This window comes from Serinus canaria, chromosome 11 (assembly GCF_022539315.1).
Source record: "Serinus canaria isolate serCan28SL12 chromosome 11, serCan2020, whole genome shotgun sequence".
In the NCBI taxonomy this organism is placed as follows: domain Eukaryota; kingdom Metazoa; phylum Chordata; class Aves; order Passeriformes; family Fringillidae; genus Serinus; species Serinus canaria.
This window is the reverse complement of record NC_066325.1, coordinates 19,909,485-20,051,158: the sequence shown is the minus strand read 5'-3', so window position 1 is coordinate 20,051,158 and position 141,674 is coordinate 19,909,485. Positions and strand designations below refer to the sequence as shown.

The 141,674-nt window shown below is 49.8% G+C and overlaps 4 protein-coding genes and 1 long non-coding RNA gene across 10 annotated transcripts; 2 read left to right on the top strand and 3 right to left on the bottom strand.

The window, feature by feature from the left end:
• Positions 1-33,708: 33,708 nt before the first annotated feature.
• Positions 33,709-45,504, bottom strand: LOC127060053 (uncharacterized). The gene is made up of 3 exons (XR_007778593.1): positions 45,366-45,504; positions 44,518-44,600; positions 33,709-33,929 (listed from the first exon to the last, which is right to left on the bottom strand). It is a non-coding gene; the product is annotated as an uncharacterized LOC127060053 (long non-coding RNA).
• Positions 45,436-48,845, top strand: PSMD7 (proteasome 26S subunit, non-ATPase 7). Its single transcript, XM_030227779.2, has 7 exons — positions 45,436-45,660; positions 46,167-46,258; positions 46,520-46,612; positions 47,092-47,189; positions 47,466-47,546; positions 48,083-48,174; positions 48,361-48,845. Exons 1-7 carry the CDS (start codon positions 45,587-45,589, stop codon positions 48,797-48,799), a joined length of 969 nt encoding a protein of 322 aa, XP_030083639.1. The 5' UTR covers positions 45,436-45,586; the 3' UTR covers positions 48,800-48,845.
• A 622-nt stretch (positions 48,846-49,467) lies between these two features.
• Positions 49,468-79,773, bottom strand: WWP2 (WW domain containing E3 ubiquitin protein ligase 2). The gene is made up of 24 exons (XM_030227654.2): positions 79,672-79,773; positions 77,716-77,799; positions 77,048-77,195; positions 76,668-76,786; positions 71,342-71,479; positions 70,513-70,609; positions 65,856-66,079; positions 65,125-65,341; positions 60,891-60,980; positions 60,430-60,604; positions 57,697-57,751; positions 56,124-56,205; positions 55,722-55,850; positions 55,500-55,578; positions 55,315-55,386; positions 55,146-55,234; positions 53,978-54,137; positions 52,891-53,024; positions 52,652-52,792; positions 52,002-52,122; positions 51,604-51,708; positions 51,409-51,505; positions 50,564-50,636; positions 49,468-50,447 (listed from the first exon to the last, which is right to left on the bottom strand). The coding sequence occupies exons 2-24, from the start codon at positions 77,783-77,785 to the stop codon at positions 50,348-50,350; spliced, it is 2,715 nt and encodes a 904-aa protein (XP_030083514.2). The 5' UTR covers positions 77,786-77,799; positions 79,672-79,773; the 3' UTR covers positions 49,468-50,347.
• A 30-nt stretch (positions 79,774-79,803) lies between these two features.
• On the top strand, positions 79,804-82,556 carry NOB1 (NIN1 (RPN12) binding protein 1 homolog). The gene is made up of 9 exons (XM_030227785.2): positions 79,804-79,952; positions 80,034-80,166; positions 80,286-80,419; positions 80,513-80,584; positions 80,738-80,869; positions 80,975-81,187; positions 81,315-81,412; positions 81,494-81,638; positions 82,034-82,556. Exons 1-9 carry the CDS (start codon positions 79,806-79,808, stop codon positions 82,301-82,303), a joined length of 1,344 nt encoding a protein of 447 aa, XP_030083645.2. The 5' UTR covers positions 79,804-79,805; the 3' UTR covers positions 82,304-82,556.
• A 669-nt stretch (positions 82,557-83,225) lies between these two features.
• Positions 83,226-138,231, bottom strand: NFAT5 (nuclear factor of activated T cells 5). 6 transcript variants are annotated; one of them, XM_030227427.2, is made up of 14 exons: positions 138,107-138,231; positions 120,368-120,493; positions 108,994-109,552; positions 104,485-104,677; positions 101,073-101,263; positions 100,092-100,264; positions 96,982-97,116; positions 96,759-96,811; positions 95,974-96,106; positions 95,403-95,480; positions 94,440-94,552; positions 91,478-93,902; positions 90,581-90,830; positions 83,226-89,754 (listed from the first exon to the last, which is right to left on the bottom strand). In XM_030227427.2, the coding sequence occupies exons 1-13, from the start codon at positions 138,177-138,179 to the stop codon at positions 90,592-90,594; spliced, it is 4,491 nt and encodes a 1,496-aa protein (XP_030083287.1). In that variant the 5' UTR covers positions 138,180-138,231; the 3' UTR covers positions 83,226-89,754; positions 90,581-90,591. The 6 variants fall into 6 exon arrangements, with proteins under 6 accessions (XP_030083287.1, XP_030083288.1, XP_030083289.1 ...); XM_030227428.2 differs by having other exon boundaries at positions 90,588-90,830; positions 138,107-138,228; XM_030227429.2 differs by having other exon boundaries at positions 94,440-94,549; positions 138,107-138,228.
• Between the last annotated feature and the right edge of the window lie 3,443 nt (positions 138,232-141,674).

Below are 141,674 nucleotides of genomic sequence, written 5' to 3'. Positions count from 1 at the left end.
TGTTAACGCTGAGCCTCTGCGCGGATTCTTCTCCAAACACGATCCCAGAGATGAAAGCAGAGCTGCTACTCAATATGTCATTTTTCAGGCACAAAATTTAATTCTTTCAGGCTCCTCATCCAGATGTTTATAGTGAGGAGCAAGAGGCTGCCCATTACTGAACAACTGCTGAAACCAGAGGCTGACCAGAATGGGCAGGCTTTCAGTCAACCCAGTTTTCATTAATCCTTCTGTTACAATAATATCTTTTTTAGAAAGAGAGATACATGACCAAAGTCATCTGATATGATGTATTAGGATGAGCTGCAGTATTAAAAGCTAAGGGACTTAATAATGTTCCCTGTCTCACCCCCTTGGTGCAGCAGACATGGAGCATCACTGTCAGAAGGGGTGAGAGCCTCGGCATGGCCAGGCAGGGATGGGATGGATGGAGGGATGGATGGATGGATGGATGGATGGATGGATGGATGGATGGATGGATGGATGGATGGATGGATGGATGGATGGATGGATGGATGGATGGATGGATGGATGGATGGATGGATGGATGGATGGATGGATGGATGGATGGATGGATGGATGGATGGATGGATGGATGGTGGATGGAGGACTCCAGAACCACAGCATGGCCAGCAGGCACAGGATAGATGGATGGGTAAATGGATGGATCTGGAAATGGAAATTAATACATTCAAAATTCCTCTTCTGGTCTTCTTTACTGTATTTCCCATGAAAAAAAAACAGTTCCATGATGACATATGCATCAATACATAGCAGCAAGATAATTTCTAGGAAATTCAGGGGGAAACTTGGAAACTGGACTTGAAGCATGAAAGTAGCTAGCAGCTTAACTATGAAAAAATCTATTTTCTCTACGTGATGCAAGTTCCACTTAATTCAGTCACTGGTTAATTTGTTTCTTTGTTTAATATGATAGAAACCCCAGGGATCGAATAATTCATAATAAAATTATATTAGTACTTTATTTTTGTCATTTCTGATTGCTCTGAGCAAGCATTATTGAATAGTTTGATCGTGGGATACAGAAAGTTACCATTTAATTAATATGAAAGATGCCTAAATTTTGAATAATATTGAAGAAAAAAGCCTTAGGACGTGGCAGGAGACTCAGTGTTATTAACTCTCTTACTCTCTGTGCCATGTTGGCTGTCAGCTTTGGGTGCACTTGGAGTTAGGGATTGCCTAACTCCAAGTCAAATGCCTGGAGTTGTTCAGGACGCTGTGGTCAGTAGTTGGAATGACATGATGGAGAAGATGATGGCTGTGAGTGTGGGTGGGTGCCAGGGGCTGGCTCCTGCCCCTTGGGGTTCTTGGGCTCAGGGTCACTCTTCAGTGATAACCAACTACCAACTGGGTGAGCTCAGGATCCATCAACTTGTTACTGAGACTTTGGCAATAACCACCAATGCTGGGGCCACATGTTCACACAGAAAGTCACACAAAAAATGGGGATGTTTTTTAATTGAAATCAGCAAAGTCCACCTGCCTGATGCTACCATAAGGCAAAAAGAAATTTCAGGAATTAAAGGGGCTCTGGAAGCTCCCTATACAAAAAACAACAAAAAAGCCCCCAAACTTGTATGAAAGAAAGAACAATTAAAGCTGGTCCATAGAACCTTTAGCTGGGAGGTTTCACATCATTCCTAAATCTGTGCCCACCTTTTAACACTCATATAGCAGGAGGCTTTGTGGGACACCCTGGCCAAGTCGCCCTTGGCACAAAGTAAGTTTATGCTCTTTAATATGGTTGGTCGAAAAGGCAACAGTTAATTAGCACAGGAGAGGATAGTGAGGAAAAAGGGGAATTGGCAACACAGCTGGCAATGAAAATCAATGTTAATAAGCAGAAGGAAATGTATACTAGAGGCAAAAACTAATGTATTTATAGACTCAACAATATCCCAGATCAACAGGGTCAAAACAAAACATGTTTCTGTAACACATCCTGTTGGAGTATCCCAAAGGAAGTCACTGCCGACACCAACACAGCCAGGTTAAATCAACAAGATTTCTTAATTAACTCTAAAAAGTTTAGAAGGATATTATATAGCACCCCAGGGTTTCTGTCAGCCTTTTACTACTGGAACAAAGTAAGAGACACATGTTGGGGCAAGACTGTGGAGCACCAGTGTCCTCTAAGATTCTTGGGTTTTCCCCTAGAAGATGCAAGAACCATTACAGCAAGGGATGAGGATGAACCAACAGAACAAAACAGACTCTGCTTTCCCTCAGCACAAAGTCACATTAGTTTGAAATCCCAGAGTCTCTGATTCAATTTGGGAGCTGCACTGGCGTCCCCTACAACACAGCTCATCCATCTTACACTGTTTATGCTGCTGAGCCTCTTTGTGGCTTGTGAACCACCCAGCTCAGCTCTGCAGCTTTCCTCTCGCTGAGCACACTGCCCAGGATTACACCACACAGGAATTTTTAAGGACACTTTCTACTCATGTCTTTAAAAATGAGGCTTTCTACACACACATCCAGATATTGTGATTTGACATTCCCACAGAAAACTCAATTCTCTCCCCATAGGAACAGGCCACTGAAGGTATTTATAAAGGCATTAGAGCTCATTCTGCTGCCTTCTGTAAAGACAGCACATATTCCTTAATAATGCTTAGTATAATAATTTCAAATGCAAATTATTTGGTCTTTGTTGATATGACCAGAGAGTGGGAGCTGGGATGGAGCCTGAGAAGTTTGCACAAGTGTCTTTCTGTCATCACTATTTTCAACATGCAAATGCTTTTTTATTGCTGAGAGTAATTGAATAAATGCTCAGGTTATATCTAATCAACCCAATCCCCATTTTCAGGTCTTAAGCAGCTCGCCACTACATTGGCCAACAAACACAGGATGTAGCCATTTTCCACCCTTCCTACCAGACACAGCAATGCTGTTTGTTATCAATCAGTTCCCTAAAGAGAGGGTTACGACTTTAATAGTTTTCATTTCCAAATCCAGCTGAAGCATTTTAGAAAGTCCCTGGTGCTCATTATCCATCGCTGCCCAAAGGCCATGGATGTCTGCTCTTCCCAGACCCTCTTTAACCCTGACCTGCACACAAAAGGTACTGGAATGGCACCATGAGAAAACCCAGGACAAGCTGGTTAGTTTAATATTTCTCTTGGGACAGTTTATCCAGTAGTCCCAGGTGATTAAACAGGAACGCCACCAAGGGGAGTTCCCGTTTGGCTGCAGGAGGCTGAGCTCCTTGGCTGATCCCAACATTCCCACAGCCTTCCTGCAGCACCCTCGCACTGTCAGCGTCAGGCCCTCCACGGAGCACCTGGGGAGAGCCCACACCCGTGCTGGGTAACTTACCAAGGCACATCTTCTGCCAGCTCCTTGCACCTGAGAGCTCGGACACTGCCTGAAGAATGAGATTTGGATGCCTTGAGATGTTTATTTAATGTATTTGGGAGCATTTAAGTTATTCTTCCCAACATCTCGACTTTCTTGCTTTGCTGAAATGTTTGGCTCCAAAGCCCCTCAGGACACACTGTCCCTCGGCAGAGAGAAGGTGAGAAAAGAGCCGGGGCCGGTTCCCTTCCCCCCTCCTCCCAGCCTTGCTATTCCTCCGAGACCTCCAACATCATCCAGCAGAGTGTGGAGTCAGCCATGTGATAATTCTGCACTTACTGCTGGCTAATTTAATCGCTCCATTTCCAGCCCTGTAACCAGCAGAAAGTGTTTCTCTCCGCTAGAATAACCTCCCTGCTCGGCCTGGGTGCAGCGCCAGCTCCGGCCACACTTGCTGGGGTGTCCCGGCAGAAGTGCAGCCACCGGGGGGGCCCCACCGAGCAGCGGGGACCGGGAGGGAGCCCGGGCAGCCGGGTGATGCCGGGGTGCCCAGGATGCCCGCAGGGACCGGGAGGGAGCCCGGGCAGCCGGGTGATGCCGGGGTGCCCAGGGTGCCCGCAGGGACCGGGAGGGAGCCCGGGCAGCCGGGTGCTGCCGGGGTGCCCAGGATGCCCGCAGGGACCGGGAGGGAGCCCGGGCAGCCGGGTGCTGCCGGGGTGCCCAGGATGCCCGCAGGGACCGGGAGGGAGCCCGGGCAGCCGGGTGCTGCCGGGGTGCCCAGGGTGCCCGCAGGCACCGGAGCAGCGGCTGGCCCGCCGGGAGCTGACACGGCTCACGGCCCGTCCCGGCGTGTTCAGCATCCCAGCTCTGGATCCTGTGGCTCTGCTTGGGCCTGGGGCGGGCAGAGCAGCTCGACCTTCCAGCTCCAGCTGTAGCAGGAACCTTGGCTTCGGGCTGTGCTCTTAGGGTGATCAGCTAATACAGGACCATGGGAAGAACCCACTTCACTGCAGGACAGGCACCGAGGATAAACCTGCCAAGTGATCCCTTTCCGCTTTGTCCTTCTCCAGCCTTACCTACCACCCTCCCCTGGGAGCAAATGCCTTGATCTTTCCTAAACATTTCTTTTGCCTCTTTCATCACCTTCTGTAGCCGTGCATTACTTGTTTGGCAACTCACCATTGCAGCTTGAACAAGTGAAAAACCAAAACCAACCAAGCACCTGCTGGGAAAATAAACAGAAACTGACTATGTTTGTAAAACTCTTCCTCTTTGTTTTGCCAGATATTCACAACAGGGGATATAACTATCCTCCTTGCAGGTCCAGCGTAAACAGTTCTTTTTGTTAAAATTAAAATAATCAGTGGTTTTAATGCCTGTCAAGGCTTTGCAAGTGCAAAATGCTGGAGGCTACAGAGGACAAAAAATAAGTCTACAGCTGAAAACATATATTATAACTGGTCCCTTAAACCCTGGTGTGGGATCCTTTTATCATTCCTTCATTCCAAGGTTAGTAGGTTATTAACCTGTATCCTGAGGGAGAAAAGATGCACATCAATTATATCAATTGAATAGACAAATGAAAATCAAATTAAAAATTTAACATGTGCCACCATAATTACAATACAGACCTACTATGAGGAATTTCAGCCGAGGAATGAAACGGAGAAATGCTTCCCAAGTGCAATTTACAGGAGCAGGAAAAGTAGCCAGAGACGGGAATTCTACTGAAACTAAAGCCCAAACAGGAGAAAAATTATTTTCTAAATCTGCCACCCACTGAGAACTTTTGATTGCAATTTTAGACTAGGATGCAAAAATATTTAGTTCATTTAAGCAATTAACTGTGCTTATATTGTGTAATTATATGTATTGCCATTGGCATATTGAAACAATTAAATAAACAATCTCAACACTTCAGCCTTTCCTGGTGTTTACACAACCCAACAAGTTGCAGCCCCATGAAGCTTCCAGCTGGCAAAGTCCTTCTGGGAACACAGGATGCTCGAGGGGTCCCTGGCCACAGCCAGGCTGTCACCTTCTATGGTTGCAGGGGGCAGCTGGTGTGGAAGAGGCAAAGGCACAGTCAGCTCAACCTAGGATCCCCAAGGGATGGCAGAGGGCAGAGAGGAGGCTGGGCAAAGTAAAGCACCTGGAGGAGGACAGGCAGGCGTGGGAGGTACCTGTGGTGGGGCAGAACCTGCGTGTCTGTAGCACACTCCCAGGCAGCCTTTAGCCAGCCCAGGGATAACTACTGGATACAGCTTCAACAGCTGCTTGAAAATGCTACAAGAGCCATTCAGAGGTTGTAAAAAAATCTGCCCAAGTTGCAGCAGTGGAGCTCTCCAGGCCTCCCTCGGGGGCAGCCAGACCCTTCCTTTGGGGAACAGGCCTGGCCCAGCCCCTGTGTGCCCCAGCCCTCGCCTCCTCCTTGCTGTGCCATCCAGAAACACCCTCCTACCAACAGCTCCCAGGCACCTCAACACCAGAGCTGGGGGGAGGCTGGAGGCTGCACTTGGCTCTGCAGAACTGCCTGTAACTTCAGCACTCCATCACTTGTGGCTGAGGCCAATTCCTCGGGAACAGGCAGGGAACAAAGGCGGTGCCGCAGCAGAGCGCTGCCATTTTAATGCTATTTCTGTCTGTATAAAATCCTCTGTAATTTGTTTACGATACCAGATTCAACAATAGTGTGCAAATGCAAACCCACTTATGTTAATGTCCTCTCTCGCTCTCTTTCTCAGATCAGATTCTGAATAAAAATTAGGTAAATACTCTGTTTGAAAATATATAAGATGAGAACTGGTTGGGGAGGGAGCAAGAGAACCTCCAAATGCACCATCCTATCAGCCACATTATTTTTTTTACTTAATAACTTAAGTGTACTGTTAGTGAAATTACAACCTGCTTGTGACACAATAAATTTACAACAAAACTCATTCCATAAATTATTCAATTCGCTGACTCCAAGATGCTGGGAAATATCACCATGAGCAGATGATTAGCATGTGAAAGGAAAGCCATCTCCAGCCTGAAACAATCACTGTCACACCTCCATTTGATGATGCCTGGTGGAGTTTTGTAAAATTACCATTAGGAATACACATTTAAGGCTTTGTAGTTTCTATAAAAGCATTAAGTATTTGATTTACATTAGATTCATTTGTTCTTTCTTCAACTGTCTCTTTTTCCTACAAACCATAGCCATTTGGATAAATGCTGGCTCAATCAAGTGTGCATTAAAACAAAAGAATTTAGGTTCAATAAAAGTGATGAATCAGAACTAGAAGCCAACCTTTCACTTCCCTTCCCAGGCCACAGGATTGCTCCAGCAGGAGAAACTGGCAGCTTTGGGAGCCTGGAGAGCAAAATATTCTTGTCCCACATGAACATATGTTCCTGGAGAGATAACCCAGGTCCTGGACTTTTGGTGTGGAGTTGTTGGATCAAATGCCAAGTCCTCCTCAGTGGTGGGTAGGAGAGAAGGTTGGGGATGAAGAAACATTTCTATGCAGGTAAACAGTGGAACTCTCAGTGGACGAAACTTGGCATTTCCCAGCCTAACCTCAACCACAGCTTTTTGGGGAGCCACCAAATGAAAATTTTAGCCAAAATTCAGCAGTGGGGTGAGCACATTCCCAGCTACAGGCAATGAGACTACTCAGTGTAACTGGTGTCCAAGCGTCAGCAGCAGCTACCACAAGCATGAGCAAAACCACTGGAAATGTTCTTCTGCAGCCATCCCTTAAAACTGGTCTGAAAGAGCAAGGAAAAGATTAAACCCTCCCACTGTGCTCTGCTTTTAGCCTAATTGTCTGAACAATTCTCTTTATTCATTCTGTGGCTCTGCAGACATGTGTGACTCACACCCAGCTCCACCCAGGGAGAGCAGGCTGATGGAGGAACTTTCAGCACAGTTTTCTCAGGTGACAAAGATGAGTTATCAAAATGTCTCTACACGAAAGACCCTTCTGATCCAGGCCCATGTAACGTAAACATCTTACCCATTAGAGGTGTTGAAAAGGCTTCCAGCATTTTCTGCCTGCTGGATTTCCCAGGTAGAGAAATCCAAGGGGCATAGGTAAAGAACTTCTTTCCCAGAAAAGGAGGAGGAAGGATTCTTCTTCTTCTGGGAATCAAAATGTTAATTTTTAAATAAAATACTTTAAAAAAGAAGTCAAACAACAGCAACTAAGTGATTCAAGAGTCAGCGCCATGAGAAAATCCTTCTTCCACAGACAAGAGTATTTTGAAATAGGAACTACTGGTTTTAAGCTGCATAATGACACCACTGTGTCAACTTCCTCACCAACCCTGCCCCTTGTATTACACAAATCAAAGATTGTTCTAGAAGCAGAAACTGCAAGAAAAGGAATTTTTGCTCCTCCACCAAGAAACTTTATTGGCTGTATGTGTGGCTGCACTGCCCCATGCAGTGACAAAGTGCTGGTTCCAGAGTTCATTACCAGCACTCAGACTCATTCCCTAACTCCTTCCTGAAGCCTCTCCCCTCTGAAAGCAGGAGCTTACATTATTCATAAGGATAATCAGAAATATGCAGGGAGCTGTAGCCATGTAATGGAGAGGCTGGCTTGTATCCCATCCAAATTCCACGCGCTTCATGGAGCTTATGACTTTCCCATAAATTTTTGCAGCATGGGACTTACCTCCATTCTCAGCCATTCCAGCAGTCCCAAAGCAAGGACAGCTTTGGGAAAAGTTCTCATGCTCCCCCATGGAGTTTTATTACTTCTGAAGGATGGAAATCAAGTGGAAATCTTGTGCCACCTTCCTGTGGATTCTCCAGGGGATGTGTTTGCCTACACACACTGACTGCACAGACAGAAGGCACAAACAGTGTTCGTGTTCTGAAAAAGTATTTTGGAAATTCTGTGGAAATAAATATTTTCAAGACCACAAATCCAGCAAAATCGAGTTGCTGCTGTTTCCACTGCCTCCATGAAAAAGGCAGGGAAGGCCAGTGCCCTGCTTAGCATGGGCAGCTGGCAACCAGCATGAGGGCAGGTCTTCAGGCAGCTTCTGTAGGGATGGTGACGTGCAGACATTTCTGTCTCATCTGCCTGCAAGAAGCACCTGAGGCAGCCACAGTCCTGTGACAATGGCTGTGTGAGGAAGAAGGGAGGAGTCAAAGTCTAGTCAGCCTAGAAGAAGAAAAGAACTAGATATGTCTAACTCTGGGAGTTGGAATGATGTTTGCAGGAAAGATTATGAAATGAGGACAGATAGGAAAGCTGTGGGACCCTCATAGCACGTGCTACTGGAAATATCCCAACTCCTTTTAGACAAGATTATTAAATATCAGTAATAAAGTAATAGATTAAGAAAATGGAGGTACTTCTAAATCCCTCAAATCTAAGACCAAAACAAAGATTCTTTCCCTTAAGCTTCAGACCTATCCTGAGCAGATCCATGTCATCAGATGCAGTCCAGTAAGGAAGCAAGAGACAAGGCATTCACAGCCACATTAGCAGGAATAACTGTAACTTCAGCAGAAGACAGAATTATGGAGACATTAATAAGTGATGAGATCACAAAACATCTGGAGAAACGTGAGCTGATACAAAAAGTTGCCAGCAGAGTCTTATAAAGGGCAAATCTTGTTTGACAAATCTGCTGGAATTTTTTTAAGAGGTAACACAGACTCCAGACAGGAAGACAACATGGGACATAATCTGTTTGGATTTTAAAAGGTTATTTGACACATCACAGCCCGCAGACAAGTGTATTAAAGTACATCAATCAAAAAATGCACCAACTTGGAATGGCCAAATGAAATGAAGGAGTTCACGGCCTGCTGGTATCATCAGCACAAACCAGAGGGAGCAAAGTGGAGCCACTTTTGTTCTGGCCATGGAAGGTGGAGAAGAAAACAACATTATACAAGCATCCCTCCAGATGGATCACATCTACCACGAACATGGAGGACATCAATTAACACACTGTAATGGCCATGGTATTCATTTTAACTGGAAAATGAGGACTTTTAATCTTAGAAGCCTCATATAATGGTGCCTTTGGAAAACACAGAACAGAAGAAACTGGGAGAACCTCTAGGAGGAGCTGCAGAAGGTTTCATGAAGGGCAGGAGGCTGACAAGACTGATGGAGCCACACACAACAGGGAAAACTGAGCCCTCCATGGACAATGCTGTGGAGAAAGAACAGCCACCACTCCTGCATGGATGGCCAAGCCAAGGACTGACCCCAGAAACAGCCCAGACAGAGGCCCTTCCCAAGTAGCTCCCTGGCAGGAAGGGAGATCTTCTGCAGCCTCTCTGGAAGCTGCAAATCACCAGCAAGCTAAGCACTGGACAGCCAGCAGCAAGGAGATGTCCTCTTCAGCAACAGGTTCCATTCATCTCTGGCAGAGGGAAGCCATTCCCCCTTGTCCTGGCACTCCAGGCCCTTGTCCAAAGTCCCTCTCCTGCTCTTTTGGAGCCTCCTTGGGATGTGACCAAACTGGTCCAGAAGTACCATAAGACACAGCACAAAGTAGGAAGGAAGCATGACAATAAGAATGTGCACCCTGAAAGGGGAGGCAGGAGCTTATTATCAAGTATTAAATGTTTCCTAACTGCAATATGGTGACTTAAAATAATTTCTACATAGGCTTTCTGGGTAAAAAGCACAGTCAGGGAAAAGTTACACTAATTTAAACAAAATTAATAAAGAAATGTTCTGCTTCTTTTTATCATCTTTCTACCTCTCATCATTTATCATGCAAATTAAATTGCAGTAATAGAAAATGTAAAGAAAACAAACTCTGCAGTATATTGAAACCTCTATCCAGCAAGAGATAAGGTTGAGTATTAGAAGGAAAGGTGCAGAAAATTAGCTGTCCAGACAATATCTGGGAGGGAAACTGGTTTATTTAGCCTGGAGGGAATTTTGTTGCAAACTGACTAAATTAAAATCCAGACTATTATACCCAGTATCACACCAGAAAACGCCTTTTCCTTGCACTTTTAGATAAATTTTCATTGATCTCATTTTATGCATGATTACATTTTTAATGAGATGTACAGTATTTCGAAGCTAATTTTAAATGCCTTCTCCCTCTCCTTCCTCTGCTCCCCTCCCTCCTCCCACCACATACACACTTATGCTTGTTGGATTAACATTTCTGATAAATTGCTCGGCCAGAAAGGAACATTACCGAGAGGAAATAAATTACTTCCATCTTTCGCAGCTCCAGCATAGTAAAGTAACCTTTAAAATGGCCACTGTCTAATTCTGCCACCTTGCACTTCCTTCCAAAAGCGACCGTTCTGTCTCACGGAATGATTGTATTTGTTGTTGGTCACACTGAACAACAGCATCTGGAGCAAGGGAAGAAGTCACTTCCCTCCACTGGCAGTTCTGGCCAGAAGAACCAGCAATGCCTTGAAACTCAAAACTCTCCTGAAATAAAGAATTTTATGGTCAGGATCTTTGACTCTTGTGAATAAAGTACAAAGCAGGTGAAGGTGGGTGAACTGGCCTAATGCCAGAGCATGGGGGTCTCGCCTTGAAAATATTGGGCAATAATTGATTTTCAGCATGGAAAACTTGGCTTGCTCCAAGAAGTTTTCAATTTTATTTTCTTCCTTTGACTATTTTTGGTAAAGTCACACCCTGTAAAACAAAGGGGGAAATTGCAGGGACAAAGTATGAAATAAAATGCTGCCTCCAGCCCATCATTAAGGACCCAGCAGTTTATTTCCCTCTTTGATTTCAGGCTGCTTTTTGTGAAGAGGGGCTGCTTTGTCCTGCCAGTTTCTCTCCAGTCCATGCTCAGGAAGGGGAAATAAAGGAATGAATAAATATGGAGGCTTGGGTGTCTCCTAAATGAATTTCAGCTCTGTAATTTGCAGACGTTTTGCAAACTCTCCAAGGCTGTTTTGAATTGCTGCCTTGCCCCCCGGAGGGAGAAGAGCCGCTCTCCTCCTTCCCTCTGCCAGCCCCGCCGCCGCTGCATCGCTCGCACGTGGGGAGGCAGGGGATGCCCCGGGAGCTGGGCTCACTGCCCCATCCGCAGTGACCAGTGTGCCCTTTTGTGTCTGTCCTTGTGCCTGACCCTCCCCAGGGGCCAGGAGCACCTCTGGCACTGCACCTGCAGCGGGAGCGGTCGGGTGAGCGGCTCGGGAGGAATCGGGGGCTGCGAGGCGGGACAGCCCGAGAAAGCAGCAGTGAGAGCAGGAGGAAACTGGTGAGGATTGCAGGGGAAGGGAAGAGGGCAGAGACGGAGCCTGGGCTCTGAAAACCACGGAAATGAAGGAGTATCGGAGGAGTATCGGCTCCAGCTGAAGCATCAGGAGAGGGGATTAGGAGTTTAGACTTGGGACAGTGGAAATGAAGCTGAGTAAAACGTCCCACAGACAATGGGAGCAGGAAAGAATCTTAAATGCAAATCCACGTTTCACAAAGGATTTATCATTATCCAGCAGTGCTTTGAGAATTAAGTGTTTCCATCAGAATTCTTGTCCCAGTGCACTAACACCACAGACGGCGTGAGCCTTTCCAGATGTGGCAGTGCAGATGGGCTTACAGCCCACAAAGCAAAATCTTCCCCCTCTCCCCAAATGGGTGGACGGGACTGCTACACAACCTGTGAGGAATTATCACTGCTGAGAAAACAGCACTACAGGAACAGACAATGGGATCCCCAGAGCAGAATCCATGTGTGAAAACACACAAAACAGATCCAGAGAGGTAAACAGCTGAGGAGAGGAAATACAGATCACTGAGCAAAATATGGCCCTCAGGCTGCACCCCCAGTTTTTATCATCAGAGAGCCAGAGAATCCCAGGCACTTTGGGCTGGAAAGGACCTTAAAGACTGTTCTGTCCCACCCCCTGCCATGGGCAGGGACACCTTCCACTATCCCAGGTTTCTCCAAGCCCCATCCAGCCTGGCCTTGAATACTTCCAGGGATCCACAGCTGCTCTGGGCACCCTGTGCCAGGGCCTCCCCACCCCCTGAAGTGGTTAAATTGTGTAATTATTAATTTGTAGGTGTGAAGGTTAAACAGCATCAGAGTTTTCCATGAATAAATGACAGGTCTCTGTGATGAAATCAAAAATGCAACATTTCCACAGCTAAATGACAGCAAAGAACTGTTACTCCAGGTCAGTGGGTACCTCAGGGGAGCACAAACCTCCCCCACGATGCACAAAAAGCATTTTAGTGTTTCTCCCACCAAAAAGGCTTTTCTGGCCCCAGCTGCCTCCAGAGCCAGCATTTTACCCCACTGCAGGGGTGGATCTCAGACTGGGGCTGCTCTCAACAGAGCATGTTTTCCAAATAATCCCAGACTTTTGACAGGGAAATTGCCAAAGCTGCTTGGAGGCTGGATGTAACTTTTAACACTTTTAACACACAAAGCAATTCTTGCCTTGGTTTCCCTGGCTGTCCAGAAGGATCCCCTCGGTGTGCTGGCAGTGGGAGAGCCTGCACCACTCCAGCATTCAGGAATGTGAACTCCTGGACAGTGCTGGATGGAAGGCTCATCCCTGGGCTCCCCTGCATGGAGGGCAGCCCCTGGCTGGGGAGAGGGGGCAATATCACACACAGAAACTCCTTCTTGGGACTAGGCACAACCAACTCCCCCCTGGTATTGCTGCTACTGCTTTATTAAAATGCATAAAGCAGCCAGAAGCAAAGACACCAATAAATTCTTCTGTAAAAGCAGAAATGTTTTTTTCAAATGGCTCCCCTAACACTAATAATCACAGCTCTCTTATGTGTACTTGACTCTGGTTAACCTTTTTCTGGCACTTTTTAACTTCTCCAAGTCAGGTACTAATATGGAACTAATGTGGGGTTTATGTTCCCTGCAGGAATAGCAGAAAGAGCACTGCACATTAGCGTAATCACACCGGCTCCTTCCAGAAACTGCAGGACTTTACATCAAAGCAGCCGCATTATGGCACAGGAAAAGAATTTAATAACAATTGGGGGACTAAGCATTTTTTTAATGTTAAGGGGGTTTTATTGAATATTAATCCTATAAAATGCTCCTGAAAGTTGGCAGAAGGAAAACTGATGTCCCAAATAGTTATCGTGGCCTTCCACAGTGCTGGCCTGCAACTGCAGCGTAATCAGAATTCATCATGCCATTAGCAGAAGGACAACAGGAAAGGAGACACTTCCTCCTGCATCCTGGGGCTTGAACAACCAGAGCTGTGAGAACAGGCTCAGCATTGACAGCCTCAGCCAAGCTCTCAAAGTTTACATGGTTTTGGGTTCAGAGCTTGCCGTTTCTTTCAATAAAACTTGATATTTGCACTCTCGATTTTTTTCTTCTGCTAAAGATTTCCATTATATTTTCCTCTCTGAGGAGGTCAGAGGTGCTGGAAACAGGTCTGTAGTGAAAAGGAACAAGAAGTACCCAGAGGTTTTTTTTTCCCCCTATTTGTAAGTGCTGGATACTTTCCTTTCTCTTTTCCTTTTTTTTTTTTCCAGGAGGAGGTCACTCCACTGCCTGGCATGGCTGCAGCCATGCTCCAGCCACATTAATCCCTGCCCTGCTGAGCTGCTGGAGAAACAGGAATTCATCTGGCACCAGCAGGGGAAAGACAGAAGGAAAAATGAAGGGGGAAAAAAATGAATAAATAAATAATTCAGGCAGAGGATGAATACTTGAACAAAGCAGGGCCTGTGTGCAAGGGAATGTCTGGCTGCTCTGGAGCAGAGAAGAGCACCAGCCCACAAAGGTGCACGTTTATCCAGGCAGAATCAGTGCTCCTGAGCAGAGCTGTCCCCAGGCACACCTGGACACAGACAGCTGGGACCTGCCCCCACCTTGGAGCTGAGTGCCTGGCATGGACCCTCCTGTGGGCACATGCCCAGGTTTGTGCCAGCCAAGTCAGCTGCTCCTGGATAGACGCTCAGCACAACTCCTTTCCCAAGTGCCTCGTGGCCCCCATTCCAGGCCTTGGGATTTTCAGGGCAACTTCTGAGGGCCACCCCTGAGGGCTGGGCAAAGGACCCACATGTGGAATAGGCCCTGTGCTTTAACCTCCATCTCAAATACCCGTTTCCTCTCTTCTTCTTGAGCTAAGTTCTGAAGGGGTGGTATTTTCCCACTGCACATGCCAAAACAAGGTCAGGAAGGCAGAAACCACTTGTGCAGAGCCTGATGCTGGAGGGCAGGGCAGCACAGAGCCCACAGGGGCCCCCCACACTCGCAGAGGGTCTTAAGACACACTTGGGGTTATTTCTTGCTCTGGATGCCTCCAGCTTCCTCTTCACTGGAAAAGGAAACTCGTTCATTATGTATCACACCAGTGTGTCAACAGCTCACGGTCTGAAATGAAGCAAGTGCAGAAAAACACTTTCATCACCATTTCCATCTCCTCAGCTGGGAGTTTGCTGGCACTCGCTGGAGGCGTTTTCCCACCGTTTACCATACAGATACCCCACAACAATGAGTGGAAGAGTGACTGACCAGGTGCAGTGCAGAAGATCAGTGTTGCCCCGGTCCCAGAGCCATGGTCTGTGCCATGAGCCCTGCTGTCACCATGAGCTGCTGCCGTGGTGCCTTTGAGCAGTCCTGGCCCCGCGGCGCTGACGCCTGATTGACCTGTCGGGAGCATCGAGGCCGGGGCACAGTGAAGAACACATTAATAAATCTTGATATCAGTGTTTTATCTATGTGGTCTTGTAAGTTTACGAGCATTTGGCTTTGTTTTACACCAGACAGCTCCACGCTGCTCTGGAGCAGGCTGCCAGATGTGCAGCATTTCCCTCTGCAGCCTCATTGCTTGTGAGGGGTCAAGTCCAACAGGAGCCTCCTGGGGAGCCCAACTGCTCCCCTGCTGCTCTGCCAGCTCCTCTGGGCACTGCTCTCCCAACAGGCTGACCACACTTGTGACCCTCTGGGAGTTGCTGTGCAGACAAGGGGCTGCTGCCACCCAGCATCTGGGCCTGGGATGCAAAATTGTGGTCGAAGCATCTGAAAGCCCAAGAAGGAGGGTGCTGCAGTAGGGAGTGAAGGTGTGAATTCCATGGGGATGCTGGGACCTGCAGAGGCAGTTTTCATTCATATCCATGTAAGGTTTCTCAAGATAAAAAAGTTAAGCTTGCACCCGTGCAATTTCAAAAAAAATCTATGTGCTGTCAGGTGCCCAGAGGAATCTGTGCACATTTGGCATTTGGGACTGGTGGGAACATCAAATGGGTATGGACATCTCAGCAGCATCCAGCAACCCAAAGGCAGTGGGTTATTGTGGTGGGAAGAAAATCATCCAAAGGGTGATTGCCATGTTGGCAATCTGTTACGAAAACCAGCCCAAGGGAGAGGTCTCGCCCAAGTCCCTGTTTCATGTGCCACACAGCTCAGCTGAGTTACAGAAACAACAGGCCCTCAAAAGCTGCCGACAGCTGAGTAGTTTAAAGTTGCTGTAAGGCAATTTTTTGGCAAGCGGTCATATAATTGTTTGTTCTGGACATCTGCATTGACTGCAGGAGCAGTGAACACAAGCCTGAAGGAGTTTTGCTCACATGTGGAACAGAAGGCAGTGAATGGCCTCTGTTTCCTAGCAGTCTGTCCCAGCTTGGGCTCAACTACAAGAAATCTCTATTTTCAGAAATAAACTTTAGTCTTACAACAGGTGGCTTAAGGCAAAAGCAGGTGTTGACTATCGCCCTTTTCATGAGGCCTTTAGAGATGCCCAATCCCAGGCTACTGAGTGCCTCGAGGAGAGGAGGGGGCTCGTGGATTGGCACATCCTGTGAGCAGACCCTGGATATGGGCAGGGAAAAGCCTCCACGGATATGTGCATCCATGGAATGCCAGCATCTCCACACTGCCCTTTCTAATGACTGCTCTAGAGTTACTTTTGTTACAAGGTACACCTTTTGTTATACCTCCTTATGTTACAAGGAAAGAAAAGAAAGAGGACTTTAATAGAGTTGTGGATGTTTGAGGTGTCAGTCACTGACAGAAGAAGGCAGATATCAAAGTCTCAGCTGCCCAGACTTTGGACAGCAAGGAGTGTATTCGATGTATTAGGATCAAAAGAAATTCCAAGAACTGGTTTATTGTTGGGTGGATATGATTATATTATTAATAAGGAAGCAGAGACAGGACAGAAGTGGTCAATAAACATTTTGTTAGGAAACTCAGCCAGTGCACTCAAATCAGATGAAGACTGTGAACCCATCAGAGAATTTCTAGGCGCAGGGAGCATTAAACAGTCTAAAATCGAACAGCCTCTGGGTGCCTTGTGCTCCTACACTGTAAGAGAATTGCCAGGAGAGATCCCTAATTTGTCAATAGGAATGGAGAAAAGTTACCAGAGCAGGAAAATCGTGGAATTCTGGAAATGCTGTTGATTATATCCATACTCAACCAGAGCAAGCAGGACTTGTAACTACAGGTTACTTAACCTGACATCAATCTCAGCAGAAAGTCAGGGAAGTTAATATAGAATTTGATCAATAAAATATTAGAGGATGGGAATAAAATTAACTCAAGTCACAAATGTTTTGTACAGAGTCTTGTTGAGCAAACATTGATTTTTCTTTTTAGGTTTCATAGTGTTGTTTCAATTGACTGACTCAGAGTCAGAGCCTTTGGGCTAACAGGGCTGCTCCACGCAGCAAAATCTTCCCAGGATGTTCCCTGCCCTGGCCTCAGGTGACCAGTGACAGCAGGTGACTGTCCCCAGTGCAGGGGCTGAGATATGGCCACCAGACAGCACAGGGGTTATCACAGCCCAACCAGACCCTCACTAGCACTTGTCGTTGGCCTGAGGGCAACAAATGCTGTCCTTGACTTGGGCTATCCTCTCACTGAATCACAGGATGGGGCAGGGACCACACCGGGTCATCTGGTCCAACCTCGCTGCTCTAGCAGGGTCATCCTAGGGGCACAGGATTGCACCCAGATGGTTCTGGGATATCTCCAGGGAGGGACACTCCACAGCCTCCCTGGGCAATCTGTTCCAGTCTCAAGCAGACCTCGGAGTACTGGGTTGCACCACGAGCAGAAATGCATGGTGAAACCTAAGAAAATTGGAGCTTTTTCACCTAACAGCAGCAGGGAAACCTCCCCACAGACACTCCTCACAGGCACCGCTCCCGCCTGCGCCGCCCCCGGACCGCAAACGCGACACCGCAGCCAACCCCGCGGGGACAACAAGAATCAAACGGGAGTTTGGCCTCCATCCACTGAAAGCAGGGGCTCATCTGTAAGTGTTACAATGTGTTCCCATCCCACATTATGGCCAGACTCCAATTCGTGCAGAAACTGAAAAAATGGCTTTTACTAAAGGAGGCTGAGGCCGGTCCTTGGCTCGCTCCTGCCTGAGCTTCCAGAGGAGCAGAGGAGTGATGCAGGACACTGGAGCTGATGGAGCCAGAGAGCTGAGCTTCCACTTGCTCAGGTAAACCCAACTTGAGCCAAAACTTTATTGAAGTTAAATGCTCCTTGCACAGATTTACAAGAAGTGACAGCCCAAAGTTTTAATTGCGAGTGGAGAATGATTAAGCTGCTTACTTGAAAGGCACGGCAGAGCGAGCCTGCTGCCCTCGGGCAGCACTCTGTAATGGGACAGAGAGCCTGGCTGGCACTGGGCTCTGCAGCAGCCTCACCTATGGGCAGCAGAGGCAGGATAATCACCTGCTGGAAAGCTGCAATACTCATCTGGGCCTCCAAAACCATTCACTACTGCCTGGAAAACAGGGAAGGCTGGGGGGCAGCCAGGGAAGCCCTGCAAACACCAAGTGTGGGGTACCATGGTGAGCCATGCCCTTGCTGGACAGGAGAGGAGGCAAAACTCAGCAAGGGCTGAGTTGTGGCTGGGTTTTCTTATTTAAGAGCATTTTCTGATGCTGCAAGGTTATACAGTCATTTAAACCACAGCACTTTCACTGCATTCCCTATTGCCAGCCTGTCTGTATATTATTTAATAATAAAAAATAAAAACTCCTCTGGAATCTCCATCTCTTCATTCATCCCCTTCACCACCAGCCTGACACAAGACACCCACTCCCAAACAGGCACAAACCCCCACAGAACGAGATCCAGCAATTCTAAAATTCAACTTCAAAGGCATTAAGAGACATAACATTTTATTTGCCTTCTGCTTTTTAACTTTTGGGGTCCACTCAGGTAATGCTTTTGAATTTTTAATTAAAAATAAAAGCAAGGCTGCTTCTGCTGTCATTTCACTTTGAAGTTGGACATTTAAATATAAAATCTGTTACCTGAAGACTCTGCTAAAGCTATGAGTTTAGGAAAACTGCCCAAAACATATGTCTCAGCAGATCTGGACACTTATTATGGTTTGAGCTGGTTTTATTTTGCCTAAAACTCTTCCTGTTCATTCTTTCAGCAATTTTAAAGTGATTTTGATTTCCATGCAGTTTTTCTTTTTGCATTTTAAATTTAAATCAGAATCATAGGATCACAGAAGGTTTTAGTTGGGAAGGGACCTTAAAGCCCATTCCATGCCACCCCCTGCCATGGGCAGGGACACCTTCCACTAACCCAGGTTGCTCCAAGCCCCACCAACCTGGCCTTGGATGCTTCCAGGGATGGGGCAGCCACAGCTGCTCTGGGCACCTGTGCCACAGGGAGGGATTTCATTAAATTTAAAGCACGCATTTGGCATCATGGGGATGATTTGCCTCCATTTCCATCCAGTGCCAACCCCCTCCTCGCTCAGCCCCTGCCCACTGTGACAGTTCACACGTCCAGATGGACCATTTAGGAGATGGTTCCATTGACACCTGGGAGAAGAGCAGGGCCAGGGGCTGTGCTTTCCTAGCACCTTTGCAGCCAGGTGGGGATCGGTGCCCACCTTGACAAAGCCCTGCAGGTCCCATGGGCCCCTCCCCAGGCAAGCAGAGCTGGCAGCTGTGGGTGTGAGAGCGAGCACAACCCCCAGTGTTCCTGCTGCCTCCTGAGCACAGCAGCACAGCAGCACCCGGCAGCAGCTGTAATGGGATCCAGCAGCAAAACACTCTTCCTGCTGGAGGACTGGTGTATTTCATTGCTGAAAGAAATCAAAACTTTTGAAGCCTCTCCTTAATTTTCAATGAAAAGCATTTGGTTCCAGGGTGACAGACGAGGCTCTTAAGAGCTGTTACCACCTGAGGTAATTATAAAATGACGGAAGGGAAAGGGAAAAAAGCAGGCGAGTGCCAGATTAACACTCAGTGTGTTTGTGCAGGGCTACAAAGGCACTTGCACGGCTGCCTGCACGAGAGCTCGGCTACAGCAGCTTCCAGTTGGAAAGAAAACTGAAGGAGGGTGGAAGTGAGGAAAGAAGAAATTGCAATTAAAAACTGAAATGAATTCCAAAATAACATATGAACTGGAACGCTACAAAATACTTTAAAAAAAAGGAAAAAAGAGACTTTTATAGCAAACTGAAACCAGCCCAGATTGGAAAGAAGAGTCAAAAAAACTCTTGTGCAAGCTTGGGGCTGGCTCAGGCCCCAGGAGCTGGAGGAGGGCTGTCCTCTCCCTGGGAAGCAGGTAAATCTCAGCAAATTGGAATTTCACTTTGACACTTCACTTAATATATTCTGTGTATAACTAGGGGAAAAAAAAAATTAAAGCAAGACAAAACCAGGCAAACAGGCTGAGCAAAGCCCTATGAAATGAAATTAAATGGTTCCAGCAGGAATAATTAGTTCTTTAACTACAGAATCCCAGAATGGTTTAGGTTGGAAGGGACCTTAAAACCCATCCTGTCCCACCCCCTGCCATGGGCAGGGACACCTTCCACTATCCCAGGCTGCTCCATGACCCGTCCAACCTGGCCTTGGGCACTTCAGAGATGGAGCAATATGGTGAAACCCAGTGAAGTAAGAACACACAAACCTTACAAGAAACATCTGGACTAGAGGCACAATCCTTTGGTGAGAGATAGAACACAGCAGCTCTCAGTGAGGAGAGGTGAGCCCGAGGACTGAACAGCGCAGAAGCAGCAGACAAGGGGCATCACCAAGTTCAGTAGCCTTCAACTTTGGATACCCTGCCCCTAAATTTAAATTAAACCAGAATAAAATGCAAGATTACTAGCCTATAGGTCCACATAATAAATTCCACCTGAGTTCTGCCTCCTGCCAGCAGAGCGTTTGAAGCAGTGCACGCGGAAAGTTTGGAGATTCTGTACTTTGAGTGGCCGCGCCCCGTGCCAGCCGCCAGCGCCCACGGACACCAGCTGTGCCCACCCATCCCAGCCCAGAGCGGCGTGCACGGGGGCTGATGGCAAAGAAAGGGCCTTTAATAAACCAGCAGCATAATCTAGGACTCTGTCCTCTTTATTTTTTAATAGAAGCCTTTCACTATATGGAACTAATTATCGCCATCTGCCGTCCCCGGTCTTATATTTCCTCTCTCACAGCTCATTCTTCAAAAACTCAGTAGCTTCCTCCCCTTACATTTGTAAATGCTGTTGACTATGGATAAAATCCATGTTTACTTTGTATTCAGGGCCCATAGGAAAGCTTGTTTTAATCATCAACAGATGTTACATTCTGCTCTGCTGTGCTTGGCACACAACTTCAGAGGGAAATAAAAGAAAAATCTTTATTTTAAATTTAAATTGTAGATTGTTACAGACTAAATAAAATGCCAAATTGTTATTGGAAACAACATGGCCACTGTAATAACTGTAACTGACATTTACTTTTTACAATTAGGGTTTTTTTTCTGGTGCTGTATAACACAAGATGGTTTCCACATTTTGCAAAGGACTTTCCCTTTGCTCTGAAATGATTTGCAATCAAGCCACAGACATTTGTAATTTATTTTTATTTAATACTTTCCTACGAGCTTATGAAATACTGGGATTATTATGCTATATACAGTAGATAGTTTTTGAATACGTACTCTCCCTCCGGACTCATATTTCAATACACATTATCCCCTTGAACTCATTTATAAACACCCATTATTCCCCCAGACCCCGCTATAAACATGGACTATCTCCACGGACTGTTCCAGCCTTATGGTCCTTTTTATCTCTGGCTTCTTTCCTATTCCCGTTCACCTTTGATGTCTGCTCCGCGCTCCGCGGGGGGACGCGGTGCCCTCCCGAGCCGCGGGCAGCGGGGCCGCGGGTTCGGCCGCTGCTCCCCTCTCGCTCCGGTCCAGCTCTGCAAGGGCCGAGCTGGCGGCAGCGGCTGGCTCGGGCACCTGCTGCACGCCCGGGGATTGCGGCACGCCGACATTCCTGCCGGTGGCATCCTCGGCCGCTTTCTCCTGCCTGTGTCAGCAGGGGCAATGTGATCCTCGAGCCTCCGGTGCCTGAGCGTTCGCTCCTCACCCAGTTACCAAACTGCTGCTTTCTTGGACTGTTAACTTCTCATTTCAGTTTTATGTCCACACCACTGCAGAAACTAATGATGAAGTTATTTAGGGGTTTGGTATTGCTCAGAAGCAAAATGGAGTATAATGTTTGAACAGGAAAAACTGAAATCCTAGGCAGGATAGTTCTTCATTGTACCTTACTATGAGAGCCATTGCAAGGGGACACCTTCCACTAGACCAGGTTACTCCAAGTCCTGTCCAAATTGGCCCTGGACACTTCCAGGGACAGAGAAGATGGATTTCATGCCAAAAGATGTTTTAAATGCAAGCTTTGTGCATCCATGAGCTTATGCATCAGAGTGTCCAGGAGTTTTTGGAGCAAGTCTGTGAGGGAGCAGAAGGAGCTGTGCTAGACCTGGATGACATGGTGACACTAACGGGGCTCTGAAGGATCAGAGCTGGGGGCTTAGATGTAAGAGAATTAATTTACAAAAACACAATGATGCACATCAGGGGCAGATGTTGCACATATTTGGGCAAATCTTAAGCACAAACAAGTTTTTTAAATTTTCCTCATGAAACTTTGTGATCTAAAAAAATAAATCTCAGGAGGAAATAAATCCTTTTCTTTTAGAAATTGCAAACTCCAGCACAATGCAAACCAGCTTGGAAAGCACCAGACGGCTATTTTACATCGCTGGCGAATACTGTTATGAATTAACAGCTCATTAGGAAAAAAACCTTTGCAAACCATGAATCTCAAAAGAAAGTCTGAGAAACTGTCATCTGCAATCTCCAGTGTGTGAATAAATCTAAAATCCATCAAGGGACGGAGTTCTTCCGAAAGCCAAACAAACAGGTGTCCCCTGGCCTCCCGACCCCAACATCAACAGCGCAATAAAACTCTTCCCAGTCCAGGACCAAAGCATTTGGTACTGGGACATAGGATAATACCTGCTCCTTAAAACACGGAAACACGGATAACAAATGCCTCTAAAGTCCCAGAAGAAACAGAGACGTGCACTGTGAAGTATCCCCCCAGGAATCCTGTAAATCATACCCAAATTTCACTTGTCCTGGAACAGGTTTGAAAATCTGTTTGTGGTTTCTCCTACATATTTTGAACTGTATCTGGTCAGTTCAGAAATGAAAGAGTCCTTCAAACTCCAGCGGAAAGATCTCTGTACGTGTTATTTTAAAATAGCCTTAAACTGCAGACAAATTTGCTCTGCAAACTCAATTATTTTTATGGTTTTAAAAAATTTACTCTTTTTTTATCACATTTGATTGATCTGTACAGTCAAGTGCCATTACTTCCTCCATTCATTCCTCTGTGCCAGATTTGTTTGTGCTGGCACCCAAAGGGCAATGCTCCGATCGTCCTGGGTTATCCTCTGCTCCCTGAGCTCCAGCATTCCCAGCGCAGCTCAAATCATCTTCAGACAGCTGAAAGCACCACCAGCTTCTCCTGCTGGCTTCCATGAGCCTGGTCTCATCTCAGCACCAGAGGGATGAAAACCTCTGCTTTTGTAGATGATGACCCATATTTAATTTCTGTGACTATCTTTCCATCCATCCATTGATTTCTCTGCACTTGAAACGTAACACCAGCTTGGAAAGCTCTCCCAAGATAACTTTAGTGCCACTTCCAAAAGGCCCCCTCTGACTGAGGGTGAGAGCTCACCCCTCTCTGGGGTCTCATCTTTGTAGCTCACCGGGTTCACTTGGCATTGCAGCACAGCTCAGCCAGAGGAGGATTTTCACCAGCACAAGTTTACCTGCAGTTTATTACCACTAAACCCTTTCTCTCCTTTCTCTCCATTGTCACTTCTCCCAGCTCCTCATGGTTTATCCCATGGCTACCCTAACACAATGCTCTCATACAGATGTGGCAAACACCAATTAATAAAACACACAGGCCAATGTTATGACATGCCCAGAAGGCTGCAGAATTAGAGCTGGGAGTGTCACTCCTGGCCTGTATCACACCACATGTGGCACGGGGTGCCACCAACACATAAAGCATGGGAGATTTAAGAGAAGAACAGATAGGCATACGCAAAAAGGCAGAAACATTAAGAATTGTTTTTATTCCTGACTGCTCCTCACATTTATTTTCTTTGTTTCACCACAGAAGAAATCCCTGTTCAGGGATGATGGACTAAAACATCATGAAAAACTCAAGCTGGTAGGACTGAGATGTTCAAGAAAAAGGAAATTATTAGAGGTCGTGTGTATTCAGAAACAAAAGTGCCTTGTTGATTCACTGGACTCGAGGTAATGTGATTATTTGATCCAATACTTTGTATAATACAGGCCAGTGGAATTTTCTGTATTACTTCCAGTTTAAAGCTCAATAGTTGCACTTGAACTACAGATTTAGAAATCCGCTCTTGATGCTAAAATATCCACCATAACAGCCATTAAGTTGTTCCAGTGATTAATCACCTTCCCTGATTAACATGTACATTATTTCTACTCAAATTTTTGTCTACCTTTAATTCAATTCACTAAATCTCTGTATTTTTTTCCTTCTACTCTTAAGAGCTCTCTATTTGATAATTCTTTTTGCTCATGTAGGCTCTTACTGACCAATTTCAACCACCTCTTTAGTGCCTTTCTGATAACAGAAGAATTATTTGAGTTGATTTTTTTTATCTGTCACCATAAGATTAATTTTTCACTTTTTTAATTCCCTTTGTGGATTTTCAGTGCATCTGTTTCAGTGCCTTTTCCCAAGAGTCAGGAAAGGAATGGACAACAGCACATGAAGGCACCAGAGGAGCTGCAGGGACTCCCAAGATTAACTAAAGGGAAATTATCAGCATACAGAAACTTTTCAGCAATTATTTTTAATTTTTCAAAAGAGCCATGTACTTTTAAAGTGCGTTTCAAGAAAAGGCAGTATCGTTTGTTTTATATAAACAGACAACTTTGAAATGCATTCTCTTTAAAAATTATACCACTTCTTCACATCCTAATTAATGCCAAAACTTGATTTTCTTTCTTAGCAGTGTATTAGAAAACTGCTATTAATGTAATTTAATTTTTGTAAGGAGCAGCATTTGTTTTCTATTTAAAAAAAATAGGTGGTTCTGAAATGCTGGTCTGTCAACATCACTTAGAACATTCCCATTCCATGCCTCTATGTAATAAATTAAATCAGAGTTTTAATTGTGCCCATGCTTTGTGGTTCCTGGCAGTACAAAAAGATCTTCTGTGAATTCACGTCCCAAAAAGTCCTACTGAGTGATTAATTACTGGTCTGGAAGATATAAATATGCTTTTCAGGGAAGTCAGTATGGACTGCTGGAAGCTTTGGTCTTATATATGGCTGTAGGTGTCTCTCACCCAGCAGACATCAGCCTAATTCAAACAAGATTCCAGTTCCAATATTTACTGGCAGTACAAACCCCTTTCCTGTCCGCTTGCCCTGTTCAATTAACACAAGATCTACAGATCTGAAAGTGAGGAACACGAGATGTGTTTATTCCTGTTTTAGATTTCCCTGAGTTTTCCTCAGCCTGGAAGAAGCCACCAGCACCGTGTCTTCAGTCCTGCATGTTGTGGACAGTGAAGCTCCCCCAGAACATTGTTCTGATCAGCCTGGCAGTAAAGCCCAACCCAGCTGTTGGCCCCCACCCCATGGATCACTTTCCTTCCCCCGACTCAGGGCTGTCACAGCCGGTGGCTTTTCTCTCTCCTCAGACTCTCTGTGTGCTCCAAGTCAATTCTCAGGGCAGCTCATGGTGCTTGCAGTCTGCTCCCAGAGTGTCATACGACAAACACACATGGAGAGGAGCTTCATTTTCCTTCCCACCAGAGCACCATCAATATTAAAACCAAAACCATCCCACCTGCACATCTGGAGCAAGTCAGTGCCACCTCAGCCAACAACGGGGTCCAGCTGGAGCTTCCATCAGCCCAGGGGAACATCTCTCAGCAGGGTGAGGAGCAGCAGGCAGGAGATCAGTCAGCAAAGGGAAAAAACTGATCAAAACCAGCAGTGATTTGAAAGGACCTGGAACCACTAATGCGATACTGAACTTCTCACAGTCGGGCCACCAACACAAGCCAAAGCAACCTAAGTGGAGATTACTGCCTAATGGCCTGGCAGAGGCAACTGAGGGATCACAGTCCAGCTCCTTGCTGTAAGGAACACCATTTATGTCACTACAAGCAAGAAGATGACAAACAAAGACAAACAAAGACTAACTCCATCCTTCCTCTTTGAAAAGGTCTGTCCATAGTCAAGGAACAGAGTGAAATGTGAGAGAGAAATGTGTTCCTGTTTAGGTGATAGAAGACAAGAGCTTTGCAATCCTCTGAGCACCAAAATTCACTGAAATCACCAGGGCCATTGTGATTGCTCATTAACAATACACATTTTCCAGCTGACATTTTCCATTTGGACCTTGTGAAAACCACAAATCAAACATACATAAGAAGGTAGCTAACTTCAACCGAGGAAAGGTCTTTAAAAAACAAGAAAGAAAATAAACCTTTGATAAAATAATTGCTTCTACTGTTATTTTTTTGCTATTGCTTCAAAAACAATTTCTCTTTCTTTCTTGTTCATCTGTCTGGTGTCCTGCTGGTGTGCAGATGAAAGGTCCAGTCTCTTTAAAATTTCATGCAGGGCTCTTCAGAACATCTCAGTTTTAAATGCCCATGGCAAAGACAACAAAATGTACCAGTAAATGGGAAGCAGATGAAACCCCTGTTTATACACTCCGTAAAGGTAGCGTGTGCGACAGGGTCTGCTTTCACACCCACGCACACTGGCAAGAACCAGCCATAAAATCACTGAACCACATCACTTCCACTCACCAGTACTGACCACAACTCAGCATCCCAAAAACCAAAAACTACCTGGGACTTGGCAAACCCAGGTGGGTACAATTCTATCACCTGGTAAGGAAAGTTTTTTTTCCCTTTCTGCCCTTCCAGTAGCTGATAGAGACTATTTACAAAGAATGACAGGACAGGGGAGAATGACTTCACTCTGCCAGAGGGCAGGGTTAGATGGGATATTGGGAAGGAATTCCTGGCTATGAGGGAGTGAGGCCCTGGCACAGGGTGCCCAGGGAAGCTGTGGCTGCTCCTGGATCCCTGGAAGTGTCCAAAGCCAGGCTGGACACTGGGGCTTGGAGCAACCTGGGATAATGGAAGGTCCCTGCTGGTGGGACTGGATGAGCTTTTAGGTCCCTTCCCATCCCAAACCATTGTGGGATTCTGTGGTATAACTGACATTTCCTTCAAGTGATTCTGCCACTCACCAAGAACATGTTCTGACCGAATTCAAGACAACAGATTCTCACAATGTACTTCAAGTTCCTATGGCTCGTGAGCCAGCATGGAAACCACCACAATTTAAGGCTGCAGCGTTCAGGTCTGACAGGTTTGTGTGGGTTTGTAGCGCCTTTTTCCATCTAATAAGTCTAAAGTATTTTGCCAGAGCAGTCACTGAATTTCCAACCGGAAGCCACAGCATCTGTTTCCTATATCTCTGCTGTTGCTGCTCTCATTTGCATTGTTCACAACTCTGAGCACTCATGAGGAGATATTTCTCAGCTCACTGTGGAGTTGAAGCAGACGATTCACATCTGTGGGGCTGAAGCAGCTTGGGAGAGACCAGTGGCCTCCCTGCCCAAAAGTGGGAATATGTATAATCAAAAAAAACAGAAAAAAAAAAAAAATCAGAGGCACCAGCTGCCAGATACTGAGACACATGAGGAAGAGCAGAAATTCATTGACTATTTTTCAGAGAACTGTTCCAACATCTAATGGCAATCTAGATTCCCCTTAGGAATAGGGTAGTTTTAGGTGCATAAACCCATTATGGATGGAGTTATGTTTTGTACACTAACAATGAAAAAAAAACAAAAACTGTATCAAAGTAGGTGAGATGGAAGGTTTGGACTCTCAGCATGCTGACAAAGAAAATGTTACCCTGCAGGACTCACTTGGTTAATCAAAGCACTCTGGGCGTGAACTGCACATTGAGAACAAAAGCCAACCACTCTGTGGGCCCAGGTGTGTGATGGGGACAGCTCAAATGAGGATGATTCAAGCACAACACATCTCTGCTGCAGTCTGGAGGTTCAGTTTGGAGAGCACTGAGCATCACCCACAAGGAAACTTTTCAGTATCTCAAGGAGCTGCTATCAGCAGGCTCATCCTGGATACCCTTGTGCCAAGGCAGTTCCAAGGAGACAAATCAAAATCATCAGATGTTCAACAGAGCAGCCTTGTGGATGAAGGGTGGTATCACAGAGTGACACACGAGTGAGTCATGGGCTACTTGATGTGCAGAAGTGAGTCATGGCTCAGTAGATGGGCTTGCTCTGGCCACATCCCTTTGTCACACAGTGCTAATAAGACCAACCCCCCCTAACTGCATCAACCACAGCAGAGGAAATGATAAAACTCCTTCAGTCAAGCCTGAGCTCCTGCATCCAGAACAACACCACCCCAAGGGATTTTGCAGCCAAGTGCTGCGAGGTTATGAAGAGGGATGAGAAGCACAAACCACTTTCTATATTACCAAGTAACAATGGAGGTGAAAAAGCCCGGAGAGCCCCAACTGAGAATGAGTCCATTGTGACTTGCTCCACAGGCTTTAATACACACAAGTCCTGCAAAACCATTCTCAGAAGTCTCTGCCCGAGCTGAGGTGGACACACTTCACTTTGTGCTTTTAAGGCTGAAAATAACACAAGCGATTTGACATGAAAATCAGACTGGTGCAATATTTCCACCCAAATGGCATCTGTATGACCATAATGGAAGATGTAAGTAAAAGGAAATCTCTGTTACTTATCCCAGAATTTAATCAAATCAGAAGGATAAACCGTGTTTTCTTTGACAATCGTGTCTGTGGTACATGACCTGCTGTCACACCAGAACAACCTTAATACAAAATTAAGAACTCTGGGCTATTTTGTAAGTAGAGAAGTAACTTGGGGTTATCCTTTGAGCTTACTCATGCATTATGGACTTAATAGCTCAATCTTGGTTTTTCATATGTTACTACTAATTAGACATGGTGTAGCCAGAGGCAGAAAGCAATCAGAAAAAGCAGCAAAGATCCAGAGTCAATGTGTCCCCCTGCAGAGGGCCCTGCTCATTGCCCAGCTGGACCCTCACTGCCCCTGACTACCTAAGGGACTCCTCTGGGCATAAAATTAGTACAAAACCTCTGATGCCTGGACAGTCTTGGGCCAGGACCTCGTTGGCTGCAAAACTGCTGTTCCCTCTGTCTATAAGGGAACCACGCCAAGAGCTGTGCCTCCAAAGTCCCACACCTGCCGTTCTGACCTGCACATCCCAACCAAAAAAGGCTTCTCTCTTCCCACTCCAGCACAGCAGCATCCCAGAGGATGCATGGAGAGAGGGGTGAGCCTCAACAGCCACCTGGTTTTGGTATTAAGGGTGGACCCAGGTTTGCAGCCCATCATTCCCCAGGGCAGAGAGGGACCATCCCTAGCCTCAGGACATCACACGTGCTGCTAGTACTAGAAGGGAGCGCGATAAAATTAATATGTATTAAAATACCACAAACTCCATTCCGTGACCTTGAGCTATTCCATGGTTCCTAGTCAGACTGTGGCACTGAGGACCAGGCCAACAAAGTTTTCAGCTTCACAGGCAAAAAAGCTACAGCAATAATTCTGATGGACCCTGAATTATCTGCACATTACCTGTAACCCTCTGCCACGTCCTGCTGGTGCTCTGCTGAGGGCAGCTTTCACCAACACTTCGCAGGAGCAGCACGTGCAATGCTTGGGTGCCTCCCACCCTGCTCTGGGGGACACCCTGTGCCAGCCCCTGTGCCAGTCCCTGTGCCCACCAGCCCAGGTGGCCCCAAGCACGTGCAGCCCATGGACAGCTGAGCCCCAGCACAGGGCTGGCAGGAAGGCAGCAAACCACCTGGGCACAACCACCTAACCCAGCAGCATCCTCATTAGAATCCTCATTAGCTGCTTCATGCAATTAGCTCCAGGTAGTTGAAAGCACATTTTTGCTTGGCCTTTCTACATCTGTGTTTTCCCCAAAGACTTAACTACCTGGTTTAATGCTCAAACACTAAAACTCAGCTCTCCTTCCATAAAGTATTTTAATCTAAAAATAATTTGAACCATGTTTATTTTTAAGAACTTTTACCCTCCCAAAAATAATGTTTAAAAGAAAGCAACTTTAACCATGAATACAGAGTAAATAATTGCTGTTGCTTTCCTTGCAAATAAATCACTTTTACTCTGAATTTAAAAAAAAAAAAAAAAAAAAAAAGATCAAAAGTAACATTAATCATGCTGGCCAGGGAGCAAAAGGACATTCCCAGACATTAACTGCCTTCCAAATATGAAAAACATATTAAATATCTCTCTAAAACAAGATGTTTTCCTCATGTTTCCTTTGAGGGAAAGCTGCTGGGCACATTCCTGCTGGGCTAGGCTGGGGGGGGCACCTGCAGTGTGCCACCCCTCAGCACACCTGCCCCACAGGCCTGGCATCCAGCAGGCTCTGGCCCTGGGATGAAGATGCTCTGGTGGCATCAGGCCACCTTGCCTTTACACAGGAATTCTGCACTGAGAGTTGTCCTGACTGTGCAAATCGATTTTTTCCCCAAACTTTTGCAAGAAAGCACACACATGGAAACTCCCACTCATCTGGCTGCCAGCATGGCACACGCAGATCAAACGCCACAGATTGTGCATTTACTTAATCATGCCCTGTGATTTCTGCTGCATAGGATGGGAGCCACGAGGGAGAGAAGCCCGCTTGGGCAGTGTAAGGGAATACAATTAGAGTCAGTCCCAAAAAAGACCCAGGAAGCTGTTTTTCCCTCAGCCTGGCTGGCCCAGAATCCCAGCACACCCTCAGTAACCCTGAGTCAGCAAGAAGGTGCTGACTGAGCCCAGAGTACCAGCAGGGACCCTTAACCCCGCAGTGTGGGTTTGTCACTAGGACAAAAGAAGGGGGTGACACCCAGTGCTGGCATTGCCCACGGAGTGAAGGCCATTAAAAGCACTGCTTCTACAGAGGGGTTTTATCCTTCCCCTTCCCACCTCCAGAGACTGTTTAATGCTTTAAAGACACATTAAGAAAACACAGATGCTTTCTTCCCTTAACGGGAACTGGGGAACTGAGTGGCCAGTGCAGCCCCACTCTGGGACACACCAGGTGCTGGCCACAGGGACTGCCCATGGGAGAATGCCACTGGCTGCCAGCCTGGCATAGCCCCTGCCAGTGCCATTCCATACTGCAATGCCCAGTTTCTGGAACACCCCCTTGCCCTGATCCTTGGAGCAGACACGTTAGACCACTCCTGCCAGGCACCTGCTGCCACACCACACCTCCACAGTGAGGCTGCTCATGTTCCTGCCCCCAAAAACAAAGCTCTGCCTAAAAGGAGAGGGATGAGCTTGGTGCCCCAGCAATAAAGGCTTCTCAGCACCATCAGTAACTCCTCTTCCCCTTCATTTCCCTGCTCCCTCCCACAGCAGGAGGGAGACACAGACAGGGAGGCTGCGGAGCAACAGCCAAATCTCTTGTTGGATTTGCTGTCTCTATTTCTTTGTTACTGAAGTCTCCCTAATTACTTTGAAAGTCTGTGGGTTCTGGTTGCAGGAATGAGGGGTTTCTGTCAAAGCAATTTTCCAGAAGAAGCTGTTTCTCTGGAATAAGCTTCTCATCTGCTAATCCACCAGTGCCGCAGTTGCCGGCTGGCCCAAAACAAAGGAATAAGGTTTTCCTCCCAGATACTCTAAGGAAGAATTTTATTAACAGCATATATGTATGATTGGAATAACAGAAATAAGAGTGTATTTGTGAAAGAACTGACATCAAACCAATACCCAAGTCCTCTGAGGACAGGGTAGATGCCTTTGAGCAAGAAGCTTTTAAAAGACTACCACAAAGCATACAGGTCCCTCACTTTTTCCATCGAGTTTCTTCTCTGTGTCTTACTAGTATCCTTTTATTTTAAAGCAATAGTATTTGAACTTGTACCAACTCCTAAAAAGTAGGATTTTACATGTTTATCATCTCTCATAAGAAGAAATTCGCATATATCCAAGTGGCAAACAGCACAAAGCGATTAAAACTTGGCAGAAAGTTCATAACAGTGAATCTTTAAAATGTTTCACGCGAAAGAGCTGATAATGCAAAAGCAAACGCAGTGAGTGAGCATCCCAGGATTTGTGAATGAAAGCTGTTCAGCACCTGACAGCCGACGCTACAGGTCCTGTTGGAGCAGGAACTGGCTGTGCCTGGCTTACCTGCTGTCCCCAGCCGAGCTCTGCTGACACCGTGCCGGGCAGCGAAGGTGGGGCAGAGGCTGCTGCAGCTGAGGGCTCTCACAGCATCAGGGCTGGCAGCGAGGCTCCCTCTGCACCCTCGCGTTCCAGCCGGTCCTGATGGCACCAGTGGACTTTGGGAGGTGTTTGGGATCACAGCAGGACAACCTGACAACGCCTGCCCTTGGCTGTGGTGAGAGCACAGTCCTGAGGGGACCAGCCCAGTGCCCGGGCTGTTGGAATGTGTGCCCTTGGCTGAATTGTAGCACCAAAAAAGGAGCCTACAGAAATTATTGTTTTCTGATTCACTCTTAGACTAACACTCAAAGATATACAATCTTAAGTTTTTTTCCAAACATTAGGAGTAGAAAAAACAAATATTTAATAAATTAATTAAACTTCTGTTGAGCAAAAATACTTCAGAGCATACCCTGAGCTGTGGGTGTGTCTGTGCCACCCCCAACACTGCCAACAGACCTTGCGCAGAATTGCTACAGTAAAAAAAAAAAAAAAAAAAGAGAGAAAATATAAATACATGAGGCTTCTCCTCAACCTGTTTTTCTTTCCTATGAAGGAGACAGTTATCCCTGCTCCAGGAGGACGGAGATAAGCACACACAGAATGCCCACAGGCTACAGTTTTTCATTTTCCTCTTGGCCGATCTACAACTAAGCTGCCAAAATAAACAAACTTCTCCTTCCAGTCAGGCTCAAAATGAACCAAACTGAATTTTTATATCATAAAAGGAAGAAAAAAAATAAGCAGGAACAGTCAAAATGCTTAAAATATCAACACTTTTTCCAGAAGGGAAAATAAATTTCTGAAGACAAGCTATTAAGCACTGATTTCAGACACTAATTATGCAGTCCCCAACACATCCAACGCAGTATCTCAGTCACAGTTGCCTTCCTAAAGTCAATGAAGTGAGAAAGTTTGGCCTAATGACATCAGGGACCAAACCCAGACTTTTTAGGTCAGAAGAGGACCAAGCACATATTTTGACAGCTACCTCATCTAAACTTGTTCTTTGCAGAGCAACAGCTTCATTAAATGACAAGGTTTTTCGAGTGACATTTTTGTGGCTCAGTAAAAACTCCAAAAAGAACTTGGAGAGAAATCCAAAGTCTCCTCATTGGCTTAGAGCAGCAAGGATGCCCCAGAGTCACCTGAGCAGCCAAGAGCCAGCTCAAAGTGCCGGTATTCATATTTTCTGGAGACACTGAAATTTCTCTGGAGGATCCAGAATACTTTAAATTTTAGACCAAATATGAACTTTAAATGATTAAACGTTTCATTGTGTACTGAAGACCCAAAGGATGAGCTTTTCTAAAATGCTGACAACACAAAAAGCACTATGAAGACCCAGAGACTACCCCACAGCCATGCCATGCTGCCATCAGAGCATTTCCCAGGGTTCTGACCCAGCTCTGCCTTGGCAGGCCAGGAACCACCAGGAGAGCTCAGCCCAGCCTGTGCAGGCTCCCCCACACTGCAGCTCACATGTCCTGTGCGGCCAGCTCCAGAGGTTGCCCTGAGCTGCTGCGTCCTGCACTACCACCTGCAAGAGATTTCTCTGACCACCCTGCATTAGAAACTCCTTTTAATTACCTCCTGCAAATGAGTGGCCCTTCAGAGCAGGGAGGGGCAGTCCCCGGGAGGTCACGCCCGTGCCGGCCGCTCCAGCAGGATCGATACCTGTGTCGTGTGACAGCCATGGGACAGGGGGAGAGCACTGAAGGTTGCTGCAGCTCCCCTCCCACCTTATCTTGGAGCAACCCAGCACTGTTTTAACTTACCAACACCTAAGGCACCAGGGAAGGTGTACACAGGCAGGAAATTCTCTGGCAGCCGATTATTTTGTGGGATATTGAGGAAAAGGAACACGAGGAGCAGCCAAGATCTCAGAAAACCCTTCAGATGCTTCCTCGTCCCCGCTGCTGTGCTGACTGTCCCCAGGCTTCACTGACCTGCCAGTCTGAGGCACAGGCACACCAATCCACCACGATGCTCCATAAAACGGTGCAAAAATACCTGTTTTAAAGAAAAGCCCATTTTGTGAGTCACGTAGACAAAAGTACAAACCCCACGTACCTGCTGTGTCAAGCAAAATACATAAAGCACAATCAGAAAAAAACCACTGAAAAAATGTGAACGGCACACAAAGCAGTCTGGAAGAGTAGCTTAAAATGACTGATGGGCTGCTTGTCACTTTTGTATGTATTCTTACCCTTCTTCAACTCACTACCCTCATTTCCCTTTTTTTAAAACCTATTCCCCTTATACAGTATCTTTGATCCTTTCAGAGTATGATACAACATTAATAACCGAGGCAGACAAACATCCAGACAAAAACAGAGCACGTCATCTAACACACTTGGTTCCTCACAAAAGTACAAGCTTTACCTGGATTTGTGTGGCCAGCAAGATGGAGTTATCAAATTAATTCACATTTTGCAATTTTTTTTCCTTGTTGTTGTAATAGGAAAAACCAAAAGAGGAATTATTTCTGCTACAAATATGACAACTGCAGATCCAGACCAACAGTGTGCCAGAAGGTTGGAGAGCACTGGCCTGAGACAGCAGCCCCAGGCATGCAGCAGTGGAGCCATGGCAAGAGTAGCCTCCGTTCTTTTTAAAACCAGAGTGGAACCAGCTGGCTGCAAAGGAGTGGGAAGCTGTGCCAAGCAGGTGGCATGGCACACCTGGAACGTGCAGGGCTGTGAGCCAGGCGCTGGCACAGGGCTCTGTGCTGCAGCCCCAGGGGGACACGGTCACTGCGCTCCCCGAGGGCAGGGCCAGGCTGCTCTTGCTGGGGACAGGCTCACTGCACATCCCGCTCGGGCTTCCAGCGATGACAGGGCTGCTGGCTGAGAAGGGACTCCCCAAAGGTGTGGCCTGTCTGTCCCTGCACGTCCAGAGCAGGGTCTGGGCCCCGTTACAAACACGGGCATTGATCCACGGCGCGTTACTGAGCTCCGTGAGGGACACGGCCACAGCCGGTGGCTCCTCAAACAGGGGTGTCAAAAGCTTGGAGTCACACAGTCAGGATTATTTTCTATTTAATCTCATGGACATTCCAACTGACCCCTGCTCCTGACATTGCCATAATTAGAAGCATTTGACATTACACTTTAACAGCATTTTTCTTAGTTGCCATTTTTGTGAGCAATTAATAACCTTGACTAAAAATAAAATTTATGTATATATACACTGTGCTATGAAACCCACAATATTTTAAGACAGTGTTTCATCTGAATACTTTCTTGAGGTCATGTGGAGCATCTATCTCTTTATATGGATAACTAGCAGCAAAGAGGAATCTGTCGTGATAACATGCAAATAAGTACGGTGCATTCATACGAGACCAAATGCTAGAGTAATAAAAAGGAAGGAAAACTACACAGCAGGACAGATATTTCCAGCATTAATGAAGCATTTTCACCTGCTGTGCAGACACAAATTCTGTGTACATGAATTAACACTTGCTCTTATTTGTTTTCTCACCTTCTTTATAGACTAGAACCCCTATGTGCATCTTTACTTTCAACTAATATTAAGAAGCATCCATGGCTGCAAAGATTATTTCCATTTATTCATGTGAAAAATGGGGCTGTTGTGTACACTTCCTGAGGGAAAAAAATTAAAGAGTTATGCCAAAAATTAAGACAAAAAGTCTGTTGGACTCTCATGATTTTTCACCAAGATACTTTTTAAAAAATGACTCTTACATCCAAGCAATGGTCACTCTATTGCCAATAATAAGGGCAAAATCAATTTCATCACAGAGCTTCCGTACTTGCTTGTTGAGCAAAGCTCAGCAGGAGCTCCTGGGCTTCATGGAGGCAGAGACTGTCCTCTGATTTCTTATCTTAATGTTTTACATTAACATTCTTTTAATATTAACAGGAGCCTGAAAACAGCCCTGTATGTGCAACTGGATCATGTGCTTATTTCCACCAGCGCTCCTCTCACAACCAGCTCCTTGTAGATAAGATTTCTGAAATAATTAATACTTTCATGGAACCAGCTACGTTTTAACGTCAGAGACATGCAAGGAGATGGCTCTGAGAAAAAAAAAAGTCATCACCTAAACAGGTAATTTTTACTGAATTGCTGAGGGGCTCCAGCACACGGAATTCCCTTGGCTGTGCTGTATATTTGCTGTCAGAACATATACACCTCACTCAGCTTGGTTCATAAAATCCGAGTGTGTTAAATCTCTGGTGATAGAATAGTTCTGATTGCCTTTGTTCTGCTAATTAGCAGGGAAAAAACCCCTTGGAACAAGTTCTTCCCAGTGAGTGCGTTAGGGCACACACAGTGCAGTAATAGCACCACAAGAAACTAGTGTAACAGAGAATTCTGGCTTCCTGCTTTCTTAAGCCTGACACAAAGCTGGAATAATTAGGGTGATAAAGTCGAAGCAGCCCGAGTAAATTCAGCTAAATCTGGTATCACCACAGTTGGGACACTTATTTGCATGCTTAAATTACTCAAGTGACTAATTTTATAATTTCCTTTTCAATTGCTGAATGCCTTACGTCTCAAACGAGTCCCCTGGGAGGCAGAGGCACAGCACACGGTGTGTTAAACTTACAAACTTGTTATACTGCACCAGATTAGCATAATATTGCATACGTTATTCCTTATTTAATAAAAATTTAATTGTGCATATAATTTGATAATTCAATACCAATAATTTGTTACACAATTCTAGAATGCACTCACTTGGTTTCTTCCTTGGAAAAAAGTTACCTGTGAGTTCTCTGTGACTAAACATTCTCACTAGAACTCCCAATTTTGCCGTATTTTACCTGCGGGCTTCCTAAGCAGGACACAGCTCAGAGCCAGGGAAATCAAAGCCTTTTACTGGCACTCAAATGCCCTTAAATCCAGCCCCCTGGGCTTTGTGTGGAGGATGCAGAACACCGAGGCTGCAGCTCTTCGTTAATGGTGTTCTGATGATGCTCCTTGGGCACATCTTTCAGCCAAAGCCAGGGAATGACCACGGAGTGACCAGACCAAACAGCATTCTGCGGCCAGGTTCTCCACACAGGCTGATGCCATGCGGGGATTTCAATCACAGACTGCAGACGACTGAAAACATCTTGAAAAGCGTTTGGGAAATCCCGAGTCGTTACATCATTCCCAATTACCAACCCTGGCAGACCAGCCCTTCCACCGGTTTGTTGACTTGCAGTTTGGTTTTCCGTGTCCTGGAGGGAAACGGTGATCTTGGGAACCTCCTAATGAAAGTAAAACTCACTCCACGGGATCACAGGAATGACAAATTCATTCTCTTCACTAGAAAGTAGCAGAAAATATTTGTCTCAGGTGTTCTACTAACATGTTATTTCTTCCCTGTTTTCTAGCTTGGCGCTCTGGAGCTCATGCAAAGCTTCTGACACAAAAAGGAGGGCAGGCAGCAGCTCTCCAAGCCCCGGGGCAGCCCTGGGGGTTTAACACCCATCCACCCACCCTTTCCCCTGCGTGCCAACATCGAGTCCCAGCAATGCATTTTAATTGAGAGCAATCACTCCGCTAATAGAGGAATGCCAGAGAATGCATTTTTCCATTGAAAAAACCTCCTAATAAACAGCCACCTTCACCCAGGTGTTAAACCCATTAAGCCCCACAGCTGAGAGAGGACAGGGCTCTTTCACATGAAAACAAACTTTTTGGAGAAGGCATTTCTCTCAGAGCTGCATTCATGTCCTCCCACAAAGGTCAGTGCAGCTCAGCCCGGAACCTCTTTACATCTGCCAAGCCTGTTTGCAATCTCAGTGTAACACACAGGTCACCTTCCTAAGCTCCTCTACCTTCTCTACTTTTAAATTATTAGTATCATTTATTTAAATTTCCAACTTGCTGTGGAGTATTACCATATTGAAATTAACTTTACTGGCTGTAATCACTTTAACTTAATAAAACAACTTACTAAGGCAAATTTGATAAAATTATAGTACCTCCTTGGGGTGTTACCTTTGTGCCCCAATATAACACCTTTTAATATTATATTTTTAAAAGTCCTTTTTTGTCAAGCTCAGTGGAGAACTAATTAGCCTTTTTCTAGAATGCAACAGGAGCAAAGGGAAGTACAGGGACTATCACTGGAATCCAAGGGTGGATGAGCTAGAGCACCACTCTTCCATGACTCAAGGGTGTAGTATTTACTAAAACTGACTCATTTTTACATCAACAAATACAGCTCATGACACTTTCATATGAAAACATCACTTGGGCAATTGTGTCCCTGACATAAAATCAGTAAAGAATGGTTTCCATTAAAAAAACCACCAAACTCAACAGCCAGAACACAACAGCCCAATCAGCTTACCAGTTAAAAAGTAATTTGGGAGTCCACCAGTGATTATACCCCAAGGAAACACCCCAAACTCTACACACAAACCTCAGGGGCACCTCCTTACAGATCCAGAATATCCTGTACCACTGCAGCACTGCTTCCAGCACTATGAAAACTCATGTGGGACAGCTTCAGTACCCAGGAGCTCAGGTGCCCTCCAGAACCTGAAAATATGGGAATGTGGGAGCATCCAAGAGCCTGCCCAGTGGAATTCCAGTCAGGGAACCTTGCCGGGACAGCCTGGACACAATTCACAGCTATTTTAAACACATCACCTACCAAGCACACCCATAACCTTCCATCACAACACTAAAAAGTTACTGTCTCCTGTTCATGACAATTGGAGCTCTGCAGACACAACCTTCCCAATATTTGGCTGCAGTCTAAGAATGGAAAAGAGAGAAAGTCTGGCAGAAATACACCTAAGGAGATTTTATTCAGGGAAGAAAGGACCTCCTGCTTCACACACACAAGCCATTAAGAATTTTACAACCAAATCACATGGAGCTGCATGTACAGAACGTGTTCCTTCTCCCTTCCAGCCCTGATAAAGGAGCCTGGCTCCAGGCTGGATGTGTTTCCTTCTGCTTCAGGACTCAACTCTGCCTTTCCTTTTCTTTTTGCTTTTCTCAAATTCCATGGAAAGGCATTGTTGTTAAACAGCAGTAAGTGTTACTCTCCCAGCAGCGGACACTAACAATAATTCAGCCCTGTGTCAGGGGAGGCTGTGAGTTCCTAGCTGAATTTATTTGAAAAATAAAGTTTGTTCTTTTTCTCCAAGATCTTTCCTTAAGCCAGCATGGAACTCTTGTAAAAGAAAAGTGCCTCTAAGTACCAACTACCCAAGGAACAGCCTTTTTATTTTATTTTTTTTTATTCCTTGCTCACCATGACAACATAATAAATGAGCCCTGAGAGACTTGCAGTGCTTAACTATTTAAAATTGTGTATTTTATCTTTCACTGTAGGCTTCCAGACATAACATCCATGATCTATTTTCAAACCCTCTTCAGTGTCTCTGAGTGAAAAGCGCCAATTTTCACCTGCGATACGCAATGATCAGAAGGACACCTTGAGCGGGGACTCTGGTAACACTTTACAGAACTACTCTTACAGTTTTTTTGTGATCTATTAATAATTACTCACTCCTGTAAATGAAAGGCAACAAGGCAATAGTTTCACCATCTGCTTTTTCCATTTTTGTTTGGAATTCTGCTGGATGGCTCTGTATTCTTTCATACATGACTAATAGGAAAGATACAAGACTAATAGGAAACACAACTGCAACTTCACTTAGGGTTGGTTTCAGTTAACAGATGGGCTTTAAACTATCCAACATAAAAACATTCATTTCAGAAAAACTGACCCCAAAACTGCTTCATAAAATGAAGTATTTCCATTTTTTTTTTCCCCCCTCAAAGCTTTAGGATCTTTCATGACACTACAGTATAAGAGGCCCCTGGGTTAAAAAAAAAATAGCACACACACACACAATTTCTGACCTTAAATATCAGAGACTAAAGGTTTTGCAATAAAAGTATCAGCAGTAACATACACGGCTCTACAAAAAGCCTTCAAGACCACAGCTTTCCTTGCTAAATTTCAAATGCCAACATAAAATTACAGGAAAGAGATCTCCAAAATCCCTTTTTTCAGCCCAGTAAAGCTCCAGTTTTCCAGCAGCCATAGAGCAGCTGAGGTGGGGCTAGGTTGCAGCAGCACTTCGCTCTGGATGAGTGACTCCCGTGAGGCAGCCACGGATGGACGCCGGCAGCCACACGGGCTGGGGGCAGCAGCGCCAGTCCTGCTTCCAAAGAGCACGGCACGCGGGAAACTGCTGGAGCATTTAGCCAGGATTAACAAATGGGTTTGTCAGGACCCCTGGACGTGCCCGAGGCCGGGCTGGAAGGGGTTTGGAGTGACCTGTGGTCCCTGCCCAGTGTGGTGCCAGCTTCAACCCCAAGCAGGCTCAAGGCAGGAGCTTTCCCAGCCTCCTCTTCCTCAGGCTCTGGCTCCAGCCCAGCCCACACCACAGCACTGGCAGCAGCTTCACACAGGTTTACACTTACAATTAAAGATGTTCACATTTGTACTCTACAGTATTTTTTGCAACTTGGTTCTCCTGCTTTCTGTGCCAAAGGCGCCCGTGCAGCCCCCGGACGCGGAGGGTGCCGGGGCTCCCCAGACCTTCCGGGCAGAGCCCGCAGGTGGCGGCAGTTTCGCGTGGAAAAACCGGAATTCCCTTTCTTACAGTCACGGTACCGGCAGATTCTGAGCCCGTCGGGGACAGGCAGAGATCCTCCCCATCAGCTCCTCTCCCCAGCCGGGGCTGGGCAGTGCCAACACAAGCAGCAGCATTTCCCTCTGGACCAGAAGCCCAGCTTTTCTCTCCGCTGCTGTTACGGAGCAGCATCCCAGGAGTCACCAAAGCACAAATTAAGAAGCAGAGGAAGCAAGCGAAGCTTTCCAAATCTCACCCCATGAGCATAGCTCTTCATTTTGAATACTTTTATTACTTCCTAACCAGAATTCTCTGAGCTTTGCAGAGAGGTATAGAATCACTCAAAAAATAATAAAAAAAGAACACACCAAACAAAACTCCCCAAACCGTGTAGTTAAAAAAGGCTGTTAAAATTTCATACAAGAATTGACAATGGAGAAAAGTTAGCAAATAGGACTAAGTAGAAAGTAAGTTCCTGTGTTTCCAGCAGTGGCTTTGCCAGATGCATCATCACATCTGCATGTGAGCAATTTTTCATTATTTATAAATGCATAACAGGAACACGGCCAAGCTACAAACCAAGGACTCCAACACACATTAAAAAAAAAAAAAAAAAAAAACCACAACCGGAGAATGTGTCTTGGTTATAGAACAAAAGAATTCATTTTATCACTTGGCTTTAGCGCTGGAGAAAATGGCTCCTGGTGCGCTGAACCCCGTGATAAATGTGCCCCCTCCAGATCTTTATTGCCCCTGTAAATCACCGCACTGACAGCACTTAATAAGAAAGCTTTGGAGTGGGTTTGAAGTTTTGCTTTGTACAAATAAAATCTCATATTAAAGAATTTGCTAGTCCTCAAGGTGTGGAAAAATAAGTATGACTAGAACCTGTTGTGCTTGCTTTTTTTAACTGTTTGTTTCCACTATTATTTTTTTTAAATCAGTTTTTAGCAAAGGGACCAGAATAGAATAAGGAAAACGGTCTGTATTAAAATAAAAAATTAGAGTCAGGACTTAGTTATTAAAACCCCATATTTCTGATGTTTCTATATCCTGTGATGTCTGGACAGGGCAACAAAATCAGAGGCATAGAATATAAAACATTAAATATCATCCATGATGCGATATGACATGTTGACAATACTCCTGGTTTTTAACTAAAGAAAGTGAGGATTTGATGTCCACAGTTATTGGTCAAAATTCCACTCTTTGAGAGGGGGCAGGATTATCTGAGTCATCTGCTACCCCCCAGGTGGGAACAAAAGGGTTTAAATCCCTTGGCAGCAACTGCAACAATATTCACAGATGTGGTCAGTAACGACTTCTCCATATATATATATATATATAATTTTATATATTTATACACACACAGCTTTGGTCAAGCACCCTATAGGGATACAGAGGAATAAATTACTACAACACAAATATTTAAAGTTCACATCAGAAAGTGAACAGAGTAGTTTATAATTAGAGATTTAATCGTTTGCTTTAGAGATGACATTCTAGAACAGATATTTGAGGGGGGGAAATGGCTATTTGGAGGTGTCGAGAAGCAGAGTGGTGCTTGGCTCAGGCCATCATGCACTGATACAGTGTCAGCACATCACTGAATTATACTTTAACCAAAATAAATCATAATTCACATGGTGGTGGCTTTCTGTTCTGCTACCATGACTTGTGTTATCCTTGCTCAGTTCCAGACAGCATCATTCCCTCTAAACCAGTTTATGGCACACCCTGGCTGGGAAATCTTAACAGGAAACTACAGTTATTTGGACAAAGCTAAATGTATTTATAGGGAAATAAATGTATTTCCTGTTCAAACTGGGAGCACAAAGGTATTATGTGACAGACCATCAACAGGTCTGGAGGAAGTCCAGCTTCTCCTGACGCGTAAAACACATTTGAGGAGGTACCTCAAGGAAAATACACGCCAGTGGGCATGGTCTGTAAGTGCAGGAAAAATAAAGGAAGGTTTTTCCCTAAGAACAAGCCCAACCAGTATTAAAGGAACACATTAGTAAGAGTCCATTAGGATTAGGATCCAAAGGATCAGGTATCAATCTTTCCCAGCTGCATGAACCTTTCCATGGATCTTTTTCTGCCTCTCACATCTGCAAAGCTGTGGCCCCTGTGCCACCAGAAAGAGTAACCTGGCTCTTGGGGCCAGGGCACAACACCAAACCAGGCAAAAGGAAGAGAGTCAGGGCAAAAGGAGGAGAATCAGGGCACACGTGGATTTGGAGGGAAGTTCCAGGTTCATCCTGTTCTCCGCGGGGACCCCCAGATCTGGACACGGACCCAGCACAGCCCCCTCCCCTTCCATGGACATTCCTGCTGCCCCCTCTCCCGGCAGCTCACCAACAACTAGAGCCTGCTTTAGCATTTACAATCAGTACTTTGATTTTTAAACTATTTAAGATGGTTTACTCTTATTTCCCAGACTGGAAACCATTCTTATACCGCTGAGAACAGCTGTGTGTAACTTTTGGGGGTTGTGTATGGGTTGGATTGGGTTTTTTCAACAAAATAAAAGCCCAGCAAATACTGCAGGAATCACCTGTTCCATCTTAAAGAGCAGGTGCCCTCCTCCCTCGGTCCCCACTCCAGGTGAGGTGGCAGTGCTCAGGGACAGTCCCAGCTCAGCACCCCTAGAAGGATCCCCTCTCAGTGTGGGTGTTTGCCCCTCCACAGCTCAAACACCTCCTTAGCTGCTCTTTATTGAGCACCAACACTCATTACTGACTTCTCAGTTCCCTGATTAAGCACCGCGCTGCCGGGATCCCCAGCCTGCATGTGCCAGCTGATCAGCTCAGTAATTCTGATAACCTCAACCCCAGAGAGCTGGGAAGGGAAGGAGCTGCAATCCCTGGGAGGCGGCTCCGTGTACCCCTGTGTGCACAACATCAACACCCCACACTCCCAGCAACGCAGTCCAGAGAATCCAACCCCAAACGCGCCAAGTTCCAGAGCAATTTCAATTAAAAGCCACAACGGGTCATTAAAATGCCCCTTAATTGTGTCTGCATGGCGCTCCGTGCTGCTCCTGCCCCGCCTGGCCCCTCTGGGGTGGCTCTGCCACGGCCGGGGACAGCCCCTGGCCCTCTGCCCCCGTCCATCTCCTCGCTGTCCCCCGTCACCGCCTGACATGATTTAACAACTCTAATTCCTTATTTAACGATGTCAAAGGTTTTTAGGAAATTGACTGTATTTCACCAACGATATATTTCTTCTGGATGACAGAGTGGTTAAAATGATTTTTAAACCAAGACAGCAAAATAAAGCAGTAATAAAATCAATAAAAGGTGCTTAAAACATTCCTTCTATTAGGTAATGGCATTTAAAATATCCGTAGCTTGTAATGGCACTTAGGATATGCCCGAAAATCAATGAGCTAAATTACTTATTGAACTAGTTAATTTGAACATTGAGTTTTATATGTATATTGATAAAACAAGTGACAAGAACCCCGGCTGTGTTGGAATTCCATGGTCACATATCTCCCTCTGCCGGGAAAAAAACTCGAAAACTCCACTAGAGACTTTTTTTTTTTTTTTTTTTTTTTAGCAGGAGCACTAAAGGATGTAACAACTGAAAACTCCACGAGAGGTCTCAGACTCTGCAGGGTTTGTAAATTATTGTTGTTTTTGCCAAAATCTCTGAAGTTTCATGATGCTGAATAGCAACAAAAAACCTTCAATTGCATCCAAAATACCATTTGGCATTTTGAAACGCCAAGATATTACCGCTATGTACAGAAATTTACAAAACCCATGTGGGAACAGTGAAAAAAACAAAGGGATATAATAGCACTTTAAAAACTGTGAGATCACCCTCAGCAACTTTGATATTTTTCATGTTAGTAACTCCTCCGTTAGACTCCGAAGTAACAGCCTCAGGTAATACTTTTTCTTTTCCTTTTTTTTCTTTTTCTTTCTTTTTTTTTTTTTTTTAACTAGAAATGAAGAGTGGAAGACAGAGTTCTGTGTCAGCTGCTGCCCCTGAGGTGCAAAAACCCTTCTCCAAAGTCTCACCTGAGCCTGTTTCTCCTTTACACGCAGCACAAACCTCTACACAATCTGAGGCCGAAGAGCAGGGGCTTTACCTGACACGGTCCCTGGGAAGAAAGCAAACACTAATAACGATTTCTGCGTGTTTTCGGGGACTTTTATGGCTGCGGTGGCGGGATTGCTGCCGTGCGCTGAGGCTCCGGGGCCTTTCCCGGGCCGGGGAGCAGGGACAGCTCCGGCGCACCTGAGGGCGAGGATCACACCCGGGGTGGGCTCTGCCCCCGTGCCAGGCTCGGGATGGAGCGGGGGATTCCTCCCTCGGGGAGAGGGCACCGAGAGCCCTGAGCCGGGGAACGGCGAACCCCGCCCGCACCTCCCACGGCAGGGACAGCCCCCGGCGGGCTCGGGACACCGAGGGCAGGGATGGGCGAAATGAGGGGAAAAGATGGGGAAAGCGGAGGGAAAAGGGGAGGGGAAAGAGGGGTTTTAAAAAGCGAGGGAAAAGAGGAGTTAAAAAAGCGGGGGGAGAAAGAGGGGAGAGGAGTGAAAAAGAGAGGAAGGGGGGTGAAAAAGAGGGGGAAAGGGGAGGAAAAAAGGAAAGAAAGGGGGGGGAAGAGGAGGGGAAAAGGAAAGAAAGGGGGGAAGGGGGGGAATAAAGAGAAAAAGGGGGGAAAAGAAAGAAAAGGGGGGAAAAGAAAGTCAAAAGGGGGAAAACGGAGGGTGAAAGGGGAGGGCCCCGCCGCTGAGGGCCGCCCCCTCCCCGCCCCCTCCCCCCCCCCTCCCCCCCTCGGGGCGGAGCAACGCCGCAGCCCAAGATGGCGGCAGCACCCTCCCAAGATGGCGGCGGCACCGTGCCACTATGGCGGCGTTACCTCCTCAGGATGGCGACTGCCGCGTCCCGCCGTGGCCGATCCCCCCCGAAGATGGCGAGCGCACCTTCCCAAGATGGCCGCGGCCCCGCCCCGGCGGCGCCGGCCCCGCCCCGCGCGCTGCACGCCGGGCTCGGGGCGGGCTGAGGGCGCGGGGCCGGTCGGGCCTGCTGCGGGCGCGGGCGGTCGGAGCGAGCGGGGCCGGGCCGGGCTGGGCGGGCGCCATGCCGGAGCTGGCCGTGGACAGGGTGGTCGTGCACCCGCTGGTGCTGCTCAGCGTCGTCGATCACTTCAACAGGTGCGGCCGGGCGGGAGTGGCGCCGCGGCGCTGAGTCACGGCCGGGCCGGGAGCGGGGCCCTGGAGGAGCCCGGGGCCGGGAGGGGAGCCGGCGGAGCGGGAGGGTCCCGGGGCCGGGAAGGGGACCCGGTCCCTCCGGCACCCCGGGTAATTTGGGCCTAATCCCACTCCCTGCCGCCGATGCCGAGCGGTTTCAGGGCCAAAAAGAAAGCCCTGGATCCCAGGAGGCGGCCGAGCCCGCAGTGGGTGGCACTGGGTTGGTCGCTGCCCGCTGTTCGCAGCCGGTGTCGGGGTCGCGTGCCCCGTGAGTGGCACCGGCCCGTCCCTGGGCACAGGCTTTGGTTCCGAGGGCAGCGGAACGCCCTTTTGTGGCTGTAAACACAAGCCGTGATAGCACAATCATAACCCCCCTCTTCCACCCGCTGTGTCATCTCCGACACGGGATGGGGATCCCCTCTCCCTCCTCCCCGTTTGTGGCAGGGACTGACAGTCCTTTTTCCTTTTAGAATAGGAAAAGTGGGAAATCAGAAGCGAGTGGTTGGAGTGCTGCTGGGCTCCTGGCAGAAGAAGATCCTGGATGTATCCAATAGTTTTGCAGGTGAGTTCGGGTGTCCCGTCCTTCTCCAGAGCCACTGAATGATTTAGTGGCTGGATTGTCTTGGGGGTTTTGAAGAAGCCTTTGATCCATCCATGTACAAATCACCTCGTATCCAACAACAAATGCAAACTGCTGTTAACACCCCTAAGTAAACCTCACTCTCCTTTAGCAGCCAAAAATACCCAGATCCAGAGCATTTCAATAAACATTTTAATTCAGGAAGTTGGATTCTTAAACGCTGGTGTTTTGTTTTACTCCCAGTACCCTTTGATGAGGATGACAAGGATGATACCGTGTGGTTCCTGGACCATGACTATCTGGAGAACATGTATGGAATGTTCAAGAAGGTCAATGGTGAGTTGAGATCTTCTGACAGTCAGGGATACAGTCCCAAAAACTTTCAGGGCTGTGGAAAAGGGAATTCCTATTAATCACAGAATCCTTAAGGTTGGGAAATACCTCTAAGATCATCAAGTCCAACCATCAGCCAGCACCGTGTTCTCCACTAACCACGTCCCACATCCACATGGTTCTGAACACTTAGAGATGGGACTTGCATCTCGAGATGTCAGATGTGGAGGCTGTCAGACCCTGAGAGCCACACAATTAACAGAAGCTGTTAATTACCAGTGAAGGGGCCAGGAGAAAAGCTGTGGGTCAGTGACAGTGATGAGTGAGTGCAGTCACTGCTCAAGCCATGGCCTTGCAATCCACTTCCCTCTCCTCCACACAGATCAGACCCTCAGCCTCCAGCAGCCCACCCAGTCTCTGCCCAGGTCTCTCTGCTGGGGGCTCCCCTGGTTCTGATTCCAAATCCTTTCTCTTTTGCTCAGCCAGAGAAAGAATCGTGGGGTGGTACCACACGGGCCCGAAGCTGCACAAAAACGACATCGCCATCAACGAACTGATGAAGAGATACTGCCCCAACTCTGTAAGTGGGGCCACCTTGGGCTTGTGGGGTTGTTCTTCTCTCTTTCCCTAAAAGGGGCATCTGGGAAGCCTTGTCCCCGGCCTTTTTTGCTGGTGACACAGCTGTAAAGTGATTGAGGAACTTGGATCAGGAATTTTTGAATCATTGTCCCAGTGCCTGAGCTTGCGCTTCTGAGCAGCCTTGTGCTGGTGCTGAGGAGGGAAGAGCTGGCTTGGGTATTTTTATCTTACTCCATGACCAAAATCCAGTTTTCTGCTCGCTTTGTTCCTCCCAAAGGTGCTGGTGATCATTGATGTGAAGCCAAAGGACCTGGGGCTGCCCACAGAAGCCTACATCTCCGTGGAGGAGGTCCATGATGTGAGTGTTCACTCTGTGAAGTGTCACAGTCACGGCTGGGAGCTCTTGGAGGCTGTCACTCGTGGGTGTCACTGGCTGCAGGTGCTCCCAGGTGTGCCCAGTCATTGTGGGCCTGCCCTCAGCAGCTCACTCCTCACTGAGCCCCACGCAAACAAACACCCAGTGAGTCACTGTAATTGTGGCATTTAAATTAATTCTGGATGCATATAAAATACTGGATCTTTTAGCCTTTCTAAGGCCTTCACTGCAGAGCAGGAGCTGTTCTCCCAAACTGCAATGAGGGTGGATCAGAGAAGAGAGAAATAACTGTGATATTACTCCCCTCCTGGGCACAGATAAGCAAAATACAGAAATGGGAAGTTAGCCAGAGCAGGAGAGATTGCTGGGGCAGTCAGTGACACTGATTAAATCAAGGACATCCCAGCTAGAGCCGTTCCTCTCAGATCCCTTGTGGCCTGTGTAGGGCTGCTTTTCTGGTTTCCTCGGTGCAATCCCTCGTCCCCTGGCTAAAATCCCCCATCTGTGTGTCCCTTTAGGACGGCACCCCGACCTCCAAGACCTTTGAGCACGTGACGAGCGAGATTGGTGCTGAGGAGGCCGAGGAAGTGGGTGTGGAGCACCTGCTGAGGTGAGGGGACAGCTGTCCCGGGCACTGCCACGCTCCAGCAGCGTTCCCTCTCCGCTGCCCGAGGAGCACATCCAACATGTGGCACAAATCCTGGGAGCCTGGCTGCCATCAGCCCCCAGCCCTGCTCACACGGCTGGAAAGGGCCCAAGGGCTGAGGTTCTAATCCCCATTCTCTCTGGGTTTCAGGGACATCAAGGACACCACGGTGGGCACGCTGTCCCAGCGGATCACAAACCAGGTCCATGGCTTGAAGGGACTGAACTCCAAGCTTCTGGACATCAGGAGCTACCTAGAGAAAGTGGCCCTGGGCAAACTCCCCATCAACCACCAGATCATCTACCACCTCCAGGACGTGTTCAACCTGCTCCCAGACGTGAACCTGCAGGAGTTTGTCAAGGCCTTTTACCTGAAGACCAACGACCAGATGGTGGTGGTGTACCTGGCCTCGCTCATCCGCTCCGTTGTGGCCCTACACAACCTCATCAACAACAAGATTGCCAACAGGGATGCGGAGAAGAAGGAAGGACAGGAAAAAGAAGAAAGTAAAAAGGAGAGGAAAGATGAGAAGGAGAAGGACAAGGAGAAGAGTGATGGCAAGAAAGAGGAGAAAAAGGAGAAGAAATAAAAGGTGTAGCTTTTTTATTTGTAAATTAAAAATCTTGTAAACTAAATCCCTGGTGCTGGGGTCTTGTATGATGTGCTCAGCACTCTGTCCTCCTCACCCAAGCAGGGTTGGGGGGAGCCATGTGGAGGCTTCTGATACGATTATGCTGTTATACAGCACTTCTCCTTGCCCCAGTGTGTCTTTGGGGGTGTTGAGGCCCCAGCTCACACACACTCTGCTCTCACTGAGCATATTCCCATGTTCCATAATCCTTTGCCATCAGCCAATTTTGTGCACCACAGCCATCCCTCTGTTTACCTGGCTCTGTGCCCCAGCCCTTCAGGGTGTGGCACAGCTGGGATGTTGTCACTGCTGTCACACCTCTGTGCCTCCCTGGGGACAGTGCTGGTGGCCCTGTTACCCCTGGCCTGGATCAAGCAGTTCTGGGGGCTGCAGGAGGCTGTGAGCCTGGGGAGGCAGTGGAGCCAGCACGGCTAACACAGAGCAGGCAGGGACAAAATCCGTGGGATTTGTGATCCCAGTGCTGAGCTCCAGGCGCCGTTATGGCTCTGGAGCCCTGGCTGTGCACAGACCCCACGCTGGGAGACACACAGTGCCCCAGGATAGGTGCAGACCCTGGACATACAGAGGGACCCAGGAGACACGGGGAGCCAGCACACAGGCACACCTCGGCAGCTGCTTTGTCGTTTATTGCACACGAAGCCGCGCGGGGCAGGCGGGGCCGTGCGGAACCGGCTGGTTCCCAGCCCGGAGCCGTTGCAGGGTCCCATCTCCACAGCCCCCGGACACACGGACACAGACAGGCCGGGTCTGTCGCCCACGCACACGGGGAGGGACAGAAGTGACAGCCCGGTGATCCTACCCTCCTCACTGCAGAGGGAACAGGAGTGTGGGCAGAACCGAGGATCCGAGCGAAGGCCGGCAGGGCCCGGAGCCCCCGGGGCTGCTGTGGAGCACCAGCTCCAAGCAGAAACCACATCATTTAAATACAACTGCCCAGGGGCCACAGGCTGCACATCGGGACATGCCAGGGACACACTCAGGCAGGCTCTAGCTCCAGTGACTGCGGATCTGGCCTGGTGCTCAAATGGTGCACGAGAGCCCCTCAGAAGCATCGTCTTGGGGGTCCCTGTCACTGTTACTGAATGCTGGGTGCAGGATGGGGCCCAGAAGTCAATCTGAGAGCCATTTTCCCCCTCACCTGCCACTACCAAAATGCCATGAAAGGCAGGAAACACAAGGGGGAAGAAGAGCATCTACCAAACACATAACTGTGTCTGTGGAGGGGGCTGGGGAGCCCTGGTGCCCCCTGTGTTGCCCCCCAGCCCCTCTGTGCCAGCCCTCGCAAGCCAAGCCCTTGTGTCCTCTCCATCACACCTCAGATTTCCTTAGGGAGGGAAACACAGCCCCGTTCCCCCAGGGCCGTGTCAGTGCAGAGCTCGCCCAGGAGCAGAAGCCACAGTGTCCATAGGGGCCCGTGTACATCCCGGGGAAGGGCTGGGCCCTGGGCACCGGCCGGCAGCGCTCCGGGAACGCCCCACAGCTCCATCACTCCTGTCCAAACCCTTCCGTCTCCTCGATGGCATAAAGCAGCTTCTCCTTCAGCTGTTCATAGCTCTTGTAGGGAGGGAGATCCAGGCGGTTGAAGCTGGGGAGAGAGGGGAGGCTGGGCCAGGCCAGCAGCAGCAGTCCCATCCCATGGGACGGAGCCCCGTGCAGCCCCACAGAGTCACGCTCCAGCCAGGCTGAGGGGCAGTCACTTACCACGTGTGGCTCCGTGGCAGCCATGTCTCTTTGCCAACTTTATCGATGCAGAATTTTTGGGGCCCGTTGCTGCCTGTTAATGAATAGCACAGCAAAGCTCTTTACATGACCAGGAGGTGAAACAGAAACCCCTCTCACACACACTGAGATCCACTGTCATGGCCCTAAAATCCCAGGGTCACACAGGGCGTAAATCTATGGCAGCAATCCCTGCCTGTTTGCAGAGAGGATGTTCAATAAACAAAGGAGAAAAAAATAGCAGCACAGAGGGGCAAGAGCACCACCTCTGAGCACGATGGTTCCATAGCAAGTGTTAAAACTCATTGATCTGTTAACCCTCAGGATTGTGCGAGTCCATCCAAGAGTTTTAAAGGACCTGGCACAGCAAGTCTGAGTCACTGAGGTGGCTTTTTAACACAGTGGGAATGCTGGAGAGATTCCAGGGGTTGGAAAAAGCTAATATGCCAGCAAGAACAAGTGAGTGGGTTAAGCAAGCTGGTTAGCTTAACATGAATGCCAGGAAAGTCAAGGAAAGGCTGGTATAGGCCCCAAAAAACAGTAAATTAAAGGAGGAGTGGAACCACACTGTGGTTTTCTGAAAAAGAGGCTTTGTCGCACAAGAATGAAAATTGAATCAGAAATCCAATCTCATTCAGACTGAGATCACAAACCAGCCCAACAAAGTTAACCCTGGTGGGACCCTTGGTCACGGCCAAAGAACGTGTGTGGAAATGGCACAACACCAGAGCACTGTGCTCAGACCTCACAGCTGCTTTCCTGCTCACATGCTGCCACGAGCTCTGTGTGGGGACAGGGACAGGAAGGTGCCACCCCCCAGGACACACCGATGAGCTCAGCAAAGCCCCCGACGGGCAGGCGGCAGGTCCCCGTCACGAACTGCAGCAGCCGGATTCTCTTCTCGTTGTCCATCTCCTTAACCACCTGCAGCAGAAACGCAGCAGCTGAGTGGGATCCTGGTCCTATCCTGCAGGATGGCTCCTGCCAGGGCACCCCACACCCTCAGCTGGGCTCAGACTGACCTGCCAGAACCACTGGATTTGTTTGCTGTTCTTGGTGTAGTGCCTGTAGATGGTATTTTTCTGCCACTCGTTCATGTCGATCTCCTGCATCCCGCACAGCATCAGCTGGGGACAGGGGACACTCAGCAGGGGACAGACAGGGCCCTGTTCCCATGCTCTGAGCACCAACCCCTCTGGTGCCAGCCGTCACCTGGCCCAGGTGGTGTCACCTGCCGTCACCTGCCAGCACTGAGGTGTCTGGCACAAATTCCTCCCATCCAATGGGATGTTCTCTTGCCAACAGACCCAACAAGCCACCCCCCAGACCCGGGGTTGTCCTCAGCTGACGGGCACAGAGCATGAGCAGGGTCACCACGTGCCACTTCCCATCCACATCCCCACCCCAGGTGCCAGCTCACCTCCAGCTCCTTCTCGTCGAAGTAGCGCAGCCACTCAAGCGGCACCACCTCGTTGAAGCCGTCCAGGAACGCCTTGGTCTGCTCCTCCACGCCCCGTGTGAACCTCCAGTCCGTCAGCAGCCTGGGGAGGCAGACGGGGTCGGCACAGAGCCAGCACCGCTGGCCTGGCCCGGGGAAACCCCAAGATCCCTCCCCCCAGAAGGGAGGGCCCCGGGAGTGTGGGGAATGGGAGAGGGGCTCCTGAAAAAGCACCAGGGCTCCCCTCAATTCCCACTGCTGGGTTTCTGTCTCTGCCCCCAAACCCGTGAGCAGCATTCAGCCCCAAGAGTGGCCTTAGGAGCTCCAGGGGTGCAAACCACATCCCCTGGCTGGAGCTGAGCTGGCCCTGGCAGCCCCCAGGCAGGCAGGGGGAACAGCCATGGGATGGGAAAGCAGCCTCAGCCTCTCTCCCCTCTCCTTTTTCCTGAAAGTACTGGCAACTGCCCAGCCCTCAGCAATCCAGACCGCAGCAGAGCTCGGCCAGCCGCGCCAGCCCGGGCTTGTCACAGGCCACGTAGGCCAGGGAAGCGGCCACGTCCCAAGCCCCACGGTCCCACCCCTGCAGCTGCTGGGGGCGGGTGCCTGACAGGACCCTTGGGACAGCCACTCACATGATGTACTCCTCCTTGTTCTCCTCCGTCACACGGATGCTCTCACCACCCTCCTTCAGCTCGTGGGTGGTCACCTTGCCCAGGATCTCCATGTCCTGGATGAAGTACAGCTCCAGGCCACACTCTTCCAGGCTGTTCTCCCTGGGGGGGGACACTGGGATGTGACTCCTGATGGAGGCACCCAGCAGCAGGGAGGGGCTGTGGGGAGAGCTCTGCAGGAGGGAGTGCAGGGCGCTCACTTGGTCCAGACGATGGAGTTGTAGAACTCGGGGTCGATGGACTCCAGGTCCTTCAGCGTCGGGCGCTTGTTCAGCATCCGTTTGTAGAAGGGCAGCGTGAAGCCAGTATCGATGAACTTCCCGTGGTACAGAGCCTGTGGCCAGGAGGGGACTCCAGGTCACAGGGAACCCTGCGATGCAGCCCTGGGGCAAGACAATGCTCCACCCCGGGGCAGCCACGGGGCAGAAGGGACTCACTCAGGGGTTCCTGAGCTATGGCACTTGCTCCTGGCTGGCACACATGGAGGGGAAGGGTAGGCTGCCCCAACAGCACTTCCCAGGCCGGGTGGGCTGCAGCCCCTCTCCCTCCCCATGGCAAATTCCACTGCATCTCCCTCTCCCCTCACAGGCTCTATTAAGAGCACTTGTTTAAACAGAGCTGTGCTGTGGCTTCCCTGAATCCCTGGCTTCCAGGAGCCCCGAGGCAAAGGCAGCCAAAAATAATGCAGACGCTTGTCTAGAACGGCCCAGCGGTGAGTAATAGTCTGGGGTTTTATTGGTATCCTGCGAGGCGGGGCAGGGCAGGGCAGGACAGCGGGGCTGGGGCCGCCTCCACACACACCCCGCGGGGCTGCGGGCCAGGGACCCTTCCCGGGCTCGGGGAGCCCCAGCAGCCCCCCTGCCAGCCCGGGGCACACTGGCCTTGAGCAATCCGACACAAACGGGAGGAGCTGCTCTGGAGCTCGGGCAGCTGGAAAATCTCACACTGCTGGGACTAAAAATAGTCCCTGGAGCTGCAGACCCGACAGCACCTGGGGTGACAGCCAAAGACCTGGAGCCATCCATCCCCGCCACAACTCCTGGGAAACCAGGTCTCCTCTGGCCCCACAGCCATTCCATGGATTCAAAATGCATCACCCCGCAGCACCCCCTTGAAGGCCCATCTCCCACTGACCCACACATGGGCGAGAAGGGGCTCAGGGAGGGCAGCAGTGCCGAGCCCAGCACAGCCATGGCACACAGAGCTGCCTTCTGCCCTGCTGACCACCCTGTCCCCTGCTCCTCACGGGGACACAAACCCCTGGTGCCACCACCCCCCGGCTCTCACCATGGCGATGAAGCGGCCGATGAAGCGGAAGTAGGTGAGGTGGTCGGGGTTGATGGAGGAGGCAGGGTTGATCTGCAGGCAGTAGTTGTTCTTGCCCGCGTACTCGAAGAGGCAGTACATGGGGTTGAGCACCTCGTGGGACAGAAGGAAGAACCACTCCCTGGAAGGAGACAAGGGGAACACGGTGACAAGCAGCTCAGGGAGGGGACAGTGCATGTCCCTGCACCAAGTGGGGGCCCACCTTCGGCAGGTACTGGGCACTGGTGTGATTAGGCAAGGCTGGGTGCTGTGTGGGGTTTGAGAAGTGTTTCTGAAGATGCCAGCTTGCTGCAGACCCTGCTCAGAGCATCAGGAACTTCGGCAATTGCCACACACAGTCCCAGCTGGGCTGTCATACACACACCCTCCGAGTGCACCCAGCCCCTCTGCGTGTGCTGTCCCAGGAGCCCCATGCCAAGGTCGGAACAGCACCATCCTGGCTTTGCTACCCCAGCCGTGCAGGCAGACAGGAATCCTCAGACGTGGAGGCAGCCCCGGCATCCTGTCCGTGGTTCTACCCTGTGGTAGAACAGCATGACGTAACCTACCATAGGGTAAAACCACTGGCAGGACACGGAGAGAGGCGGAGCAGGAGCAGGAGCCGGGGTAGCAGCCCCACGAAGGGCAGCAGGCGAGCGTGGGGTGGCAGCAGGCAGGGACATGCCAACCCAGCTCCAAGGAGATGTCCCAGGTGACCCAGAAGAGGCTCACAGGGACACAGGACCCTCTCCAGCCAAGCTTCAGCCCATGCCCTGTGGTAACATCATCCCAGGGCAGCAGCAGGTCTGCAGCAACCACCTCACACCCTGTCTGCCTTGGGACACACTGACTGTCTGGGAACACCAGGGCCTGTTTGCTGCAGGGAGACGAGGCCACTCAGCCCACTGCCCCCACAGCTGGAAGCAGCAGGGGAGCCCCAGCTGGATCCCCTGTGCTCTCACTGCCAGGGACACCCTGATGCTTTCGGGGTGTTCCACCACTCCTAAAAGCCAGTTGCCCATTTGAATGCCCCTGGACTCCTCTGCTCAAGGGCTGGGGGCCCTAAGTGCAGCTGCCTTATGCATGCACTGCCCACAGGACACAGGGCAGAGGCAGGGCATGGCCCTGTGGCCCGGCAGGCCAGGCTCACCTGGCGATGCCACCGTAGTCCAGGCCCTCCTCCCCACGCATGATGATGTACAGCCGGCGCCGCAGGTCGTACGGCTTCATGTTCATGATCTGGGGACGAGCAGGGCAATGTCACCACGGCCAGGGCCAGCTCCACTCCTGCCCGGCTCTGTGGTCCCAGCACCTCCTACCTGCTGGAAGGAGTCCTCGAAGAGCGTCTGCCGAGACACGCTGATCTTCACGTGGCTGGGCAGCGCGTTTGACTGCAGGCAGGGCAAAGGCAGAGGGCTGTGTGAGGCTGGCACAGTTCTCCTCACCCACACCTGCCCACAGGGCTCAGGGTACCCACACAGCTGCCGACAGCCGCTCTACTCACGTGGCAGAGGAAGCGGAACTGGTGGTACTTCCAGCGAAAGCTCCGGTCGTACGCGCCCGGGGAGCCGCCGTGCTTGCTCCTGCCAAAGCAGCAGGGCCTCGGTCACACCCCGTGCCTGCCCCGAGCGGCCCCGTCAGGAGCCAGGTGGGATGAGGGTCACTGGGGCACGGCTCTCCTCGGTCAGAGCCCACGCGAGCCCCGGACGTGCTGCTCGGGGCTTACCCAGACTCGAAGCCCGGGCGCGGGTCCTTGAAGGTGGTGGTGCGGGTGTTGTGGTCCACGAAGTACCGCACGCTCTCGTTTGTGTACTTCATCTCCCAGCCCGGCGGCAGCGGCGGCTCCTGAATCATCCTGATGGCAAGGAAGGGCTCACCAGACAGGCCCTTCAGCCAGTCCCCCCCTCCACTACAGCTTTGTGCCAGGCAAAAGGAAGGATTCATGGCATGGGACTGGGGACTGCCTATCCACACCATGGGAGAGGAGTCCTGCCTGGGCAGCACTCCGGCCACGGCCTTGGCACTGTCAGAGCTTCCCCCTCCATCTGTGGGACACATGGCCTCAGGGCAGGCTAGGTCCCTGGAGAACTGCACCTTCCCAAAGCCTGCTACCCCCCCAGCCGCCTACCCCTGCGTGCGAGGGTCTTCCCACTGCGTGGTCCTGGTGTTGTGGTTCACGTAATACACTCGCCCATTGTCCTGTCTCTTCTCTAGGAGAAAAGGAAGAGAAAGCGTTAGCTGGAGTCCTGGGAACAGCCCTCCCCTTCCCAGCTCACAGGAAATTTGTCAGCTCCCCCATTCCACCTCCCTGGCTCGTTTGGAAAAGGCAGGATAAACCCCACATTCCTTCCGCGTGCCCGAGCTGCCTCAGCCCGACAGTGCCAGCGTGCAGGAGGTGCCAGGGCAGAGGCCAGTGCTGCCACTGCACTGCCAGGCCAGGCCAGGGGCTGTGCTCAGCCACACCCTCGTGGCACACACACAGCCTCTCCTGGGACATGCAGTAGTGTCCCTCCACATGGATCCACAGGTGCTTTCCCAAACTGCCTGCATGGCCCTGTTCCAGTGCACACGTGTGTGAACACACTCACCCTCCTTGTGTGCACACAGGCACAAAAAAGCTCCAGCACACACCCAGGCACCCCTGCACACACCCCCTGCCTCCCTGGCACTCTGTGTGCCCTGCACCCCTTCCTCCACCTCCCTGTGCTGCGTCACTCCCCCATGCTCAGCCCTGCACCATGCAGGTAGGGACACCTTGTCACCTCCCTGTCACCCTTCTGGCCAGTGCCAGCCCCTCACTCCATCTCATGCCTGGACTGTGGGCAGCAGCCCCCAAATGATGGCCAGGACTGTATCCACCCCAGGGATCCCATCCATCCTGGGAACCCCCACCCCACGGTGCTGTGCCTGCCCAGCTGGCACTGGGGATGGGTCCCTTCTCCTTGCTGATGGAGAGGGGACAACCAGCAAGGGCTCCACCACCGCCCCCGTCAAGACATTGTCCCTGCAGACTGCCTGAGCAGCCTTGGCCCCTCTGTCCTGCTCCAAGCTCACACAATTTTTACCCTTCTCCTGCTCTCCCTGGCACAGCACAGCCCAGCTGCACCCACAAGCATCCCAGCCTGCCCTCTCCAGGGATGTTCTCACCATGGAGAGGTTCTCTCTGTCCTGGGGGTGGCACAGGGACTTTTCAAAATGTCCCAGCACACAATGCTTGGGCCATTTGGGGACGACCAGCTCTGCTCCTGCCAGCTCCCAGCCCTGCTCCAGACCCAGGCAGAGCATCCCAGGAGGCAGCACAGCAGCGGGATGGATCCCTGCTCTCCAGAGCTGGGGTCCAGGGAAAAGCAAGGACTTCCACCCCCGAGCTGGGGATCTTCCCCAATCCAAAGAACAATCACAAGCACTTCTGCATTCAGCAGCTGAGAGAGGCTGGGAACTCCTCCAGGAAAAGGGGAAGGCAGGGGGGAAAAAGCTGAATTTCACATAAGAGATGGTGCTAGTCACAGGCAGAGTCAGTCCCACGTGCAGCCGAGCACAGGGAGTGCTGGCTCCATGGCCACCCTTCACCCTCCCAGTAACGCCAGGCATGGGAGCGAGGGAGCTGCTGGCATCCCGCGGGATGGGCAGGCTCCTGCTGCGGGCGACAGAAGTGTCCCCTGGGGGCCATGCAGGGCCAGGTGAGGCAGTGCAGTACTTACCCCAGCCGGGAGGAAGGGGCCCCAGAGGATCATTGTCGGACGGGGCTCCGGAGGACTAGAGAGAGCAAAAACACGGAATAAACCCCAGAGCCGGGATGGCTGGAGGAGCAGAGCACAGAGGTGAGCCGGCCAGCCCCTCTTCCACTCGCCTCTCCTTGGCCCACAGCTCCCAGGGAACTAAAAAAAAACTTGCACACTCAAGAGGGGGTTAAAAAAAGAAACAAAAAAAAGCAAAAGCAAATAAAAACATAAATTAAAAAAAAAATTAAAAAGCCCCAGAAGCTCAGCCTAAGCAGGGGCTGGGGCAGCCAAGGGGCAGCGGGGCAGGGGCAGGGGCTGTGCCGGCCGAGGGCAGCGGGACGGCCCGGAGGGCTCCGGACGTGCGCGGCTGCTCGGCTGCGCCGGCGTCCCCTGCACATACACCTCCAGCCTCCTCCAAGAACCACACACAAGAGGGGAAAAAATATCGCAGGCCTTTCCAATGAAATCATTCCCACAAGCGCTGTCCACGCCCCGCGCTTCCTGGCGGGATGGCGGCCCCCTCCTCCGCGGGCCGGGCCGGTGCGGGATGCGCTGCCCGAGCCCGCGCTCAGCCGCGCACGGCACAAAGCGCCTTTCTGCGGGCACCGGCCCCCTCCTGCCCCGGGGCTGCAAACCCCGCCCCGGCCCCGCTGGGCTCCCGGGACATGGAGGGTCCCCGGGGCCCGGGGCAGGAGGGGGCTGGAAGTGCTTTTAGTGGTTAAATGAGAAACGCATCGTTACCCAAAAAGTAAAACCCCATCTGCTGGAGGGGAGCTGTGTGTCCCAGCTTCCCACGCCGGGATGGATCAGAATCACCTGGGCACAGGGAATGCCACCTGCAGCCAGACTCGGCCCTCCTGCCTGGAGCCCTCGGAGTGTCAGGGCCCCCCACTTCCAGAAAGGCACCAAAACCCGGGTGGGTACAGCTCGTGGCAGCCAGCACCCCGAAGATGGCCTGGCACAGTCTGTGCCCCTCTCTGAGCTCAGTCTCTTGTACCCACCCCCTGTGCCAGAACTGGTGTGGCCAGCACAGCTCAGACCTGGGGCAGTGTCCTCTCCCTCCCCGCCAGGACAGGCTGCCCACACAGGCACCCGAATCATGTCCAGGCACCTCAAAACAGTTAAGGAAAGCTACCAGGGCAGAGTTCTGGGCAGCTCCTGCTGCTCCCCACTGCCCCTGGGAACAGCCTGCCCCCATGCCAGAGATCCTTTGTGCAAAGGATGTGGCACTGAGGCATCTGCCGGGAGAGCGGTCCCAGGCTGCACCCGAGCCCCCCAAACTGTGCCTTTCCCAGGCTCTGCCCCACTGCTCATCACCCTCCTGCCATCCCCTCCAGCAAGGGCAGAGGGAGGCAGAAGTAAGTCAAGCAGAAAGCCCCTGTGGGGCAGGAGGCAGAGCAGGAGCCATCACTGCTGGCAGCAGAACTCGAAACAAAAAGTACAATCATTTCATCAGGCTAAATTTGGAGCCTGAGTCCCTCCCTCGGCAGAGCGTGGCCAGGGCGAGTGGAAGGGCCTGGAGCAGCTCCAAGGCTGGCGCTGGCAGGGAGGAGGCATGGCCCTGAGCCCTGCTGGGCACGGTGGGAACCCCTCCCAGGGGAGCCCTGGTGAAGGCAGGGCCAGCAGAGCATTGGGGGTGCAGCTCTGCCTGTGAGGCTTCGAAGGGTTGGAGAGACATCTAGGGAGGGACAGGCAGGGGGAGAAGGGGACTGAGCTGCTCCTGCAGCCCCTGGAGTGGCCCCAGTTGTGTCCCACGCAGACAGCACTTTGCACTACACCCCCTCCCAGAGAGAGCAGCTGAGCTCCTGCATGGAGCCCACTCCAGTCCCAGCTGGGATGCCTGGCTTTCTCTGAGGAGGTAAAAGTCAATGAGAAGTTGGTCCCTGCACACTGCCCACCTTCCCTCCACAGCTGTTCACCTGCCTCTGGCACAAGTGCAGGTTCCCCCCGCGTGGGGCCGGATCGCTGCTCCAGCCTGGCCCTGTCCCTGCAGCTCTGCTCTCCCTGCAGCCCACAGACACCAGCACTGCTGGGTTCAGATCCATGGCAAAGGTATGGCCAGGACAGGTGTGGTCCCTGCCCAAGAAAAGAATGGTTGAGACCATTCCCTGCGCAAGTAAAGGCAAATACTCAGTCCAAACCAGGAAGGGGGAAGCAGCAGATAAAGCAGGAGGATGCTGGCAAGTCCAGCTCATTCCCTGCACTCTCTGGTCCCTGGCTCCTGCAGCCCTCTCCACTTGTACCCCAGGCCTGCAGCTCCAGGACCCAGCCACGCTGTCCTCAGCCAACAGAGACCTGGGGAGGGACGAGCTCAGGCCTCAGAGACTCCTGTCCTGCTACACACCAGGCTCCCACAGCTCCCTCAGCTCCAACAGCAGGTTCTGCAGCCCCACAGGTCAGCAGCAAGGCTTGTCTGATGGGAGCCACAGCAGAATGCGTGCCTGGCCACATTGGCTCTGGAGAAACCTTGGGGACAGGCTGCTGAGGACACCTCCCACCATCCTTTAGGGCCATGCAAGCTGGTTTATAAAAAGCAGCAAGTCACTCCCCCCAGGCCTCTGCAGGCAGCTCAGAGCCTGTGAGCTCCCATCCAGGCGCTGCTGTGAGCTCACACAGACCCCACACAGCCCAGCAAGCGCCTTCCCCGCCCCACAGCTCGCAGGCAGCCCCGGTGAGACCAGAGGGAGAGGCAGGTGAGACCCTGGCTCTCACCTGGTACAGGAACCTCTGGCTGAAGTGCTGCATGGCCCCTTGCAGCTGGTTGCGCTGCGACTGCCACTGCTCGTAGTTCCTGACGTACTCGGCCGTGGGGCGCTGCCACGTGGTGGTCCGGGTGTTGTGGTCCACGTAGTAGTACCTGCCTCGAGGGTCCACGCGTTTCTCCCACCTGGAAGCACCCAAGGAAGTTGTCACTGTGGGGCTCACGCCGCTCGGGTCCTGGGGACTGACACCCTCCGACACGAGGGCTCCGTGCCCAGCTCCAGCACAACCACTGCTCTCACACCTAAAGGGGCTCTTCTGGACAAGGACCCACCAAAAGGAAACACAAAGGATGAGTAACTCCTCGAGTAGCTCCTGCGAGGGCTCATGAAGCCTGACAGGATGCTGGGACACCCGGATGCCATGAACATCCCTCCAAGACAGTGACCGAGCCAAGGCCTGGAGCCCCTTACCCTGGAGGGAGGGGTCTCTCCCACGTCGTGGTCTTGTTGTTGTGGTCTACATAGTAGACTCTACCATTCGGCAGCTCCCGCTGCTCCCACCTGCAAGGGAAATAAGCTCATGAGGCAGGTGATATTTGCTGGCACCAAGAACGTCCAGAGAGCTGCCCCTGCTGGGTCAGGGAGCCCAGCCCTTCACATCCTTGGCACTCCAGCCTTTATCTGACAGCTCTGTGTGGCACCTGCTGGGCCTCCTGGATAGGAATGCTGGGAGAAGGGCTCCAGCACTCTGCTTCCTCAACAGGCATAACTGGAGCATAAATTCCTCACTTCCCCCAGAAAGGTTAGCATAGGATTTCACAGAGGGTCAGTTTTATGCCCTGTGTTTCTGATGTTTCTCTTTGGTTTCTCTTAATACATGTTCAAAGGGGAGTGTTCGAGTTGGGGCTGGGGCTGGGATCCCTCCCTGCAGCCCTGGGCTTGCTGCTGACAGCTACAGCTTAAACACACGTGTGGCCACGGCACTCGGGCTGGGGTGGCCCTGAGGACAGCCCAGGTGACAGCAAGCCTGGCTTTACAGGGCCACGCTGCAACCATTCTTTGTGTGATTTCATTAATGAATTCACCCTGGCAAAGGTAAATGCTCTGTGGAGCCCATGCTTTCTTATCAGCTTTTATCCTGCAGCAGAGGAGGCGAGCCAGCAGCTGCTGACAGATCAAGTGTTCTCCTGCCACACTTCTGCTCCCACAGGCCTCTCTCCCCATTCAATCATCTGTCTCAATTAATCACCACAAAAAGCTTTAGGAAATTAATACACCAGCTTCTGTGTGGCAGCAAGGGAGCCAGCCCAGGCTGGCAGGCAGCAGACAGCCCTGGGGATGGAGCTGCTCCGAGTGCTGGTACCCCACAGCCTGGGCTCATCCCAGCTCAGCCCCACAGCTCCAGGGACAGCAATGCCATCACGGGGACAGCAATGCCATCACCACAGCCACACACCTGCAGTGACACAGCTCAGCTGCACTGCAGCCTCTGTGGAGCCCATGCAACACCTGCACATGTTGCTTCCAGTCAGCAGCACTGGACCTTTCTCCTCCCTGGAACAGGTCAGAGACACCAGTGGGTGTCCCTGAGGGAGAGTCCAAGGCAGGACCTGCTGTGCCCCTGCACCATAAGGGTGAGGGGCTGCCAAGCCTAACACCACCTGGTTTCTGGCCACAAACCAGGAACTTGGTGCTTCACGAGCATAAAAGCACCAGGACAGGTAAAACAAGAGTGAAATCTCTAAAGAGAAAATCAGCACAGCTGGGGTGTCCTAAGACACGAGCAGGTCTGCCCCATGAGACAGATGGCAGAAGGTGTCCAGGTACTTTTAGGGCAGTGGAATTGCCATGGATAGCCCTTCCAGTCTCATTAATATCTGATGCTCTGATCCATATAGCTCTGAGGACTTGGAAGGCACCATTCCTGCAGCTACAGAGACCAGAATTCCCATGATGAGAATTCCTCCAGGTTTCTGGATCCCTCTGGGTGCACTCATGACTGCAAAGAGCCACGTGGGACTGGGGAGAGCTGCTGGTGGTGGCAGCTACTGCCTGATGTCCCCTGTCCCCACGTCACCCCCTGTGAAAACACTGATGAGCTGACAAAGTGCTCACCAGCAGCTCCTGGGTGATGTGAGGAGTGAATCTGCAAGGGCTGGCTCACCCTGTGAGCCTGTGGTGATGAACTGTGGTTACTGCTGCCACACAGAGATGGGGACACTGGGGACAACCCAACCTTGCTCAGACCACCTTGCCCAGCTCCACACAGCCCCCAACATGGGAGATGCATGATTTTGGGAGTGCTGGATGGTGGGAGCTCACCCCACAAGCACCAGAAAGCACCCAACATGCCAGTCCCTGCCAGCTCTCCTCCAGCTGCCCACAGGCTCTCGATGGCCATGGATGCAAGGAGGCACAGGCAGTGGGAAGTGGCAGAGCTCAGGCAGCCCTGCAATCCAAACAAAACGCCCTCCTTACGTAAGAAACCACAGCCCCTGGGCTCTGCCAGGCAGCATAAAGCACCTCTTTGTGCGGGCAAGGCAGCACCACACACCCCTGCCTGTCCCACACGGGATCATCCCTGACAGGATCCAGACACAGGAGCCAGTGGCCCCCTCCCCTCCCCTCAGTGCCAATGCACCCTGAAAGCCCAGCAGGAGAGTGGGAGCCTGGGCTGGGACCCCCGAGGCCTCGGGCACCACACACACTCCCAGCTCCACAGGGGAACACTGCCCAGAGGATGTGAAGGAGGCTTTGGGTACTGTTGGGCTGGAATTACTCAGAACTCCTTCCAGCCCTCTCCAGCCCCTAGGACAGACTCCCAGTTGTGTGAGGGATGCCTTTGACCACCACACCTGGTGCAGATGTTGAGACAGAGATGTGAGCACAGCAAATCGCTCGGGATCCCCACATGAACCCAAGCGTCTGTCAGAGCCCAGAACGAGCAGGGAGGCTGGGGCCACCCTCCAGAGGCTGAAGTGAGTGCTCCCCACGCTCCCAGGGAAGAAAGGAGACGCTCAGAGAGCAGGGCAGGGCTCGGGAGGGACGTGCCTGGCAGCTCTGCAGGGGACTTTGCTCCTGGAGTGGCAGAGCAGGAGCCACCCCCATGGGCTCTCACAGCCAGCCCAGCAAGGGGCTCCCCTGCATCCCCATCTCCCAAGCTGGGCCCCAAACCACCAGTCAGAATAATTCCGTGGTGAGGTGAGCCTGCCAAAAACCAGCCTCCCTGGATCAGGGCTCAAGAGCACTCCAGAAGCTCATTTCCACCACCCCAGGGACACAGTGTTGTGCAATCCTAATTCAGCAAATTCCCGTTAGCCCAGGATCTGCTCTGGCAGCTCCCTGGAAGGGCTCACACCGTGGAGACCTCAATGCATTCAACTCCCCGCTCTCCTTGACCTGGGAAGCCCTTGATCTCTGGTCTCCCCTGCCCAGGCCAGCACAGCTCATGCTGCCCTCTTTCCCCCTACAGATCCCACAGCCAGCACAGAAGGTGCTAACCAAAGGTGTCTCCAGAGACCCAGATTCTAGGAGCTCAGCCTGGAGAATCCTCACTACCCCTTCAACGTTCCTCTCCATCCAGCTCCCAAAGCGCAACAGCTTTATCCTCCTCCCTGCTCTGACACACCAATTCTCTGCTGTGTGAGCTCCACAGGGAGATGGGCGAGGAGGACATGGCCACCTTTCCATCTGGCTGGGCCAGGTAAACCCAGCCTGGTGTGTCTTAGAAAGCAGTGCCCACAGCCTGCGGAGCCCAGAGGTATCTGCAGGCTTCCCCACCCCAGCAAAGAAACAACAGCCTGTTTCCAACCCCAGGTGGGGAAAAGGAGACCTTCAGTCTACCTGGTAGGAGCAGAAAGAGGCATAAGCTCTGGCTGGAATAAAGGCCTTTTTGAGAGCACTGGACTTTTCCAGCTGCCTGGAAACAGGAAGCGCCCAGGCCAGGAGAACAGAAACCCTCACACACCCGCATAAAGGCACAGTGAGCTGTTAACCCTAATTACCTGTGACTGACACGCGAGCGGGGCCCTGACCTTCCAGGCATCGCCTCAGCCAAAGCAAAATAAACAGCTCCCTTCATCCCAAACACAGCCCATTTCACCAGAATTCACAGCGCAGCTGCAGCACACTGGGGGCTGAGCCCAGACCCCGACTGCTGCCCCCCACCCCGAGCTGGCAGCTCCCACTCCCCTCCAGCCCCTTCCCAATGTCCCCTGGAGGAGGAGAATGAGCACCACGACTCGAGGGTCCTGCCCCCCGTCCCCAGCAGTGGCCAATGCCTCTGTGGTGTCCCCAGAGCATGTCCATGTCCTCCTGCTCAGTGGGAGCTCTCTGAAAATCCACGCTCAGTCTCCTAGGCATTTCCCTCTGACTGATCCCTTGAACAGCCCCGTGAGAGCAGAGGGCTCTGCTGCTCCACGGGCAGAGATGCCACCCACTGTTCAGTGCCCCAAACACCCCATGGGCACAGGCCAGACCCCGGCCCAGAGCATCCTGGGCAGGCAGGACAGGGAGCACCAGCTGTGCCAGGCAAGGGGGCACAGGATCCCCAGCACCTGCCCCAGGCCCTCCTGTTCAGCTGAGCACCAGCATCTCCAGCAGGTCCTGAGGCAGCTCTTTCCCTCCCTCGAACAGCCTCTGGTCCCAGCACACAGCAGTGCCCCAGCTGGTTCCTGTCCCCCTCCCCAAGGGCCACAGAGCTTACCCAGGGGGCAGAGCATCCAGGGCGAGCACGGCTGCCCGGGCTGGGGGGGCACTGGAGCCTGAGGCTGCCTCCTCTGCCTCCCTGGAGCTGCTCAGGGCAGGAGGGGCAGGAGCAGAGGAGCCCTCGGCCGTGCTGGACGCTGCCGGGGTGGGAACGCTGGCCCCTGCTGCCGGCCTGTCCTCATCCATGTCCACGGCAGCCACGGCGTCCCCGTTCACTGCAAAGGCAGAGAGGGCAGGAGGTCAGCACAGGGAGGGCACCAGGGCTGGCTGATCTTTCTAGGAAGCAGAGCACGTGGTGGGTGACAACCCAAGCACGGCATGCTCAGTGCTCCCAGCCTGCAGCAAAGGCAGCACCTGCTTCACCCAGACTTTGGTACAAGATACCCTGGCTGGAGTGGTAAAGCAAAAGCTTTATAAAAACCCACAAACAAGGAACAAGGGAGTGAGGGATGCAGACATATTTCCAGGAGCTAGAGCTGAGAAATGTAAAAAACTGTAAGGGAAGCCCAAACATTTAGAAGCATTGCAGGAAAAAGCAGTATAAACCCTTATGGAGGGGAGACTGAAGAGCTACTGATGCTCTGTAGAAGAGACAGAATGAGACCCACCAATGCACAGGGACAAAATTCCTGGGCCCTACAAGATGCATTACGAATCTCAGCAGAGACTCATTTTCTCCCCAGCGAATATCCCTGAGCTCTGCCCCAACCTCCCAGGAACGCTGCTCACCTGTGCCATTGGCCATGCTGGTGGCCGTGCCGTTGGCCACACTGTTGGCCATGCTGGTGGCCGTGCCATTGGCCGTGCTGGTGGCCACGCCATTGGCCATGCTGGTGGCTGTGCTGGTGTGCTGTGAGCTCTTGGCCTGCTGCCGGTGCCGGCTCCTGGCACTGGGACTTTGCTCTCCACTGCCCGTGTTTCCCCGGGCTGCTCCGGCCACATGTCGGTGCGTCCTGCAGGGGAGGGAGCACAGGAGGTGAGAGATGTCACATGGAAAATACCACTGCTGCCTTTTCACCTGGGCTTCTGCTGCTTCCGCCCTGCACAGCCACCGGTGTTCCCTGGGAAAGGCCGGGATATGGTTCCCTGCCTCTGCTCAGGGCAGTGCCTGGAGCTTCATGCTGCCTGCTCAGACCTGCCCACAGTCCTGGCACACACCTGCTGGGGGCAGAGACCCATGGAGGAGTCAGCTGGGTGACACCACCTTGCTTTGTTCACAGGAGGGCACTCTGCGTGCCGAGCAATGGCCCTGGATGCTCACAGCCAGACACCGGCTCACCACAGTGGATCCCAGCTTGCTCCGTCCCCTCCTGCAGATCCCAGGAGATCCCACACCAGCCCCGGCTCCTGCACCATGGTGGGGACTCTCTCCAGTGCCTCGTGCCTGGCTCCAAGCCTAGCGCAGAGGCAGGTGAGGAAGGTGCTCCCAGGACACCTGTGGCCTCCAGAAAAGGAGGGAACAAGCAGTCAGGAAAGGTGAGAGCTGAAATCACAGCACGAGTTGAGACCAGCTCAGGTGCAGCTGCTCCATCTCCTGGGGGTCACTGCCACCCTGGAGCTCACCTGCCACTGTTCTCCATAGCCTGGGCAGCCCAACCTTCACTGGCAAAGCACCTGCAGCTCTCCCAAGCAAACTTGCTGCCTTGGACCATCCAGGGCCCCCAAGGCAGCACAAAGGCATTCCTGAAAAAACTGGGTTTCACCTCAAGAATTCATTCCTGTGAGCAAGGAGGGGGACAGGGCAGGAGGGGAGATGCTGTCATCCCAAATCTGGGGGGCCTGAGCAGCAGAGGTAGAGCCCAGGCACCTCCACCCAGGCTGGCAGCCTAGGCAGCAACCACAGAGGGTAGAGACTGCAGGGAAAAGGACATCAGTTTCTCCCCGCCAAAATCTACCTTAAAAGGGCAAAACCCACAAACTGTCCCCAAGTCTCAGGGCTGGTGCTGGGAGGGGACAGCAGCTTGGCAGTAACAGGGCACAGATCAGCCCTGCCACTCTCAGCAGCTCCAGCAACTGGAACCCTCCCACTCGCTCCAAAGCTGCTCTCCTTGGGGAGCGGCTCATGGTAGGGCTGGGATCAGGAGGAGACATGGGAAAGCAGGAGATTTGTTGAAAATAGATTAGATGAGAGCCACAGGCAGAGCAGGAGCTGCTGTGACCACTTGAGTGAGTCACAGACCCCTAGGAGGGCAGCCCCAGCCAGAGGCTCCTGGAGGAGCTCCTCAGGCAGTGAATTCCCTGAAACCCCAGCTGGCCCCCAGACACGGCTCTGTGCTGGGGTTTGCTTTGGCCACCAGCACCCAGCAACATGGGGTAACTGTGGGGAGAGAAGAGGCTCCTCTTCCCTCTTCAGGAGGTGAAGGGAGCCCCTCACTGCCAGGGCTCAGCAGGGCACACTGGTACCACCCACCTCCCTCCCAAAAGCTGGCTGGGACCTCTCCCCACAGTTCCCCCCATGTCGAGGCTGAACGCAGCACAGCCCCCAGAGCCCTGGCCAGAGGGGAGCAGGCAGGTGCCACCAGCCTGTCCCACTGGGAGCAACCTCTCTGGCATGGGATGGCTCTGGGCCCTGCCCTCCTCAGCAGAGATGAGCTCAGAACTGCCCAGGGAGTTTTTAGAAACCAAAACAGGATGTTTCCAGGCTGCCAGCCGGCGGCACAGGGTTACCAGCCTGAATTAGCCAGCCCGCCGCCCAGCCCAGCCCTCCTACGAGTGCTCCCATCTGGGCATTGTCTTTTAATAGACACTGGAAACAAACCCAGCAAGGCCACAGAGCACGGCGGGATGGGAGCGTGTGCTCAAAATAGGAGCAGGGAAAAAGCCAGGCAGAGCACAGATGGGAACAGACAGGGTGGGATGGAGAGGGGTGTGTGGATGGCAGCCCCTCTACCACACCAGGGACAAGACCCTGCTGTCCCCTGCTGTCTCCTGACCTGGAGACCTTGGCTGGCTGCCCCACTGCCCCTCCTGGGCTGGGGCAGATGATGCCAAAGAGTAAAGTGGCATCAGCCAGATGACATCAACCCTTCCTCCTCCCCTTCTGCCAAGGCAGAATCCCCTCGCCACGGTGGCCAACACAGACCCCAGCCAAGAAGCCCAGGAATGGCCAGATCCTGCAGCTGGGATGGCCAAAGGGTCCCTCAGGAGATGCAGCAGAGGTGGCAGCATGTCTCAGTCTCACTCAGCACATCAGAGCCCAAGCTGTGGCTGAGGAGGAGGAGGGCAGAGCACAGGCTGGAGCCAGCACTGGCTCTGGGGAGCAGGGCACAATCTCTGGGTTACAAGCAAGAGAGCCTCAGTGCCATGCAGGATGGGACAGACACAGAGATGAGAAAAACAAAATACAGAGCTGAGAAATTCCCCCCGTCTCTGCCAAAGGGGGGAGGCAGCCACATCCCCCAGCACCCAAATGAGAGAATCATGGAATAGTTTGGATGCCAAGGGACCTGAAAGCTCATTCTCATTCCAGCTCCTGCCATGGGCAGGAACACCTTCTACTATCCCAGGATGCTCCAAACTCTGTCCAACCTGGCCTTGGACACTTCCAGGGATGGGGCAGCCACGGCTTCTCTGAGCAATCTGTGCCAGGGCCTCCACAAATGGGGGTTATGGCACCCACGGCCCCAGCTCTCAGCCAGAGCTCCCTCTCTCCCTGCACAGACGGCTGTGGAATTTCACACCCAATCACCAAGATTAGCAGCAAATCCCAAGATGACATTTGTTCAGGAGAAGAAAGAGAAGCCCTGACCAAGCAATTTCCCTTGCAGGGACAGTGTGGAAATAGCTGAGGAGCAAAGAATGCCCCTTTTCTTCCCATCCTGCTGCTGAGCGACTTTGCCAGCATCCATCACCAAGCCCAAGAAAATAAACACAGCTCTGTGTATAAACACAGCAACCATCAAACAACATTCCCAAGTGCAAGGGACCCACATTCCACCCTGGCGTGTGCAGCTGCCTCCTCTGTGGGTATGGAGAACAGTGCTCTGCCCCACAGAGCAGCACCACATCAAACTGAGCAGGAATGTCCTGAGCAACCCCAAATTCAGGTGAGTACAGCATGGACTGAGAACAAGCTCGGAGCTTTCCACAGCAGGGCAGCCAGGGGATATGGCTGATGGCAGGCACACCTGGCAGGTGTCTGAAGGTGCCCTGCACAAGTCCTGGCCAGACTTCAACACACTCAAGGTGACAGCTGAAGCACAAACTCCTCACAGCCAATGGGCAGGCAGTGGGGAACGGGCAACAAGCAGTGCCCAGGCTCAGCCTCCCAAACCAGAATTTTCTTTGCAGGTTTTCTAGCACCTCCTGAGAACTGCTAAGTGCCTGTCAAGTCCAGCTCAGTCAGGCCACTGAGCACTTCCCACCCCTTGGGAGGCTCTAACACCTGGACAGCAGGAATCAACAGGAGCAGCCGCCACAAAAGGGCATGATCTGTGTTCACAAACTGCTCCCAATTTCCATCCCTCTCCCTCCTTAGGTGGGAGATGAACACACAGCATGGAAAGACAAGGTCATTTTTGAGCCAAAAACATCAACTCTGGTGTGTGCCAAGCAGATAAAGAAGGAGCAGAAGAGCTCGAGGTGTGAAGCTTGTAGCTGAGAGTGCTCCTGAGCCTGGGCCACGCAGAACCTCCCAGGGACAGGCTGCAGGCACCCTCTCCACAGCCACACTCCTACCCAGAACATCTGTACAGGCTGCTGGGCCACTGCCATGCTCTGGAAATATAAATAGGTGTTAAATTCAACTCCATGTTGACAGTGTGACACGTCTCTCAGTAACCACAGCTCCAAAAGGAGCAGCGCTGAGCCACTCCAGCCCGGCAAGGAGGCAGGGCAGGGCACGGCACGGAGCCAGCTGCAGGATGGCCTGCTGCCCAAGCATCTCACTTCCTTTGGAAGCAGCTGTTATTTCCCTGCAGCTCTGCTTCTCCTGCTCTCCCCGGACCTCCCTAAGCATCCCCCTCTGGGCCATTGCCTGGAGGGGCATTGTGCTTCCCAGCCTGGTCAGGGCTGTGCTCAGGTGCTGGGGTTTCTCTGATCCCTATTTAAGGGACCCCACTTTGCTAGTTTGCCTCATCACAGCCTGCCCCTCTCTCAGATCATTTTTTCAGCTGCCAGTGGAGCAACTGGTGGAAACTCTCTGAGCCATCACAGATTTGCTACTCCTTGAGACACCAATGCTTTAGGAGAGGCTCAGGCCAGCCACAGCCCAGCTGTACAGTCACTCCTCTGCACTCCCAGCTCTGCTGTCCCCCAGCACAGACCTCCCGTGTGCTGCGTGACAGGGGCTCACTGGGAGATCTAGAGTGGGGTGCACAGCACAAGGACAATCCAGACACAGCCACAGCAACCCCTCAGCAATGGACACACGGCATGGGACCCTCACCTCGGTCTGCTGCCAAAGCAGTTGGTGCTGGGAGGTTGGTGCCGGCCCTCCGTGGCCACAGCTGTGCTGCTGGGGTCCCGTCCAGGTACCTGGGACCCTGCATGGGGGAAGAACAAGGGGTGAAGAAAAGGACTGAACCACCTAACCTCCTTGTCTCCCTCCCACCTTCCAGAAAGGAGCCCCAAAAGCACAACAGCCCCATCCCCTGCAGGACAGACCCCAGCACCCAAGGACACCCTGCCTCACACCGCACAGCCCAACACCCCAAGCAGGACACTGGACTCTGCAGAGCTGGCAGTGCCAGGACAGCTCTGCATCCACAGCTCCCAAATTTCACAGGTTTTGTCTTCTACTGACAAAGAGAAGGAGTTAAGGCAAAGCACCAAGCCCTGTTCTGTACAAGCTTTGCTCTCCTGGCAACCCTGAGAGATCAGCCACCAGCCCATGACCCCACAGATGCCCTGGCATGGGGTGCTCTCATGAGTGGATCAGCAGACAACCATTTCCCCAGCCCTCACAGCAAGCAGGGAAGGGGCTGATTCAGCAAGGGAAGGGGCTGATCTGTGTGGAAGGCTGGAGGAGGGCTGCAGAAGGGCTGCTCCTCCCAGGCTGCTGGGAGCCTGTGGCCACTCCAGCAGGAGCCCACGGGGCTAGCCCAGGCTGGGCAGGGGCCTCACGGGGGGCGGAGGTGGGTGTCGGCCCAGGACACCGGAGCTCACCCCACTCTGCTCCCTGCGCAAGCTGGGCACTCACACTCAGACTCACACTCACACTCAGACTCACACTCACACTCTCAGACTCACACTCACACTCTCAGACTCACACTCACCCTCCGAGCCAGCACTGCTGTCAGGAACGCTGCCCAGAGCAACAGCCGGCCCGTCCAGGAAAACCGTCAGCTCTCCGCCCGACACAATGCTGCCTTTGTTCTCCGTCTGCAGGTCCAGGGTCAGCTGCCTGTTCTCCACTGTGCCAGACGGGACATGGAGAAAGAGACCCCCAGTCACCACCGGGACACCGGCCCTGGCAGGGGTGGCTCCTCTGCCCCAGCCCCGTGCCAGCCTCCCGAGCCTCCCCACCCCCAAAGGACAATGTGCCCACGCCTCAGGGCCTCCAGTGTTGGCCCCACACCTACACACACCTACCAGCGCTGCCAGAGGACCCCAGCCAGTCCCACCACCCACTCCTGAGGAAGATCCCTCTTCATCAGCCCTTTACTGGGGCTGCAGCTGCCCCAGGGGCCCTGGCTGTGACAGCGAGACCCCCATCGCTCACAGATCCAGGAGCTGCGGCTGTAGGGCAGATCCCAGCAGGAAAGCCAAGGGATTTCACAGAACCACCAGGTTGGAAGAGACCTCTGAGATCATCAAGTCCAGCCCATGCCCCAGCACCTCAACTAAACCATGGTACCAAGTGCCACATCCAATCTTTTTTTAAACACATCCAGGATGGTGACTCCACCACCTCCCTGGGTAGGCCATTCTAGAACTTTATCACTCTTTCCATAAAAAACTCTTTCCTAACATCCAACCTAAATTTCCCTTGGCATAGCTTAAGACTGTGTCCTCTGGTTCTGTCAGTACTGCCTGGAGAAAGAGACCAACCCCACCTGACCACGGCCACCTTTCAGGAGCTGTAGAGAGTGATGAAGACACCTCTGAGTCTCCTTTTCTCCAGGCTGAACACCCCCAGCTCCTTCAGCTGTTTCTCTCAGGGTTTGTGTTCCCAGCCCCTCATCAGCCTCGTTGCCTCCTCTGGATGCGCTCAAGCGTCTCAATGTCCTTCCCAAACTGAGGGGCTCATTTAAGATGACACAAGGGCCAAGTGGGTCCTGCATGATGGTGAGCATCCCTCCATCCACATCCCTGTGCATCGACTCCACTGAACAAAACCAGCACAGAGGGCTGTCCCCAAAGAGGAACACTCTACTGCAGCACTGGACAGCATTCACAGAAGGTTCTGGAGAGGGTGCCACGGGCTGGGAGGCTCCTGGAGACCACTGCCAGCTCCACTCCCTCCTGTGTGAGCCAGTCTGGCTTCATCAGCTTGGCTCTGCTGGTCCCTGGGGGCAATGGGGGCACAGCACAGCCCTCAGCATCCACCGCATCACAGCAATGCCTGCCAGTGCCAGCCAGACTGAAACACCCATCACAGAAGGCCAGAAAAATTTGGCTGCACCAGCCTGGGACACTAGCCCAGACACTTCCTGACTCATTTGCTCAAATAATATTTTTATTATACACGGATTACTCATGACACAATGGCACCATTTTTTAGCGAGCTGCTTTGTCCCGGTGTGACGCGGGGACGGGGTGCGGCTCAGCCAACAGGAGCAGGACGGGAGCACACCCCCACAGAGCCCTTGTCCCACCTCTAGCTGCGAGACGTCCCACACTGGGACTTGACACCTCCTTCTCCAAGGCCCCCCAAAACACAGTGACACAGGGTCTGCAGTGACACAGGGTCTGCAGTGAACACGGGGCTGTGGGCAGGCAACACTTGTGGATCTGAGGGAAGTCTCCAGTTCTTAGTGCCAAGAAGGCAGGTGTCTCCTGCACAACAGAGGCACACGCTCACAGGGGCACAGCTCTGTCACTGATCACCATCCTCCAACAAGGATTCCTGCGGAGCCTGGTCTTCCCCTCTGCCTCACAGAGCGGCACTGCTTGCTTCCATGGGAAACTGACCTCACAGACAGTTTTAAGAGCCTGAGAAAGAAGATGCTACTGAGCACAGCCAAAACCCAGAACAAATCCAGACTCTGTTTCCCCCCTGGCTCCTCCAAGCCGTAGGAATCCACATTTTCTCCAGGGTCCCTCCATCCCCCTCCGCGCGCGCCGCGCTCCGGGGCCGCACAAGCCCTCATTGTGCGGGCGCCCAGCTGAGGCGCAAAGACAAGGTGTCTCCAAGTGGAGGATGTGAACATGAACCTCCCAGCCGGCTTCCTTCTCCCCCCCTCCACCCCCTCCAGCTTTTTTAAAGAAAATAAACACTGGCAGAACCTTCCCCTCCCTGTCCCCGTGCAGCGTGCGGGACGCACAAAGGGACATTGCTGCTGCACCGACGGCGGGTCCCCCGAAGGGCCCGGCACAAAGGCTGCCTCTGTCCCGCCGGCTGCCAGAATGTCAGAGGGATTATTATTATTTTGGGAGGGGGTCGGGGGGTGATTTGGTCCTGAATAAGGTCTCAGTTCAGCTACTTCCAGTGCCCTGCACGCGGCATCAGAGCTCCCATTTAGGAGAGGTGAGCTGGAATTCCCACCCAGCCCATTAAGCGGATTTACAGTTCCACGAAACGAGGCTGGGAGCGGCCGGTGTGATAACGGCCCCGGGCTGAGCCCCAGCCCTGGGACCCCCAGGAACCACTCGTGTCTGACTCCAGGGAGCTGCCACACGGGATGGGCAGCTCCTCTGGAAGACCCTGTGTGAGGTGGCTCCATCTCCACAGCTGCATCCCAGAAGATTTTCAGACAGGCAGCCAAAATGAGCTTCCCGGTGTCTCAGCTTCCCAAACCTAGCACCAAGCTCTTTGCCCAGTCCCAATGGATGCAAAGGCCGGTTCCCATTCCAACAGCTCCATGTGATTGTCCAGGTTTTGTCTGGGATGAATCAAAGCTCCCTGGTGCTGAGCAGGTGAAGACTGGCTCAAACTTTGTGCATTCCCACAGAAGGAATGATTCCATGTCGTGGCTACAGTCCCTCCAGGAACAAGCAAGGGGCAAGTTAAACCTTCTACAGACATTCAGGGGAAGGGATAATCTTTAGTGTACCATGAAAGTCTCCCCAGGGAAGCTTTGCCTCTGCTGCTGATCCAACCTCAGCCACCAGCAGCTTAGAGCCAACTGTGTCCCACTCCATTTATCTGCCAGGGATAACCACAAGGGCCTCAGGTTTCTGTAACTTTCCATTAAAAGGTGACATGGGATGGGCACTCCCCAATCCCCCTAGTGACCTACTGGCCAGATGGCCAGTTTTGTGGGATTACATCCTTGCTATGGCAGAGCCAGCTCACGGAGCTGCTGGGACATGCAGCACAGCACAACTCTTTGGCATCACAGCCACTATGGGGTGGACCTGCAGTTTTCCAGAGTCTAGGAATTGCTGCTGGTGTCCTGGAGGATCCCAGGTGGCCACAGTTCCAGCCACTCTGCCGGGGGCACTGCAGCAGGAATCCCTAAAGCCCTGGCACATGGTGCCACTCAGCACACAGCAGGACCAGCACAACCAACCAGGCCCAGGACGGGCTCCCACACCGCCCGGGACGCGGGGCTGGCTGGGGCCAGCAGCTCCTGGAGCCCGGGAACAAAGAGGTGCCTCTGTTCAGGGGCCGGGGGCGTGCCACGGCAAACGAGATGTTTTATGGGAGCCCTGGGAGCAGCTCGGCTCCGGGAAGGCTCCAGCCCGTGCTGGTGAGTGAGCCGGCCCTGACCCACCTCCCCGGCCAATCCCGGGAAGGCGGGAGGGGCTGCCTGCCAGCAGAGAGGCCCCGCAGGAAGCACCACAGGAGCCCCGGCTGTCCTGCCCCAGCCAGGCTGTCACTCCAGAGCCTCTCACAGCCTTCCCGGCAGCTCAGGCCTCATCGCTGAGCTCTTCTTCCATGCTCCAGGCCTCAGAGCTGGGACCTTTCCCCCTGCAGTGAGGCTCCTGCCTGGCAGCAGCATCCTGGCACACACTGCCACAGGTGTCATCGGCAGCGAGGACACTGTCCTGCCCACCAAGGAGAGTGACAGGAACCCAACCCAGGGCCACAGCTGCACTCACAAATCAGCACCTTTCATAACGCCTCACCAAAACCATAACAAGCCCAACTAAGAGGGGCTGCTGCCCGGCAGGAGTTCACTCTTGGCTGAGCACCTCTCAGGATGGGAGAGGAGGGCCAGGCCCCTCCAGTGGCAAGGGCACATGCATTTCAATGCCCTTCACATCAAGTGTCTGACTCAGGATGGCTTGAAATCCCAGATGCCTTCTGCCTGACCCAGCCCCTTCCTCACGCTGGCAGGCAGAGGGAACACACTCCCCTACTTCCAGGAAGACAGGAGCCCCTGAGGAAAGGATCTCCGGGGCTCCCATAGGAGCCCCCAGCAGCCTCTGGCCCTCTCAGACCTGCAGCAAAGCCCAAAGGCTAAGCATGAGCCTGCAGAGAAGAGGAGGGAGCAGATGCCTCCTGCCCAGACAAGGAGGGCAGACAGGAGCAGAGGGGCAGCACCTTCCCGGGCAGGGCAGGCTCTGCAGCTTTAAGAGTCCTTCCTCCCTCCCAGCCCACAGTGTCAAGGAAAAATCTGACACGTTTTTTCTGGGGGATGTTAACAGACAAGCTAGAACAGCCAGTTGCCTTTTCCATTCATTTTCCACACAGCCTCCCGGGATGGCTGGGAATGAAAGAGCCAATTGTGCCCCTGTGGCGGCGCAGGTAGGGCAGGAACCGCGGCGGCTCCGGGAGCCCAGCACGGCCCCTGCACACCTCGGGAAATAACGGCTGCAGGGGAGGGTGCCCTGGGGCACGGGTCCCACAGCTGTGGGGCTGGCTGGCTGCTACACCCCAACAGAGCCGGCCCGAGGCACTCGTCCAGGTCCCCACAGGCCTCGTGAGAAGACAGCAATAGCAGCACAGCTCCCACGTGTCCCTCACTGCCACAGCACCCGGTGCCACCCAGAGCCACAGTGGCATGGCGGGGAAACCGGTGTGGTTGCAGAGCTGGCGGCACCAGGGGAAGCAGCTCAGCCCAGCCCCCAGCACTGGGGAGGGTCTGAAGCAGCCCCGAGTCCCTCGGGGCGCAGGAGGCCCCTCTCCCCGCTCAATACCAGGTCTGTGTCTCACAAGCTTTGCTTGGAAGAGACAGAGCCAGCCTTTTCCAGCCCCGCGCCGCCCCGGCCCTGAATGGCCGCCTTTATGTGGGAGCTGCTGTCACGAGCCACGCTCTGGCAACCGCAAACGGCAGCAAATAGCAGAGGGGCTTGTGTTCCCCGGCCCGCCGCGGCGCCCGCGCTGACGCAGGTACGGCTGCCCGCACGCCTGGCCCGGGGCACACAACGGCACCTTGTTCCCTGCCGGGGAGCGCAGCCACCATGGACACCACGGCCCTGTCCCCTGCCCTGCCCCGGGCCCGGCCCTGCTCCGTGCCCTGTTCCACGCCCTGCCCTGTGCCCTGCACATACGTTTGCCACCGCCCTTGAGCAGGCTGCCGAGGCTGACGGAGGCGGCGCCCAGCAGCTCGTTCCTCAGCGTGTGGCAGATCCACACCTTCAGCTCCAAGTGGCTCTGAGCCGTGACATTCCTGCAGAGACCAGGAAAGGGGCTGTCAGCATGGCCTCCGGCCTACTCCCTGCTAGGGGAGCAGGCAGTGCCACAGGCAAGGAGCAAAGAAGAGGGGAAGGACATGAGGCAATGGGAGACCCTCCTCCCACCGCCCTCCCAGCCTGGCTGTCTCTGGCAGTGTCCTCATGCAAGGGGCAAAGCTCTGACACCTGAGTGTCCCCAGCTGGTGGCACAGCAGGGCACACGGGGTCAGCCCCTGGCCAGCCCCACACAGACTCACAGGGTGAGGATCTCGTTCCACAGCAGCTCTGAGACCCCCATCTGCTTCCCCGTCTTCTTGGTCTCGCTGGGCAGCCCGTCGCCGGCCACCTCCACGTAGCAGTTCATCCGTGCTGGGCGGCTCTGGGCCTTGGGCTTCACAGACACAACTGGGCAGGGACAGGCACAGGGTTAGGCCTGCGAGACACCCTGACCCCTGCTCTGTCCCCTGCCCTTGTCCCCCGGCCCACCCCTGCCAGCCCGTGGTGCTGACTCACAGCAGGGTGCTGGGAGAGGGGCACTGGGGAGTAACGCTTCTGGTGGCAGCGATGGCTGGCACCAAGCCCTGACAGGACTGTCACTGTCCCCAGGGACACCTCCCTGCCCCAGGGCACCGGGGCAGGACGGGACGGGGCAGCCCCAGGCCAGCAGTGGCCGCGGAGGGGCAGAGCGGGACGCGGCTCTGAGGGGACGCGGCTCCGGGCGCCGGGAGCCATCTCGCGGCCACGGGAGCACCAGCGCGGCCCGGCAAGGCCCCGCAGCCACGTCCCCACGGCACCGGCCCTGCCCATGGCACACAGGGCCAGCCCCAGCCCCTGCTCCCCCGCAGTGCCGAGTGCGCCAGCCCGGGGTACAGGCAGAGCACACACATTCCCGGCAGGGCAATCCCAGCGAGGCAACAGCACCCACCTTTCACGGACAGTGGGGACTTCTCGCAGGGCGGCCCGGCCCTGGCCCTGATGGAGCTGGCAGCGGCCATGGCATCACCCCCAGCTGGAAGCAGAGAGAGGAGACACTTCAACCCTGCTCCTAGGGAGCCATGACACAGCCCGGTGCTGCTGAGAGTGCCCAGCATGGCAGGGACACAGGGCAAGGGCTGGGCGAGCCCCGGGACACGCGGGCTGGGCTCCCGCTCCTGATGAACCCCCTGCACCAAAGGAACACTGTGCCCCTGGGAGAGCAACCCCTGCACGGCAGCCACAGGCTGAGCTGGGCAGTGCCACCTCCAGACACCCCTCTGGGCACCTGAACCCCTCATCCACAGGCCAGTGCTGCTGGGGGACACAGCTGCCACCAAAGCCTACCCTGGGGGACACTGGCTCACCACACATCACCAACAAGATGGCAGGGACATGGCAGTGGCACTGGCTGCACAGAGGGAGCTCTGGTCACAGCATGGGGACCACAAACCTCAAGGACAGCCCTGGTTTCGTTACGATACCAAATCCCACAGGATCACTGAGGCTGGGAAAGGCCTCTAAGAGCATCGTGTCACCCCCATATTAGAAGGACACACTGTGACACCAGGGAGGGTGGCAGGACATGTGGCCAGGGCCGGTGCCCAAAGCAGCAGCCACAGAGCAGAGGGATGAGGTCACACATCCCACAGGAGCAGGAGATACCCTGGGCCTGCTCCGACCTCCTCCTGCCATTCCCTGAGCTGCAGAGCCCAGGGGGGCCAAGCTCACAGCCCAGCCCAGAACTGCCTGGCCAGGCCACTGCCAACCCCCCCTCCCTGACCAGGGGAAGCACAAAAACAGGGAAACAGCTCCAGCCCCTCCTCCTGTGCAGGAGCCTCTTCCCTGCCCTCTCCCCACATCCCCCTTGCACCGTACCGAGCTCCATCCCACAGCAGATTCCTTGTGAAATCCCCTCTCCCAAGGTCTCTCCTCTCTGTGCCAGCCCAGCAAAACTGCCTGGCACCCAGGGCCTGCCTGTGCCCCCACAGCCCCCAGCTCTGCCTGCAGGTCCCCGCCTGAGCACCGTCCTGGCTCCATCCAGCAGCAGCCAGGGCTCCTGGGCACATGCCAGCCTGCTGCCCTTACTGTGAGGGCTCACTCACTGTCACACACTCACTGTCACACGCTCCTCCCACCCAACTTTCCTGGCCCGGGGTCACCCCAGCCTCCCCTGAGATTATCGGGTACCCCTGCTCCTCACGTCCCCAGCCCCACACCACACGGATTCCACCGGGGCCGTGCCCCTCCTGTGCCAGCCCGTGCCCAGCACCGGCTGGGCCGTTTCCTTCCTTCCTTCCTTTCCTCCTTCCTTCACAACCCGACTCTCTTCCCCATTCCCTCTTTTCCTGACTCCACACCATTTCTCTGTCACTCGCTCTGACACCCCCGGTCACATCAACAAACGCCTCTGTCGTCCTCCCCCCCGGTGCCCGGTGCCGCTCCCCGGGCACAGCTTTTCCGCCCCGCACACCCCACCGCCCCTCAGCCCAGCGGGGCCGTGACCGGGCCGTGACACATGGCGGGACCCCCTTAGCCAGGCCGAGGCCTCCCTTCCTCCCCGGCTTCCCGTTTCCGACAGCCCGGCCTGGCCTCCCGGAAGACCGGCGGGGCCGCCGCCCGAGCAGCAAGCACCGAACCCGCCCCCGGGACCGGCCGGTCCGGCCCCGCAGCGCCGCAGAGACTCGGGCCGGGCGCTGCGGGCACCGCGCACAGGAGGCGGCGGCCAAGGGCACCCCCATGGCTCCGCCGTCCCGGGCCGCTACCGGCACAGGTTGAGCAGCTCCCGGCGGCCGGAGCGCCCCACCAGGCCGTGTCCGGCGGACGGACGGAGCGCCCCAGGCTGGGCCGGGAAGCGACACCGAGCCCGGCCCGGCCCAGCCCAGCCCGGCCCGTCCCAGCCCGTTACCGGCGGCCGCTCCGCTCCCGCTCCCCGGCTCCAGCTCCCGCCGTCATGTGACCCCCGGCCCGTCACGTGATCGCGCCGGCCGGAAGGGCTCCTGGGGCACGGCGGCGTGCCCCGACTGAACTACAGCTCCCGGCATGCCCCGTGCCCGGACCACAACTCCCGCTGTGCTTCCCGCGGCGCTTCGACGGTGGCCGGGCTGGGCCATGGGGCACGCAGACATGGCGCGTGTTCCGCACGTCGTGGCTGACACGGGCGCGTTCCTGAGCGCGGCCCCGCTGCAGGTACCGGGAGAATACCGGGGAGACACCGGAGGGACGGGGGGGTCAAGGGCTTATGGGCCGGTGTGACGGGGCTGCCCGCAGGACATCGCAGACGCGCTGTACACCGTGCCCGAGGTGCTGGCCGAGATCCGCGACCGGCCCACGCGCCGCCGCCTCGCCGCGCTGCCCTGCGAGCTGCGGGTCCGCCGCCCGCGCCCCGAGCTGCTGCGCATCGGTGAGTGCCGGGCCGGCCCCGCCACCGGCTCCTTCCCCCGCCGGACCGGCCCCGCGGCCCCTCCTGGCCCGGCCCGGCCCGGCCCCGCCCGGCCCGACGGCTCGCTGTTCCCCCCGCAGTGACCGAGTTCTCTAAGAAGACCGGGGACTACCCGAGCCTCTCGGCCGCCGACCTGCAGGTGCTCGCCCTCACGTGCCAGCTCCAGGCCGAGATCGACGGCCCCGGCGGCGTCCGCTGGGAGCCGCAGGACAAGGTAGGATGGGCTCGGGCACGGGTCCCGGTTCCAGCGGCCCGGGCACTGGTCCCGGTTCCAGCGGCTCCGCCGACCGCCCGTGCTGCCCCCCAGGTGCGGCTCAGCTCCACCCCGCGGCACCCCGAGGCCCCCCTGTACCTCGCCGGCTTCCACCTGCCCGCAAAGGTAAGGCACGGCGGGAGCGCGAGGGCTGCGGTCGCGCGGAGCCCCGGCTGAGGGGCTCAGGGCCGCCCGTGCCGCGCCCCGGCTGAGGGGCTCAGGGCCGCCCTTGCCGCGCCCCGGCTGAGGGGCTCAGGGCCGCCCGTGCCGCGCCCCCAGCACAAGCCCGCGGGGAAGGGTCCGCGCCAGCCCGGCCCCGGCCCGGCCCCGGCAGAGAGCGACGAGTTCGGCTCCTTCCTGTACTGGCGGCCGCCCCTGCCCAGCATCGAGGAGGAGCTGCGGGAGCTGCTGGTGAGAGTACTCTGGAAGCTTCTCCCTGCCCTTGCTCTGCCGTTTCTGGCTGGCCATTCCCAAGGCCTCGGTGCCACCCTGACCATCTCCTGCTCCCCGGCCCAGGCCATCACCGGCAGCCCTGAGCCTCCTGAGCAGCACCGGAGCTCTGCAGACGGGGCCAGCGCCGGTGAGGAGGAAGAGGAGGATGAGGAGAGCGATGACGAAGGCTGGATAACTCCCAGCAACCTGAAGCAGGCTCAGCAGGACACGGGGCACTGTGACACTGCTCCCGTGGGTGTCCAGGTCGGCTGTGTCACCACAGACTTTGCCATGCAGGTGGGTGCTGGGCGGCAGCCAGGGCTCAGGCTCTGGCACAGCTCCGTGTCAGACCAGCAGGGTCTCAGTCCCAGAGGGCTCTGAGTGCCCCAACTGGCCAGTCCCAGCTGTGTCCCTGCTCTTGCAGAACGTGCTGCTGCAGATGGGTCTCCATGTGCTGGCTGTGAACGGGATGCTGATCCGCCGGGCCCGCAGCTACATCCTGCGCTGCCACGGCTGCTTCAGGTGCTGGGGCTGGGGCTGAGCCCGGGCTGAGCCCGTGTTCCACAGTGCCAGGAGCTCTGAACCCCCATCCCACCCTCGCAGGACCACCTCGGACATGACCAAGGTGTTCTGCCCCCACTGCGGTAACAAGACCCTCAAGAAGGTGGCAGTGAGTGTCAGCGACGACGGGAGTCTCCACATGCATTTCTCCCGCAACCCCAAGGTGCTGAACCCCCGGGGGCTCAGGGTGAGTACCTGGACAGAATCCCAGACTCACTGAGGTGGGAAAAGACCATCAAGACCATTAAATCCAACCTGTCCCTGATCCTCACCTTATCAGCCGGCCCAGAGCATTGAGTGCCAGGTCCAGTCAATTCCTTGCACACCTCCCGGGATGGGGACTCCACCACCTCCCTGGGCAGCCCCTTCCCACCTTTAACAATCCCTTCTGTGAAGAAATTCTTCCACTGGGATCCCAGGGATGGGAGCCCAGCCTGTGGCTGCCAGGTTGGAGGCAATCAGAGCAAACTGAGAACATCCTCCAGATGTTACACTTGGACCCCAGGGCTTTCGGGCATCCCCGCTCAGCTCTGCAGAGGGCTGGGCTCCCTGGGAGTCGGGGCTGATCCCTTCTCCCCGCAGTACCCGCTGCCGGCGCCGCAGGGCGGCAAGCACGCCAACAACCCGCACCTGGTGGAGGATCAGCGCTTCCCGCAGCAGCGCCTGTCCCGCAAGGCCCGGCAGAAAACCAACGTGTTCGACCCTGACTACCTGGCCGGGGCCTCCCCCTTCGCCGAGAACGACGTGCACAGCCGGGCCGCGCACCTGCAGCTGCGCGACGCCGCCCTGGGCGCCGGCCGCCGCCGCCTCAACCCCAACGCCGTCACCAAGAAGTTCGTCAAGAGGAGGTGAGGGCAGGACGGGCCCTGCCCGCAGGACCCACCTGCCCAGGTGTGCCAGTGCCTCTGCCAGGGCGAGGCCTCTCCCAGCACCTGGGCAGGGGCCAGGCCATCCTGTCCCCACTGCGCGGGTGCCCAGAGAGCCACCGTGACTGGGGTGATGGTGACGGGGTTGGGGGAGGCCCCCAGCACGGGGGAGGGTGAGGTGGCTTCCCTGGACACCTCTGGGCAGGGCCTGTGTCACCCAATAAACACCAAACCCCAAAGCCCTGTGACTCAGTGCCAGTTCTGTGGCTGCCTGTGCCAGGGGGAGCCTTTCTCTGAGCCTCGAGGAATGAGGAGGCTGGGACGGAGAGGATTTCTTGGATCTTGTGCCCCACGGGACAATAAGCTCCAGAAGGACAAAAGCCCAGGGCAGGGGGTTGTGTCCCACCCTGGCACTGGGTGATGCCCAGGGCTGAAGAGGGAGACTCTGGGGTAAAGCTTTGTGGATAAATCTGCTGAAGTCTTTCACAGTTAGACTGTTGGGCACAGCTCTTGCTGCAGTTCCTCCTTAGCCCTGCTGAAATCGTTCAACGTAAGGAAATACCTGAAAGCAGCTGTGGCCCCTGGTCCTGGGGAGGTCACAGGCTGCAGAGTAGAAGCAGCAAAGGGGAACACTCCTGGGCCTCCCCAGCCCCAGGGCACTTTTAGTATGTTAAAGCTGCAGATAAGGCACCCACACATCCTGCTGAGGACACGGAAACTTCCACCATTTTTGCTTTGGACTGCTGGCCTCACCTCCTGGGGCACACTCTGCCTCTCCCCCAGGGGATACTGGGGTCCCATGCCACGAGCCAGTGTGATTCCCAAGGACCTTTTCCTGCAGCAGCTGCAGCACCCTGGGCACAGCTCTGGTCATGCCCTTGGTAAAACCATCCCAAGACTTTACAGTGTAAAATGAAAACTTTCATCGTTTATTCTCGACTGCAGCTGTTTACAGAAATATAGTTGCGAGTATACAAATGTCCCAATAGAAGCAAAATATTTTTTTTTTAATATTCAACAAGTTATCACAGGAGAGCTAAAAACATAGATGCAAATAAAATATCCCCTCATAGACAAACTGAAAACACCGGGAATCAGTGCTTGGGAAACCCACCTACGAAAGCCATATACACAGAACTGCACGAAGGAGTATCTGGTGCTACTTTCACATTGCAGGACACAGAAGAGGCAGCTCAGCGGTCGAGGGTGCACCCAGAACATCTGGCAGGCAGGGGAGAGCCCACCTGAGGTGCAGGGAAAGAGACAGAGGTTGGAACTCTGCTCTGTCTCTGAAGGGGTTGGAGCTTAACTCAGCATCAGCTCAGGTGGAAATAATTCAAAGTGCCCCATTTTATCCAGAATAAAAAAGCTTCAGGAATGCTGCAGGCTGCTAAGGGTACTGGAATGGGATCCCAGTTCTGCAAGACCCAGAGAGCCACTTCCAAACAGGAACCTGCCCCTGGACACATTATCCCAAGGGGTAGCCATGGTCCTGCCCAGGGCACTCGGGTCAGATCCTGTTCACGGGGCAGCTCCAGGGGCAAAACAAAGCCAAGGCCATTTACCTGCCAGTGAACACAGGACCCCTCCCTAATCCCAAGCCTGGAGCTGGAATGTGTCACAGAGGGCTGCTGGAACCTGAACACAGGGGTCAGTGAGCAGGGAATCCCTGGGTTCCTTGCCCTCTCCCTACACAGTGAATGTCACCGGGCAATTTAATGAAGTGTAACAGCAAAAATGACAGATCCCTGGAAAAAGCAGAGTTCAGCTCTGCAAACTCCAAGAGAACAAAGGAGGACACTGGCTCTCACTGTGATGGAGGTGATTTAAGAAGGCCTGTACCAGGATAACACTGATCCACTCAGGACAAATTCCAGTGGATTTGGAATTGAAAGTCATGTTGGACACAATACACATTATTGAATTTATGATCTGATTTAAAGGCTGGAGCTGTGCCAGGCAGGTTTAGGTTGGATATTAGGAAAAGGTTCTTCCCCCAGAGGGTGCTGGGCACTGCCCAGGCTCCCCAGGGAATGGGCACGGCCCCGAGGCTGCCAGAGCTCCAGGAGCCTTTGGACAGCGCTGCCAGGGATGCCCAGGGTGGGGTTGGTGGGGGTCTGGCAGGGACAGGGGGGGCACTGGGGGATCCCTGTGGGTCCTTTCCAGCTCAGGATATTCTATGATTCTTAGGGTTTAATTCCTCACACAACCTGCAAGAAAGAAATCAGCAAGAGTCATGGCATGTTCCCCACGGACAGAATTCAAGGGGAGCTTCACTGGCTTTCAAGGTGTTGTCTAGATTTTGATTGTTGCACTAATGAATCAGTTAAAAAAAAGTCAGTTTACAGACTCCTGCTCTCATGGGAATAAAGAGAAATGGCAGAGGAGCTTCCCCTCCCTGACCCAGCAGAAGCAGGGACCTTTTGCTACACAGTCACATCCCACACCTGGGCTGGTGTCAGCCCAGCCCTGGACAGCACAGCCACCACCAACCCCTATCTGCACCAGCTGCTGCCACACTGGGATGGAAACAGCTCAGGGGAAGCCCAGGGATGCTCAGGGCTGCAGGAAGCCATCCTCAGCCTGGGTGTCAGTTCTACCCTAAACCACATCTGCAGGTATGAACAAAAAGATATAAAACCACAAAAGTGGCCACAGCTGCTTGCAAGCCACAGATCCCAGTGAGGTTCCCAAGCACAGCAAGTTCTGGAGCCATGTCACCAACAGGACAGGACTGAGAGGTGTGAGACAACTACTCATGAGTTACTACAAAAACCTCCTACTGAGGAAAAGGAGTATTATTTCATGTTTATAAAAATGTAAATATAACAGTATTCTAATGCTGTGTATACTATTATTTATATATAATCTGACTCCTCTATATACATATATATAATCCTAGAATATACAGGCAGTGCATATTTACATCCCTATACAGACTGGGAGAGGAAAAGCCTCTCCTCTTGTGTGACCTCCCCCACTCCCCTAGAGAATTTCCCAAGTTCCCTCTGGCAGGAGTTCACCCCCTGCTGCATTTTTCCTTGTTTCTAACACATTTACCCCATTTCCAACACTGACCCTTGGTGCTGTGGTACCACAGCTGGCACAGCTGGTCAGAGCATGAACACAAAGTGCTCAGAGGCTGCCACAAAAAACTAAACCAGCCCAAATTAAAACAAAGAACAAACCCAGCATCCCACTGCTGTTTGCTTTTAGCTTCTATAGAACAGAACTGCCCCGAGCCCCCCTAAACACAAAACCCCCCAACTCCCTGAAACTGAGTTTTGCACTAATGAGCAGTGGGCAGTGACCAGAATTTCCTGTTCCTGCCTTCCACCTACAGCTCGGAGCACGCCAAGCAACTCCCTCTCCTCTCTCCTGCTCCCCTCACTCAGATCCATGTCTGTGCTCCCTCTGCTCTCCCACAATGGCCCTGGAAAAGGAACCCAACAGTTAGCCAAGCAGAGGCACAACAAAACAGAAATAAAATCCATTCAGATGTCTTTTCTTTTTAGAAATTAGATTCTAAATCAAAATATCAATGGAAACTTTAAAAACTAACGTTCAGCTTATGCAAGTGAGGGGAATGTCCACTGACACAGCTGCCCAGTAAAAACCTGCTAAGGTTATGTTTGACTGCTCACGCCTCGTTTTACCTCAAAATTACATGGGAAGCAGCCACCCTGTCAGTGATTAGAAGAAATCATCATCACCGATCAGAGAGGGGACACCCACTTCAGAACAGCCAGCCTGGAATTATTTCTTGAACTAGATTTGTGTAAAAATAAGAGCAAAGCATTTGGCTTGCTGCAAGACCAGGCAGTGAGGAGGCAATTAATACCAAACCAACTGTTAATTAAGCACAAAGCACCAGTGACTCCGTGCCAGAGGAGATGTTCAGCTCAAACCGTGCACTAAGTGTTGGCTCTGTGGTGTCTGGGTGAGCTCTGGCACACTCAGGGTAAAAGCTGAGGGGACATGGGGGGGTTGCCAGCTCCATCTCCCTCAACTCTCACCTGTGCCCACCAACGGCTGCTCTGGGACCCTCAGGGATGCTGGACTGACACAGACTGGTACCTCAGCATCCTCGCTGTCACCAAAAGGGCCCAGACACGATGCCAGTGCTGCGTGTGCTCCTGGAGCACAGGGGTCATAGAGAAGCTCTGCTGCCCAACCTCAAGTGCTCAAAATGCCACAAGTGAATGTTCAGGGCCCTGGTCAGACACAGACGTGGCTCAGGCTGTGCTCCCTGCCATGTCACCCTGCAGCCTGTCCTTGAGCTCTTCTGGGGCTGATCCAACCCCTCCACCCTCAGAGCTGCTGCCAAAGAGCACGCGCCAACCGCTGAGCGACCTCTTCAGTCACACAAATACTTTTTGTAACCAAATCACATGTTCAAAGTGTTGTACATTTAAACATTGACCTCAAATGAACAGGTAAATTTAACACGAGGAAAGGAAGGTGTTTCCAGAAGGGAAAACTGGGATAGCACAGCCCTTGGTTGGTTTTTTGTGTATGTTTTTTTTCTCTCTTCATGAGTGACCTCAAGCACGCCCACAATTCAAACATACCCTTCCCTGGAGCTGTGGCAGGCTTGGGATGAGGTTCTCTTCTGGGCACTCATCCTGTTCCATGGAGAATTGGTCCCTGGTGACTTGGCACTGACCAACAAATGGATAGAGCCCTTGGGAACAAGGAGCACACTGAAGCAGCACGCGAGCGAATCCGTCGTTCCTGTCACTCCTTCCGTGTCCGACGGCCGCAGGTGACACCCAGCAGCTCGTCCTGGGACACAGATCCTGCAAACACCACCAGTTCCTTTCCCAGTGGGTGCCTATGGACTTCCACGGCGCTCTGGACGTTGTTGGGTCCATTGTTCTCAGCCTGAGCAGCCCCACACAGCACCCGGGCACTGCTGGGGGCTGCTTCTTTCGTGTTGTGAACCATTACAAGATGTTGGTAATGTTTTGTCTTAGCAGGGGAAAAAAAATAAAATACAGAAAGAAGAAGTCTGGGTCGGGGTTAAAGCAGCTCTGGACATGATGCAGGCAGGGAATTCTTTCTGTCCTGATTAAAATTTCCAACGTTTGAGCATAATCATAAATTAGGAGTTAAAACACAGAGGCGCTAATAATAAAATATTAAATAGGCAATGAGAGTGGAGAAAAGCTGAATGGCTCATTCTGAGGGAAACCCCAATATTTCATATTTTATATAATCCTAAATGCCTCTGGGTTTCCTGGCTAGGCTGTGAGTGAGGGACACACCAAACACAGAGCGAAGCTTCTCGTGGCCAGCTGGACCAACACTGCCTGATGGAATGGCGAGAGATGAACACGTTATTTATGTTGCAAAAAGTACTTAAATACTCAATAAAGACATAACAAACCCCACCCCACCCCACTGTTATCAGACGCCACGTTGTGGTAGAACATCAGACAAACTCACAAATTTACCACAAAAATGTGTGGCAAAAAGAATATTTTATATATATGTATATATATAAATTTTTATATTTATGCCAATGTACTCACTCAGTACAAATAGCAAAATAGTTATACCATTTCCTAAATACAAAATATAGCTTTCCAAAAAAATGAAACACACATTAGATATAAACCATCCAAAACTTGAACGATTGAAAACTGTATTCAAAATTAAATGACCCAGAGCAGGTCTCTTTCTGAAAAGTTCCCTTCATATCGGCAAGAAGCCTTACTACTGAAAACGTAATTCAATGCCTCTCAATGAGAGAGAGAAAGAGAGAGACAGAAAGAGAAAGTGAACGTCGTGACAGACCAACAAACGGGGGAAATCCAGGAAAACCAACGAAAACTACACGGCTCAACTACGCACACGAGTTAAGGGGAAAACACACAGTAAACAGACTCGAGGAACTTAAAAAAAACCCATTTACAGACTGTTCCTTTGTTATTTCAAATAACAAAAATGAAGAATGACGTGATACCAGCTACACTCTACCGAGGCGGAACGGGCGCCGCGGGAGCGGCTCGGCTCCGGCGGCAGCGGGAGGAACATGGATCTCAACGAGGCTGTAGTGAGAGATCACACACTGTCTGGAGAGTTGAAGCACCCAAAAAATCCACAAGCCTCACAATACACCTGCACGGTCTGGAGTGGGTTGTTTTTACATTCGGTAACATCAGTCGATGATTTATTCCTTAATTAAACATGACAATCTAGAAACCAGACTTGGGGCTCGGTGGTAGGAAAAGGAAAAATCACTTCAGAACTGCCATGAGCTCCATGTGCTACAAAGATGCAACAGCTCGGGATGAAGTGACCTTTTAAGAAGGCTTAAAAATGATGCAATTTGCCCCCTACTTGGAGTAAAGCCAAGCTGAAGATTTCCATCAGTCACAGCTGGAAGTGGCGGGTTAAGGGGGATTCCTGCAATTAGAAGGTGGTGGAGAAATTGCTTCCTCTCTCCTTACTCCTTGATTATTTGTCAAAGCTTCTACTGACTAAGCAATTTACTGCCAAGGATTCCTAAAAGCTGTTTCTTTAGCTTTAAAGCCAGTAGGATATTTATGTCTTTTTTTAAAAAACAAAGTACAAAACTGAGGGAGAGAAGGAAAATCATGGAAGGAATAAAAGGGAGAAGGCTGGTTTGGGAACAGCTCATGAGGCTTCACAGAGCTCCAACCCATCAGTCAGAACAAGAGACACAAAGGAGTCCCTTCCTCAGCCACACAGAATGTTCTTTTCAAGCTGAAGGTGTTTTAGAGAAGATTTTAAGATCAACTGGAAGTTCCCCTTCATTTCTTCATTTTGTAGAGCCACCAAACCCTTGCTCTATATACAGCTCCACGTAACTCCAGCTTCCACAGATGTGGAAAACCGTTAATCCCATTTTCAGATGGGAACTGGTTATTTACAGCAGCAATTCTCTGCTTGGTTATTACAGTTCTCAATACTTTCAATTCATTAAGGGTGGGTCTGGCTCTCCCACTCCGTGTCAATCGAGAGATCCCTTCACTGACTGACAGCTGAGTCACGGCTCGGGGCAGAGGCAGCTGCTGTTTCTGCTGCACGAGCTTCCCGAGGGAAAAAAGGGATGGGAAGAAGGAATAGCAGGGAAAAAGTAAACGTGGTAACATGGATTACCTTCCAACAACAATAATAACTGACCAGATATGCTTTAAATTCCAAGAGCCCCCCCTGTAATGAGGTTCATGAACCCGGTAACAGCCCAACCCCACGCCCCAGTAACACAAAGCATAACTCCTCAGCATTATTGGCACTGTGGAGCCCAAACTCCATGGTCATGGCCTCAGGTCTGCCACTGGCCACGCGTGTGCTCTTAAAGAGGCCACTTTTCCACAGAAGCAATTGGTTCCACGCAGCCTAATCCAGAGTTGGAAGGTCTGAGAGGATCTGGGAAATCGTCGCTTTTTTTTTTTCTCCACGGAATTTCTGCGTGAGAAAACAAGCAGAAAAGTCAGGCATAACTAAGCACAGTCCCCTCCTCCTTCTGTGCAGTGGCTTCATCTTCAGGGTGTTCCTCATGAGCAAGAACTGAACTGGGGGAGAGGAGCAAGAGAAGCTCTGGAGAGATTCCAAACTCCATACACAAACCCCTTCAGATTAGGGAATGATGGGCATCACTTCAGTGAAAACTCAGGGGCGATTTAGGACAAGACCACCCCAAGTTACCACAACCAACACTGGACTCCAGAGTCCTCCTGGTTCTTGGTGCTCATTTGTAGTCAAAGGCTCTTCCCCCTCTGAAAAAACACCTTCTAAAAGCAGAATGTCTCCTAGCAACAGCTGATGCTGTTGGCTGTTTCTAACATAGCCTCAGCATGTGGCACACTCAGGAGCTGCCACATTCCACCAAAACTTGTTTTCACATTACGTTATTGTAACCCAGGGGAAGAGTTCAGAACAGTTCAAACTTGAGGTGTCATTTACTCAGTAAGTCTCAAGTTTTTTAACTACAGTCATGTTTCATAAGGTTTTGATCTGCCAAGCTGCCAGTGATCCGCTCTCCTCCCTAACAAAGTACCCGACTCTCACAGCAGATGACAAAATGAAGGAAAAATGAACAAGACACAGTCTCAACTGTTTCATACAACTTCTGACCTCTGACTGGTTCTAGTAACTTAATTCTGGTATTAGAGTATTAATTCAGCCTCAGGTGTTTTAGTGACCTCTCAAAGCACAGCCACACATTGCAAGGTGTAAATGCACCGAGCAAAGCTCCTGTGTGGCAGCAAAGAACCCAGAGCCCCAGACTCACCACTTGCCTAATTAGAAGGAGCCAGCCATGTTGTTCCCCTGGTTCTGCAAGGACACGAGCAGATCGTCGATCTTCTCCATGTTCTGGTTGGTGGCCATGGCCGAGGGCAGCGGGGGGGTCTCGGGCAGCGGCTGGGACAGGAGCGCGGGCACGGCGGGCTGCGCCTCGCCCTGCGCCTGCCCGGGCTGCCCCATGGCCATCAGCTCCTCCGGCAGCGCCGCCGGCCCGGCGGGCAGCAGCTGCCCGCAGTCTGGGGGACACAGGGACATTTCAGGCTCCTGGCACACGCCAAGGGCTCCCACAGCAAAGCACACGGCCCACAACCACCAGCTGTGCACCCACCCTGGGAGAGCTGCTACAGCCTGCTGTAAGCAACACCTGCACCTCTAGCTGCGGGGGCTCACAGGCACCCACAGACCTCTGCACACAGAGAAAGGCTCTGCATCCCACAGAACCAGTCATGGAGGCTGAGTCCAGAGAGGAGATAAGGAAAAGGGCAGGTTTGTACAGTTAAATACACTTTTCTGGACTCTACAGCTTCTAAAATCCTTGCTTTCCTTCAGCAACGTGAAGAGAGGCAACATATATATTGTGGAAACCAAAAGCAGCAAGAGAAATGCTCTCTTAGGAGAGCACAATCATTCCCAGATCAGATATTAGTGAGAGACTCTTCCCTGGGAGGTGGGCAGGCCCTGGCACAGGGTGCCCAGAGCAGCTGCCCCTAGATCCCTGGCAGTGCCCAAGGCCAGGCTGTACCTTGGGGCTTGGAGCAGCCTGGGAGAGTGGGAGGTGTCCCTGCCATGGCAGGGGTGGGATGGAATGGGCTTTAAGGTCCCTTCCCACCCAAACCGTTCCCTGTTTCTATGGCAAGCTCAGTGTGGGGCACTGGTCACTTACTGTTCTGGATGCCGAACAGGAATATTCCCGAGGTCTGCTGGGATGAGGCAGGGGAATTCTGCAGCTGGTTGATGGCACCTCCCGCCGTGTTGTGGAACAGAGGAGCCTGCTGCTGGGGAGGAGAAGCAGTTCCTGGCATTCCTGCCATGCTGTTCTGGGAGGAGTACATGGGGGACTGCTGCAGCTCCGACTGGCTCATGCTGTTCTGCAGGGCAGACATGGAAGCTGAGGAGATGAAGAGGGTGACTTGTTGCTCTTGAGAACTTGGGGACCCTTGGACCAGCTGAATCTGGGGTGAGTTATGGAAGATGGTTGGCTGCTGTGCTTCAGCCTGGTTGGAGCCAGGATTCTGGAGAGAAGACACTGTGGGCTGACTCTGGAATTGCATGGGCTGCTGTTCCTGATTCATCGAGGCCATGTTGGACTGTGGATGAAAAATGGACTGGCCTTGTTGCTCCTGATTGGTGACCGGGTTTTGGTTTGGACTGAAAATCATGTTCTGCTTTTGGGGGGCCATTGTACTCATTGCATTTTGATTGCTGAACATCATGTTCTGCTGCTGCTGCTGCTGCTGCTCCTGAGATGGAGGGCTGCTCTGGATAGCAACAATCGAATGCTGAGGCTGGAAAATGGCTCCTTGTTGGTTCTGAGGGATGGAGCTGGACTGGATGGAGCCCAACGACACTTGGGACTGAAACAAACCCTGCTGAGCTGGCTGAGTCTGGGGCTGCTCCTGGGGAAGCATGGAGCTCTGGATATGAGAGATCTGTGTCTGCTGCTGGAAAGAAGTCTGCTGTTCAGTGTTTGTTGCTGTCTGAAGAGGAGAAATGGGATTTGGGCTTGTAAAGAATGACATCTGCTCTTCCTGAGTAGCAGGGTTGCTCATGGAACTCTGGGAAAGGAACATGTTGGCAGACTGCTGGTCTTGAGGCACCGAGGAGCTCTGCAAGACACCCATGGCATTCTGTGAGTGGAACATCGGGGGCTGCAGTTGGTCAGAGGAGTTAGTGTTGGTCTGGTTGTGGACAATGGAATTTGAGCTATGAAAAAGGGATCCTTGTGTTTCCTGGGATATATTCTGAGTGTCACCAATAGGGTTCTGAGAGTGGAAAAGCTGAGCTTGTGAGTGTGGAGACTGTTGGATGAAGCTTCCCGACTGAATCGACATCATTTCTCCACCTTGCTGGAACAGACCCCCGCCCTGCTGCTGAGTCCCACTGGCCTGGACACTCATCATGGTCTTGGTAGATGAGAAGAGATTAACCTGGGACTGACTTTCCCCGCTGTGCTGCATCTGAACCATGGTCTGAAACACAGAGCTCTGCATCTGCTTGCCCTGGCCCGAGGCCTCCTCCCCCTCTGCAGAGCTGGCTGACTGGAACATGGCAGCACCGCTGCTGGACACCGGCTGCTGGGCGGGGGCGGCCGCCTCGCCGCCGGACACCCCCGGGGACGAGGAGAACAGCTCACACTGCATCTGCATGTCCTCGCTGCTGGACAAGCCACCCATCATGTGAGAGGCCTGCTGGTACACCGGGGACTGCTGCAGGGCTCCGTTCCCCGCCGTGCTGGAGGAGAACAGATCCGACTGCATCTGCGTGGCCGCCTGGCACATGTTCTGCTGCATGCCCATCACCATGGCCGCCGACGTCTCCATGGCCTGCTGCTGCTGCTGCTGCTGGCTGGACAGGGCACCTTCAGGCTGGGAGTGAACACTCTCAGCTCGGCCGGGCAAAAGGTTCTCCCCTCTGGAATGGACAGCTGTGTCTGAGGAGGAGAACATCCCGGGGTTCACGCTGCTCTGTATCTGGCTAACCTGCTGAAAGATATCTGCGTTCAGCTGATCTTGGACATCCTCGCTGCTGTCTGAGCCCGAAAACAAAACGGAAGATAACTGCTGCTGAGCTTCCAGAACCTGCTGCACCAAGTCAACGTTCCTGTTGCTGCCCGTGGCGGTGTTGGTGGGGAAGTTCCCAGCCTGGAGCTGCTGGATGGTGTTCTGGAGCTGACTCACGCCGCTGGCCGACGAGAAGATGCTCGAGGAAATCTGCTGCTGCAGGGCCTGGGCCGGCTCCGAGAGCGTCGGCTGCTGCTGCTGCGAGGCATCGGTCAGCTGTGACAGAGTCACCACCGTGCCATCCGACTGCAGCACCTCCCTGGGCTGCGAATCCCTCGGCTGGAACTGTGCAGCCTGCTGCAGCAGGGCATCGCTGTTCTGCAGCTGGCCCGGGGCGGACACTGCGGAGAAGCTGCCGGGCTGGGAAATGTCCTGTGTCTGGATCGTGCTCAGGGTCTCTGGGTTGTACACCTTGGGCTGGATTTGCTGCTGGTTTTCACTTTCAGAAGGTAAATGGGAAGCAGAAGTTGATATGCCAGACATGCTGTTTTCCAATGTTTGCTGAGTTGGTCCAACCACATTTGAAGCCTGAAAAGAGCAAGACATTTGGTAATTTATTAACTTACTGCGGGTATGCAAATACACTTTACCAAAATCCCCCGTGTCCAGGGAAGATCAGAGGGAGATGTGAGATGTGAAACCCAGACACACCCAAACCAGCAAACAAATGATCAGCAGTGGAAATGCTACTTCAAGGATGGAATCACGGCACAATTTAATGAAAGCAATGCTAAGAACTGATTTAAAGAATGTTCTTACAGTAATTTACTAGCTCTGTGTCACAGGATAAAAGACCCCATCATAGGGCCACCAACCCATCAATCTGTCTGAGGGCAGGAACCAAGTGAGTTATCAAAAGAAATTGTGTGTTTCACTCATGCTCTGTGATTGTGCTGTGCCCAGACTGATCCTGGACATGGATGGCACGTTCCCTGTCTATTACTCTTCTCCACTGCTAAAGCATGGACCAAGGAGCAGATGTAACTCAGAGCCTGCAAGCTGCTGAGCTCAGCCCCCCAACAAACTCACCTGGAACATGGGGGGAGAGCATTTTTGTGCACTTACTTCCATTGGAGCCACATCTTCGTTCTTGATCATACTGCTTGGCATGAGTGGAGTTATCAAGGCACTAGGAAGAATGTTCACCTTCTCCAGGTTACAGCCCGTGGCCTTCGCTGCTGCAGCCACAAACAAAACCAGAACAAGAGGAACAATGGTAAAACCACTCCATAACTCCCTTCAGGTAAATTACAGAATTACTCTTCAACGTAAAGCAACAGATCTCCACACCCTAAGCAAATTTAAACCTTACAGTAAGGGGGCAGTAAAATTTCTGCATGTGCGTACAGAGTGAGGAAGGACAGAACAGATCAACTACATACAGCAAACAAAATTCTCTGACCTCTGGTTCAGAGTCAGCCTGGAGCAGAACAGGTACAGGGATGAAGCATCAAAGAGGAGCTGACACAGAAACCCCCATGAGAGGGTAAATTCAGATTTATGGCATAAATTAACTGAGGACATGAAGGAACAGCAACAGCACATTGTGTGCCACGGAACAGCAGCTGTTCTCCTGGAGCAGTTGGGATCTTCCCTCAGTTAGGCTCCACACTAAATTAGATGGATATCAGGCTTACCCTGTATATTAGTTCATATATTTGCTTAAATTAACACTACACAGTTTCTAATTCTTTGTATTAACTGCAATCCTAGGCTTTTTTTTATTCTTCACTTGCAAACAGACTAAATAAAGATTAGACTGCAGAGCCTGAATTTTTTTAAAAAAAATTAGTCTTATTTTTTGCCTTCTTTTTTTTTTTTGTTCTATATTAGCTTGTACTAAAACATACTGATAGGAATATTGTTATAAAGTAAAAGTTTCAGAGTCAGAAAACAAACCTCCCTGTAAGAATAGGGCCAGATTTTATAAGCACAGACTTATCACAGGATGTCTGATTCATTTCACCAAATCTGGGTAGGAATTCATAGTTAAATTATTAAGAACAATGATAAGAATCAATTTAGTACCTTTTATAGCCTCTTCAAAAGAACAATGTTGGGCTGGGCTGGAGATTTCCTTCTTCACATTAACATTCAGAGTCCCAGCTGCCGAGACAAAACGCATTGAGAACTTCCTTACGTTAAATCAGCAAACAAGCCAAAAAAACACAAAGCAAACCAAAACAATTCCTTATAGCTTAAAGAAATTCAGGTTCTTTGAAACCCACACAAACCTTTGCACTGTCTATTGTGATACAGATAAATAAATAAACTAAAATACATGAAGTGGGCAAATTGCAGCTTTCCTCAGGATAAAGCCTGCTGGGATTTCTTGGTTATTTGGTGCATTGTATGGGATAGGTTGATTTTTTATCCTGCTCGGCCTCATTTTGATCCTTAAACTAGAAATGGATGCTGCTGTGTAAGAAGAGCTGTCACAAGACAGCTGGAATTTGAGGTATTTGGCACATAAAGGAGAAAAGCAAAGTGTTTAGATTTTATTATTAACAGAGCAGCACTGGCCAGCAAGAGGGGCTTGGGAAGATGCAGGTTGCTGAGCAGGTGAAAAGGCCCCTGCTCCCCCAGGGCACCCCCACACCTGGCTCTGGAGTGTAGGTGAAGGGCTGCACGTCGTGAGATCTGCCAGCGTTGGTCACCACGTAAATTCCCACTGAGACAGCTGAGGTGATTTGCTGGTCGTGATATGGTGGCACCTTCACAATAAGGTGATTCTGCAAGGCAAAAGGATCACATTTCCTCACTACTGATCTTAATTCTCCTTACTTACAACAAAAGACAGAAATAGGCAGATAAAGCACCACAAATAAAAGCCCAGGGCACTGGGGGCAATGCACATGTGAGATACTGCCCTTGGAGGTGGGACCAGCACGGCCCTTTCCTGACACCATTTGCAACCTAAGAGTCCATAAAGACACTTATTTGTGTCAAAAAGAATAAATATTCTCTAAAACATTTCAGAGTGGAACAAAAATCCAGCCATTTATAAAGACTATGCTGTACACACAATCTCCTTCCATGGAAAACTGCTGGGAAAACTGAATTAGGCCTTTTAATTCCATTGCACGTAAGGGGAAAGACCTGCTCAGCAAATCCACTGTGGGATCCGAGCTCTCAGTTAGACACTGAACAATTTCACTGGAGTAAACCCCAAATTATATTCCACCAGAGCCACAGCAGACCTTACATGAAAAAAAATAGTATTATTTCTAGATATGCACAGAAAGAGGGAAAGGCTTGATTCATTTTTCTTTGGAAACAGAGTCAGTCTATTCTTTTAATTAAAAATATAATAATAGTAGTAATAATAATAGTAGTAGTTGTGATAATAGTAGTAATAATAAAAGTAATACAGTAAAATAATACCTGATGAAATAATTCCATGTCAATTTCAGCTTCTGCCTTCCAAGAATTCTCATCTAAACAAAAATTAAAAAGCCTAGGTTAGTGCACATCCTCCAGAGCAATTTGTTTCAGTGCCTTCACTCAGCTCCTCAGTTTGCTCTCCCCAGCTGAGCTTTACCCAGCAGCGAATCCCCGACCCCAGGCTCTGCTCAGCACCCCAAGCCAGCCCTGCTTTCACACTAACCAGAAACATTCTCTTGGAAAATCACTTTTGTTCCCTTTAGGAAGTTCTTGCCAATCAGAAAAACTTCCTCTTCACCCTTCACTGAACAGCTGTGGAGACTTTTCTTTAGGATCTCTGGGACTCCTGCTGGCTGAGCTGCAAGGGAAAAAAACAGAGTCTGGAATCAAGAAAACATCAACATCCAAACCAAACCACTTTTACTTACAGGGTTATGAAGGAAAAACTAAAACTCCTGAGCTTTTTTCTTTATCATGTATTCCAGGACAAACTCTTCAGAATATAACCATTTCTATTATTTCCTCACCAAATGTAATGACCTCACAGAAATCACACTTCACTCAATGATGCACTAATAATCTTTTTCCTTTTCTCCTGCACTTACTAAACCTTTAAGACAAAACTCCCAGTGTTGGAGCCAAAGCTCAGCAAGTGCTCAGAAGAGAAAGAAATGTGGTTCTGTAATTCCTGGTGCAGAGTGATTTCCAGAGGCATCAACCCTTACACACACCTGAAGCCTACCTGCAAATTCAGCCTCTGGGTTATAAAACTTCACTTTTTTTGTGAAGCTTATTTTGTTCTGCTCTGCAATAGAGCAGAAGGAGTTATTCCCCTATTACCTGGGGGGCTTTACACAGTTTTTTTACGTGCCACAGTTTTCTGTCTGGTGCAAGAACTAACCCAGGGCCTGGAGCACCCTGGCAGGGGGTGAAACAGGATGAGCTTCAAGGTCCCCTCCAAATCCTTGCAAGACTCACATCTCTGGAGTTGGGAATTTTAGCAACTTGAATTAAATAAACAAGCCAAGAGGATGTGATTTTACAGATACACATGCCTGGATGCCCCTGTGCCAGAGGTCCAGGTGATGATTTATATCATTCTTGTCATAAACTGCCACTGCTGCAAACCATTCCTACTCTTCTTAAACCAAACAGGCCCACATGTGCTAAATACAAATGAGCTAAATGAGCAGACAATTTAAACAGAGATACATTTTAAAATAATGTGTTTTGACACGTTCAATATAAAATAATTCTGGTTTCTAACATAGGTTCCTCGATCACCTTTTCTCCTCACACAGCTTCCAGGGCACACACCTGGACTCATGTTTCTGCACTTGCCTGGCCCACTTTGAGTGTTTAATAACAATATTCTCTGGGCTTACTACACAGCAGAACATACATCCTGTACCACTCCAAATTATTTAATGACCTTTCAGAAAGGATTTTTCTACAACTCTGGCTGCAGGTTCCCAGGCAACCGTTACGCAACGACTGAATATGCTCAAGGCACATGAAAAGAGTAACTGGATTTAGGTTTGCTAACAAGTTAACAAAGCCTATTTAAAACACAGCTCTCAAATAAAGAGCCTGCAGCTCCTTTATGCCTTCTCTGTGGTTTCAGGAACATTATAAAACACAATGTGAACAGGCTCTGATGAGTGCAAATGCAAACCTTGTTGTGAAGGTACATTACATACCTGTAGTAAGGTTTATGTAGCAAACTAACCCAGTGTAATGTGCCTGAGGAGATGATTTATATTCAATAAACAACACATTTCATGCTATTTTGATCAGCCAGTAGCCATGTGCCAGCACTATTTGCTTGGCCAAGGTCTACTGCAAGTCCCTGTAGCTTTGGAATAAGTTGAGACAGAAGCACAGAGTCCTGGAAGGAGGCTCAGGAATTCCCCTCCCAACCTTCACACCATGATCAGTTTTATTCACATATTCCCCAAAGACACAAGTCTGACCAGAGTATTTTGTTTCTGTGATCTAAGACTTCCAGCAGTGGAGACACTGTAGAATTCCTGGGCAATCTCTTAGCAACTTACACAATTGAGAATATTTTCTTAGCAAGTGACCAAACCCCAGCCTGCCAAAAACCAAACCAATTTACTCTTTGCATCAAATACAGCTTTTTTTAGCTCAACAACCTATTTTCAAATCAGTCTCTAAATGTTTTATTTCAGACTCCCAAGCTTCCACTCACAATAGCAAGTTTTGGACTGTTAAAGAAAACATCAGGTGACTTCCACTCCCTTTTCTTCTATTGGTTAAATAATTTTATCTTTAACTAGAAAGTTACAAACATAAGAGATACAGGAATGGTTTTGAGATTTTATAGAAAATGTTTTTCTCTTAAATCTGAAAATTAGTATCAGATACTCCATTACTGTGAAATACCACCACAGTCTACTGACTGGAATGGAGATGCAAAGATGACTGTACTTGTAAAAAATAACCCCAAAAAATCCTTTTTATACCACGGGAAGAACACAATACAAGTGCCCAGGAGCTTCTCTACTCTTTCCATGCACAGACAAAGCTCTCAATTTCATTCATCAAGATAAGAGGTGGAACAAGATGAGCTTTAAGGTCCCTTCCAACCCAAACCATTCCATGATTCCACAATCCCCTTTTCCCTGTTGGTCAGTGGAACCTCCCCAGCCAAGGCAGCCATCTGTGCTTGTGCTAAACAGAGCAGTTTAATAAAGAGCTATAAAAAGTTTTGTTCTTGCACTGAACCAGAACAGATTCAGCCTCTGGCCCATGCAAGGACCACAGCTGGGAGAGCCAGGCTTGCTGACTTACTGCAAGCCCTGTCTAGCACTGAAAGCTGAGCCATGAATGTGACAATACAGAAGAGACTCAAAGTACTAACTGTCGTTTCTCAAAGCAATCACAACAAAAACAGCGAAATTTTAGGAGGCAAAAATTCATTGAACTGAAGATCAGGAATTGTATAACTATTTTTCAATACTGAACAATAATTTTAACTATTACCCCACCACAAATAAATAACAATCCACTTGATTTCAGCTACAGCAAATCTGAAATTATCACAGATTAACACAGGGCTGGTTTTCTACTTCCCAAGGTATTTTCACAGAATCACAGCATCATTTATGTTGGAGACCATCCAGTCCAAGCTGTGCCTGATCCCAGTCCAGAGCACTGAGTGCCACATCCGTTCCTTCCTTGGGCACCCCCAGGGCTGGGGAGTCCAGACCTCCCTGGGCAGCCCCAGCCAGGGCCTGACCACCCTTTCCATGCCGAGATCACACTAAAAGCCAGACCCCCCTACTCTCAGCTCCTTGGTCTGACACTCACTGCAGAGAATTGGGGAAGAAGGTGTCTGCAGGGTCAGGGTGGAGCCGTCCTTGCGCGTGATGTTGACGCGAAAGACGAGCCGAGCGCGGGTGCTTTTCTTCTTGGAGCCCGCAATCCCTATCCTGGCTTCCACATCAGCATTCCTCAGCTTCAGGATTCCCACACAATCAACCCTAACAACACAAAACACAGCAGAATTTCGTAGTTTAGTAAGTTCAGCAGCTTTAACAGCCTCTCAAGTAGTTTCATAAGCCAAAGTCAAAAGCCTTGAGGTAATTATGGAAATGTTATTAGATTTCTTTTTATTTACATGAAATCTATGACCTTTTTCAAGTTTTCATTCAACCCTGCCTAATTTGGATGATGAATCAAGGCAGAAAAGCATATGAAAGCATGAATAAAACAGAAAGTGCAATGTAATTCTGGTAAGCATTCAATTTAGAATCACAGCTCTTCATTCTTCCATCCCCAGGGCGAGATCTGTGTTTGCAGGATTATTGCTTCAAAATATTCTGCATTCACTTAAAGAAAGCAGGAGTAGAAGAAAACTTACTGTAGTCATATTATTTATGTTCAGTGGGGCTTGGAAGTGACAGATAAGTCCTCCCTTAAGAGTGGTCCTAGGGGAGATGTACAGGGCCAGGTGAGTGATGCAGTGGTGGCTTTCAGACAGGCTCCATGCAAAATGATTTAAAGCAAAAAACAGCCAAAAAACCCAAGAACAGCAGAAGCTAACACAGTCTGATGTGTTAAAAAGAAGAATACTGCAATTTACCAGGGATTTTGGGTTCTGTGTCCCAAAAGCACGGGGACCACCTGCTATCTCCTGTGAGTACACTGAATTACAAGCAAGAGCCGAGGAGCAGAGGGAGGAGAGCGCTGAGACGTTCAGACTTGAACTATTGACCCATCCAGCAGAAAAGGAGATCGGTTCCCAAACCCAAGCTAATAAAGCAAAATATTCCTGGAAGAGCTACTCACGCCAGGGTCATGTTGTTGCTTGGGTCCAGCCCCACCTCGATGACAGTGGTGCCCTCGATGTCCACCTCCTTGCAGGGCGTGGTGTTCCTGCCCGTGACCCTGCAGGCCTGGTAGAACCCGTGCGGCTTCACGCGCCCGGAGTCGTTGCCCACGAACACCTGCAGCACCACGGGCTCGTTGTGGCCTTCCAGCTGTAACAAGACAGGTGGGCAATGAGCACAGGAATGACTGCTTTAATTGTTCTTACTAATAGCTGGCTTCTAAACCGGCCTCAATCCTGTCTACCTTCAGACAGAATTATCCCAACTGTGACCCTCGCCTCTCTTACGACCTCCCATTCTCACCCCAGCTGTGACTATTCCCCCTTCCACCCCTACATCCCCTACATCCACCAGCCAGCCAAGAAAGAGAACATTTCCTGGGGCTGATTCCAGAGGTGAAGAGGTTTTGCTGCTCAATATGTGCACAGCCACTGGCATTCCAGACCCCACCTTCATGCCAGACACATTTTGAAATCCTCGTGAAACCAGATTAGAATTGTCCAATAGTTGCAAAACCCCTGAAGGAGTCGGAATGGGATGAAATGGAAACAGAGGGAGAAATGGGTGATTGAATGGTCCAATCATCCAACTGCATAAGCCCAGCTTTCCTTCAGACATCAAAATAAAAATTAAAAATGGTAACCTGACATCTCCTATTTAAAAAGTAACAATGTCAGGATTCACTGAAATGCTTCATAAATAAGAGCAGGTCAGACATTTTAACATCCCCCTACAACCCCACGTGCAAGCCATCGTTATCCCAGAACATGTCAGCAAAAAATACATTCATTTCTGTAACATCAACACCCTGACATTAAATGGTTTGTGTCCTCTTAATTTTTTTTAATTAGTGGGATCCCACTCGTGCCACAGACTAAAAATACTCTGAGGTAAAAGAAGTCCTGAAGTAAACTTGGACAATGCATTACAAAGGAAATTCTACTTTTTAGGAAATAGTTAAGAAAAATACTCCAAGTGAAAAAAACATTAGATTGTTGCCAAATTCACAGGCCAGAGATGGAAATTCCTTGCCAGAGCATTCTAGGAGATAAAATGAGTATTTTAGTGTTTCCACTGAGACACATTTGTTGCTCAAGGATTCCTGGGTGACAGTGTTGTCTTTTGTCCCAGGCCTGGAAGCCCAGGCAGCCCCTGCAGAAAGAAGCTCCAGGTTCAGTAGTGAGGAGATGCAAATGAGAACAGAATCCTCTGCAGAATCTCTTGGGGGATTATTCCCTGACACACTTAAAAAATGTAGCTATGAAGTTTGTAGCAAGTTTGAATAAAGGAAAAAATAAACAAACCAGCAAATACTGGTAAGATCATTGTGTGCTCGTGTCCAAGAGGAGCAAATAGCAAATGTGATTGTCAGAGATGAGCAAAGCCCCAAGATCTCAGGAGGTGGCCCAGCACAGGCATCCACATGGGACCCACAGGCATAGCTCCCAACAAAGGGCTCAACAGCCAGTGCCTCGATTAAGGCTTGGTTGTATAATTTAATGCTGCATACTGACTGCAGACTCGAGTTCTAAGTCATCAAGATCAGAGTTCTATTTAAATGGCCACTGAAGCTGCTTCTCCTCCTCAGCCTGCGTCAGGGCCACGCGCCGGAGCCGCTCCCAAGCGCCAGATCTCTGCTGAGCACCAACATCTTTACACTGCTCTTCCCCACTTTAAAACCCCACCAACTAAACAAAAAAATCCCTTGTCTGTACCATATTTTTTTCCCACTAGCTCAGATTTCCTGAAGATTCACTGACTCATTTGTCTGTCCAGCCCTGGCAGAGTTTTATCAGCAGGGTATGAACTCCTCTGCCTCCTGGTAAAGCAAACTGGAACTTCCAGGAATTCAGTAACATGAGACTCTTCCAAAGAGAATTTTCACTGATGGGTGCTAGAGGGTAATTGGGAAAGGAGTTAAAAGGAAATTCAGATGAACAAAGGCCCATTAAGAAAATCCACATAAATGAGCACTAAATCCCCATAGCAACAGGCCGATATGAATGGATTCTTTTCTTATGAAACTTTACTGGAGTTCTGCATTACTCAGGAGGACTGAGTGAAGGGCTGCTGGTGTTCCTAACACTGCTGAACAGGACTTTGAAGATAAGCCTACTTCTGTACTCTGTCAGCAGCAGTCAGCACAAATTTTAAGGGCTGCGTCACAAACAAACATCTCCTTGTGGAGCTGGTAAGTTAGTTTGCGTTGAGCACTGCTTTGCTGCTTTCTCAAAGTGACATAACTAAGAAAAAACATGAAATAAAATGTCTTTCACCCTCCTTATGTATATGATAACAAACCTATCTGTGTACTCGCTCAACCTGCTGGCCACACTCCTCCCAGTATGCCCAGTATGCCATTTGCCATGGTGCCAGTGTGCTGCTGGCCTGGTGACTCTCACAATCACTTGGGGGAGGATATTTGACACCAGTTCTTCTGTTTGCCTAAGTCAAGCCCAGCCTTGCTCCTGGTAAGCCTCTCTACCATTTCCATTAGGAAACCTTCCCAAGCCCTCAAGTTCTCCAACTGCTTTCCCCAGGCTACACAGGGAAGAAACAAGACCTGGAAATTCCCACTCTGCGCATTCATGTGCAATCCCTGGAGGACAGGCCTCAGTCTTCCTTCCTGAGCAGAAACGTCAAAGATCTCCTTGTAACCTTCTTGTGCTTCTCCTCAGAGCAAGAGGCCTTCAGCACCTGAATTTTAAGCATCAAAGCCCATAGAGTAAACAGGCTGCAACTACCAAGTGTGCACATAAATGCTGCCTCGTTCCTTGACCCCATTCTCCAGTTCTAATCCACATCTACCTCCACCTGTACCATGCTAAACACACTGAGCAGTACAGACTGTAAAACACACCTCAGTGATATCTCTGACTCACTTGAAAGACACTGTACACAGCAACTCAGATACCGCTGAATTAACAACAAGAGCAAAAAAACCCAAGCAATCAAAAAAAAAAATACAACAAAACCAAAACATCCCCTTTACAATTTATTTTTTTCTAATGAAAACTGGTTTTATGTCTTTACTACCACTGCACAACGATGGCTCACTGTCACCAGCCATCAAACAGCTAGAGCATTTCACTATCTCACTTTTGCAGGCATGGACTGTCTCTGCATTCACACAGTCCACGGAACTGCAGCCTAACAGGACGTGCATCCCAGATTTTAAATCCCTGCCTTGACCTGCAGCTTCCCTCCTCCTGTAACTCTGCGATGCCAGTAAGACTCGTGACCTGCAAGAGAGACCCTGTGCAGCCCCTCCAGCCCAGAGGCTGCCAAGTCTGCTCCCTCAGCACTGCAGAGACTGCAGGCCCAGTGCCCTGGAGCTGGCCTGGGCAGGCAGTGCCCGTGCCCCAGCCTACCTTCACGGTGGGAAAGCCCTGCTGCGTCCGGTCCTTGACGGAGCCGCGGCTGCCCTCGGTCAGGTACCGAGCCCTGTGCTGGCTCTCCGGCTGCACCATGATCTTCAGCTCCTTCCCCTCACTCTTAGTCGGGTACTGACCACACAACATTGGGGTCTTCTTCCCTCCAGCTCCCTTCTGGTTCTCTGATGCTCTGAGAAGTCAAAACATACCATCAAGAAGATGTGAGAAGCAGCTCCCCGGTAAAAACACTCCAAATCACAGAAAAGCTACAAAGGCAAAGAGTGCGCATTAACTGGTGGAGGATTTGTAGTTGGGAGCAAACTTTGGAATTCTCTTTCTGCCAGAGGAGACCTGCAGGAGGAAGAGGAATGGTGCTTCCCTGCCTCCTCCATCCAGAGCACATGGGAACTGCTTTTCAGAGAGCAAACGTAAAGGAAGGGAAAAGCAATTAGCACTAAACGATGTTAACGAACAGAAGGCGGCTCATAACCTGCTTTTTCAGAGTCTATGACACAGCCTGAACAAGCTGTTTTGCTGCTGTGACAAACACACATGTACACACACACTGGATGGATTTAAGGTTAAATGACACTTCTTTAAACAGGAAAATAGCCTCATGCCTGTCTCCACCTCAACTTGTATATCCATGCAAACTCCAGCTGTCTAAACAGAGTGACCAATTCATGCTAAAACCCAATTAGTTATTGTAAAAGCTCTGGCATAATTGCACCAATGTTAAATCAGTGTATGCACAAGGCCTTTCTTTCCAGGTGCGTTCCTTAAGATGTAGTGGCTTGTTCTCAGTTCCATAATTAAAACCAGGATGAAGGAGCCCTCCCAAGTCTAGCAGCACATGAGCCATTCTGTGTTCCCTTCAGAGCACAATGGGAAATAACCCTTGATCCTACTCAGACCAGGATTTGGTAACGAACCTGAAGACCATGAAACTCCTTTCCCACTAGGAAATGTGAATGTGCCACAGTACACAATGCAGGCAGGAAAAGGGCTCCATGATTCATGCAAATGTCATATTCTTTTTTCCTAGCAAAACATGGTTTCTAACAGCTAATGCCTGGGAAGAAAGCAGTTTTAAATAACAAGTGTGGATTGCTTAAAAAACAAATCCATTTCAACGTGCAAGTTATTGAAGTAATTTATCCAGGATTTTTTTCCTTCTCAAAAAGGGTAAAAACTTTTTTGTTCAAAATGTTCCCTGGGAGCTTTGCCACTGCAGGAGGCTCTCACTGACCTGGAGCTGGGGGGACCCAGCTCTTCTCACCTACCAGATGACAAACACGATGCAGCCCTTTCCTAGAGCTCCTGCTGTGCACAGTGTGGGTTGGGAGAGACCTTTAGAGATCATCCAGTGCCACCCCTGCCAGGGCAGGGACGCCTCCCACTGTCCCAGGCTGCTCCCAGCCCTGTCCAGCCTGGCCTTGGGCACTGCCAGGGATCCAGGGGCAGCCCCAGCTGCTCTGGGCACCTGTGCCAGGGCCTGCCCACCCTCTTTGTAAAAAGCTTCCTCCTTTGACCCTCTTTAATTTAAAAGAGGGTCACTCTTTGCCTAATGCAACACATCCTATTTGTCACACTCTTATTTTAATTAAGCCTTCCAAAACCTTTCACTACACATAAAAAATGGTTAAAACAGACAGGGTTGGTGCTTTGGATGACTTCCATTCCCATTTTCTGTCCATGAAGGTCAAGCACTTCACTGTGGACAGCCCAGCCACAGCCCTGGCTGCCTTCAATACTCATCCTCAACCAACACCCAGCAGAGGCAGGAAATAGGTAAAAACTAGCATAAAACCCTGCAAAATAATATATAAATACCATCTTACAATAAAACTGTCTTCCTGCCAAGCAGTCCTGATTACTCTGCTCAGTGTAGTCACTGGGGAGACTGGGATATAGGTGAATTTTGAAGGGAAATATTGGAGAGCTGGCCATCAAAATGAAATTTACCTTTACCACTCCCAGTGCCACGTTTCAGCAGTGACATTAACACACTGACCTCTTCAGAACTATACCCTGAAATCCCAACTACCTTAACTGTCAGCATATTAATATTTTATCATTATCATATTAACGCAGAGAGATGCTCCTCACAATTATTTTGGTCTTTTCTCTAGAAACTTAATCATTATTTTCAATCAACTAGCCAAAGCTGGAGGCAATTTTAACCCTTCACCAGAACTTCTCAGTGGTCTTTCTCCTCAGCATACAGGATGAAGCACTTAAAACATCCTTTCAACTAATGAATTAATTTAAATTCAGTTTATTCATACAGCAAGTATTCACACTTGTACATTTCATATGCACACATGTATTAATCTGATAGTTACCAGACAACATATTCTCTAATCTAGCACTTCTGTTTCTTAAAAGGAATAAATGTAAGTGGCAAATCCTATGAATCTACTCAGACAGATCTCCTAAGGAGTTTGGCCTGGTCCTGTTCTCAGGGCAGACCTGAAAGTGAAAGTGAGACCACAGAAACCTGAGTCTCTGCCCTGAATCACCACCAATTCATCCCCTTCTAAAAAGGCTTTCACAAATTCCAAGTTTCCACAGGAATATATTCTTTCCCTTCCTGGCTTTTAACAACAACTGTCTCTTTAGGGGCAAATGCCATTTTCATTCACCACGGAGCACAGCAGTTTTCCTTGCTCTTTTCTTTAAGCCAAAAGTAAATGAACTCCCTTGGCTGAGCTCCACCAGGCTGGGAAGCTTTAAAAACTTCAGTCACTACGGTGACCCAGATTTGTAAGGCCAAGTCTCCATATTCCAACAGCAAAATTAAGTTTTCTAAGATATTGGCCACTTCTTTTCCCAGAGGTTTATTTCCAAGGACAGTTCTGTTACCTGGGAGTTTTCCTGCAGCTCAATTTGGTCTGAGACACATAAGGAAAAGTATTCCACCTTCTTCCCCTCTGCACTCACAGAGCCCACTGGTCAGCCCAGTGTTTTTGGGGCAATCTTGTTCTGTTTTCAGACCAAGATCTCACATATTCTTTCAGAGTTTACAAAACCTCCCTGAGATCACACTTACAGTGGCACAGCTCTTGTCCTTCCATCAAGCTTTTCTTTCTGTAAGGACAAGCCTGGTCCCTGGGAGCTGGGGGAGGCACCTTCCTCATTCCAAGCTGCCTGGGGCCTACCAGGTACTAATATTTTACTTTAGGACCACTGATTTTGGCTGGTGAAAACCCCAAGGCCAGAGGCCACCGTGCCCAGGAAGCAGCAGCACACTCAGGACATGTTCTCAGAACTGCGTTTCACAGTGAAATTTTAAGTATGGAACTGCACTGACCCTGGGAATACAGACTCCAGGCTCTTTCCCTTTGGGATATGAGAAGTTCATCATCTTTGCCATCAGTCAAATTTTAATATTCACCGTTGCTGTGATGAACGTCAGAACGTACTGCAAGCACAGACATAAAAGTGAAACCAAAATGCACTCCTGCCCCCAAAAAAAGCCCAAAATATAAGAGCCAAATCTATCCATTTGACCACTTTAAAGGTACTAAAGAAGCAACAAGTTAAAAAATAAAATTAAAAAAAAAGAAATGTATCAACACACTCTTGCAAACTGATGGAATTGTCCTCTTTGAGCAGCTACTGGAATGCATTTAGTGAAGAGTGTGAAGTGGGAGATGAGGGACCACCACCCAGGCGTGCCCACGCAGACACACGCACACGACCCAGAAGCACAGAGAGAAACAGCATTAGAGATTTATTTCTGAAAAAATCAAATACAGAAGTGAATTCACATGGAAAAACCAAAAACTGGTTCACCACATTGTCTTAACATTTCATAAAAAAATAAAGCAAGTGATAATTTAAATTATGAGAAATCTTAATGAGACATTAGCCATTAGCTTCTACTCCCATCCCCATCTCTATATGACAAATAGAGCAGCAGGTAAAGTGTACAGACTGAAATCCTCACATAAAGTCCTGCAAAAAACCATTCAGGGTGTACCAAATCCACTCTGCCTTTCTTTTTAAATACATTTTCATTGCCATTTTATAAATGGAATTGTGTGGCCTTTAGGGAATTTCACTTAAAGAACAGATGAGCTCATCAGCACCGCATTTAATTGCTGCAGGAAAGTTTAGCTTTATCTTCTAAATAAAGTCTAATGAGAACTTATTACAGAATCATGGAGAGGTTTGAGTTGAAAGGGACCTTCAAGAGATCCAGTTCCACCTCTGCCATGGGCAGGAACAACTTCCACTATCCCAGGTTGCTCCAAGCCCTACTATCCAACCTGGCCTTGGACACTTCCAGGGATCCAGGGGCAGCCATAATTTCTGGGGGCAGGAAGAACTTATCCTGGGCTAGGACGTGACAGGGACAGCAGAGAATGGAGGGGTTTATGTGAGAACCTAAGCAGAACATCTGCCAGGGCACGGGGGCACTTTTATTAGTTTGGGTTTACATACGGAGATAGAATGTTTTTTCTTTAAAAAAAGGGGGAAAAAAAAAAAGCAGATACCAACCCATTTCCTGCTTTTGAGTTGCTTTTGCTGTCCGTGCTGAGCTGAGAAAGGACATAGTGAGGCGCTTTGGCACTGTCGGCATCAAAGATATCCATGTTGGACTCTTCGCAATCTCGGCGTTTGATCCCTGGCCTCTGCTTTGGGTTGCGCTTGCGCGATTTACGTGGCACCTCAGTGTTATCATTGTAGGAACTGGTACTCATGTTACTGAAGTTGGAGGGTGAATCCTCCATCCACATACTGCAGCTCTGTTCTGACTCCAATCCACAGCCCTCATCCTGGCAGGACATCCGGCTGTTGTCCAGCAAGTCCTCGGGTGGTGGCGAGATGTACAGGACAGTGTGGCGCTTCGGCGTGGCCGGCTGCTGCTGGGCTGTGTTACTGGTTATCTGCTGCTCACTTACCCCTCGGGTACTTACCCCCACGGCCGCGGAGCAGCTCTCCACTTGCATAGCCTTGCTGTCGGTGACTGAGGTAGAGTAAATGGTAGGGCTGGAAGAGGTGGTAAAGGAGCTGCAAGCACCGCCCATGGAGGAAGAGGAGGGAGCTGAAGAAGCATCTGCGGTGTACAATTCACAAGTAAATACAGGACCCGTGGTGGGGCGTGCGCTGGCTATAGCAGTCCCAGTGAGATCAAGGTGATTTAGGAACCGATTGCTTTCCCCCAAGAAATGTTTGGAATTTGGTTCAGTTTTGGAATGGAAGTGCTTAAAGCAATACAGCCTGGCCAATGCTTTGGAAATGTCCAAACGAGTCTTAGCACGATCCACTGTAATCAGATTTTTTTTTACGACTTAACGTTAATTCATACAAATGGCTGCGAGTAAACAGAGCTTTCATTGCCTCAGCTGGACTAATTATTGGTGTAGAAGCCATTTCGTCTAAAATAGCCCCAAAGCAAAGTGCTTATAATCCACATTCAATGCCAATTAAACAATTTATTGTTGGAATTTTTTTTTTTTTTTTTTTTTGAAAAAGATGGGACTGTGCTTAGCCACAAAATATTAAAATAAGTTTCTAACCTATGAAGCAGAGAACTACAGGTCATTTTTAATGCAGACACTCCCTGCTTCAGAGGCAAATCCTGGAATAAAAATATGAGAAAATAAATGAGAAAAAGAGCCGCTGATTATTCCATCATAAATGAGAAATAAAATATAAAATCAACTGAGTTGGTAGGCAAAATGGAACTGGTATCAGTCACTATGAGCGAGCTGTTGATTTTGAAGGTTCAAAACAGGGATGAAATATCTGTGTTGGAGACACACTGGTCCAAGGACTGGGAATTTCTGTAATTTGACTTCTTCAGTCACTGGGACCAATTTCTCTCAGACTTTATTGGTCCCTTCCACAGAGATGTCTTGGGACAGACCTCTGAAAAATTCACATTAAACAGGAGATTTCCAACGCTGTAACTACAACTTCTGCAGAGGTCCCAGAGCTCAATTTGGTTTAGAAACATTAAAACTATTACACCAAACCCCTGAAGATTTCTGGAGAACACCACTGAAGAATGTTAATGGACAAGTCAATGGAATACGTAAGTTAAATATCCCAGAGGAAGCAGGCCACTCAAACATATGTATTTATTTCAATCAGCTGTAGCTCACTGAGGAATAGCTGAATTTTATAGTCAGATTTTAGCTTTCTGTGGGGAGACCCTGTTTTCTGTATTTCTGCACTGCCACCCACACCTGATAAACCAGAAGCACTGAAATAACTAATTTTGGAAACAAATTGTGCATTAAATATATATATAATAATACAATATGTTTGTTCAGCTACTTACTGCTGTCATACAGGTAATCTCTATTACTAAGAGGAACATGATGTTTTCCTTTTTGCTGCTTGGGATTTTTTTAAAATCCAAAATATTACAGTAGTCTCTCAAGTCTACTTAAAAGATTTAGAGACTGCTGGACCAGTCTATACAGTTTTAGTTATTTAAAAGTATCAGAATGAAGCACATTCAGCCATGATACATACATTTAATTAACAGTAAAACTCAGCCAACTTGCCTATACTAGGAATTACTGGGAGTATCAATGACCGATAATAAAGAGTTTTTCAACCATTACTGCTTCCTACAGCTTTCCTGTGCTAAATGAATGTAAAAGCAAACTTACACCACTTCAGACTGTCCAATTCAGAGGTCATTAGTTTATCAATAAACTACTCTGCCTTCCTTGAGCCTCCCAGTGAACCAGGAGCAGCTGAATGATACCAGTTCCATTTTCCAGCTTGTTCTTTGGCAAATACCGTGGCTGAAATTGGAGAATTCAGTCACTTTGCATTCCAATTTAAAGGCAAATTTCTCCTTTCTATATCATGCATTAATTCAATGCTTCTTTCAAAAACATTTATAGGATTGGCAAGAGCTATCAAATCTAGATATTCATTTCAGTGACAATATTTAGGAGCTGATTTGCAGCCACTTTGAGTTGAGACAGCCCGTTGCTATTTGAGATGTTTGTTTTGGTAAAGAGGATTGGTTTCCAACCATCATTGATACCTCCAGAGAGAAGCAGAAGCGTGCCCAGGGACCCCTGGAGCACAGGAGCTGCAGGGCTGGGGGCTGGATGCCAGGACTTGCCCCGGGAAAGGCCAGAAATGAATTCAGGGAAGAGCGCGAGGCAGCGCGGGCAGTCGGCTCTGTGGGACAGGGACTCAGACATGGAATCTTTACACACATGGAACAGGCAGCAGGGCTTCGACTGCAGGACTCCTCCTCCAACAGATTAATATCAGATTTACACAATCACATCAGTCCTGGGAGTGTAAGAAAACCTTGGACACTCCAGGCTCAGCTCTGCGTGGGCCACGTACACCAAGCACTGGGCTCAGCTGGGGCTTCAGTGCATCTCCTGGCCAGGAATGCAAAACCTGCACTTTTCCCTCACTTTCCTAGGGAAAAAAATAAATATATCACTGAACCAAATGCTTTTCAGCACAAAGCTAAAAGAGCTGGTGATGGTAGTGTTGTTTTAGGGTGCAGCATTGTGAAATATTATCATTACTGCATGATCATCATTATTGCTCTCCAAAACAATTTCTCCTCCTTTCTTTTCCTAGAAGTTAAAAAGCACTTCTATGTATAAATACGTGTATGTGGGTTTTTATAATAAACTGTGTCCATTATAAATTGGTTACACTCTCTTCCATTTACCAGAGATGCCCCTGTGTAATGGCAAGATTACATTTTGGAAATAAACCCAAATTGAACAGTAATGGCAAGAAAACCTCTCTTCAGCCTTATATAATAAATTAATGCCATTACTATCCTTAAAATAAAGTATGATAAATATTACAGCAAATTGAATAAACTGGCAGCATTGGAACAGTCAAATACACAGATTAAAAAACTTTTGGAGGCATAAATTAGAAAAATTAGTAATTGCTTCAGTAACATTTTAAGTTATGAAAACACTAAGGAATAGTGAAATCTCTGTTTGCTTGGAGTATGCAGGCCTTGAGCCAACTCATCTTCCTTTGAACTAATAAATAAACTGGGTCAATCAAATAAGAATTCACCACGTTACTGCAATGAATAAACAGTGCTCTACATGGCTCCCATTTGGGTCCATCATTTTTTTCCAAAGCCAGTGACATTTGTATCCGACACCCAAAAGAGATTTCTTGGATGAAGATGCTGCATTTTGGAAAATAAGTAATTCAGTAATTTTAACTTAACTTGTGTTGGTTTACAAGGTGAGAGCATACACACACCTTCCCCAGCTTTGAGCACTCCTTTTATTTCACTTCCTTTAGACACAGATTAATGGGCACAGGCACAGGTGGCTCATGGTTTGCAGTTTAACAGTGTGTGTAATGACAAATACATATATGTATTTTTAAGTGAGTAGGTACATTGTGAAATAGAAGACTGAATATATTTCATTTAACACAGTCTCAAAATCAAACTTGCTTTCAGAGCGATGACACTGAACAGAAGCCAAGAGCTTATCATGGCAAGTGTGCAGCCTCAGGAATAGAAATGAAATGTGCATCAGCATCACAAGGTGGGGTTTCTTTCTCCTTTTTTAAATAAAAAACAGAGAAAAGAATATTCCACATTAGAGTGACTGTGATCACTGTTGAAACTAAACCTCCTGAAGCTCTTCACTGCCATCACAGTAACATCAAAGGGAGCTGGAAGAAGTAATTCAGATTTTGCTGCCTGTGCTACAAGTTTTTCTCCCCTAAAAGAGGCAGAATTGTATCAATCAGTCCAACACAAGGACTGAAGGTAAGGGAGCACACAGCAAAGAGTGTCCCCGTGAGCAAACCAGGGCAGGCTTTTTCTTTTCAGTACGAAAAAACCAAAGAAAATTTATTATCTCCTGCATTAGCAACCAAGGCAATGACATATTTTCTATATCCTATTCTCCTGTGAAATCAAACAAGGTATTCAACCTCTAAAAAACAAATTTGGAAAGGCAGGAGAGAGAAAAAAAAATCACTACTTGGCATTAAGGGAGCCTTTTTAGGTAACACCTCTGTGCAGCCAGTCCTGAAATCCTTGTTCACTCTTTTCAAATACCCTTAAATACAACAAGGATTACCAAGTCCTCAAACAGAAACAGTGTCCTGATGACTTTGCATTTTAATTGCAAAAGCAAGTCATTTCCCAGACTGGAAATCTTAAGATTATAAAGACAAATAAACTGAAGAGATTTTTGGTTTCACAAGTTTTCCAGCCACCTGTGCATGGACAGCCAGGACAAGCAAAAAGCCATTAAAGAGCTAATTTTTTTCTCAGAACCTCCCCTGCATTCCAGGGTATCCTTTATGTTCTCTTCAGAAAACAAGTGTCAAAAATGAAAACTCACCCACAGGGTGAGGATTAAGAGGTGCATAAGCTTAATATGTGAAGTATAACTTTGATTAAATGAGTTGATTTATCTAACATGTCATGTCCTTTGTAAGATTTTTTAATGTTAATTGGTTTATTTGAACCCCTGGACACAGAAGAACAATTTCAGGACAGACCCAGAAGGATACTGCAGAATTTCCACCATCAACCTTCGTGTTGTCAAAGGTTTCAAAGGTAAAACCCAGAACTTACAAAGTGGCTGCAAACCTGCTTTCAACACCTCACATGCCAAACTTGGGGTTCTACTTTTCTTCTTCTTGTATTACTGATGTCATGTCAAAAACTTTTCCAAAAAGTTTAGTTTCAAATCAGTATCAATCCACTATTCAGAAATAAACAAAAAAAAATTTAAAAAATTAAAAAAAAAAAAGAAAGAAAGAAAAGAGACTTATGAAGAAGTCTGAAAACAAGACCGACCTATACCCTGGGTGAGATTGGATGGGTTAAGTGTCTCTGGCACTATTTGTCTTCACTATTGACAGACACTGTCACACAACCCACCACTCGATGCCTGTCTCTGAATGGCGAAGCTAGAATGCAAGTTAAGTGTATTAATAGAGAAAAAAACTAGCATCCCAGCAAATATCATAAAGCAATCCAATTCACCAGTTATTAAACACACTCAGATTCAAGATAGGTAGGTTAATTTAATTTACATTAAGCCCAACAGTGTAAATTCCCCTTCACATTCCCATGCTGACCCAAGCAGTGTATTATTATACTTTGGGTAAATACATCAATCAACGGTTTTGTTATGACTCCAATTATTCAATTAACACTCAAGTTTAGGTACCTAAGGAGGACTTTTGTTAGTGGCTCACACACACCAATTCCATGGATCTCAGATCCTTCCCACTCAGTGTAAAGGCTGATTCCAAGCAAGCAGAACTCTGGGACCCACAGCTGCTCTCCCAAGCCCTGCCTGCCACCCCTCAGCACCTCCCCAGCTCCCTGCAGGAGATGTCTGGATCAGTGGATTTGGCCAAGAACACCTCAGTTCAAGAAAGGAGACTATTTTATCTTTTAGATGTAGGGGTGGGCTTTTCCTAAGAAGTCAAGAGCTGCTCTTGGCCTTCACGATGCTGCTACAGAAGGAGGTGCCCAAGCAGTGGCACAATAAGATTGTTCTTGCCCCTCATGGCCTTGGTTTTCCATTTTTCCTTATGGAACAGGGAATTCTCCTGACACAAAGCAGTTCCCAAGTCTTTCTGATCTAATAATAGCAGCCATTTAATGCAAGAAATTGCTGTAAGAAAAAACCTCACGGAATGATGAAACAGTTTCTGTTTGATCAAGCAGTTCTAGAAAATTGGGTGTACTGACTGTATGAAATCATGAAATCCATGAAGACTGAAAATAAATTTAGAAAAAAGATGTGAACTAGATGTGAAATTCATGAAGACTGAAAGCATACAATTCAGGAAAAAGATATTAACTAGACATGAACACCAATACAAATGTGGAATTCTAAGGAAGCTCATGAAGCGGGAAGGCCCTCAACACATGCATGACTCCATACAACTGGAATATTCTAACTCAATTTAGAGAGAACACACCTAAAATGATTGCTTAAAATGGAAACAGTAAGGAAAATCCTTATTTCTGGCATTTCCCAGCAATGTTGTCTCCCCAGAAGACCCTGTGGAATGATGAAGGAACCAAGCTAAGCTGACCCTCATCACGACCTGGCCTCTCCAGACTGGGCTCCACCACGGCTCCTTGGGCCATGAACTTTCAGGAGAAACACTTAAAGCCATGTACAGCAGCAGGAGGGTGAGATTTGAAGGAGCCTTAGGGTCTGCCTGAAGCTCGTGGTGTAAGAAAGAAGTACTTGAGTGGTGACTGCAGCAGGCAGGCTGCAGACAGAAATCCCCGGAAGACATCCTCCTGGAAATGACAGGAAGGCACTTCCAGCTGGGAGGGCGGTGGGAAGAGGAAGGGAAAAGCCTACAAAGAAATGGAAGTTTTTATAGGCATCGGGGACCAACTACAAAGAAGAATCTTTTTTTCTGCTCATTTGTTTACAATCGTAAGCCCAGGATAAGAGAACTGGGGACAGCACTGAGATCCCCTTTGAAATGTCTGGTAATTATTTCTGTATCAACAGGAAAAACTGACTAATGACACCAGGAAGGATGATAACTGAACAAAATATTTTCAGTAAAAATAAAAATGAAGAAGCCTGAGAAGCCACTCAGGGAAAACTAAACCAAAACAAACCCATCTCCATTTTGAGGCTTCGTCAGAATCTTCCGTTGGAGAAGGATGAAAAAGACTTATTTTGGCAGCAGAAAACATGACCCCTTAGCACCAATCTCTACCCTACAGGCAGTGCAGGTATCTTTATCCATGCCTCTAAAGCAGGAATTCCAAATCAAAGACTTATTTCCATAATTAAAATGACCAAAGATGCTTAAGGCAACATTTCAGTTACAACTCCAATCAAAAAAAGCCGATTACATCTGTTTGGGCAAGTACATTGTCCCTTTAATTAAAAATAAGTATTAAAAAAAGCATAAAATTAATCACTAAAAGATAAAGTTTCATCATTTACCTACTATTTTCCTAGGATGTAATCACAGGCACGTGGGAGCCAGCAGACTTCACTACCTCACAGATTTAGTGTATCCCAGTATGGAGAATGCAAAGGAAGAGATCAGTAAATACACTTCAGTAGCAAAAAACCTGTTCCCCTCTGCTGCAGCAAGAACACCACTCTGGAGAATTCCACTGGAGACTAAGAACTGGAAACCAGACAGCAATACAAAAAATATGGAAATATATATCTATTTGCCTCTGTGGGAAATGGAAAGCAGCTTGAGAGATCATCAACAAGATGAAGCATCTCATTCCAAGTTTTTCTGCAGGAAGAACAAGGGATGGTGAGAAGGGAAGTGAGTTTCTGTAACAGTTCACTGGGGTTCAGAAGGGTCGAGCATTCCTGGCACTGGAGATAAAAGATGAAAAAGCAACACTCATTTAAAGGATATAGTTAAAAATACTCCTGATCAACCCCCAAAGACAAGAACCACGTGCTACCACAAGCTGGAAAGACACCTTTGAGAAAGGACTTAAATTGGCAGAGTGAATTTTAAGCATTTTAAGGTTCAAGGTGTCTTGATCAACACCAAAAAATTGTTCAGGCTTTTAGAACCAACTGAGGAGAGACTCGAGCATCTCTCCTCACAACTGGAGCTCACAAACACTGTGCAGGAGCACCGGGAAATCTTCAGGCACATTTATTTCATGTAAAATCTCCAGGCAGAGCACACAATGACATTTCTCAGCATGACACCCTCATGCATTTCCAGAGTCTGGAGATGATTCATATTTAATGTGTTTATGGTGCTGCACCAGGCAAAATCCTCCTTTTCCTGTCCCTTGAACAAAGACACTGGAATTCAAGTAGCAAGCACAGAGAACGGTTTCCAGGGGTAAAAACAGATCTCTTCCCTCCCTTCTGTTTCCCAGAAGAACTACAGAATTAGAAGCTTGAGATAGCAGCTCAAAATCCCAGAGTTCTATGAAATCACACTTGTCTGATATTCAGAGTGGGTAATGCCTCTTATGTCTGGATTAATGAATAGGAGATATACATTTATTAACAAATTAATGAAAATCCAATCAGCAACATTCCATTTTCATATTCTTACAACTGTTCTATAAATCATAAATTTCCAAATGGAAGAAGAACTAGAAGTCTGTCACTGCGAGGTCATCACTGCTAAAACCAGCCTATCCTTCTCCTCCAAAAAAAACCAGGAGTTAACTGCAGCATTTCCAGCCTACAAAATGATTTATATGGGACAAAACCCCACAGCAAGGTGACAAAAAACCCTTGAGAGAGCTGAATTTCAGCCAGATATTGCCTTACTTTGCTTTTCAGGAAGCAGAGAACAAGCTGTGTGAGCTACTAGAGGAGTAGGAAAAAGCTCTGAACACTTTGGATCAATCCCTGTCACGGAATCCTCTCATTATCCAGAGTAATCAGATCTGTAGGGGAATTCTACATGGTGTGGCTAGCTGTTCAAATCAGCCCTTCCTTTTAAAAACAAGAGTAAATGAGATTACATACAGCCTTGTGCAGACTGAACTAACATTTCCCTCTCATTTCTAAAAAAGGAGGTTTTAAGGCACGTAAGACCAGACAAAAAAAAAAAAAAAAAAAAAAAAAAAAGACTTACACAAAACAAGAAAAAAATTCAGATACAGAACAAGAGGTTGCCAGTCCTTCCTCCTTAACCTGCTCCTGTACAACATCAGCTCCCCCAAAAAAATCTGCCTACAGTCTGCTATTAGACATTTGATGTATGCAAATGATAGTCAATCTCAATCTTTTGAAATGTAAGTGTAAAATGTATGTTTGGTTCCCTGTACAAGCACCTGGTTAGCACAAAGCCCAGGATAATTTTCCTGTAAAGAAACCCCAGCCAGACCTCTCGTTACTACTCAAGGCAGGGTAACAGACTGAAAGTGTGGTGGCAGCTCCTCAAAGATGCTGCAGAAATCCCACAACAACTGAAGAAAATAGTAAACCACCCTCTTCTCCAGCAAGGGGGTACAGCTACAGAAAGAACACAGAACGTGCCACGTTCAAACCAGCAATGGGAACAACTTAGGTCTTTGCTCCTCTGGGGTTTTGTCTTGTTGGGTGGGGCAGTTTAAACAAAATTTTAAACAACTGTCACTCCAGGCCCTTGTCCCCAGTCCCTCTCCAGGTCTCCTGGAGCCCCTTTGGGCACTGGAAGAGCTCTAAGGTCACCCTGGACCCTTCTCCACACTGAACAATCCCAGCTCTCAACTTGGTATCAGCTCAGTCTTTGTGACCCTCTGTGGTCTCTGACATTGAAGAGTGTTGACAGGTGAATGATCAGGTCTTCTTTCAGTTTTAACAAGAAGCCTCAATATTAATTTTTTTTAAGTTTTTAATTCCAGAAACTTGTGCTGCAGTTTAACCCGAACACACCTAATAAATGCATGTCAGGTTTTTTAAAGGATCTGGACTGGCTGCTGGCAGATGCCAAATACCTGGAGGCAACAGACTTTTAGTTCCATTCAAGTTTAAGTCTTTTCTGTTAGGTACAGAATTAATTAGCAGTTCAGGCCTGTCTGTGGATTTAGAGTGTAACAGGGTTTGTGGGCTGTTTTTGTTCAGTTGTTTTGAGGATACAAGTTTCTACAAGATTTGGTTGCTGCTGTCTATGAACCAAACCCATCATTAAGCACCTTGACTTTAGAAACAGATGCCAAATTATTTTTTTAGTAAGTGATATAAAAACATGAAATCCTTTTGATATAATAAAAGCATCAAATTCTTTCAATGACCAAGTTCCACTGTGCACAGTTAAATCCACAGGTTCTCAGGAGAGGTCTGGCAAAACATGAATGGTGAGCAGTGCTGTAAAGTTTCTCTGACAAACCTACAACCCCTTCAGGTTCTGATCAGGATTCCAGGACCATGCAAATCTGGGAAACGTTCTCACACAAACATTTAATGCATATGAATTTGGAGAGAGAGAAACAGGAATAATGCAGCTACCTGAATCCTCACCCTATAGCCATCTTTTTCTCAAGCAAAAATTTAACGCCAATTAGGAAAGTGGAACATGACCTTGTAAAAAATACAGGGATCAAATTATGAAAAAAAAAACCACCTTGTCCAGTAAAGGGAGACACATCTATAATGGGCAAAATTATCTTTTTTCCCCATTGCACAGATGTGTACTAATATATACAAGTTACTGACAAGAATCCCAGATGAAAGTCAGCACTGAGGCTAATCTCCCAAATCAGAGCTTTGCCCTTAGATCCTTATTTTTTTTATATTTAATGAAGATCAGTGATAGTCTTTAAAGTCTAGAACATGGCTGGGAATAAGAAAAGGATGCAGATTAAAAGGTCATGCCTCTTTTTTATATGTTGTCAATTAGAAAAATAACTACACTGGTCATTTAGAGTCCAGCTGATATACATTATAACCTCATGTATTTGAGGACCTTTTACCACGCCACGCTAGAGATGTGTGTGAAAGGAGTTTAAATACTACACTTCCTCAGGCCCCAATGAAAAACATGACCTTTTCTTCCTCCTCACATTTTGGTAAAAGCTTCATGGCCCAAAATGTCATCTCCCATTCCATTTTTATCCTAACTAGAATCCTGGCTTTCAGTCAATCAGCATTCCGCCTTAGTTCCAAACAGGGATTTATTCCCTTGGAAGACAGAGTGCATTCTAGGAGTTAATTGTCTGTGTGGTATAACAGAACAGAGGAACAGCTAATTTATTGCTTATGGAGATGCAGATATGAAACACAGCAACCTCAACATAAAACACCTGACGCTTTTGATCACCAGCTGAACTACACCACCTACATTCTCCTAGAATGAACTCTGTTACTTCTCCACAAGCTCTTTTTTACACTCAGAACTTTGCCAGCACTGTTCATGTTGGCCAGAACATCACAAACCTTAAGAAAACACCAGAATAAAGGAGAGTCCTTACCAGCAGCAACTACAGCTGGAGGCGGCGAACCGGCCTCACCACCGCTTGTTTGGCTCATGGATGCTATGGATGTTTCTCTGGAAGGTGGTAACTGCAGCTCCTTTGGGAGAAGGTCATAGACAGATTCTGTGGAACAAAAAGAACTTGATCAAAATGTCACCCGTGTCCTACACAAGAAAAGAAATAATGTTTTTGCCTAAAAGATATGAACTATAACCCAACCCTTCCAGAACCTTTGGGAAAAGTCACAGTAAGTGCTTGGAAATAACAGCATGGACAAAAGTTATTTCAGAAAACAAACAAACATTAAGATGCACATTCTGAAGACTGAAACAAAGGACACAAACTTGTTCAAACAAAGAAATAATTCATGAACTTCCAGAGAAACTGTTCTCATCCAGAACGAAGGGCTGAGGGCAGCACATCATGTGAGAATCTGAGACAAACCTGTTTTCAGAATTCCAACTGTGCAACTGACTTCCTAAGGGAAAAAAGCCTGATTTAGCACCATCACCCTAACAACACCCTATGGAGTCTTGGAATCACAGACTGGATTTGGGTGGGAAGGGACCTTAAAGCCCATCCAGCCCCACCCCCTGGCATGGCAGGGACACCTTCTGCTGTCCCAGGCTGCTCCATGCCCCATCCAGCCTGGCCTTGGGCACTGCCAGGGATCCAGGGGCAGCCACAGCTGCTCTGGGCACCTGTGCCAGGGCCTGCCCACCCTCACAGGCAAGAACTCCTTCCCAATATCCCATCTAACCCTGATCTCTGGCAGTGGGAGCCATTCTCTGTGTGCTGTCCCTCCATGCCTTGTCCCAGTCCCTCTCCAGCTCTCCTGGAGCCCCTTCAGGCCCTGGTAGGGGCTCTGAGCTCTCCCTGGAGCCTTCTCCTCTCCAGGGGAGCACCCCCAGCTGTCCCAGCCTGGCTCCAGAGCCAAGGGGCTCCAGCCCTTGGATCAATGACCTCCTCAGGGCTTGCTCCAACAGCTCCATGTCTTCCCTGTGCTGTTTTCATCCTGTGGGTTTGATCTCTCTTCTTCCTTGTGTCTTACCCAGGAGACCTCCTAAGGTTCCCTCCCAAGAGCTTGCTCCATCCTCACCTATTTACAGCTCCCAAGTTAACTCCAGCCTCCTGCACACCTGCAGCCTTAGGTGTGCTCACCAGGGTTTTCAGGATAGAGGCTGGGTGTTGTATTTTAGACACATTTCAAGTAACTTGGTCTTTATCAATGAAGCATGAAATTAAAGATTTGCTCTTAATGGTCTTGTGATCTTTGGGAATGTGCTTCAATTCTAATGCTGTCTTTTCCTTCCCTCCCTCTTTATCATATTGTTGGAATTATTCACAAAGATTAGAATTGTGCTGCTTGTGGATTACTGCAAAAAAATCATGTGCTCCCTGAGAAAAAAATTATCCTGTGGGAGTCTTGGATGTAAGCACACCTCTAAAGCAAAAGGCTTCACAGAACCTTCACCACATTGGAGAGTCAAAAATAAATTTCCTAAACAAAAAAAATACCCAAGAATCAGCCCAAAGAGACAAGCTCTCAATAACCCAAGAACTAGGGGTTTGGAAAGGAGCTTTTGTAGTCAATTCTGAATATATTATGAGTCATGAGAGATGATGATGACAATTCACTCCTCTCAGAGGATTTCTTGAGGAGAAAGGAATGGAAGTGTGTGTATATATTCGACTTACACATGAAATATAAAGCGTAGTTACCTGCAGACACACACTGTTGCAATCCCTCATTCTGGAGCCCCTCACTAAACATTTTGAGTAGCAGCAGCCCTGAACGTCTGCCTGTGATTCTCCTGTCCTGCCACAGGTAGAAGCGTCAGTGCCAGCTGGAGTAAAGGCTGGTGCTCATTTACAAGGGCTTGTACAAACTGCTGCACTCATCTCTGAGGAAAAGCAAATGCAGCTGCTCCTTGTAGTACAACAGGAACAAAAGTGAGAACAAGTGTTACCTTCCAGTCCCTTCCAAACCATTCTGTGAATCTGTGAACTCATGGCAGAAGGTGATGGTCAAATCCAAGCTTTCAGAAGAAAAACAACTCTCCTGGCTTTTCTGGCATCAGATGCAGCTTCACAGTCTAAAGCACATCGTTACTGAACTGCAGTTCCACACTTTCCAGAGGAAACCCAAGTGCCTGGGTACCTTTAAGAACTCTTGCTGCCACAAACCTACTCCACACACATCAGACTTCAAATGAAACTTTGTGTTTTCACCTAAACACAGGCCAGTGTTTATATATGCTGAACTATAAATAGCATTAAAGCAAAAACTGACAAATTCCAGAAACATGAGAGTTGTTGCAAGGAAACTGATTCTTCCCCAGAGGATACAGCTCCCCCCAGGCCTCACACTGTCCTAAGAGCTGAAGTTACTGCTCAGCCCCCCTCCATCACCAAATCTTACACGTGTGTGCACTCACCAATACTGAGAACATTACATTTCTTGCTAGAATTTTACGTTGATTCATGCAGAAAACACCCACTAAAGGGAAAGGCTGCTGCAGAAATGCAGTATTACATTTGGAGGCAAAAATAGCATTTCAGCATCATTACGTGTTTCTACATAATTAACGAGAAAAAAATGTGTAGACAGAATTCCTGCTTCCAGCAGCCAGCACTGAATCAGTGAGGAAGTTTAAGCTGTCTGACAGCACTAAGTGTCCTCTAATTTATTGCTGATTTCAATTCCTTTGATGAATACATTGGTTGATCCCAAGTTTCTAGGGTTTTTTCCCCTGGAAGTATCTCCATTTATACCCAACATTTAAACTCATTTTCTCTCTCCCTACAGGAAGCAAGGAACATGTGTTTCAGGATTAGTGTTATTATGAAATATAAACAAGATAACACACAAACCAGATAACCAAACATCAGTGAACAGCCAGAAGTCTCACGCACTCATTTCCTGACACAAATCCTCACCTGTTAATCAGTTATTGGACATTATCTACAGTAAACTTCCAAATCTCTTATCTTGCCTCAAAATATCTCGCCTAGACAAGCCCAGCTTCACAAATTCTCCTCTCAAAACCAAGGACACACAGGGACAGGCAGATTTACAAAAAGTATTTTAAGTGTCAAATTTCTTCAACTGCCCTTTATCCAATTATCCTGCCCTTATAATCTCTCATCTGAGATCAGCTGCTTGGAACTTTGATCTTCCTGCCAGTTGTACTGACAGTCCAGAAAATTCTATTTCACATGGTTATATGGACCAGAACCACACCAAACATGAGATCAGGATCCAACAACACAGCACTTAGATTCAGGAAAGAGAAGATTTTTGTTGTGTACTACTTAAACCTGCACACAACATTCTAAATTTATATATCAGTAAAAAATAATCAAAAAATTTAGGAAGGAATTTTTCACTGGGAGGGTGGGGAGGCCCTGGCACAGGGTGCCCAGATAAGCTGTGCCTGCCCCTGGATCCCTGGAAGTGCCCAAGGCCAGGCTGGATGGGGCTTGGAACAGCCTGGATAGTAGAAGGCGTCCCTGCCATGGCAGGGGGTGGAACTGGATGAGCTTTAAAGTCCCTTTCAACCCAAACCATTCCAGAATTCTCTGGATTTGGGTCATTTCAAGTTAAAACAACTGCACAAAAGGTGTCTGTGGCAGGGCCGGACACATGACCACCAGTCCACACAAAATACATCCTTGGGTCAACACGGAGCTGGATCAGTCCCAGCAGCTGGTGACAGGATCTCTGTCTTTGAAGGGGAGAGGAGAGGCCTTGGAAAGACTCGGAAAAAAAGAATGCTGAGAAGGTACAGAAAACAGTGTGTGAAACTGAACTGGTGATGCTGCAGTAGGAGTGCAAGGCTGGTGGTTCTTGATGGCAAAATAAATTCTACAAGTTCCTTCACTTCCCGTTTTATTCATTTCCCCTCAGTGCACACACACAGTTGTCCTTTTCTAAGAAAAATTTTGGATTTCTTCACACAACCTAACCAGGCTGAGTTACAAACCTGGGCCTACAGCAAAGTCTGGGTGCTTGGCCATCCCTGCCACAGCAAATACCTCTGGAATTCCTAGCCCATCCTCATCCTCATAGCACCAAGGGACCTTTCAGAAACACAGCGCACCTTGTGACCTGCAACATCTCACTCCTTCTCGCTCACCAGCATGCTGTGATTCCATTTAACTTTATTCTTAGGAACAGAGCAATTAAGCTTACAGGAGCAAAGAGAACACAACACAACAGCTTCCTGTGTGGGAATGCTGAGACAACTCCAAGATTCTGTGAGGAGCTTGGACATGTCCCATAAAAAGCCCTGCTTTTCCCAAAGAGTAGGTATTCCCTTCTTCTTTTGGGGCATGAATCCTCCATGACTTTCTGGCTGCACCTACACAGACATTTCAGCTGCACAGAATAAGAACTCTGATTTCTGGAAATTTAGTGCCCTGTTATCTCACGCTGTGTTAGTACTGGCTCAGGGTGTTACAGAACCTCTCTGTCCTCAAACTTCTGTGACACAAATTAAATTGAGATCCTTCTGGTTTGTTGACCAAATTGCTGCTACCTGTAACTCGGCACCTAGTGATGCTGGGAGCACAGAGGCAAGGAAAAGAGCAGAGAATACCCAATTCCAATGTTTAAAACAACAGCAGCTCATTCACGAGGAATGCAGACATCCTCGCTTTGCCAGGACCTCCAAACACTTTAAACATTATGGAATTTTCTTTACATACAGAAAAGATACCCCTAAGCTTTGCTACTCCATATCAAAAGCTAAACCATGTTACCTGGAACTGCCACAGCTGGAAGCCAAGTCACAAACCTGACAGAGAAGTTTGCTGTGGCCTCAGGCGAGTGAGGCCATAACTAATGCAGAGGGCCCTGGCTGCAGCTCCAACTCCACCACCACTTCTCCAGGCTGTTCCCAGGCCCAGCCCTGAGGAGGCTGCTGGAATCCAGCCCTAGCTCACCTGTGTCTGCCCCACCACTGAGACCTGCTCCTAGGACTTCACCCCCTGTAATGCCAGGGACTCCTCCAGCAGCATCCCTTTGATCCCCACCCCTGAACTAACAGGTAATGACAGGTCTCCTGCTCCACAGAAATAATGTGGAGAGCAAGATCAATACATGGGAGAAGATGAGAGCCACCCAAATTATGGGAACTAAAAGCAGAGATGGGGCATTTTCCACCTGCTGCTGACATTTTTTGCCCTTAAGGAAAGGTACATCCTGGAAATCCCATACCACTTCCATGACCTCATGAACAGCAGCCAAGTTAATCCTTGTCTTTAATAAGCTCCCTGCACTGAATGGCTGCCCATTTGATCCCCACTGATACTCCTCTCCTCAACATGGTTTAATACCCACACAGATTTGGCTGCTCCTTCCAAAGCCATTTCCTTGCCGCAGCACATGACAGTCACACCAGAGATTAGACAAAACCTTGGTGTCCTCCTCTAATCAGCTGGCGGCATCAGAGCAGAAATCTCTTCTAATGATGTTCACTAAGCTGATCAAAAAAACAAGCAAGCAAACAGGCAAGAGAATTGTTTATATGGAACTGAGATTAAAAAACAATTAGAAATCATGAAGTAGCAAGTAGCCTTTGCTACACAGGGGAGGTCAATGAAGTGAAGTGAGCACTCGTGCTCAGCAAATCAAAGAAACTATAAAGGGAAAATAACAGTGTCCATATTCCACCTCACCCTCCACTAGGGATGCAAATTTAGTTTCAGAGCACCCACACACATATAAAGGTCCTGTGACGTTAATCTAAGACACAAGCTTGGGCTAAACCTGTATTGCCAAGGCTCCAAATGTCACATTGGCACTCCTCACTCCAAAGGCTGCTGCATTTTATTGAAACAATATGTGTGACTTAACATATTTCAGAAACTTTTGTGGGTAAGGGATGCTAAAACCAGAATCTACTCTAGGCCTAAAAAATCCAGACCTCTGCCAGAAGACCTTGTGGTTGGTTTATCTGTTTACCCTGAAGTTCAGTTCTACTCAGAATTTCAGTGTCCATAACCACAGCTTAGTGGCTGAGCTTATTGGAGGCCACTGATTCCACCATAATATCTTAGTTCACAGAGAGTTTTTTAGAGAATGATGAAGGAAATGGGGGAGCTCTAAATAGCCAAAATCTAATCAAAGCTTCTCTTTGTTAGAAGACATTCATATCACATGGCCCTGAGGGGTTTTTCTGTACACAAAAGAGTGTGGGAAGACTTTGAAGCAGATTACTTTGCCCATCAGGAAGGGCCTGTAAGAGCCAGATGAGGAACCCTCTGGCTCTTCACCCCAAGATAAACAGGTTTTCCTACAGATGCCAGGAACAGCATTGAGTAAGTTTGGTAATTACAGCACATAATTCAGAGAATCACAGAATCCTGGAATGGCTTGGGTGGGAAGAGACCTTAAAGCACATCTCATTAAACCGCCAGCCATGGGTAGGGACACCTTCTACTATCCCAGACTGCTCCAAGCCCTGCCCAACCTGGCCTAGGACACTGCCAGGGATCCAGCGGCAGCCCCAGCTGCTCTGGGCACCTGTGCCAGGGCCTTGTCTTCCTCACAGGGAAGAATTTCTTCCCAATACCACAACAGCATTCAGGATACATTTCAGAAGACTTGGGCCTCCCCACTAGAGAGAGTTCACAGTAGGGCTGCTCTCCCTTCCTCAAGGCTAAACCAGGAGAAGCAACCTCAGGATCCACTGGAGTAACTCCTGCAGTGGAAATGCAACACTTCAGTACCCTTCAGGATTTGAGTGAGCAGACAAAACTCCAGCTGCTCCTCCAGCTGCTTTGAGACAGCACACCCATAACCCTGACAGGGAATGACAGGGAATCTGTCCCCAGCCCAAAGAATGTTTTAGGCATTGAGACAGCAATGCTGATAACACGGCTGGCACATGGCACCCGGCACCCGGCACAGGGCACAGGGACGGCGTGGATGGAAGCCAAAGAAGGATAACAAGGATTCAGTAAGAAGCTCACAGAGGAAGCTCTGAGAGTCTGAGAAAGGAAACTAGGAGAGAGACAAAGCTCAGTGCATAAACCAGAAGAGAAACAGACTGAGACAGGCACAGCCCAGACAGATCAGTGACCACGAAAGCACTTTCTACTTCACTGTTGAGGGTTTGTTGTTGTTGAGGTTTGGGCTTTTTCCTTTTTCTTTGTTTGGTTGGTTTTTCTGAGTACTCCTTAGGTGATCCAACCTCTCACTTGCAGAAGTGAGAATCACCCATGACAACTGCAGGCCATGGCAGCTCTGCTTAAGGGACAGCAACGATTTTTATATTATAAAGTTACAAGAAAAAAGATTTGGAAGATGGAAAGAACACACAACAAAGAGTAAATCAGCTTTTGTACTATATCTGTCAAAAGAGGATTTAGGACATATTACAGACTATCATACTCCTGCATTTCCTAACACCTTTGCAACTTCACTGATTTAACATCACAAGCCTGGAAGCAGGGAAAGCCAGACAAACAGTCCTGAAAACAAGTTTAGGTTTCATAGAGAGCAAAAAGGAAGGACTCTGCTTGAGCATGCATACAATAGTTAAAATCCAGCAACTGTTCAAACAATCACAGAATCACTGAGGTTGGGAAAGATCTTTAAGAACACTGAGACCAAGTGTTAACACAGCACTACCAAGTCCCACTGAACCACAGAGATATAGATTTAGATGGGATATTGGTAAGAAATGCTTCTCTGTGAGGCTGGGCATGCCCTGGCACAGGGTGCCCAAAGCAGCAGTGGCTTCCCCTGGATCCCTGGAAGTGTCCATGGCCAGGCTGGACAGGGCTTGGGACAGCAGAAGGGGTTGCTGCCATGGCAGGGGGTGGAACTGGATGAGCTTTTAGGTCCCTTCCCACCCAAACCATCCTAGGATTCTGTGACACTTGTGACATTCTGTGACATAACTGCATGGCAAAAGCCAGAGAACAAGAAGTAGCCCATAGGCAGTAAGGCTAAGCAGGAGAACAAACACCCTAAAATATTTTACAGTTATTGGTCTAATCACTCTATTTTTGCAAGAGTTGAAGCTAGATCACAACTCACAAGACTCCCCGTCCTATCTGTCCTAACCCAGTGCCAAATCCACCAGGTTACTCTTAACTAAAACATTGATTTTATTTCATATTTTTGAGTATGTCTCAATACAATTAAACAAAAGACTCAATAAAAATTTAGCATGCAATCTAAAATACGTAACGACTAATTAGCATGTTCTTCCTAATTGCCCTACGCTGCCCATGGATTTCCACAGAGCTGTCAGATGTAGGTCTGTCACCAGAGACTTGCCATGCTGTCCTGACAGAGGAAACGAACTGCAGAGCACTGTTCCCTCTTTGTGGCACACCACCCTCAGCGTGTCTGTGATGGTGGAGCAGGGAAAGACTGGAAGCAGGTCTTCCCGCCAGCACTCCTGTTATTGTCAGCCCTGGCAGGGCTAGATTGCTGCTACAGCAACAGTGGCAGGTTTTCAAAGAAACTGCAGTGTATACAAGGATGTTTTACACAGCCAAACAGAAAATCTTCCTTCCAGTTCCCCCTGGCTTCAAACAAAAGCAGCAAACGCTAAATCAACAGGCTTCACCCGCGTGGAGGGAAGGGCAGATGCCGTGGTGCTGCCTGTGCTAGAAAACTTCAGGAATAAAGAGCTGATGTTGGTGCAGCCCCACTCTGCACAATCCCCAGGGGATCCGAGTGCTCCGTGGTGATGACGTAGCACTGGGCACTAAAATTCAAATCTTGCCTGCAAATGCTGCTACTCCCTGAAATGCACATCCTGGTGTGTTAGTGAAGGAGAGAGAGCAGTGTTCTGAAAAGCTGTTGTTTGAGAGAAAGATGACCAGTAATATATCATTAATGATAAATGACCAGTAATATATTATTAATGATAAAGCCATTATCATTTGATCACAACTCTAATATCACAGCATCCCAGGCTGGTTTGGGTGACCTTAAAGGCCATCTCATTCCAACCTCCTGCCATGGACTTGGGTATCTTCCACTAGTCCAGGTTGTTTCAAGTCCTATCCAACCCAGCCTTGAACATTTCCATAATATCATTATTTCTGGTACTTAAAAATAAAAATTTAAGCTCTAAGTGGTTTCCTGTATTTTTCTAAAGGACAAGTATTACTACCAAAAACGGCAGTATTAAATAGGTAATTTTGCAAGCAATTCGTAACCAGCTCCCGCACTATATCCCACCAACCTTCAGAAAATTTGCTAATCTCAATATTCAGCATTCTGCACAGCTGGGTAGAGTTGAGAAATTAATCCTTTTAAAGTTGAATTTCAACAACTGACAAAGGCATGTGTTAGCTGAATTCTATTTATGGCGTCCATCCAAATATCAAATAAAGCTTTCCTGGCTGTGTTTCAGTCATTCCCATTCACAGCTCAAAGAGGACTTTTACAAATGTAGACAAGCAGTATAAATCCTGGATCTTGTTTGCATCCAATTTTACACATCTCAGAATGAGAGAACAACATTATTTAGGAATTGTCACTTCAAGGAACAGACCAGTAATGACTTACTGAGACATCTATCCTATGTGGTTGTAAACTCCAGACAGAAACCAAAGAACGTAAAAATACTCCTAAAATACCACCATGGACAAGGCAGAGCAGCAGGCGGGCTGACAGAGCAGTAGGTACATGAACACAGAATCCCAGAACCCCAGACTGGCTGAACTTGGAAGGACCTTAAAACTCACCTCATTCCACCCCTGCCAGGGCAGGGACACCTTTCACTACACCAGGCTGCTCCAAGCCCTGTCCAACCTGGCCTTGAAATGTTTAAAGAAACCCAAATACCAAGCGATCAAAGAACATCAGTAATAGCTATTTATCAACCCTTTAAAGCACCTGTGTTGTTTCAAAAATCAAAGTTCACCAGAAACGGAGGTAATCAGGCAGTTCCTTAGGTACAATGCACCACCCGAATTCAGGGACACACAGAATTCACCTGACCCACAGTTTACTGTTGTCTTACAACACTTCTCAGCCTGTACAGGTTGGCACCATTTTTTCTGACAGGGTTATTTTTGTCATCTCTTACATTTGCTGCGACAATAAAAGCAGCAGCAGCAGCAATGAAAGACACAGGATTCTTTCTTTTGAGGCTGTACCACGATATTTAAGGTGAATAATAAAAAGCATTCTGACAGACTTCCAACACATTGTGGCCACCCCTTGGGTTCAGTATTTCATCACAAACCTGGATGTACAGGCTGTGCTCCTGAGACCTGACCTGTCCTAGTAACTCTCAACACAGCACTCAGCATCTCGAGCCCACAAAGGGCCTCCACGCCTCCCTGCCTTTGCTCCCACTTACAGGTATGTTCTTTCATCATCACCAAGACTGAGCAATATCTGTGCTTCCTATCATCACTTTGCTTTCTACTGTCAGCTCAACTGTTTGATGATAAACACTGCTCTTCAAACCACAGGCAATGCTCAATACAGAGCTCTGCTGAGTCTGACACCTCTCACACTTCGAGGGGACCGACTCATCAGGGACATGAGGAACATGCTCAGGAAACCTGCAACAACTACTGCACCTGCAAGGGGTTCCTGAGGGAAATAAAGATGGAGAAGGCTCAGGGGGATCTTATCCATGTGTGGAAATTCCTGACAGGAGGCCAAGAGAGGCTCCTCTCACCGGTACCCCATGACAGGACAAGAGGCAATGGGCACCAATTAAAACACATTCAAGTCCATCTGAATTATCTTATCCACAGCACAGCCAAGCTCAGGCTGCCCAGGGTGGTTGTGGAGTCTCTTTGAGGACAGTCAGACCCTGCTGGGCACGGTCCCAGCACCCGCTCCAGCACTGATTCCATGATCTCCAGAGGTTCCTGCCAGCCCCAAGGGCTGACACTGAAAGCTGGCACTGCTCCCACAAGACTCACCCACATCCTCTCCCACCACCAGAACATCTGACTGTTTTCAGAACTTTAACCTAAATCAGATTCCTGGGCTCTGCATCATTTACTTGTGAGATAAAACCAAGACTATTAGAAACTGTAATTATAAATTCCTCAGTAAATCTGCTTTAATAGGGATACACATTCCAAGGAAAGCTGCCTTTTTTACTCCCTAAGAAACAAGGCATACTCAAATATTAGCAGACCTCCTCATTCCTAAACTGAAAACAGAGAAAACTTTAAATGACATACAAGTCTTTCTTCACCACATATACAACCAGACTGTGGGATTTCTTGCTGAGTCCAAAACCAAATCAAGAGTCAAAAAAGAACTGAGTTAAAGTCTAGATACTCATATTCTGCCCCAAATAGTAAGGATTTACACATCTCCACACTATAGGATCCACTCTGCAAAGGCAGAAAACTGCCAGTTAACAGAAGCTCTGGACTCTGCAGCTGATTATTCACCAATCACCCCATGGTGCTCCTATCCAAACTCACTGACTCCTGCTGAGTGAATCCATACGCACAAAAACCATCAGGCCTCTGCACACCGAGGGACTGAAACAACTGGATGCAGTGTCAGTTCTTCTGGGAATGGAAACGCCAGCATTTGGAAACTTTATAGGATTCTCTTTAAACCTCTCTCTTCCACATCTTCACCCTGTCTGGGCATGGACAGGAGCCACTGTCCATCTTCCCTCTGTCTGCCAAACCTCCTGACCTTCATCACAACTCAGCCTGCTTTTAGGGTCAAAACCTTGTGTTTCTTCAGCACATCACATCAGTTTCATAAACTTTGTAAGCGACCCCAAATTCGTTCTAGTTATTTACAGAGCAAGTATAAAACCTTTCCAAATGCTGAAGGACAAGTGATGGAAGGGAACTGAGAACAACTACAGAGTGTATTTATGTAAACACTGACAACATTCCTCAGTCTGGTTAAGTGATATTAACCTCACAGATGCCTCAGAGCTATACAATATAGTAAAATAATGTACCTGAAGTTGGACATTTACATTTTAAACACTGCTAAAGCACTGCTTGCTTTGCAAACAGCAGTTACTGGAGATTTTACTGTGTGTCCATCACCACTTGCCATTACTACACATTTAAAGTTGGATCTGAGAGTTTGTTCAAAGCTGGATCTGAGGGTTTGTTTCAGTCAGTTCCCAAAAGAATTGCTAATGACAAACTGGCCTGACTGTTTAGCCTCATCAGTTTACTCTCCACATACCCACCGAGATAACACACATGATAACTGCAGAGACATGACCACACACCTTACTTCACCTGCACTTTGGCCATTCACCAACTCCTGCTGGTGTTCACCAGCACTTCTACGCTTCAAAATTAGTTCAGGCCATTGCCTTTTTGTATAAAATGAAGTATTAGTTCTCTTTCACTTTCACCATCCCTGGAGGTGTTCAAAGAATGAGAGGACATGGCAATGAGTGTTCTTGTCTGGTGAACAAGGTGGGGATCACACAGAAGTTGAACTCAACCTTAGAGGTTTTTCCCAAGCTAAATGATTCTGTAAAATACATTTCATATAAAACGGCATAATCTCTGTACCAGTGCAAAAGTCAGATCAAGGCTCCAGGATGCCAACCATTTTTAGTTACAGATACCAAAAGGTAACCATGCTGTTGAAAATTTACAAATAAAGGTCAGATGCTTCATAAAAAAATGAAAAATTTTAACCTACAACCTCAGAAATATATGATGAGAAAATTCTACTTCTTGACAAGACTAATCTGCAATAGAGAATCACAGAACCATGGAATGGTTTGGTCTGGAATGCCCCTGAAGCTCAGCTCATTCCACCCCTGCTATGGGCAGGGACACTTTCCAATAGACCAGGCTCCTCCAAGCCTTGGACACTTCAAGGGACAAAAGAACTGGGCAATGTATGAGGATTCTCTAACAGAAAAAACAATAAAGTATCCAAAACAAGTAAAACTGACAATCAAAGCCTCCAACTAGTCTTAGAACCAAAGAACCACACACTTCTCCAGGGACAGGGCTGCCCTGCCTGTCCAGGTCTCAGCACGAGAGCACGGGCACAGCAAACGCTACAGAAGGCACAAGGTAAGGAGCATTCCTTTCCCTGGCAGAGCCAGCTCAGCAGTTTTAGCTCATCTGCTCCCACCTCCACGGCTTAATCCCAGTGCTCCAGACCCCCCTTCCCTGCCAGGACACCACTCCTTGTGCAGCTGCACAGTAACTAGACCAGGAAGCAGAACAATGTGAGAAAATCCGATCAGAAGTACAATATCCCCATTCTAGATCAGTTTCCCAATCCCATTCATCTCCCAACCACAAATAACAATTGTGCTGGCACGATTCAGAGCACAGTCCATGGGTGAGAACAGACGGTGAGGAAAAGGGGCTGTTGAGACAGCTCTGCCACAGAATATTCAAATTACACCCTGGAAAGCTGTGAATTCAAAGTCCTCCCCCTACCCCCAGCACCACACAATCATCTTGCAGCAACACATTCCAGAGTTTTGTTTTGAAAGCCAATAAAGGAGGAAGATTCCAAGGGGGAAAGGACATTTAAGGAAAGGCTGACGCACAAGTTAAAGAACTTTGGTTGAATCCATTTTGGTTAAGTCAGAATGTCCTGGGGGCAGCTGGCAGAGCTGCAAGAGATGGATGGAGGGATCTATCCCTCACAGAACACTCAGCATGGCACAACCACCGTGGCACCTTCTACCAGCTATAAAAATAAGATTAAAATTGCTACAAAAAGAAGCCAAGTCTGATTTCTATTCCTAAAACCTGCTAGTACTCGTTCTAAAGTTCTACGCTATTTTTATAAAGCATCTTTTGCAACCCTCTTTGATAATTTAGTCACTGACTTACTAGACTTATCCCTGGGATCACAGAAGAGTTCTGGTAGGGAAAAAGAAATATCACCAAACCCCATGTTTTGTATCCCAATTCCCAGCAAACACAAGTGGATTACAGTCAGTTCACATTTACGCATGAAGAATATTTGAGTTTTGGTTATATGACGTTTTTAGGGCAAAAGAGCTATTTATCAGAATATCAAGATTCTTCTTGTTGCTACCAAATTCCAGGAAGTCTCTCAGTTTTACAGCCACTCCATTGTGGAAAGCAAAATGCAGGACATGAATAAAAACTTCTAACTGCACTTATGCTACAGTGCAAAAACGCCATTTTATTAGTACACACACATTATTGGGCAACTCAAAGTGAATGTATTAGCTAAATTAATCCCATGTTTAATCAGATTTAGTCTCTGACATCTGATGAACTGCTTTAATTACAGGTTTTCACCTCTGCCTGCTGCCAATGAAGAGCCAACTTTGCTCGATTTGAATGCTGCAGATGATATTCAACCACAGGACAACCAGCCTCGAGGTTTTAGGTTTTATGCTCCAGTGATTTTTCTACTACATTACTAATCTGTATGCACATTTGGGTTGGTTTATTCCAAAAAGGACAGTGTGTTATGTAAAAATGGGAAAGAAACATACTACAGCCTAAATATTTTCAGCATGAAGTGATGCATATATTTTTTTTTATATCTTTAACTTCTTAGCAGGAGATATCATCCTTCTGTAATGGTTACAAAGCATTTCTTAATTATTATACATTATTTAATATTGACTATACATTAAAAGACTGGTTTTAGTCCTTCACACAAATCAGCTCCTCAGGGTCTGTGGATGAGCTCTAACAACAGGCCCTGGAACCCACACTTCCCATTTCTTTCACTTTTAACAGCTACATCCAATATATGAAACATTTAGAGATCCTACTGCAGAGACCTGCAAGTTCAGTACAGTTTCACTATCATTTTAAGCCAACATAAGCTGCTGAAAGAACTAGTCCCACCTTTCCCCAAGGCCAGTTTCCACATGTCCCTTCCTTGAGTCAGCACAAGCCATTCATGAAGACCCACAGCAAACACAGGACACTCACCCCATTAAAAACCAACATTTCTCCTCCCCTTTTCCTTTGGGAAAGAATAAAGGAGAAGCTGAGTTAATTTTAACATGATCAGCTCCCCAGTCCAGCTCACTGTGGCCACGTCAGAGTTGGTGTGAGCAGAGCCACAAGGAAAAGAGGAGCACGCAGCTGCCTGAACTGCGCACGTGGGAATTCACTGGGGCTGGAGCTGCTCGTGGAAACACACCTACAGAGGCAGAAACCGGAACATAAAGTATTCAGATACTCAAAGAAAATACTCTGCGTCCTAAGATACGCATAAATGAAAAGAAATTACTGGAATGAGTTATCAGAGCAGAGTTTACATTACGGACTCTCACTGCGGGGTGAGTTTATATTACCCACTCACACTCACCTGAGGTGTGGCGGCTTTCAGAGTTTTGTTTGACCTATTTTTTTTATGAGAATGTGAAAACAAAATTCTTAACTGAGATGGTGGTGCAAGCCAAAACTTTTAACATATGATGTGGGGACAGGCTGATGACATACGTCAGTTTGTCCAGAGAAGGGGAGAAAAAAAAATCACACCACTAAAAACTTCAGTCATTGGGTTTCCAAACGTAACTTCACTTTTTTTAATCAGCGCACGCAGACTCTGCCACTTTAACTCCACCAAACCAAATTTTCCCTGTCAGAAACCCCAGCAACTCTGCAGACCAGCCCAACCTGAGCTTCCCTCAGAAGTTCAGAGCTCCCCAGCGCCCATCAAGGCCGGGATTGCCAGCCACAAGCACTGGAAGTGCAGGAATGTAACTGAGAGGAGAGGGACTGGCCCCAGTTCAACCTGGGGCTGGATTCCACCCGCGGGGCGGCTGCGCTGCTAAAAGCAGAGCAGTCAGAAGAAACTACTCGCTCTAACACACCCTCATCATAAATGCATATTTGTGGTTCTCTCGCTGTGTTCAGACCTTTCCCTTTATCTCATCAGTTGTACTTGTGCCCTGAGCCAGAGCACTTGTCCACAGGATAACTTATCTGTATCTATCTAGGAAAAAAAAAAAGTACACTGGAGCGTGTTCTGATCAGAGAACTGGTAACACCTTTATCCTAAATTTCAGTTAAAATCATACTCACAATCACTTTGCTATTCTTTCTTAAGAAGTATATTCATTGGTTTTAAAGTTTAAATTGCATTTCAAGTTATCATCTCCTTGATCTTTTGTTGTGACAAACTATGAAAAGCAAAACTTGCTTTAACCTCTTTGTAACCCCTCTCTGTATTATACACCTCTGCCACAGCATCTTGCTTGGATCAAGCAGCTCATTGCGACCACAACATCCTTCCCTCGAGCTCTTCCAGCTCTGAACCCACATCTCTGCACCAGAAGAAAAATACACTCTTGAATAATCAGTTTGAGACTCTTTTCCAACCTGAAACACTCAATCATTCCGTTAAATACAAAAAAATAAAAGAGAATTCACAGTAAGACTGGGCAGTTCAGAAGTTCAGCTCAATTAACAAGTCCTTGAAGCAATTTTGTGACTTACACAGCACATCTTCAATGTGTTATGTGTTACAAACTAACAATGCACACTTCCCAAATTTTCAGTAGGATAAATTGTAACTTCAGTGGGGTTTATTTACAATTTAATTACCCTGCTCCAAAATACTCTTCCTACTGGGGGCACAAGGACTGAAACCAACTGGAACACATTGTGCTGGGCAACCAGAGAGCCTTGATCCCCTCTAGTAATATCCTAAAAAAAACTTACAATCTACCAGTGATAACTTCAAAGAGAGAGACAATGACTCTGAGCAGTTTGAGAGCTTCCAATATGTACTTTAATTCATTGAAGTATTTTTATTTCTTATACCTTCATCTCTTACCAACGCACAACTCAAAGTTAATGACCATTTTATAGTCCTAAAAATAATTAGATTTTTACTGTTAACCATGTTAATGCTGTAACAACATTAAACTGGTTTAAACCTTCAACTTCAGGGTAATAAGAGACTTTTCCATTTATTTCGTCGTATGGCCCCAAAATTGCTCCCCTCACCAGCTGTACTGTGGGCAGGTGTGTGCAACAAACCACTAGTAAACTACTAACTGGTACTTCTAGTATCACAAACTAATAGGTGTGGCTTTCAAGTCTTTTTAACACGAGAAAATTAGTTAAAAACTCTGTAGTACATAACACTTGTCCTGATGGACTTACCCATATTCACGTGTACTTGTCAGAGCTCAAATTCGGTATTGTGAAAACAGAAATTAATCTAATTTACTTTTAAACCGACTCCATGCCCTCGGGGTCCAGCTCCCCACAGACAATGCTGCTTTACCCGGTGCTCGGGGATAACGCCCGGAGATGCTCCGAGCTCCCGGCACCGGGACCCAGGACTCTCCGCTGACCGGGCTCCGCGCCCGTTCTCACCCCAAACCCGGGCATCCCGCCCCAAGCACCCGAGCCCTCCTGTTCCGCCGAACCGCGTTCCCGGGAGACTTCACTGAGCAGCTCCGGGGGTCCCCACCCGCCCGCGCTCCCCGTTAGTTCCCGCTCCAGGCCGGAGCGTGTCCGTGCCCCCGGCCGGGGAGAGCCGGAGCCGGCAGGGACCCCGGCAGGGACCCCGGGCGGGCCGCAGCCCCCCGCCGCCGGCCCCGCCGCCGGAACCTGTCGGGACACATTCTTGCGGCGGCCGCGGCCGGGCCAGGAATGCGGCCGGGGGAGCCGGGGCGGCCCCGCGCGGCCCCGGGGCCCCTCCGGACGCGCATCCCGGGGCGGGGGCGGCGGGCGGGCGATGCCCCGTGGGGCCCGGGGCGGCCCGGAGCGCGGGCCCGGCGGTACCGGCGCTGCCCCCCCCCACAGCCCGCCGCGGTCACTCACCCTTGGAGTAGAGCGACTTGGGGGACTCGAGGTCGAGGTCGGCGCTGAGCAGAGAGATGAAGTCCGAGGGCATCGCAGCTCCGCGGCCCGGCGGGGGCGAGGGGGCGGCGGGAGGAGGGGGGGCCGGGCCGGGGGGGCGCGGCTGCCTCCGCCGCGCGCGGAGCGGAGCGGAGACACGGGCCGGGGGAGCGCGCGGTGCGCACGGCGGGGCCGCGGTCGGCGGGGCGGGCGAGCGGTCGGGCCGGGGCTGCGGGAGCGGGCGGCGCTCGCAGGGCCGGTGTGCAGCGGAGCGCGCCCGACGCCGCTCCGAGCCCGCTGCGCTTGCGCGGGGCACGGGAGGGGCCGGCGGGGAACGGCGGCGGTGCGGCCGCTCTGCGCTTGCGTGAGGGAGGACGGGGACCGGCGGGGGCGGAACGGTTGCGCGTGCGCACGCGGGGGGGTGCGGGGGAAGAGTCTGGAAGGGATGGGGGGCGCGATGGACTCTCACGGGAGACCCCTGCCCTGAGGGGAGCCGGGGTGAGGAGAGTCCCTCAGGGGAGCCCCCGGGATCGCAGACCCGGGAGGGCCCTTCAAGGGCAGCCCCAGGGTGGACTCTGAGGGGAGCCCTCCAGGGTGAGGAGCCGGGCGTGTCCCTCAGGGGAGCTCTTCTGGGGAGCGCCCCGGCGTGAGGGCAGCCGGGATGGACCCTCGCGGGAGCCCCTGGGATGGAATCCCGAGTGAGAGGGCGGTAGCAGCGGTTGCCCCCACGTCCCACGGCTGGAGCTGTGCCTCGGGGGGCTGTGCCCGAGCCTCCTCGCCCGGTGCAGGGGGTCGTGATGATACCCCGAGGGTCAGGGCCTGCTGTGGTGCCACCAGAGCTCCATCCAGCCGCAGGGCTCTGCCATGGAAACCCACAAGGCAGAGCTGCCAAACCCGCTGGCCGTTATTGTCCCAAAAAACAGCTATTTCCAAATAATATGTAAATGCAAATGTGGTGTCAACAGTGCGTTATCACTGACGCGGATGGCAGCTGCCTGAATGCACAAGTGCCCCACATGTGGGGAGTTGGAGAACACAAGCCCTGAGTTCTTGAGGGAGAGTTTGGGTGTCCCTTTCCCTGAGAGGTGTAAGAAGGGGAAGGAGGCGTGGAAAGGTGTCCCGCACAGATGTACAATTACTTTTCCAAAGTGCCCAAAATCTGCTTTGAAAGTGGGGAAAGGATGGGAAATAAGAAGGGTTGTGTGTGAGTGGATGGAGGTGCCAGGCGAGTGCTTAAGCTGTGAAAAATGGAGGCGGAAGGAGCTGTGAACAGCTGCCGCGTGCCTCCGGCGCCGCACAGGGTCCAGTTTCCCTGGGACACCAAAGGGTTGGCTCCCGTCCCTCCTGCTGCCAGCTCCTTGCCAGTCCGCTCTCAGATCCCAGCGAAATCTCCCTCTGAAAACACTCAGTAGCTTCCATGCCCTCGGTGCAGCCCAAGAGCCAGTGGAGAACCCTTGAGCCCCATGCCTGCCGGTCAGTCAGTCACTGTGGTATTGGCCACACTGGTGTCCTCACCAAGCACTCGACCACAGTCCCACGCTTGTGACACCACTGAGTTGGTCCTTGGAGCGCTGGCGCTCTGTTCTGCCATGTTACCCTGTTCTGCCATGTCCCCTGCCCGCAGGGCACCAGGCAGTGCCCGTGGTGTCAGGGTGACACGTGGTGTCTGTGTCTCACAGCCCTGGCATAGCAGTGGCAGCTGCACAGTGCGTGGTTGGTGGCATTTGAAGTCGGTTTCTCTTTCATCCCAGACAAGCTGCTTAAATTCCTGGAGCTGTCCTGGCTTTTCATCTCCTCCACCTGACTTCATTCATGGCGTGGCAGGAGGGCACAGGACTTCAGTACATCCATGGATTTCATCCTGTCCATCAGCCATCACAGCTGGTGACCAGCCCCTGCCCAGGGTGTGCCATGGAAGTCTCTAAGACCCTTCCCCGGGCAGTGACAGCCGGGATGCAGCCGGCCGGGTGCCCAGGAACATTCGGTCATGGCACACCACAGTTCTGCTGCTGTTTCAGGGTGCTCAGCACAGCTCACCCATGCATTGTTCAAGTCAGGCACGAGTGTCCTCCCTAGTTAAAAGTCTTCCAAAGGGTTTGCCATGATTACTGAGCAAAATTTCTAGGAATGGGGCAGCCACGGCTTCCCTGGGCAACCTGTGGCCTCACCACCCTCACAGGGAAGAATTCCTTCCCAATAGTCCATCTAGCCCTGCCCTGTGGCAGTGGGAAGCCATTCCCCCTTGTCCTGGCACTCCAAGGTCCCTCTCCAGCTCTCTTGGAGCAGGCATACTCGGGGGAGCTGAAGGGAAAGGTTCCCCTTTGGCAATCTCAAACCTGATGATTTCAGAAGGAAAGGGGGATTCACCTGCACCAGGCAGGAATTGTCCTGCCTTGCAAGGGAGGGAGGAATGTCTGTCCATGAGGGGAGGCAGAGCTACTGCTAATCTGGCACTACAAAACTGAATTGTTTGGGAAGCACCCAGGGAAAACAATGTAAGGTTGTGCTATACTCACCTCCGGTCTGAATGTTGAGGAAGACAGAGGCTCTTGGAGAAGGTGCCACCGCCAGACGGGCTGTGGTGAGGAAGGAAAACAGAGAGAGCACTCTGAGACAGAGTGCTCAGTGATGGAGCAGTTCAGGATAGAGAAGGTGCCTTTGGGAGACACAGGCTTCCACGGCTGGGCAAAGGACAGCGCCGAAAGCCCGGGCGCTGCTGGCCCAGCAGTAGCAGCTCCATGACAGCTGCTGGAGCGTGTTTGGCTGTGAAGAGCTTTGCAGAGTCCTGGGAAGGGCAGAGCTGGGACACCACAAATAACAACACAGAACAGAGGTCAAAACTGAGAAAAAAGGAGTCCTGGTGCTCCATGGAGCAAGGCAGGAGCAGCCTGGCTGTGCAATCCCACCTGTGCTCACGCAGCCTGGGGAACCTCCAAAGCACTGCCCTGGTAACAGCTGGAAAGGAGAGAGGCCCTGCTGCTCCCAGCATTCCAAGACAGGGAGGCAATGGGGAAAGCCCAAATTTGGAGAAAGAATAAATAATTTGGCTTTTTTTAGGAGGACCAAACAGTCCTGGACAATAAGAACTTAAAGGACTAAATAAATGATTAGTCAGTCCATGGTGCAGCACAGAGCAGCAGGACTGAGGGGAATAACCACACTGAGGCAGGTCAACAAAGCACATGTACAAGATTTCCTGGGATCCAGTCAGAGCCATAAAACTCCTCTTGTGGGCCCCAGAACATGGAAAAGCCGTGGGAGCAGGCTGCAGCAGTTCTGTGTCATTGAGGTATTTTCTCTCTTTATTATAAAGTGCCTCTTCCTGCAGAAGCAGCCGGAGAGCAGCAGGTGTGAGGGGGAAGGAGCCTAAACCGGGATCGTGGGGACAAATTAGCAGGTGCCTGCAGAATATCACTAACCCCGTCTGCGATTCCAGAGCCGACGTAGGTGTTTTATTTTCTAGCGGTGTTAGAAAGACTGTCAGAAAATAATTAGGCTCTGTCAACAGTTCCCCTATTCCCAGATTACTTACGACTTCCTGACTCATTAG

Excerpts from the sequence above, each read along its gene's own strand:
- PSMD7 (XM_030227779.2), top strand. The coding sequence starts at position 45,587 with ATGCCGGAGCTGGCCGTGGACAGGGTGGTCGTGCACCCGCTGGTGCTG. Across the intron at positions 47,190-47,465 it reads AGAGATACTGCCCCAACTCT|GTGCTGGTGATCATTGATGT; the intron begins GTAAGTGGGGCC and ends TTCCTCCCAAAG. Across the intron at positions 47,547-48,082 it reads CCGTGGAGGAGGTCCATGAT|GACGGCACCCCGACCTCCAA; the intron begins GTGAGTGTTCAC and ends GTGTCCCTTTAG.
- WWP2 (XM_030227654.2), bottom strand. The coding sequence starts at position 77,785 with ATGGCCGCTGCCAGCTCCATCAGGGCCAGGGCCGGGCCGCCCTGCGAG. Across the intron at positions 53,025-53,977 it reads TCGGCCGCTTCATCGCCATG|GCTCTGTACCACGGGAAGTT; the intron begins GTGAGAGCCGGG and ends TCCTGGCCACAG. Across the intron at positions 51,709-52,001 it reads TCGACGAGAAGGAGCTGGAG|CTGATGCTGTGCGGGATGCA; the intron begins GTGAGCTGGCAC and ends CCCTGTCCCCAG.
- NOB1 (XM_030227785.2), top strand. The coding sequence starts at position 79,806 with ATGCCCCGTGCCCGGACCACAACTCCCGCTGTGCTTCCCGCGGCGCTT. Across the intron at positions 79,953-80,033 it reads TGAGCGCGGCCCCGCTGCAG|GACATCGCAGACGCGCTGTA; the intron begins GTACCGGGAGAA and ends GGCTGCCCGCAG. Across the intron at positions 81,639-82,033 it reads TGAACCCCCGGGGGCTCAGG|TACCCGCTGCCGGCGCCGCA; the intron begins GTGAGTACCTGG and ends TTCTCCCCGCAG.
- NFAT5 (XM_030227427.2), bottom strand. The coding sequence starts at position 138,179 with ATGCCCTCGGACTTCATCTCTCTGCTCAGCGCCGACCTCGACCTCGAG. Across the intron at positions 101,264-104,484 it reads AGGGCTTTCCCACCGTGAAG|CTGGAAGGCCACAACGAGCC; the intron begins GTAGGCTGGGGC and ends GTCTTGTTACAG. Across the intron at positions 96,107-96,758 it reads ACATGGAATTATTTCATCAG|AATCACCTTATTGTGAAGGT; the intron begins GTATTATTTTAC and ends TTTGCCTTGCAG.